We start from the raw sequence: 134,411 nt of genomic DNA on the forward strand, positions 1-134,411 counted from the left end.
AGGATGTTTTTGCCTCATTAAAATGCTTTGTGCCTTTGGCTCTATTCTGTTCTTTCAGTGCTGGTGTGTTTTCATAGATCTTCATTTTGAAATTGTGGGAAGAGTCAGGAAAAAGGCTTTGGAAAGGCAACCTGTCCTCCTCCCATCCAGCCATTCCTGGGTGATTTCAGAATCCTGGCCAGACCTTTTGCTCTCCAGCAGCTTCCACCACACGAAGTCCTGTCTACATGTAATTCAATTAAAACTTCTTTCAAAAAATAAAAAAAAAATCAAAAATTTTTTTAAATGCTTCTGTAAAACCTACAGCATTCCCACCTTCATTTCTGTGCTAGGAAATATTTTAAAAGCCCAGATACACTAAGAAGGGATCCTGGAAGTGAGAAGGGATCCTGGAAGAAAGGCCTTGCACAGGCCAGGTCTTGTCCTAATTTGGATGATGACTGCAGGATCCTCACACATTTTCACCAGCTGATTAAAAATTTGTCTCCATTGTGGCAAAAATCCTTGGGCATTTTCTTGCTTTGCAATCACTGTGCTCAGCTGTTTAGCTTGAATGAGTAAAATAAGCTGCATTTCCTTGGGTTTTCCCTATGAACTGGAAGTGGCCTTGAACCATTTGGCCTTGAACCACTTCCATAGGTCTTATTTCAGCATTTTCTTGAGCTGCAGGTGACAGGGCTGGACACCGGTGGGTCATGGCAAAGAATTCCCATCCCGTGTCCTACTGGAGGCATCTCCTTGTGGGTCAGGGTGAGGGTTAGGTCAGCTAGAAAGGAACTTTCTGCTGCTTAATATCTCTCGAACAGCAGGGAAAGCAAGAGGTAGGTCTTGGAAAACCATCCAGAGGCATTTTTATGGGGTGAAACCTGTATGGACATGAATTTCACTTGCAAAATTGCTTTTAGATTGACATACAAATGTCACCACCTGTGCAGTGAGGTAATCCCTCCAGGATGGGGCAACAGATCCCCTATCCTTCATTTCTAAGCTTTGTCCTGAACATGCAGTGGGGTTGTTATTAAAGACTCACTATTGTGAGCAGAATGGAACCAGCCAGGGAGAAATGTTCCTGAATGAAGGATGGGGAAAAGCCCTTGGCTGGAAAACACCACTGCCATGCTCCGCCATGGGCAATGGGTGACTAAACACAATATAGAGATGGATTCATAGACCTATTTAAAATGAACAAGTCCAAGAGTTCCCCCGGCACTGCCAAGGCTTCCACTGACCCATGCCCCCAAATGCCACATCCACCGTGTGTCGCTGTCGAGGCAGGACACATGAATGAAGAGACTCTGACTCAGAAAGCTGTAAAACTCCCATTTATTCAAAATACACCGCTCTTTTATACAGAGCTTCGTGAGGACCAAATCCATTGGTTATGAACTGAAAGCAAGCCACAGCATTGGTGCAAAGTGTTTGACGCACAGTGATAGAACTTAACTATAAACAATGTGAAAAACAAGAGAGATAAAGAATTCTTTACATTCTTATCCAGCTCCTTCCCAGGCATCTGCCTGGCTAGAAACTCTCCGTTTCTTTCTTTGACTGAATCTGAGTCCCACAACCTGGCTTTTAGGTCCCTCCAGGAGTGGGGACTCCACCATCTGGGCAGCTGTGCCAGGGCTGAACAGCCCTTTCCATTTCCATGATGAAATTTCCCTTCATATCCAACTTAACTTCCCCTGGCACAACTCGAGGCTGTTTCCTCCTTGTCCTGTCCCTGTTCCCGGGGAGCACAGCCCGATCCCCGCCGGCTGTCCCCTCCTGTCAGGAGTTGTGCAGAGCCACAGGGTTCCTCCTGAGCCTCCTTTTCTCCAGGCTGAGCCCCTTCCCAGCTCCCTCAGCCTCTCCTGGGGCTCCATTCCCTTCCCAGCCCCATTCCCTTCCCTGGACACGCTCCAGCCCCCGGGATCTGCGGGCCCGGGCGGGGGTGCAGGGGCGGCGCGGACCGCCAGGTGTCGCTGTCGGCGCGGGAGAGAAAGGGAAGGGAAGGGAAGGGAAGGGAAGGGAAGGGAAGGGAAGGGAAGGGAAGGGAAGGGAAGGGAAGGGAAGGGAAGGGAAGGGAAGGGAAGGGAAGGGAAGGGAAGGGAAGGGAAGGGAAGGGAAGGGAAGGGAAGGGAAGGGAAGGGAAGGGAAGGGAAGGGAAGGGAAGGGAAGGGAAGGGAAGGGAAGGGAAGGGAAGGGAAGGGAAGGGAAGGGAAGGGAAGGGAAGGGAAGGGAAGGGAAGGGAAGGGAAGGGAAGGGAAGGGAAGGGAAGGGAAGGGAAGGGAAGGGAAGGGAAGGGAAGGGAAGGGAAGGGAAGGGAAGGGAAGGGAAGGGAAGGGAAGGGAAGGGAAGGGAAGGGAAGGGAAGGGAAGGGAAGGGAAGGGAAGGGAAGGGAAGGGAAGGGAAGGGAAGGGAAGGGAAGGGAAGGGAAGGGAAGGGAAGGGAAGGGAAGGGATCACCTCACTGCACTGTCTAGAGCTAAACGAGATCTGGGAGAGCTGTAGAAAGACATGGGACAAGGGCCTGGAGTAGCAAGACGAGAGGGAATGGTTTCCCACTGCCAGATGGTATAGTTAGATAGGATATTGGAAAGAAATTCTTCCCTGGGAGTGTGAAGAGCCCATGGCACAGGTTTCCCAGAGAAGCTGTGGCTGTTCCATCCTTGGAAGTGTTCCAGGCCAGGTTGGACAGGGCTTGGAGCAACCTGGGATAGTGGAAGATGTCCCTGCCCATCACAGGGGGTGAAAATAGATGATCTTTAAGGTCCCTTCCCACCCAAACCTGATTCTCTAATTTCATCCCTTGGGAAATTGTTCCTGTTCACATCCAGCTCCAGACCAGCTCTTGCATGTGGACAGACAGCGCTGGCACTCCTGGCACGGAGCAGAGACCATGGCACCATCATTCCATAGCGTGTAATTAACAGTGGGAATCCCACGAGAGAATAAACAGTGCTGCAGATCCAGATTCCTCCAGGAGATATGGGAGCCAAAGGTGCCAGATCATTGCAGGGTTTTAAATCCAGCTGGATTCTGGCATGCCTGTGGCTCCCCTGTGAACTCCCGTTGGTACCACAGGGATACATGAGCCAGGCTTGCATCACCCTGGCCAGAGCAGGAACTCCAGGCTCCCGATGCTGTACACTGCCTCTGCATGAGAAAGGGATGCTTTTCCAGAGTGCCACAGACACGAAGCACAGGGAGCAATCCATGTGCCAAAACCTGCTCGTAAAAACCTACCTACAGAGTGACTTTAAATATCCAGGGCACGGAGAGCAACCAATCCCCCCAGGATCAGAGGAGCCAGGGTACCTCACTGCCTGCAGGTGTGCATCTCACCCTTGCTCAGGCTCAGCTCCATTCTCATGCTGGGCCAGCCCTTGCCTGTCCTTGCTCAGCCTCTCCAAGGCTCTGATCCTATAACTTAGGAGTTGATATCCCACGCTGCTGTTTGCCAGCTCCACACTGGGTCCTGCTCTCAGGATCCAGCCCTGCTGCCATCCTGCCAGCAGCTCATCTGGAGCAGGCTGCCTTCTGCAGCCAGCAGGGATGTTTTGCTTCCAGCCCCTCTCCTGGAGCCCGGGACCAGCTTTTAACAACGTTCCTGAGCAGCGCGTGGTGCTGCAGAGCCCCAGCTGGTGCCAGGAGTCATGGTTTAAATAACACACAGTAAATATTGGAACAGCCTGAGCTGCGGAGAACTCCTCAGACACCAGTTTCTAAGGATGATCTAATACATTTCTTGGACTCGCTCATCCTTCTCATTACTCTTCGGCATTTTTCCCCCTCCTATTTTTCTTCCCTCCCATTGAAATGTTTTGGTTTTCTTCTTTTATTTTTTTCACTGCTTGAGTCTCTAAAATATGCAGCCATGGCAACAGGCTGGAGGAGCCAATTCCCCTGGTCCGCCTGCATGTCCTTGGGGTCTGGTGGGGAGCGAGGGGGTGAATTCCAGTGAATTCCAGCCATTCCCTCTCGCCGGGAGCAGTGTTTAGTAAACACAGGGCAGCAACATGTGCTGACCCCTGCCCGGCTCTGCCAGCTCGGGAAAGGCTTTTCTGCAGGCTGAGCGTGCCTCCCCTGATCTCCCCGGAGCAGTGGCACCCTCTCCCCAGCACCCTCGGGGCTGGCATTCTTTGGGAGCAGCATGGGGAGGAATGCAAGCCCCTGGCGTCCGGACAGGAGCTGACATTCCCGGCCCTGGCCTGAAGAATGTGGACACAGTGTCCGCTCCAAGCTCCAGCACTGCAGTTCGTTCACCCTGGAGGAGGGGGACACTGGGATCTGGGCAGGACTCGGCCCTCGGTGACCCAGCTGCCATAACCTGGGGCTGATGGTCTCCTCTGTCACTTCCAAGGATCTCTCCACGTCATGCCATGGCATCTGGGGATTTGTTCGTCCTTGTTTTGGTGGCTCTGTGGCCTCTGCCCCTCAAGCTGCAGCTGTGTCAGCTTTTTCTTGGAAAAGCTGGGGGAACATGAGGATGCTGCTGGCTAAGGATTTGGGTTCAAGGCAGCAGGCAGCTCTGACTTTGGAGAAGCCAAACCCATCCTCGGTGAGCTGCTGGCAGAGAAGGAGACCAGCAATTAGGGACCAGCACCCCAGCTTTGATGGGTGTTAAAGACCTGGAAAAGGCAGTGCAGGCTGAATGTATTAAGCAAAGCCAACTTGTTTTAGTGCCTGTAATGTAGCAGGGACCAGAACTGAGCGTGAATTTAAGCCCCAGGCCCATAGCTGGTTTTCAGCTCATCTTTCCAAGGCAAACACGCTGCTCTAATTCCCCCTGCCCCTCTGACACACCCGGCCAGGGCTATTTATACACTTTACAATGTTACACACTGCTAGGATTACTGCATGGCATCCAGTCTGTTTGGAGCAGGGTCCCACGAACCAGAATAGTTTTACATTAGTACAGTTCTCCCCAGTTCCTAGGTCTGACACTAAATACAGCGGGGTTACTCACCATTTACTCCGGCTGGATTGTGTGGGGCTTTGTGGATTAAAATAGCAAAACTTCAGCACTAACAGCGATACAACATGGTTCAGGCTGAAAGATCCCCACTGATTCACCACCCTGTTACATCAGCATTTCAACACCAGGAAATGCTGCTCATTCCAGAGATTTTGGAGGACTGTGAAGCCCCAAGATTGCAGAGAGGCTGAGAAAGTTGGGGAGTTTTGAAAGAATTCATGGCATTTTTGCACAAAACCTGAATCCAAGAAGAGAGTTTCCCCTAGCTCATGGGTAACTGCTCGAGAACAGATAAAATAAAGGAAGGTATCACAAAATCTGCCTTGGCTCTGCTCCTGGGGAGGGGGTGAGTGCAGCAGCATTCCCAGCCTGCTGTGCCAGGAGCCTGGTGGTGCAGGACCACAGGCTGACCCGGCAGCATTCCCAGCACAGGCTCCCATACCTCCCTACCTGCCCGCCTCTGGAAGGGCTCCAGGTGTTGCACAAAAGCAGCAGCAGTTTGTTGCAGAGCTTGCAGGAAGAGGCAGCTCCTGCCTCGGCACGTTGGAGCCAGCCAGCACTTTCTAGTCATGCTCTGAAAGCAGGGAGCACACGGGGTTACGTGGCAAATTCAGTCTGCAGGAGGGAATCATTGCATACCTGAGTGATTTGGGTTAAAAAGGGACCTTAAAGCACATCTCATGCCACCCCCTGCGATGGGCAGGAGCACCTTCCACTGGCCCAGGTTGCTCCAAGCCCCATCCAACCTGGCCTTGGACACTTCCAGGGTTGGGGCTTCTCTGGGCAGCCTGTGCCAGGCCTAACCACCCTCACAGGGAAGAATTTTTTCCCAATATCCCACCTAGCACTGCCCTCTGTCAGCAGGAAGCCATTCCTCCTTGTCCTGTCCCTCCATGCCTTTGTTCAAATTCCCTTTTCAGCCCTCTCGGAGCCTCTTTAGGTGCTGGAAGGCTGCAGCTGGGTAACCCCAAAGCTCTCTCTTCTCCAGAATGTTTTAGGGTGGCAGAGCTCACCCTGGAATTCTCCTGCTTTGTCGTGCCAGGATTTTGTTCCCTGGCCTGTGAGTGAGACGTGGCATGCAGAGCCGTGCCTCGGTGCAGCACATGACTCTGTGTGTGTGTAGGCAGCCAGAAGGATCCACAGCACAACAGGAGCCTGAATGCTCAGGATTCCATCACTAAGTGTTTGTGCCATGGTCACCCCAAGGATCCCTAGTTCTAGCCCCGAGAATCCCCGGTGCTGATGCCAGGAGAGGTTTTGGAGGTGGAAATGTTCCAGCTTTGGGGCTGTTTTCAGTGTTCTCCCACCTGGCAGGGCACCAGCCTTCAGGAAGCACTGGGAGTGGGGATGGACCATGGACTGGGGATGGTCTTTGGACCACGGGAGTGGGGCTGGTGTTTGGTGGAGCATGAAGAGCGTGTGCTTTGGAAGGGCTGGGGCTGGCTCTCCTGCCTGGAAGCAGGCGGAGGCCGAGGGGGCGGTGGGGTGGGATGACTGCCTTGCTTCACCACAGAATGACACTTTCTCCAAGCCCTCTCCAAGGCTCCCAGGCCAGCCCATGGTGCAGCAGTCTCAAGGGAGATGTCCATTCCCATTCCCTCCTGTTCCCCTGACCACAAAGCCATGAGCTGGCTCCCTGAGCTCTGCTGCAGCCATGGCACATATCCCTCTTTTCCATGGGTTTTCTCCTCCCTTACAGCTGTTTTGGACCCTGCAAAGTGGAGTGGATTTTCCTGCATTGTGTGCCCAGCTTCCCTCACACTCTCCTGGATGCAGCTCTGTGGCAGGGCAGGGAGCCACTGCCAGCAAATGCCTGGCATAGAAGAGGAGGACAGCAGGGATTGCACCCTGCAAGCAGCCGTAAACAAGAGAGCAGAGTGCAAAAAACTCTTGGAATTTGCAATCCACTCTTCCTGATTTGCCAGTGAGCCCCGTGCTGGGTGCTGGGCAATGCTGAGCATTCCTCCCCACTGATCCATGGGCATTCCCAAACCATGATGGCTCCAGGCACTGCTCAGCCTTGGAGCCAGCTGAACATGGGCAAGGAAAGCAAGGCTGCTGATTAAACAGACACAAAACTGAGGGACGGGGGGAGAAAAAAGGATGGAAGAGGAAGGAGCAAGGACCAAAAGATTTGGGCTTTTGGGCAGGATGAGCTGTGTTTGGGCCACAGGGACGGAGCCTCCTGGGTGCTGGAGACACATTTGACTCTGCAGGGACACAACCCAAAATAGCTGCCATGGGGTAACGTCTCCATGGGGGCTCTATTCCAGGATGGAGCCACTCCTGGTCTGGGCATGGGGCAGCAGCTCAGGAATAGCCTCAGCTGGCCAGGGCAGCCCTGGTGTGCTTAGAGACAACCACGAGCATCTTCCTTGCTTGTATGTATCCAGCATTCCTCAGGGAGGGCCAGAGCCAGGGACCAGCCTGCCAGTTTTCCATCTGATTTCATTTTCTTAGAATTTCCTCTGATGGTTCCATTTTATTTTTTTTTTTTTCCTCTAATTCCACTTTTTTTTTTTTTTTTTTTTTTTTTTTTTGAGGCAGCTGGAAAAAATAATGTTTTGGTTGCCTTGGAAACATGCTCCTAAACTTTTGGTAGATCCAAGACATGCCTGGAGTTCCAGGATGGCCAGTCAGGGTGGTGGGGGCTTGCCCTCCCTTCCCAAAAGTGGCAGGAGCTGCTCTCCAGTGGCTCTGGACACACGTGGCCCTGACCTACCCTCTGTCCCGACCCCTGTTTACTCGTCAAATACAACATTGCTTACAAATTCCTGGGACATGCCATGGGATCTCTAGGCTGGGTAGTGTTACTTCATGCTGGACCCTATACAAGAGGGGAAAAAAAAAAAAAAAAAACAGGATCACACTTTAAGGCTGTAAAAATGCGGGTGGGAATATTTTCCAGCCTGTGTCATTTTCCATCAAGGCCAAAATTCCCATTCTGCCTTTCTCTGTTTGTGTTTTTCTCCCTGAAACTTGGATATTTTTTTTATTCTCCAGCTTTCTCGAATGAAAAATTAGGAAATTCAAGAAAAGTGGTTCTCCCCCTCACCATGTTTCAAGGAAACTTTGTACATATACAATTTCAAGTGTCAGGAGTTAAAACTTTCCTTTGGCCTGAAGCCAAATGTTTTCCCAAAAATTCAGTATTTCTGTGATTTTCTGGGAAAGTGGGATATGGGCCCCTTCTCTTTCCTTAGCCAACACACATTCTTAAATGCTTGTTTATTCAGAAGAGTTTCAGCTCCAAAGGGGGGAGGAGAGGAAAGGAAAATCACAATGAAATGTTTCCCTGCAGTGGGCAGAGAAACCAAACATCCAATTTTTCCTGGAAGGAAGAAGACAAGTTTTTTTAATTAAAAAGAAAAAAAAAAAAAAAAAAAAAAAAAAAACCAACCAAAACACCCCAAGGCACTTCTGTATGAGAAAACACTTGAAACTGAAGTTTCACTTGAAATGGCCTGAGCAGCATTAGTGTGCAATGACTCTGTACTGGGAGAGAGAGACCTGCAAAGTGAAGCTGGGTGGGTTTTAAAGGCTTTCCCTGCCTGGAGTGATGGCTCCAGCCACCTCCATCTCCTGCAGCTGGATGTCGTTTCCCCCTCCAGCTGAGGAAGTGCCCTTTCCAAACCCCTTTGCTTCCAAATGAGCTTCTAATGACCACAGTTTTTCTCCATCCAGTTAATTAATCCCTGGTTCCCTCCAGATATTATTCCAGAGCATGTTGCACCCTGTGGTGGGACATGGCCCATCACCCCAGGGACTTGCCCTTCACTCCATGCTGAATCCAGCCCTGTGTGCCAGGACATGCCAAAAACCTCTCAAATTTTCCTGCTGCTGCCAAACTTAGCAAGCAACCAAAAAAACCCCACCATTAGAGCTAGCAGGATGATCCTTTCCTTTCCTTTCCTTTCCTTTCCTTTCCTTTCCTTTCCTTTCCTTTCCTTTCCTTTCCTTTCCTTTCCTTTCCTTTCCTTTCCTTTCCTTTCCTTTCCTTTCCTTTCCTTTCCTTTCCTTTCCCTTTCCCTTTCCCTTTCCCTTTCCCTTTCCCTTTCCCTTTCCCTTTCCCTTTCCCTTTCCCTTTCCCTTTCCCTTTCCCTTTCCCTTTCCCATCCCATTCTCTGTCTGGCCCCTGGCACCCTCTGCCAAAGGCGCTGGTCCAGGGAAGCTTTCAAAGGGAGGATGAGGAGGCAGAAAAGGGAAGGAAGGATTGTCAGACCCATCAGGAGGCCTGTGGAGGGAACCAGGGAATGCTGCCTGCAGGGGCTGCATGGTCAGGCTGCTCTCGTGTCCCTCTCAGCTCCCAGCTGCCCACACCATTCCTGAACCCACCTTCCAGCTCCTGGGCATGAGAAGCGAGGAAGCAGCATCCCATGTCCCTGCCCCAGATGTCCATGTGAGCTGCACCCACTGGAGCCCTCCCAATGCCTTCAGCATCCCTGGCCACCTCCATTATCCCCAGCACCTCAATGATCCCCAGAATCGCAAGGATCCCCAGAATCTTTGAGCATCCCAAACCTCCTCCAGCATCCCCAGCACCTCCAGCATCCCCAGCACTTCCAGAATCCCCAGTGCCTTCAGCATCCGCATCCTTCTCTGGCATCCCCAGCTCCTCAAGCATCCCCAGCCTCCTCTGGCATCTCTAACTCCTCCTTGAGCATCCCTAGATCATCCTCGTGTAGGGGAAGAGATGAGCAGGATGCCCAGCAGGCCGGATCCTGGCCAGCGCTGCGCCACCAGCAGGCTCAGCCCCGAATTCCGTGGTCGTGGGCCACGGGGAGCAGCGGGAGCGGCAGCCGGAGCCGGCCGGGGAGCGGGTGAGGAGCAGAGACAGCCAGGGAGCTCATCCGCCTGGTTTTTCAAGGTCACAGAGGTGGTGGGAAGGAAAGAAAAGAGAGCGAGGAGGAAAAAAAAAAAAAAAAAAAAAAAAAAAAGTTGACTCAGAAACCGCAGGGAATTTTTTGCCTTTTTAGAATGCTGGGAAGAGAAAAAATAGCCGCAGTTATTCAAAGCATCCAGGATAATAACAGCCTGTTTACTGTTTGCATGCAAAGATGGCAGGCAGGCAGCACAGCGCAGGGAAGAGGAATGAGGAATTCGCCGCGCTCGCACCGCGGGTCCGACCGCTTCTGCTGAGCCCAGCAAAGCCCCGGTGGTGATCCTGGCTGTGAGAGCAGGAGCTGGGCAGCCCCAGCGTGACACCTGCACTGTCCCCACCCCCTAAGGGTCGTGGAGGAAGGGTTTCAGGTGGCCCTGGGTCTGGGGACGATGGGCAGGGAGCATGGAGATCCCAAGCTGGAACATGCTCCGAGGCTGAGCGGATGGAGCATCCCGGAGGGTGCCATGGCCAACCCCTAAATAACAACCCCCATCCCGCGATCCCATCCCTGCCACAGCCGCATCCCCAGCCACCCCCTCGCAGGGTCGTGGGAAGCCAGGGGGACACGGACTGAGGACGAAGGGATACAGAGATCGAAGACAGAGGGGTGCAGGGTCAGGGGAATGCAAAAATCAACACACGTTGATGTTTTGAAGGGAGGCGACACCTTGGGGTGGCCCCATTCTGCAGTGGAATGCAAATCCCGATGAAAGGAATTCGGGAAGGGAGCGTTGACCCCCTGGCAGAAGAAAGCCCGGGGGGCACCCACCAACAAGCTCTGGACACAGAGAGGAGCCTGGAAGGCTGGGGGACCTCCGGGAAAGGGGTGGGATGAGAGCGGGAGGGAGGGGGAAGGGAAGGGTTCAGCAGGACCAGCGGGGAGAGCTTCATTCCTGCCGGTCCGACGAGCAAGCCGGGACTTGAGGCGAGAGAAAGCACCCAGTTTGCCTGACTGGTTTGCTGGGAAGCGGCTGCAGGACCGGCCCACAGCCTTGCCAGACTTCCCCCACGAGGATCAGGATTATTTGGAAGGTGGGGGGGTGAAATTCCCTTTCTCCCAAATTCCAGGGAGGATTTTTTTTTTTTAAACAGTTTTCCATACAAAGGAGAGTGTGATGAGCTTGTCTCTCCCCATTCAGCTCTATCATTCAGCAAGTGGAAAATGAGTGGGGATGCACGAGGAAATGAGGAGGAGGAGCAGGGCCCACAATGGACACGCCAAAATTCAAGGATGCTCCAAGGACCAAGTTCCAATGTTCTCCAAAGAGAAATGAGGAAAAGCAGGAACCACAGCTGCAGAGAGGCTGCTGTGGTGTGGCACCAAGGGAATGAGGGTGTTCCTGGCTGGAATGGGGCTTGGTGGACAGCCAGGGAGCCCCAAGGAGATCCTTGGCCTTGTCCCAGCCCACTGTGACCACAGAGGGACCAGAACTCCCCAGACAGCCCTGGAGCAGCCGAGCCATCTCCCTGCCACCCACAAGAGCTGCTGCCCTGGGATAGGTCATCCCACCCAAAACCACCAAAGTGACACTGGTGGCACTTGGAGCACAGCCTGCTGGCCCTTTCCCATCTCTCCATGGAGGAGGGTGTGCAGCCCACAGGAGGAGTCTCGTCCAGGTGCCAGCCCAGCCCACAGCTCTGCAGGCTCCTCCAGCATCCCCTGCCAAGGCCTGGGAGCCCTGTGTCCTAGAAAGGATACAGGGATGCAGGGACACAGGTATGTAGAGGTGAAGGACACGGAGCAGAAGGACACAGGGCTGGAGGGACACAAGGATGCAGAGATCACAGGGATGGGAGCAGGAGGTTTGGCTACCACCTGGTATTTCAACTGTGCCATGGTGACAGGGACATGGGATAAAGGACAGACATGGTATAAAGGACAGTGGGTGTTGGAAAGGATGGATAAATATAATTGCCTGGCAGAAGATTCACAATAGTACAGCCAGGATGAAAACCATCCTCCCTACTGGCTGGACAATACCCTTACCTACAGATAAGTCCAAAAGTCAAATGGACTGTTCTATCTCAACCCCCAAAACGTATGGTTCACCCCACACCTGTAACCCTCCCCTGAAACATCAAGTGCCTGTAACCCCATTGGCCTGAGCCTTGTTCCAGCCCACCTTGAAGCCCCCTGATAAAGGGTCTCTGAGGAGCCAGACGCCCTCTTGGAACTTCCCCCCTTCTTAGAACTTCCACCCTCTTGGAACTTCCCTTCTCTTGGAACTTTCCCCCTCTTGGAACTTTCCTCCTCTTAGACCTTCCCCTCTCTTAGACCTTCTCCCCTCTTAGAACTTCCACCCTCTCCTAGAGCATCCTCTCTACCCCTTGTCTCTCCCGTCTCCCATCCCCTCAGTCTTTGCCACGTGCTGTGTCTGGCAGCTCCAAGCAGGACCTTTCTCCATCCCTAATAAACCTGATATCCCAAGAGCAGCCTGCAGAGATCTCTCATCTCCGTTCATCAAAGCTGTCCTGGAGCCCAGCGTTCCCTACAAGTGGGTCCAGGCAATGCCGATGGTGAAATCCAGGGAGCCGGTGTGGGAAGGGCAGACGGAAACGCCTGTGGGGACAGAGCAGGTGACACCCACCCCCACAGCAGCTTCCATGGCCAAGGTGTGCAGCTCCTTTGGGATGTTGCTCTGGCTGAACAGCATCCCTACCAAAGCACACAGCTCCTGAAAAGTGTGGCAGGAGCAGCTGGGACCTCCTGCTCTACCTGCTGGATTTAGGAATCCTTTCCCTACAGCCCAATCCCTGTATCCACAGGTGGGCTTTGTACTTTTTTCTGACTGCCAGAGACTGAGAGCCCTGGGGATGAGGATCAATGGGCAAAGCTCTCAACAGGAAGCCCATTCCCTAAATCCCTGGTCCCAGAAAACTCCCTGCAAACAGCCAGACCTGCAACCAGGCCACTCTGCATCCGGATTTGGGTAAATAAAGCATGGGGTGTGAGAGCTGCGGTATGCCAGGAATGCTGCCGGCCTTCCCGAGCTCTGGAGCGGCCGGCCGGAGCTGGGGGAGGCAGGGCAGGTACAGCCCTGGCTAGAGGCCACCAGAATCCCCCAGACATATTCCCAATCTCAGCAGTTCCCTGTGAGCTTCCCATCCTGTTCTTCCCATTCCTGGCCCCATTTCAGGGTCCTTTTCAGCCTTCTTCATGGGCAGAGATGATTTTCCTGCTTGCAACACCCAGGAGAAGCCATTGGTGCATAGGAGGATCCCAGCTCCAAGATTCTCATTGCTCCAAGTCTCCCTAACCTGCTCCTCGGGGATGGAGACCCGTCCCACAGCCATAGAAATACCCAAATTTTCATTTTTTAGCCATACTTCTTCCAGATTCCTGAGTGGGAAGCTTGGGGCTCAGCTGGGATTCAGCATCAGTGTCCCACCATAACCAGTGATCCTCAATGGAACCTGTCCAGGAATTGCTATCCTTGAAAGTTTTGAAAACCATGTAGATGTGGTACTTGGGGACATGGTTTAGTGGTGGCCTTGGCAGTGCTGGGTTAACAGCTGGGCTTGATGATCTTGAACTGCTTTTCCAACCTAAACAGTTCCATGATTCCACGGTTCCATGGAAGAGCTGGCAGCAAAACTGATTTCTGACGCTGTTGTTCCGCATAATCCAAGTTTAAACACCATTGCAGAGTACAAGAGCTGCTGGTCCCCTGGGACAGCAGGATAACCGAGATGAGCTCCCAGTTAATGCCAAGGGGTGGCAAAAAGGGAAAGCCTTGGCCTGGCTGGAGATGGCAGAGTCCCCAGGGATGTTCTCTTGGAAGCATTAACACTACAGTTATTAGAATATAAAAATCCAGCCCCTGGAAAATTTCTGGTCTTCTGGAAGACCAAGGAGCCAGGCAGAGCGGGAAGGGCTTGGAAATGGCTGACAAAGCCAAGGAGAGCTTGGGAACCAGGGCCATCCATGCAGGAAGACATCAGGGAGTCCCTGTGGCAATGGCTTAGGAGGTTTTGTGAGGAAGAGGAGGATCCCGTCAGGATGCAGTTATGGGATGCAGAGATCAAGGACAGCGGGTGCAAGGATTGAGGAGGACACAGGGATGCAGGGATGCCAGAGCAGGAAGGAAACTACAACACTTTTAGGTAACTCCATCCTTTGCCCCCACGAAGGTGAGGGGAATGGGATCCCAATGGGATTTTGGAGAATGCAGAAATGCTCCTGAGCATTTTTTCCCCTCTCCCGTGCAGCTGCACCCCAAATCTCTCTGCCCTGGGGAGCTGGGATGGACATGTGAACCAGGGAGTCAGCACTCCCAGACCCTCTTCCCCTGGTGGCACCTCCATGTCTCTGCATTGCATGGAAAAAAAGAGAATCCATGGATCAGTATTCGGGTTTTTTTATTAAAATATTGTTATACCAAGTGGAATGCTACAGCAATCTCGGTATAGGGTGGCATAACGAAACAGCCAGGTTTATGTTTAAATACTTAAAGATAACTTAAAACGCACAAACGAGAACTTGTCGTCTTTGGCAGGAAAAAAAAGTTCACAGCACGAAAAAAATACTTAAAAAGAAATACCAATATTAATATAAAATATATTAAGTCATGGGGTTTGGGGTTTTTTTCCTCTTTCATAATTTTTTGTTTCTTTTCCATTTTGTAAACAATGCACAAGAACCGAACGCATTTTTTACGTGTCTGGGGAAAGAAAAATAAAAAATGCAGTTGGCCAGCAAATGCACATGTTGAAAGGGGAAAGAAATAAAGAAAAATATATATATTTACATGAAGGGCAAGGATGGGAAGCTCCAAGGAGCGGGATGTCAGCGCTGGCTACGGGCAGAAGCCAGCTGCCAGTAGCCAGGGGATGCAGCCAGGAGAAGAGCGGCACATCCTGCTGCCTCCATCAGCATCCTCGGAGCCCTTCACCTCTGCTTTTCCTCCACCCTCCATCCCCTCCACTGTCATTTTTGTTTCACTGTCACCCCATCACGAAGCCCTCGCCCGCCCATGATGAAAACCCAGAGGCAGGATGCAGGTGATGGAAGTTTGGTGCTCCCAGTGCTTGGCTTGGCCACGTGGATCAAGGTGGTCGATGGGACCCACAGAGGATCCCTCCCAGCTCTGCCCTCGTGCAGAGACTTCAGCTTGTGGGCACAGTTCAGGCGACCAGAGAGGGATTTTGGAGTCGGAAGCCAAGCACCTGGGTCTGTGCAGATGGCCAAGACCCAGAAGTGGGAGCTGTGATGGGGATGAAGTTGGGATAGAGCCAGGATGGGGATGAAGCCACCGTGGGGTCCCCGGGCTCCGGCGCGCCCTGCGCAGCCAGGGACCCATGTGGGCACCGAGGGGGACAGTGACCCTCCCACACCCCGGAGTCACGGCCGAGACCGGCCGAGGGGACTCTGCTGAGCTCCCGGCTCGGCCCCTCCTTCCCAGATGCTTCTCCATCCCGACACGCTGGCAGGAGGGGTGGAGAGGCCACCGTGCAGCCCTGGGTGGCCTTAAATCAGGATCTCCACCATGTCAGACAGGTCCAGGGCTCTGGCAGTGGCTGAGCTCTCTGCAGAGAAAGAAGGGATTTACAGGGATTCGCAGGGATTCGAACCCGCCCAACTCAATTGGGGCCTTAAAAAATTGCTGATGCTTGTGCAAATCCCGTCCCAGGGATGCTAAGCCCACATGCTGGGGCATCCCAACTCCCTGTCCCGTGCCATCCAGGGGGACTCACCCAGCACTCCAGTGCCCTCGCCCTGCTCGCTGCTCCCGGCCGCTCCGTCTGTCTGCGTGCTGCCGTCCTTGCTGCCGTGTTTGGAGTGGGATGGCAAAGGAAAGGCAGTGGACACTGCTGTCCCTTCAGTGGTGGCTTTGCCTGCTGGAGGAGACTCTGTTAGGGATTCAAGGTAATAAGGGATTCAATTTTTTAAGGGCAGATTGGATGGGGCTTGAAGCAATCTGGACTAGTGGAAGGTGTCCCTGCCCATAGGAGAGGGTGGAACAAAATGAGCTTAAAGGTCCCTTCCAACCCAAACCATTCTGAGATCCTGTTATTGCTGGCTGGTCCTGGAGGAATCACCCATCCCCAAACTCTCTAGCTCCAAAACCACAAGGGAAAATTGCAAGCAGGTCCCCACTGCCAAGTGAAGGCAGGGAGTGAGCAGGTGTCCCTGTTTACCTGTGCTGCCACGGGAGCTGCCCTCGGATGACCGGTCACTCTGGCCAGCCCCTGGCCAGCTTGGGGCGGCGGAGGCAGCGAAGATGGAGGGCACGGATTTGGCCGGCCGCAGGGAGCCCTGAAGGGCTTTGCTGGGGTCTCTCCTTGAGCGCTGCTGCAGGACCTTGATGACAGCATCCTTCTCCAGGATTTGGGCATGAAGGGCTTTTAATCTGGAAAGGAGGAAAGGCAGAAGCTGGAAGAGGAGCTGGATGGGAAGAGGAGGATCCAGGCACTGCCCAACCAATAAGTTTGATGGGACCAAATGCTTCTGGCAAGGTGGGACTACCTGTTCTCCATCTCCTGGTGCTTGTGGCTGGCCAGGAGGAGGTCCTCGTTGAAGCTGCTGTTGGGGGAGTGCCGTGGGGAGTGGCTGATGAGCGTGGTGTCGCGCTGGGCGGCCGCCGTGGCCGCGGCGTCCATGGCGAACTGGCGCATGGTGCACTCCTCCAGGTACTTCTGCTCCCACTTGGTCATGTCGGCCTCCAGCGCCAGGATCTTCTCCTCCCTCTCCCTCAGCTGCTCCGACAGCGTGTGGGCGCTCAGCTCCGGCGTCCCCCCGCTCGCGCTGCCCGCCTGCCTCTGCAGCAGCCAAAACAAAGCCCCCGTGAGGATGAGGAGGAGCTGGGAGGCCGCAGCACCCGCCGCGCCTCGCTGGAGCCGCCGCGGCTCGCCAGCACCCACCTGCTGAGCCCGCAGCATCTTCAGCTCCTGCTCCAGGCGGGTGCGGAGCCGCAGCTCCAGCTGCTCCCGCTTCTCACAGGCGGCCTGGAGCTGCCCCAGGGCTGCCTGCAGCCTCTCCACCTTCTCCACGTAGGCTCGTTTCTTCCGGAGCTCGGCCTCTGCCTTGGCCGCCCGCGCCTGGGCGCTGCCCAGCGCCTGCTCCAGCAGCTCTGCCCGCCGCCGCTGGTCCTCGTTGGCGCTGCGCAGCAGGGACACCTCCCGCTCCAGCTTCTCCTTCTCCTGCTGGTGCTCGTAGCCTGCAAGGGAACCCCACAAATCTCAGGCATTCGGCTTCCCCGAGGCTGGTCTGTGAAGCCCAGTGGGGGTTCTTTGCTTCCTGACATCATGCCGCCCCTTCCTGCAGATCTCCTATCAAATGGGGGTCAGGGGCATTCCAGCCACTTGGGCAGATGGCCAAAAGCTTCCAAGTGCCACATTCCAGCCTAAATTTTAGCTCAGGAAGGGTGAAACCTGCCTGGTGTGAATCCAGCCACCTTAGGGAGGGGGGATGCAATTCTTCCTACTAACACCAGCATCTCTCTGCTAAAATTTAAGTACATTTTTCCCCAAAAAAAGTCCAGGCTGGCATGGCTGCGAAGTGCAGGAGGGAGGACAGAGAGAACGGCTGGGCTGGCGTGGGGCGGGAGTGCGGGCTCGGTGCTGGAAGAGCCGGAGCTGCGGCAGGAATGTGGGGAATGCGGGTCACGCCGCCGGCCGGCCGCCGGGATTAATGGCTCGAGTCCAGCGCCAAGAACTGCTCCATCCTCCCTGGGGAAGGGCGAGAGCTGCCGCCCGACACCCGCCTCCTCCTCCAGCAGGGCCCTGCTCGCAGATGCCACCGGGAGCCGGGCAAGGATGGGTTTGCCCCGGGACTTACTCTGTGCCAGGAGTTTGGCCACGCTGCCCTGGTTGCTCTCCTGGTTTTCCTGGTTCTTGCTGGCCAGCTGCTTGTTTGCCGATTCCAACCGCTCTGGTGCAAAACAATCAAGCCCAATTAAGATTTAAATACAAGATTTTGGCTGGAGGAAGGGGGAAAAGCCTGGTTTCCCATGGAAACAGCTGAGGGACACAGAGCACCCATGGGGATGTGGACACAAAGGGTCCCCTCACCTTTCAGGTCTCGGTTGAAATCCTGCAGCCGTCGCATCTCACAATCCCTCTTGTTCCTCATGGCTTTCTCCAAGGCTTCCCGCTTGGAAGACGCCTTGACAAGATTTTCATAATCCTCTGAGATGCGCTGGATCTCGCTCTCCAGCTGGGGTGGAGGAAGGGACAAGCCAGGGTTAGATATTCATGGAATGAGGAAAGGGAGATGCCAGCCAAAGCCCAGCCAGGGTGCTCAGCCCAAACTGAGCTGCTCAGTGCACCCCGAGTAGGCCCCCAGCACATGTTTTGGGGGGGAAAACTGATTTTTTCGGGCTTTTCTCTTATGGAAGAGTCTCTCCACGGATTTTGGCTCTGCCATAGCCCAGCCACGGGGAACAGCCGCCCCTTGTACGCGGCCACACAAAGGGCTTTCTGTGGCGGCCGGGATGGGGGGACAGGCGGAGGGAGAGGGTCACTGGAGAATGGGCTCCTTCTCCCCAATCCCGGCTGCCGTGCTGCAGCTGCTCCGAGGGGAACAAGCCGCCAGAGGGAGGAGGAGAAAGGATTAAATCACTAAAGGGGGTGAATTTTCACGGCAGCTGGTCGAGCATCGCCCCGGGCAGGAGGGACACGGGAAGCTGCCACCACTCCCTCACCTTCTGGATGCGGCTCGCCTTCTCGGCACAGCTCTCCAGCTCCCGCCGCAGCTTCTCGCTCTCCCGCTGGAGCCTCTCGTTCTCCCGCAGGACGGCGTCTGCCCGGGCCAGGCGGCTGCCGGCCGACACCGCCTGGGCGCTGACCAGGGCCTCCACGCCGGCCGGACCCAGCGCGCCCGGACACAGCGGCAGGAACGCGGCCGGCACCGAGGTGGGCAGCACCCTGCAGAGAGCGAGGAGGGCGAGTCAAGGTTTGGCAGGGTGGGAGGGCTGGCTGCAGCTCCAGCATGCCATCGAGCACGTGCCAGTGCCTCCAAGTCATCTCGAAGGAGGTGGAAGTGCCTATCCTGCTTTTTTAGAACTGGGAAGCGCTCGCTCTCTAATCACAAATCCCATCGTGCAGGGATGCATTGACCTGACCCCTCCAGGACCTGGGCAGTGGGTCTGGATGGGCTCCCAACCCCCCAGGTCCCTCTCCTCCTGGCAATGCTGCAGGCAGCCTGGCATAGGATGCACCTTGGAAGCCAGCCTTTTCCTTATTTTCTATGCAAAGCAAAGATTCCTGACATAGGTCCTCACTGCCAAACCATGGATGCATCCTTTTTATATTTGGAGGAGCCAGGCCAGCCTGGCTGCCCCTTGTGCCACTGCTGCAGCATCCCACCTCAACATCCTGCCTGGAATACCCTGAGCAGGGTGGCTGTGCACGGCCCGGCCCCGCTGTGCTCCCCTGCGGGCTGCCCGCCAAGGGCCCGCATTCCTGCGGGATGATATAGGAGCAAGGAAGAATAAATACATCTTCCTCGCAGCTCCCCTTCCCCTCTTTGTTCCCTGGAAGGAGAAGGTTTTCCTGCTGGAGATGCTATCACTCTCTGCCTGGATAGATCAGCAGGGCTGGGAGCAGTGTGTCCTCACATTGAGCCACCAGTTCCCTTCTTCCCATCATTTTCCACAATGGAAGAGGCTGTTTCCAGTCCTTCTCAAATTCTAGGTAATGTCTGGACCACAAGATGTCCATCTCACAGTCACCCTGGAGCGTTGCCAGAGGTATTGAGCTGCCAAAGGAACCACAGACCACCTGGCACCAGCCCAGGCTCTGCTCAGCAGCAATTCCAAGTTACATGGACATTCCCAGCTCAGGACCATGACATGACATGTGGAGCAGGGACCATATTTGTTTTCCACCCTGCCCCATACCTATTCCACATTTATCTGTTTCCTGGGCTGCTTCCAGCTCCTAGATTATCCCTTAAGTTACCCCCAGCTCCTTCCTGGTGCATGGGGATGAGGCAGGGTCTGCTGTGGGAATGGGATTTTCGTCACTGGTTGGAAAAGCCCAGCCGTGCTGGGGGAGCTGGGGACAGGAGCAGAGTAGGGTGCTCCCGGCAGACCCCCCATGGCCTGTGCCAGTGAGGACAAAAGCAGCTGCTCTGGGCCCCCACTGCCCTTCGCATCCTGCAAGTTCCAAACATCCATCCTGGACATTCCTGGGAGGCATCCAAAAGCAGAGCCCAGGGGCCAGAGTTTACCTGATCTCAGGATGCTGAAATCCAGGACCTTCCCGGGAGCAGGGTCGGGGCTCAGCCAGGTAAGCGTCCTGGGAAGGGATGACGTAGGGATACTCCGGGGGCGGTCCCCGCGGCTCCGTGCCCTCGGGGTGCTGCCCGCGCAGGGGGACGAGCTGCCGGGAGAGCTGCGGGAAGCTGTGGGAAGCGCTGATGGGGCTCTGCGCCTTGGCCCCGTTCCTCTCCAGCGACATCCGCATGAGCCGCTCGCTCAGGGACCGCACGTGGCCGTGCTTCAGCTCCTTGAGCGCCTCGTCGGGGCGCCGGGCGCCGCTGTCGGCCCCGCGCGGACCGGGCTCGAACCGGAGCCCCGCGCCCGCCGCTCCCCGCTGCGAGGCCAGCAGCTGGGAATGCGCCTTGGCCTCCTCGTAGCTGGGGAGCTCCTCGCCCTTGGGCGGGCAGAGCCGATAGACGCTGTTCTCCAAGTAGACGTGGTCGGAGTGATGCTCCTGGCCCTGCGGCTCCTGCCGCGTGGATTGCTGCACCATCTGGCTCTCCTCCGGGCTGAGGCTCTCCAGCGAGGAGCGGGGGCTCCCGGCGCCGCCGCCGCGCAGAGCCTGCTGCTGGATGGCCAGCAGAGTGCGGTTCTCCGTGAGATTCCCATAGCGCAGCTGCTCCTGGATCAGGCGGTGCAGCACCGTCCCGTTCGAGTCCTCCGCCGTCCTCATGTCCGTCCGTGCCGCCGGCAGAGCCACCTTTCCACCCGGGAGGGGCGTCCCGCGGGACCTCAACAGCAACTGGGCACGCCGAGACACCTGCAAGAGGGAGAAGCGGGGTTGTTGCGAAGCAGTCGGGGCAGGAGAGTCCGGATCCTGATGGACACGGGATTGTTTGCCAGGAATGCGGCCCGGACGTGCCGGAGGGGTGGGAGCCCGTGGCGGCAGCGGGAGAGCGGAGCAGCCCCCGCACTGGGGTGGCCGAGCACCGGCACTGTCAGCGAGCCCGGGGCCGGGGCTGCCTCCAGAGCCGGTGCCCCATGGAGCCGGGACTGGCACTGGCCCGGGAGTGGGGGATAAAGCCCCACGGGACCGGGCACAGAGCCACCGGGAGATGGGTGGGACCACCCCATCCCCAGACCCGGACATGGAGGTCCTGGACTTGCAGAGGTGTCCCAGTCTCGGTGAGGGTCCTGGGACTTTTCTGTGGGGCAAGGGGGGGTGCTCTAAGTGCCGTGGGGATGTTCCTGTCCCGTTTGGGAGAGTTCCAGGAGTGTTCCCAGTCCCTGGGGGTGGATCCGGTATGGGAGAGGGTCTTCCCCGGGAGGGTCCAGGTGCCGGGGGGGGTGAGTCCCGATCCCAGGGAGAAGGGTCCCGGCTCCCGTGAAGGGATCCCAGTCCCGACTGGGGGCTTCCTTGGGCCAGGGGGGGTCGATCCCGGTCGAAGAATCCCAGCCCCAGAGGGGTGTCCCAGTCTCGGCCGGGAGGATCTCGGTCCAAGGGGGTCTCGGTCCCGGGATTGTTGGTCCGGGTGGGTCCCGCTGCCGAGAGAGGTCCCGATCCCTGCTGGGGGATTCCCGGTGCCGGGGGAGCGTCCTTTCCCCGAGGGGCCTCTCCGTATCCGGGCACCCCAGTGCCGGTCGGGGGTCCCGATCCCAGTCGGGGGCGTCCCAATGCTAAGGGGTTCCCTGTGCCGGGGGGGGTTGGGCGGCAGTACCGGGGGATTCCCGGTGCTGGCGGGTCCCGATGCCGCTCGGGGGGTCCCGGTGCCGGTCAGGGGGGTCCCGGTGCTGGGGAGTTCCCGGCGCCGGGGGGTCCCGGCGGCAGAACTCACCGGGGCATGGCGGAGCGGAGCGGTGCTGCGGCGGCTCTGAGCGTCCCGGAGCCGCGGGGGCCGGGCCGGGCTTTGCTATGCCCGGAATGTGGGGCCGGTCCCGCCCCGCTCCGCCCCGGGGCCGCCGCCGGCGCAGGAGCGCGGCCGGGAGCGGGAGCGGCAGCTGCGGGCGGGGGGGCGGCTCTGCCCGCCAGCTGTCCCGGGCCGTAAATCTGCCCCAGCCTTTGTCTGCGGGGCCGGGGCAACCCCGAGCCTGCTGGCCCCATCTGCTCTGCCCCCTCGGGCCCCCCCTTCTCGCACCCCTCTCTTTACATTCTCCCTTTTCGCATCCCCCTCGCCTCGCATTCTGTGTCCTCTCATCTCCCCTCCTCTTATCCCCCCTCCTCTCATCCCCCTTCCTCGTGTCCCTCTCCTTACATCCTCCTTCTCACATCCCCCCCTTCACATCCCCCCCCCCCACACCCCTGTCCTCTCATTCTCCACCTCACATTCCTCCTCGTGTCTTCCTCCTCACATCCCCCTCCCTCACATCCCCCTCCTTATGTCCCCCTCTTCGTATTTCACATCCCACTTCTTGCATCCCCCATCTCTCATCCCCCCTCCTCACCTTCCCCCTCCTTGCATCTCCTCTTCACATCTCCCTCCTTGCATTCCTCCCTCCTGTGTCCTCCATCCTCACACCCCCCCGGCTGGGGTTGCCAGCTCGCTGTGGATGCAGCAATTCCTGCCAGCTCGTGTCTGGGTGCCCCTGCTGCTCTCCCAGCCTCAGTTTCCCCTGTTGGGCTCTGCCACCCACCTCCCTGGGGGGACACAGGGATGGAGGAGACCATCAGGGGCCGAATTCCCCCTTCAACCCACCCCGGTTTATCTCTGGGGGGACACTGAGCACCCCCAGCCCCAGAGCAGTGAAACACCAGCCCCGTCTCAGCCCCGGGCGCCCCAGGCTGTCAGTGCAGAGTCCAGAGGCCCCGAGACAGCAGATGGCCGGAGGGGAGGCAGCGGGGAGAGGCAGGTGCAGGGGAAAATTGCTTATTAGCTCCGGGACATTAAGCTCCCATTCTTTTGAGGGAACTCGGCATCTTCTGACTGGCACAGAGCCGGGAGGATGATGTGGGGAGAGGGATGTGGGGATCTCCAGCCTCATCTCCTTGTTTTCCTGCTCCATCACACGCTGGTATCACCCCTGGGGCACCCAGGGTGCAATAGCAGGCACAGGCTGCAGGCACAACTCACTACCTCTGGGTTATCTCCCAAAAAATGGGGAAATAAATAAATCTCCCATGTGCAGCAGGTACCAGACTCAAAGGCAGGGGAGCATGGAAAGAAAATGCAGAGAGATGGAGTCGGTACTTGGAGGAAGAGGAGCACCTGGAAGTTCAAGAAACAGGTTTTCCAGCCCAGTTTTCCTAGTGACAAGTCAAATCCTCATGGATGAAGGCTGAAATGTGGGAATTGGCACCCTGAAGACCCAGTGAGGGTCTAGTTTCATGTGGGGAGGAGATGAGAGCACAGCACTTGTCCCTGTGTCCCCAGGAACATGCAGAGTCTGGAAACACGGGCCCAGGCCCAGCACCATGGGGATGGATGATGGATGGATGGATGGATGGATGAATGGATGGATGGATGGATGGATGATGCACCACTCCAATATACCAAGCCCAGCAGTGGCATTTCCGAAAGGACCTAGCTGTGGTTCTGCCCTGCTCTTTCCCAGGTGGATGGGGCTCCTACCTGAGCTCCAAGGGAGCAGCCCAGCTGCCCCAGCAGCCAGGATTCTTCTCCTGGCTCGTCCCCCAGCTTTATCTATGTTTGTGTCATCCTTCCCTTCCTATCTTAACACCGCTCTATTCCTGGCAGCAGGAAACCCCTCCTGGGCTGATAAGACCCCTTTGGAAAGTGATCTGAAGAGTTCCCTCTCCTTCTTTCTAATACTGGAGGTACGAAAAGCCTCAACCTTTTTGTTTTCCCCAGGAGAAGGTGAAACAACAGCAGCTGGACCTGTGGGCAGTGGTGGGGGCACCTTTGGCTGCCTGCACGGACCCTCTTCCCAGGTGGAGCATCCTGGAGGCTGGGGTGGGGACTCGGTGTCTGGCTGGAGCCAGGGAGGTGCAGGTGCCGTGTCCCAGGCTCCGGTGCCGTGTCCCAGGCTCCGGTGCCGTGTCCCAGGCTCCGGTGCCGTGTCCCAGGCTCCGCGGGGTGACACACGGCTCCGCAATGCCAGACCCTCCCACTGACCTCAGCCCAGCCTTATCGCCGAGGCGTTGGAGCGAGGAGAGGGAGCCAAGAAAATACTCGTGGGATGAGATCACCTCGGCTGTCTTCAGGCTCCCAAAATGCCTCAGCCCTCAGCCGTGCTGAGCCTGGAAAACTGGGGCATTGTGGGCAGAGGTGGGTGCCTGGGATGGAGAGGAGGTTTGCAGCCTCAGCACATCTCCTGGGGAGATGGTGACAGTGGTGACAGCATCCCGTGACCAGTGAGCCCCACTGGCAGTGTCCCGTGACCATGCTGAACCCCTCAAACCTCTCCATGGCAATCTTCCTGATAAAGCTTCCTCCTGGTACCTGCTTCTGTCCCGAACTCTGGATTCAAAGTGCAACCAGGAGCTGGAGGTCAAGGAATTGCACAAATGCTGTTTCCCAGTGCCAGGATTGCCCAGGCTGCCTCCAAAGGGAACTGCATCCCCAGGGACAGGTAGCCAAGGCAGCACCCCAGCCCTTGCTCTGCTCCCACCATCCCACCCAGAGGGATCCTATCCTCCTGGAGATACCCCCACAAGCTGCCAGGCCTGAGGCCAGCTCATCTTCCCTGTCCTCTCTCTGAAATCTGCATCATTTTGGGTTGTCCCAGGTCTGATCCCCCTGGAAATGTGTGACCTGGAGTGCTGCTGTGCAACAGAGCAAATTCCCTTCCCAAAACTCCAAGAGGGAACACCTCAATGTGACTGGGCAGGGCATGGGTGGGATTGGGATGCTCCTGGTTGTGCCAAATCCCCTAATCCTGTTGCTGCTTTGTGACTGATATGGCTCTTCCTCAGTGGAGGAAGGAATGGAAATATCTCTCTCCACCCAGGGGAAAACCTTGGTAGGCTTGGTGGGGACACAGCTGGAGCAATGAGGGGACCAGGACTGATCCCATCTGAAAGAAGCTTTTGGGGACATCCCCAAGAGATGAATGCAGCACTGTTCCCACCTGTCCCATCTCTCTGGGGACAGCCAGCTCCTCCACACCTCAGGTGTCTCTCCCAGAGTCAGATCCCTGAGATTCCCCTTTTTTCCAGGGGCATGCTGGATCTGCCCCAAGTAAGGATCACAGAAATTTGGAGTGCTCCTGCTCCCTCTCCTCCACATTCTCCTGGGTTCTTTCCTCTTCTGCAGCTGATCTATAGATCCCATACAGATAACCCAGGGCACATCCCCACTCCAGAGACTCCTGCCACAGTTCTTCATCAATCATACACTCTGGGAAGTGGTGCCACAGGCATCTTCACAGAGCCCCTTCTTAGGAATTTTGAGAGGGGAAAAATGTGGCTGAAAACAGGGCCAGGACCCTCCTCGTTCTCATCTTCCCTGCATTTTAATGCCCCTGAGTCATTTCCATTCCTGGATGTGAAATTGTTCTTTTCTGCTTTCCTTTATTTCCCTGTTTCCTGCGAGGGGTTTGTTCCTGACCTGCTAGCACCAGTGGGACCCAGTCCAGGGAACGCTGAGGAGATGCCAGCAGGGACAAAGGTGAAGCCCAGCAAGATCCCAGGAGCCACCAGCCCCAGGGGACACAGCTCTGAATTTCCATAGCAAAGCCCCTCACTGTTGTTTTGCTGCCTTTGGGGAATTTTCTCTTTTTCCTGAGAAATTCAAAGTGCTGGGTGTGATTTCCTGCCCACCTGGCAGGGAACCCCCCGTGGCTGTAGGAGAGGGGAGGCTCCACCTCCTGCCCCAGAGCTCGGTGGGGATGTGGGGGGACACAGCGACCCTGGGCAGTGTCACAGGCAGGTGACCACCAGCAGCACCTCCTCGCTGACCACATTTGCCCACTTGACTCTGGAGCACATCCAGGTGGGTGGATGGGTCTGTGCCCCCTCCCCAGGGCCATGTGGGGGATCTGCACCCCAAATTGGAGCCACTGCTTGCAAAAGGATGGGGCAGAACCCAGAGGGGCGGAGGGACACCACACACCCCAGTCCCCATTGCTCTGCAGGGATGAAAATAAGCACACACATCTGGATCCGTGAGGAACTTCACATCTTCCTGGAAAACCTGACAGAGATGCAGCCAGGGCACAATCAGCTCAGCCTCGTGTTCCCAGACACAGAATAAGTGAGAAATATCCATGCTGGAAGAGCATGGCCGAGGAGAGGCTGAGGAGGCAGAAACACTGGTTCACTGCAGGGCCCAGTGATGACACTTTATTACAGGCAGGTTGTCCCCAGTGCAGGGATGGGCTGGGTGAAACAAGAAAAGGGAAAGACAGCATTGAGCAGGGGTTGTTCTTCATCCCAGGGTGCCAAAGGCAGCAGGAATTGTCACTGTCGTGCTGCTTCACCCACCTGCTGCCTGATCCCTTGGGCTCCTACCAGTGCTGGGGCCTCCCAGGCACTCTGGAATTAGAGGTGGCCTGGAGGCTACACAAGGTGGGACAGTGGGACAGAGCAGCTCTGTGTCACCTCTGGGGTCGTTGCCAGCTGCATCCAAACACCAGAGCCATGCTGGGAGCTGTGTGGTGGTGAGAACACAAGGGAACATCGTGCCAGACGTGGAAGTGACCTTGATGGCACTGAACATCCCCTGGCACCATGGCAGTGACGATGTCACCGGGATAGTCACAGAGAATGGGGCTGGATGGCTGCAGCACTCATTGCTTGGGGACACAAAATGCCTGGAAAACACCCCTGACCCTCTTGCCAGGGTTTTTGAGCTGCTGTTGGTGATGGCTGGGAGAGAGGCTGGAGTGGCCTCGGGACAGGTGTGGAGAGGGGACAGCAAAGAGCATCCTCTGGCAGGTGCATGGAGGGAGCACAGATGGTGTAATGGGGGGAGGTGGAGCAGCAGCTCCAAACCCAGCACTGCCTGGGAAAGATGGAGCAGATGTGGAGAGACAGGCACCCATCAGCAGCACCTCTGATATCAGCAGAATAAACAGGCAGGGAGCAGTTTGTCCAGGAGCAGGGAGAGGCTGCAGGGCTCTGCCCACACTGGCACCACCATGCCTGGCTGAAATGCTCTTTCACAGGATCACAGGATGGCTTGGGTTGGAAGGGACCTTGAAGAACATCTTCCTGTGGTCCAGGGAGCAGCCAGCATGTGTGTCCTGAGTGCTCCTGTGTGTCCTGAGTGCTCCTTCCCACCTGTTCCTTCTCCCAGAGCTCAGCTGGGACAGACACACAGACCCTTCTTGGCTGCCTGCTCACAGTGTTCTGTTCCTGGAGCTCCTCATCCTGGCCCTGGCCCTGTCCTAGCTCACAGCACAGATCCTGCCTCTAGCAGTGGTCAAAATCCAACGGAAAAACCAGGAAGACCAGAACTTGAAAATCACAGAGTGGTTTGGGTTGGAAGGGACCTCTAAGGGTCACCCAGCCCAATTCCCTGCCATGGGCAGGGACACCTCCCACTATGCCAGGTTGCTCCAAGCCCTGTCCAGCCTGGGTGCTCCAAGCCCTGTCCAGCCTGGTCTGGAGCACTCCCAGGGATGGGGCATCCACAGCTTCTCTGGACAACTCATGCCAGTGTTTTAACACCCTCATTGTAAAAAACTTCCTGCTAAATCTCACCATTTCCTCTAAAATGCCGAGTACTGACCTCTCCCATGGCAAGTTTCCACCAGGCTCTGAAGGTCTTGAAGGTCTCCTTGCTTACAGCACTAGTTTGGGGCTGGCCCTAGGGCTGGCAGCCTGCAACAAGCTGGGCTTGTTTTCCCAAGCTGGGACCCTTCTGCGATCACTGGGACATGGGCACAAGCCCATGTGTGGCCTGCAGAACACAACTGCAGTTCAGGATCCCACAGCCAGCTCCAGGCAAGCTCAGGGTCAGAACAGCAGTTAGCTGGGACAAATTGGAGCCCTTTGGCCAAGATGCTGTAGGTGTTTTTGCTGTTCCAGGGCTTAGACCTTACTTAGAACCTCTGTGCCACATCCAGGCAGAGCCTGTGACACCTGGAATGCTCCAATGGGAACAAGGAGAAAGCCAGGATCACCAACAAGGTTGTTCTTCTCTGCAGCCTCCCCTATGCTGTGTCCATCTCCTGGAGAAACCTCTATCCATGCACGGGGTGAACCTTCCCCTTCCCAGCCCAGACAAGCTGGGAAGGTTTGGTTGGGACAAATCTCCTCCTTGCCAGGCCAACCAAGGTGGGAAGGTTTGGTTGGGACAAATCTCCTTGCCAGCCCAACCAAGGTGGGAAGGTTTGTTTGGAATAAATCTCATTGCCAGCCCAGACAAGCTGGGAAGGTTTGGTTGGAATAAATCTCATTGCCAGCCTAACCAAGTTGGGAAAGTTTGGTTGGAATAAATATCCTCCTTGCCAGGCCGACCAAGGTGGGAAAGTTTGGTTGGGACAAATCTCCTTGCCAGGCCAACCAAGGTGGGAAGGTTTGGTTGGGACAAATCTCCTTGCCAGCCCAGCCAAGGTGGGTGGGAGGGTTTGGTTGGCCACGGAGCGAATCCCTCCAAGCGGAGCCGCGTGTTTTATCCTGATGATACAATAGAAAATGCCTCTGAAGTCCTGGCCCTCTGGAGCATTTCCTTAGCTCTCTGGAATTTCCGTTTAGTCCTTCCTCTCCCAGGCTCTTACCGAAAACCGATGTCACCGCACGGCTCTGGAGAGCAGCCAGCTCCCGGGGTCCCTTCCCAGGTCTCCCACCACCGTGCCGGGGATTTGCAAGGAGCAAGCTCCTGGAGGGTGTCAGCTCTGTCGTGCCCCTTGATTAATCACCAAAGGCCACTCTGCCAATCAAGGAAAGATTTACAAGGCAGGCAGGAAGCTCTTGTTTTTACAGGAGTGCCTCAAACACACGCACACAGTAGGAAAAGCAAACATTCCAGGCATACCAAGGGATCCACGGGATAAAAATTCCCCAAACAGCCCAGATTAAGATACTTGGCTGCACATGGAAACACTAAAACCTGGGCTCAAGGATTTAATTGTCTTATTTAGCAGTGAGATGTGGAACAACCTGAGTGGCCTGGGAACAGCCACCCCGGGGGGCAGGGAGAGGGTCAGTGGCGCTGCCCTCCCTACAATAAAGGTCAGGGCTGGCCCCCACCCCTCTCCCAGCTCCATATGGTCACCAGAGCCTTGTGGCAGAGTTTAATGTGAGTTTTCCTTTGGAAAGGCTCAGCCTCGCTCCTGGGTGAGTCAGACAGGGTCGCTCTGAATTAATGGAATTCTGAATCCCAGCCCAGGGGAGCAGAGGGAGCCTCTGCTCCAGCTCCAGCCCCGGGCTCAGAGAGGTGCTCACTGTGCTGTGTCCATGCCTGCCAGCTCCCATCCTGCCTTGAAGGCTCTGGAGAGAGTGGGAACACTCCCATCTTCTCCAGTCCCATGTCCCAGCCCAGGAGAAACCACAACTGCGCTGTCTGACAGTGACATTTTTGCTTATGGATTTTAGAGGGACCATGAGAAAGGCAGGAGGGAACTGCTATCCCTGGAAGTGTCCAAGGCCAGGCTGGATGGGGCTCTGGACAGCCTCTTCTGGGGGATGGTGTCCTATTCCTGCAGGGTGAGAAAGCAAGAGGGCTGAGAAGTTGTTGTGAGCTGGAAATATCCTCCCTCTGAAAGGGTTTGGGGCTGTGAAAAGGCTCCTGTCTCATCTTTCTGCAAACCACACCACAGAGAGTGGAACTGGACCTCACTTGTTACTGATGGTTTGTCCACTTCTGCTCCCAATCCAGCTGCCAGTGGCTCGTCCCAGCAGGATGGTCTGGCTTGCACTCATGGATGGTTTCTGGAAGAGCAGAGGGACTGACAGGGGAATAAATCACCTGGTGAAAGTGAGAGTTAAAGGGAAGCCTGTGCTTGAGCTCACAGGATCATGGAATGGTTGGGGTTAGAAGGGACCTTAAAGCCCATCCAGCTTCACCCCCTGCCATGGGCAGGGACACCTTCCACTATCCCAGGTTGCTCCAAGCCCCATCCAACCTGGCCTGGAACACTTCCAGGGATGAGGCAGCCACAAGTTCCCCAGGCAAGCTGTTAATTATCCCAAAGTGCAGCCCGTGCACAGGCACGAGTGGAGCTGCCTGCCCCAAAATCTCACCCCAGCCCCACTCCTGCAGCCCAAGCTTTCCCAGAGTTCCCCATGGCCATGGGGATGCTCCATGGATACAGATGTGGGCTCGTGGCTCGCATGACTGAGGGTTTGCACAGCACAGCACATCATATCATTCCTGCAAGCAGCTCCTTGTGCTCCTCCTCTCTTTCCCCTGCTCATCAGCAGCAGCAGCAGTCCAGGACCTTCCAACAGCCAGCTCATGGCTGGGACATGGATGCAGCCCTCAGGATTTGGTTTTGTCCCAGTAAACAGTGGCTTTAATGTGGATAGTTTCAGCATTCTCTGAACACTGCCAGGGCTGTTTTGAGTGTGCAGCCCTTTCCCAGAAGCCAGCACCTTCCCTTCCCAGGGCTTTTCCAAGTGCTCTTTTCCAAGTGCTCCCAGCTTGGCAACTCCCATCTGAAGTCACTGGAGAAGCCATCCCGAGGGAGATGAGCACCCCACACCACCCAGGGACCAAGGACCCAGCAGCTGCTGGTGAAACACGATAAAAGATTGTGGGTCAGGAAGGAAGCGTTGTCAAGGATAATCCCTTGCTTGCACTGTAGAGGGTCAGGATATACTCCCTGGAGTGTGGGGTGCAGGAGATGTGGTATCAGGAGAGACATTGCTGTCACCCATTGCTGGGCAGGCTGGAGGACTCTGTCTTCACACCAGGAGAATTCCCAAGGGCTCACAAGTTCAGAGTGGAGATGCATTCAGGCTCATCCAGGAGACCTCTGGCACCAGGCTGCTCAACCTGGGCATCTTCTGCCTCCTGGCTGGGAGGGCCTGGGAGTGGCAGGTGGGGAAATACTAAGGCAGGTGGAACTTCCCATCCTGTCCTCACAATGGGGTTGGGAGACCTACCCAGGCTGCTTCAGCTGCCCTCTGTCCTGCCTTGCCTTTCTTTACTTTACCTTCTCATTCTTTCCCTTGTTTTCCACTCTCTTACCTTGCCATGCCTCCCCAGCCCTCCCTTTTCCCTTGTTTTCCCTCACCATGCCTTCATTTCTCATCCCTTGTTTTGCCTTCACACTACTTCCTTTTCCTCCTCTTCTTAACCTTCCCATCCCTTCCCTTCTTTTCCTTACTTCCAATCCCTTCCCCTTCCCTCCCCTCCATCCAGGTTAACCACCTGCCCTGCAGGCACAGCTGTTCCACTCCTGCACTCATGTAAAAGAAAGGGATTTAAACGGCTTTATATCACTAAAATCATCTGTGTGCCTAGAACCACCCATCATTTCCCAAATTAACTCCTCAGTGGAATTACTTTGTTATCCCAATAATTTGAAACACGGGGTACTGGAGCCCCACTGCTGTCACATGGAACCTGCACTGAAGGTAGAGATGCTTTGAGCAATGCATAAATAATGAGCCATCATTAATAATTATTTATGGAAATTCTCTGCTCTCCCCCTGTTGTGGGAGAAGGGACAGATGTGATCCAGGTCTGTTTAGCCGGGAACAGCCAGGAACTGGATTTTGGTTTGCGTGCATCAAATATCATCACTTTGAGTCACGACACGTCAGTGCTCTGAGCAAGATGCTCAGGGGCAGAATAAGGATGAAGTCATGGAGGGAACCAGCAGCTGCAAAAATACAGGGATTGGGAAATGCAGCCGACGTCAAACTGCTCTGGGAAGGCATGGCAGGAGTTACAACACAGACACACGTTGTGTTTCTTGGGGGGAAAAAAAGAAGGGGAAACTTTTGCTGCATGGAAAGCAATACAAGAAGAAAGTTTGCTCAGTCTGGTGGCATTATTTTAATTAAAGTTTAATTTATTCACGTATTTTGTTATTGATGTTTCAGAGATCGTGATAGTCTGCATATCAACACTGTGGAAGAGAGAACCAGCTCACGTAATCCCACGTTAGTTATCCTGTGTTTGGGATAAACTCTTCCAGCTGCACAGCTTACAGGGACTTGGATGTGCAGCGATCGCTCCCACCCCACGGACACGGCCCCCAGCTCACGAAAATCCAACCACAGGCGTTAAAAATCATCTGGCAGCCCGAAAATCCTTCTCCTTCTGTCCCGGCAGGATGAGCAAGGGATTGACGGGCGGCTCTGCAGGTCCTGCGTGGGGCTGCCGTGCCCTCTGCTGGGCTCTGCATCCAGGCTCAGCTTCCTTCCTTGAGGCCTGAAGCCTGGAAATTAAACTGCTAAAATAACCAGGAAGGTCGTTTTAATTAAAGCAGACCCCACGCTCCTTAGATTCCCTGCGGGATCTCCGGCTGGCGAAGCTGCCCAAAGCGCTTTAATCTGCCCTTTTTCCTTCCCGCTTTCCTTCAAACATCCTTTGCACTCCTGAGCAAAACGCTGGAGCCAGCTTGGAGCGAGCAGCTGGGAAGCAACAGGAAAAGCATTAAAAACCCCTTTTGCCACGGAAACTCGGGAATAAAACTCCTAAACACCAGCGCAGTATTAAGGAGCGGGCACGACTGCTCTCCGGGCTCAAGTTGCTACACGCGTTTACTGGCCAGGAGATTCCAATTTGTCAGCAAAGTGTTACATATTCCCAGGAAATTTGTTACTTTAGGGCCCTTGAACTGGGTTGGGCTCGCAAGAAAAGTTTCTTCTGCGGGACGGAGGACACGTTTAGCGGCGGGGTCATTCCCGGGGCTCCGGGAGCGGGCACCGGGCGAGCCCCGCGGCGCCGCCCGCGCCTCGCGCTGGAAGCCCCGGCTCGAGCCCGGCGGCTGCGGCTCGGTCACAGTTCGGTCGCGGTTCGGTCGCGGTTCGGTCGCGGTTCGGTCGCGGTTCAGTCGCGGTTCAGTCGCGGTTCGGTCGCGACAGCAGCAGGCGAGCGCGATGCGGAGAAGCACAAATCGCCGACCAGAGCCCAGCGCCGGGGCTCGGTGAGCGCCGGGGAAGGGATTTCGCAGCGGGGGCACGAGAGGGAGGGCGGGGAGACACAGGGACCAGTCCCTGCTTTTCCTGGGATGCCGGGGGTTCTGCCCCCCGGAGTCCCGGGAAAGCACCAGAGCCCCAGGATATGCCCAGCAAGCTCATGATGCCAGGTGCCCCACCAAAGCCCGGCGACCGAGCCCTGGAGTAGGGAAAGCTGACTCTGTGCGAGTGCAAAACCTCCTGACCCCCCATAGGGACAAAGTTCCTGACTCTTGGAGTCGGGAAAGCCCCCTGACCCCCCAAGGGGACAAAGTTCCTGACTCTTGGAGTCGGGAAAGCCCCCTGACCCCCCAAGGGGACAAAGTTCCTGACTCTTGGAGTCGGAAAAGCCCCCTGACCCCCCAAGGGGACAAAGTTCCCGACTCAACGAGCTCCGAGACGGCAAAACCTCCTGACTCTAGGAGAGGACAAAGCTCCGGACCCAGCCGTGCCAGCGCTGTCGGGGCCGGCTGGGGGAGAGAAAAGGGGACAGGAGCAGGAGAGGCAGAAATAGCCCAAATTTTAGCCTGGAAGTGTTGCAGAACGCACGCGCGCATCGCTCCAGCCCGGCGAGCGCGCGCTCCGGGAACGGGCACGGGAGGGGCGGGGCGAGCGGGGCCGGGGCGGGGCGAGCGGGGCCGGGGCGGGGCGAGCGGGGCGGGGCGAGCGGGGCTGGGGCGGGGCGAGCGGGGCTGGGGCGGGTCCAGGGGCGGGGTGTGTTCGGTCGTGGGCGGAGCCGGACGGGGCAGTGGGCGGGTCCATCAGGGCTGCGGGCGGCTCTATTAGAGTTAGCGGGCGGCTCTATCAGGGCTGCGGGCGAGTCCCGCCGAGCCGCGGGCCGGTCCCTCAGGCAGTGGGCGGCTTTATCAGGACTGCGGGCCGGTCCCTCAGGCAGTGGGCGGGTCCCTCGGAGCCGCGGGCGGACCCCTCAGGCAGTGGCCGGCTCTATTAGGGCTGTGGGCGGCTCTATCCGGCCAGCGGGCCGGTCCCTTAGGCAGTGGACGTGTCACTAAGGGCAGCGGGCGGCTCTTTCAGGGCAGCGGGCGGCTCTCTCAGGCAGCGGGCGGGTCCCTCAGGCAGCGGGCGGTCCCCGGGCAGTGGGCGGGTCCCTCAGGCAGCGGGCGGGTCCCTCAGGCAGCGGGCGGATCCCTCAGGCAGCGGGCGGTCCCCGGGCAGCGGGCGGTCCCCGGGCAGCGGGCTCTATCCGGGCAGCGGGCGGGTCCCTCAGGCAGTGGGCGGCTCTATCCGGGCAGCGGGCGGTCCCCGGGCAGCGGGCTCTATCCGGGCAGCGGGCGGGTCCCTCAGGCAGTGGGCGGCTCTATCCGGGCAGCGGGCGGTCCCCGGGCAGCGGGCTCTATCCGGGCAGCGGGCGGGTCCCTCAGGCAGCGGGCGGTCCCCGGGCAGCGGGCGGTCCCCGGGCAGCGGGCTCTATCCGGGCAGCGGGCGGGTCCCTCAGGCAGCGGGCGTGTCCCTCAGGCAGCGGGCGGTCCCCGGGCAGCGGGCGGTCCCCGGGCAGCGGGCTCTATCCGGGCAGCGGGCGGGTCCCTCAGGCAGCGGGCGTGTCCCTCAGGCAGCGGGCGGTCCCCGGGCAGCGGGCGGGTCCCTCAGGCAGCGGGCGGTCCCCGGGCAGCGGGCGGTCCCCGGGCAGCGGGCTCTATCCGGGCAGCGGGCGGGTCCCTCAGGCAGCGGGCGGTCCCCGGGCAGCGGGCTCTATCCGGGCGCCGCCGCTGCGGCGCGGGGCGGGGCGCGCCGCCGGAAGTGCGCGCGGTCCATGTACCAATGGCTGCTCGCGGTCCTCCGCGCTCTCCGCGATGCCGCCCGCCAGGCCCCGGCCCCGGCCCTCGCCCTCAGCCCGGAGCCGCCGCCCCGAAAGAAACCGCCCCCCAGGTCAGCCCTGCCCGCCGCGCCTCCGCCCCGCCCGGCCGCCGTGCGGGTGTGGAAAATGCCCGGCGAGCGCCAGGTGCTGCCCGCAGCTGTGGCGGTGACTGCGGGTCCCGGATAGCGCCGGCCCATGCGCGGCCCCCAGGTGTTGCCTCCAGCCCCTGTTCATCTGCTCGGGGCGGGAGGGCTGGAGCAGGTGCTGGGGCAGCAGCAGGGCACACGCACCCCTGGGGACAGCTGGCTGGAAGGATGCCACGCACCGCGGATAGGAGCAGGATGCCGCCCCGGGCGCTAGCCGTGCTGCTGGCGGTGGCCGGAGCCGCTCGGGATGTACGGTGTGCAGGCTCCGGGAGGCCGTGCCCGCTGTCCCATCGCCGAGTGACACGAGGGAATGTGTCTGGAAACAGCCGCGCGTTGCTCCAGTGGCTGTCACTGAGGAGCAGCTCAGAAGGAATTGGCTCTTGTGGGGGGGAGGAATAAAAATAGGAACGTTCTTTGCGCCCTGTTCCTAAAGAACACGTTTTTACCGGACTTAAGTAGCAACTGATAAAAATCCTTGCGTTTAGGCTTGTGGGAAGGGGTGAGGTTGGTAATTGTTTCAAGGATTTGTTCCCGAGCTGACTCAGCAGGAAGCTGCTGGAGTGGATGTAAGCAGCACTGGCATTCCCACCTCGCATTTCCTGTTCTACCTAAACTTTCCTTTGCAGCTCAGCGTAGTGACATGGACTTGGGTGGCTTAGTGACCTCTGGAGTGCTTCTTTCCTGGAGGAAAGAGGACAGCATTACCTATTAAGGCACTTTTTGGTGATAGGAACAAATGCAGAACACGAGGAAGAAAGAGAAGAGGCCTGATCTGCTTTAGTGGGATGATCAGCCCTCTGGGAGATGATCCTGGGGAAGCAGGAAAGCCCCCTTTGGAAGTTTGGGCCTGCTGGGAGCTGAATTGTGCTTGCAAACATGGTTTTGTCTGTTCTTCCCTCAGTGTTCTGTCACCTGTGGAAGATCCTGATGAGATCCCGGCAAAGAGGCTGAAAACAGGTATTGCCCCTCAGAGAGGTTTGATATGCCTCATTTTCCTTGGGTTTGGGGTACCTTGGGGAACTCTGGGATTGCTGCTGAAGCTGAGGATTTTTTAGCCAGTCTTGTGGCTGGAGGGGGTCTCATGGGGCCTGGGTCTGTTGATGATGTGTGCCAGTGTTCATGGATGTGGCACTTGGGCACATGGGTCAGTGGTGGCCTTGGCAGTGCTGTGGGAACAGTTGGACTTGATGACCTTATAGGGTTTATCCAACCTTAATGGTTGTCTGATTTTCAAACCAAGTGGAGGATGGGAGATCCTGGTCAGATGAAGGCAGGAACAGAAGCAGGGAACAACTTTTTCCATCCTGGGAGGGCCATGTCTTTGCACCAAGGATAAATCCTGGCTGGGGCAGGGCATGGCATGTCCCAGCTCTCTCTGGCACTGAGCCCTGCAGGGCAGCACAAAGAGCATTTTCAGTGAAGGCTGTTGCAGTTCCATGGGGGATGTGGAGATTCCTAATTCCTTCTTGGGAGCAAGATCCTCAGGGATGGGGTGGGGGGGTGCTGCTGGGCTGTTGCTGTGTTGTTGAAATGAGTTACCTGCTCCATGTGGGCTCAAGGAGCTGGGCTTGGGTGTAAGCAGAAATCCCAACCTCTGCTTCCATTCCCATTCTTCATGAGCTGGTGGTGTGGTTTTTCCAGAATGTGTCTCTGGGGCTAACAAGGAGCCTGAAGAGGTTTCTGTGGCTGACAAGTTGCTACCTAAGGCAACAAGTAGAAGCCAGGAGACTGAAGAGAGAGATGACTTCTCTGAGGCTGAAGAGAAGGTGAGCAAGGATTTTGATGGGAACTCGGGGATCAGCTCCCACAATCCCTGCAGGTGTTAGAGCCTGTGTAACAAAAGTGGTGCCATCAGTGCCCCTGCCTTCTGCTGCAACCCAAGCAAAACCATGGGCTCTGAGTCAGAACACAGCTGACTGGATTTCAGGAAAGGGAGGTGCTTGCTTGGATTCACATTCAGGTTATGCTCACTCTGGTATTTGCTTTTATTTCAGGTTGTGTACATTTCTTCTGACTCTTCATTTGCAGCATCTGGAGGGGATGAGGACACGAAAGAACCTGGTAGGGCTGACAGCAAGTCCTTCACTCATTCCTTTCTCCTGCTGCTCTGAGTCTGGGCAGCTCTGCCCAGGCTGGGGACTGCTTGCTGAAGGCGAGATATCTGGGTAGCACCCAGGAATAGTGGAGAGTGAGCTCTGTTTCTTCCCTGCATCCTGGTATTGCTTCTGGACTGGAGGCAGGGCCAGGAACAGGCTCCCCAGGGAATGGGCACAGCCCCAAGGCTGCCAGAGTTCCAGGAGCATTTGGACAATGCTCTCAGGCATGCACAGGCTGGGATTGTTGGGGTGTCTGTGCAGGGCCAGGGGTTGGACTGGGTGATTCTGTGGATCTCTTCCAACTGGGATATTCAGTTGGTTTATCCCAGGATGCTCATGTGGTTGTGGATCCTAGATATTAACTGCCTTGGGTGCAGTTCTAGTGTGTCCCACTGCTGGCTTGCCAGAAAGAAATGGGTGTAAATGTTGATTTTAGGTAGTAGAGCCTCAGAACTCTTTTGTATTATACTTAGGCTGGCAACATTCTGTAGTTGCCAATATGAAAATACCCTGAAGCAACATAACACAAATAATATTAGAACATGATGGATAAAATGGGAGTAATTTATCTTTGGTGAAGCTCTTTAAACTTGTATAACTCCTGTTTTCCTGACCACTTGCTGATGGCTTGTGCTCTTCTCCCACAGACAAAATGCCTTGTGACACCAACCCGTGCTTGACTGAGGAAATACCATCCCCTCTTTGCAAGAGAGCTCCATATCTGAGGTAAAAATCCTTCTGGTTTTTTCACTTCTGCTTTGAAGGGTTTTTTTTGCCTTTCACTTTCATCCTTGAATTTCCTGTGTTGCCCAGCGTTTTTGTTTATGTCCACAGAGCAACATTCTTCCATGTCCTGGGATTCCTCCTGGCTGCCTTACTGAGGGAGGTCTTCAGCTGTGTTCTTGCCTTTTTAAACCAGTTTTAAACTTTCTCTTTAAATCCAGATAGTTGGTAGACTCAGGAGATCAGAGAAGGATGACCAAGTTCAACACTCTTACCTCCTGTGGTAGGAGGAAGTGTTGAATTGGGAAGAGGCCAAACCCAGGAATGCAAACAGAAAAACCCACAACTACAAGGAAAAAGAAATCCCCCCAAAACCCCAGAGAATTTTCATTTCCCCATTGGGAAACACTTTTATGTTTTTCCTGTGAGGGTGTTCAGCTACTGCCACAGGTCACCTAGAGAGGTTGTGGAGTCTGTCCATGGAGATGTTGGAAAACTCTCCTGGACACAGTCCTAGGCAGCTTACTGTGCCTCCTTGAATCAGGAGGTGCTAATTGAAACCTAATTAATAAATCAGGAGCTTTGAATGTTCTCTTAATACCATTTCTTCTGCCTTTGGTGTTTTCAGCCTGGGCAAGAATAACCACATCCAAGCTGCTCCGGAGAGCCCTGTTACACCCAGGCCCCCCATTAAGGAGCTGGGTCCCAACTCTCCAGGAGTCAGTGGCACCAGGAGGCCTTTGTGTGCTGCTGAAGAGGTAAAGTGGGGAGAAGGGAATTCTTTTGGGATGAAACAGCTGTGGAGTTCCTGTGCAGTTAGGCTGAGACAAAAGGAAGGGCTGGGAATGCCTGCTAAAGTCTCTTCTTTCCTTCTCTTCTGCAAGGATGTTCAGCAAGCAGAAAATAAGAAATACAAAGATCTCTTGCGTCTGTTCAAGGAAAAATATTCTGGAAGATTTACTTCTCCACGATCAGCAAGACTGAAAAAGTAATTATGAGCAAAATAACCCTTAACTTTGTGGTGGTGAGTTTGTTGTATGTGGAAGGGGAGGAGAATTGATCTTTTTCCTGCTCTCAGAGTTCTGGACAGAATCAAATATAATGATTGAGTCTCTTTTGGAATCGTGGAGACAGAAAATTTGACTCTTGTATGTTCATGGTGCCTGAGCTGAAGGTGGCCAAACTTCTGGATGTAAACTCCTCAAAATGCCCTTTGCATCTTGTCATGGAACCAGTGACAGCATGGTTCTGTTAAGGATTAAACAGACTAATTTTACTTTATATATTTCTGTTGCTTTCATTTAGCCAGTTGTGTACAAATAGCCATGTCCTCTACAGTGAATTGAGGTGCACTGGTAACAAATCACCTGTAAAAACTGTCTTTTTCTTCTGCTACACCACAGAGTTCAAACCAAGGATCCAGGGATGACTGGGAGTCCCCTGAAAGAACAAAAACCCAGAGGTGCCTCTCCACCTGTGCCAGAAAGGACCAGTGAGTATCCCCAGCATCCAGGGCTGCTTCACTCTGTTGGTAGAAGTCCAGCCCAAACAGGGCATTTTCCTCGTTATTGGCTAAACTGGGTTTGTGAAGTTTTTTACTGAAGGGGAAGAACTGGTTTAAAATGGTATTTAGAGCTGTGGCAGTGAAGTTTGTAGCTGGATGTGACCCCCCCTGCACAGGAGGAGGTTGTAGTTCCTGTTTTACCTGGGTTTTTTTTTTTTACCAGGGGAGGGGGATATTTGACTCTGCATCCTCAGAGCTGCACTTTAATCCCTTTTTAATACTAGACAGGACTATTTCCATAAAAGCAGAGCTTCCAGAGCAAGTAAGCTAATTACATGTAAGTTTAATATTGTCCCAGGATTTTTCCCTGCCTGTTCATTACTTAAATACTTTTTCATCACTATTTCTTTTATATCTTAGACTTTGTGACATGATCATATGGGGATTTAAATGATTTCTGAGCAGGTGCCAGAGTTTGAACTTCCAAGTTGAAAATGCCGATGAAATGTCTGTGATGCCACCCAGAAACTGAGAACTCTGTGCAGCTGTTGGGATGGGAAGTCACCTCCTTGTTCTCATATTGCTGCTTTTCCCTGCAGGTGTCAAGCATGGGGATGTTTTCAGCCCCCAGCTGCCTCAGAGAGGTGTCATGATCAGGTGAGAGTCTCTTCTAACCATGCCTCTTGTTTCTTTTGGCTCTGTCAGCCTCCAGAAGACCAGTCCTGTTCAGTGTCTCAGCGCTGGGGGAGAGGAACAGCTGGTTTGAGGAATTGCTCACAGCCAGTTGTCCCTCAAATCCAGCTCTCCTGTCACAGCTGGGCAGCTGTGGGGTGTGCTGGGTGTTTTTTGGGAGAAGGAAGTAGGGGTGACAGCCCAAGTTGTCTCTGGGTTTGCAGAATCTGTTTTTGCTCCTAAGTGTCTTTTTGCCACACCATTAATCAGCTGACTTTGCATTTCCTGTGGCTGCTGAGCCAAAGGAGTAGGGAGCTTGTAAACCTGGGGGGACTGAGGCAGTTTTTGAAGCCTGCAGGATGCTTTGGGTTGGAATAGGAGACCAAAAGGGAGTGTTGCTGTCCCTCATCAGGGACCAGGGGACTCTGTGGTGGCAGGATGGGAGTGCAGGAGGCTCCTTGTGAAGGGAAAGGGGCTTTTGTCTGCAGCTCCAGGGAGGGATTTTGGTGTGGCAGCTTGGTGCCCTCCTCTTCCTCCTTTCAGACAAGAGAGGAGAGAGTGCAGATAGAGCAGAGAGAAGTTTGGTTGTGGCAGGTCTGATTTGGGATGATTTTTTCCCTGCTCTCTTTCTCCCTTAGACATGAGCACTGTGCATTTGTCCTGAGTTAAATTGTCACTGTCCGCTGAGCTCAAGGGAAGAGAAAAAATAACTAGTGGTGTGGCATTTGTCACCAGGAGATTGCAAAGCACTTGGTAGAGAAAGTGCTGGTTGCTTCCCTGCTTTCCAAAGATTAAAACTGAGAAACAAAAAGAGTTTGGCACCTGATGGTGGAAGAAAGTTGGTGAAGCTTCCAGCTCTTCATCTATCCTGGTCTGGCTGCTACAAAAGGAGTGGGGAAGGAAACTGAGATGTTGTCATGTGTCAGAATCAGCCTTGAAAATGCATTTCTTGTCAGAAGGTGAATGTTGGAGAATTTCATGGGGCAGTGTGGATATCCAGGTCATTTTTCTTTCTCTTCTGACAGCTACTACACACCACCAGAAGAGTCTCGTGGACAGAGAAAAGGAGAGAAACGAGCTGCTTCAGTGGTAAGCTTCAGTTAGTCACTACTTCACTTTGTTTTCTGGAAAATATAACTCACCTCTGCTCAGGACTGAGATCCAAAATAAAATTTGAAGTGGGGAAATCAGAAATCCTTATCTTAATCTCAGCTTGATACCTGCATGTGGAGGCTTTGCTGGGGTGCTGGATGTTAATCCAAGCCCAGGGAAAGCCCTGCCTTTCTGGGCACAGTTGAATGCAGTCACCAGTCAGATGTGACTTTGGGGATTGCTGCTGGGATGTGTTTACACAACCCCTTGCAGTTTCTTGCAGAATTCTCTGCCCTGTCCCCCAGCAAACCCCTTGTGCTTCTCTGACTTCCTGTCCTTGTGCCTGGCAGGGCCAGCATGAAGCCGAAGTCCCCCAGAAAAAGTTGTTCCAGTTCCATGTGACACCTGTCCTGTCCAAAGACCTCTTTTTTGTGGACAGTGAGCCACTGACATGCCCAGAAAAGCCAGGAGATGATCTGGCTCCACTGACAGAGGTACCTGTGCTCGGCAGCAAGCCAGTGCTGTGGCTGGTTCAGCAGAGGCCTGTAAGGCTCTTTGCTCTGGCACTGGAGCTGCACTTGGAGGCCTTCTGGGGGGCTGGTGTGCTCCATGTGCTGTTCCACGAGCCCTTCCCCACTGAATCCTTTGTTCCAGGCCATGGAGAGTGAGATCTCTGCTGCCTTTGACAGTGGTGAGCCCGAGGATATCCTGAGCAGGGCCTTCAAGCTCTCTGTCACCCGTGAGGACATCTGCACCCTGCAGCCCCTGGGCTGGCTCAACGACAGGGTATGGGATCCTGCTCTTCCTGGGAAATCCCCCCCTCCCTGGGCATAGCAGTCTTCCAGGAGCTCCACTGCAGAGCCCAGAAATAGCTCTACACTCCTTATTTTGGGTACTGTGTGGGCTGGTGTTTCTGGAAGCTTTCACTTGGATGATGCAGCTCCCAGGAGTCAGTCTGGGTTATCAGAGTGGGTGTGGGGGCTTTAACCAGCAGCACAAGTCCCCCAGTGTGAAATTCTGGGAGCAAAAGCTACCAAGTGAAGTTTTCTCAGCTTGAGGGTGGCCAGCAAGGACATGTTGCTGTCTTTTTAATTGAGTGTCTTATTTCACATCTCACTTTGCCTCTCTCTGTTCCAGATAATGAATTTCTACATGGGTCTTCTGGTGGAAAGAAGCAAGAAGGAAGGATATCCAACAGTCTATGCTTTTAACACCTTCTTCTATTCCAAGCTATGCTCTACAAGCCACAAGGGAGTAAAGAAATGGACCAAAGGTGTGGATATCTTTGAGCATGATGTCATCTTGGTGCCTATTCACCTCAGAATTCACTGGACACTGCTGGTGAGTCAAATTTGCTTTCTATTTAGGGGATGGGGAGAAGAAAACTAGCAAGCAAAGTCCTTTAGTGTTTGGGGTGTGCTTTGTCTAAGTCACCTTCTAACCCCAGGTCGTAGACATCCGAGAGAAAACCATCAAATACTTTGACTCCTTGGGACAGAAAGGAGACCACATTTGTAAAACTGTCTTGTGAGTAGCTGCTTTTTTATCCATTTTGGTTGTTTCTGATGCCCTTTCCCCTCCCCATGTGAAGTGTTTCTGCCCTATCCCGTGGTGCTGCTCACTTTGTACCTCTTCTGTTCTGCTCAGTGTTTTAAATCCCCCAGAGTGTCAGAGGTGCACGTTTTCACGTGTGCTGCACATCCTGACTTGTCTTTGTCAGTAAAAACCCTCCATCCAGCAGCTTTGTAGGGTGATAGCAGGAGAGCAGCCCCGCAGAGACAAATCCCAGAATCACTGAGGTTGGAAAAGCCCTCCAGGATCATTGAGTCCATCCCATGACTGATCCTCACCTTGTCACCAGCCCAGAGCCCTGTGCAGAGCCTTCCTGCCCTCCACAGGCCCACCCAGCGTGGTGTCACCTACAAAGGCACTGGGGGTGCCCAATCCCCTCGTCCAGGTCATAGATAAAGATATTACACAGGGCTGTGCCCTGGGGAGCCCTGCTCACAGCCTCTCACTGTGCCTCTAAGATTGGGATTTTCCCTCCACATTCCTCAAATCCTCTGCTGTGAGGATCCCCTGGCATTTCACTGTGATTTATCTTCCTATCACCTTTCAACAGCTTTTTTTGTTGTTGTTGCTCTAAATCAGGGAGATGGAAAGTGATTTTGATGTTGTTTTCAACAGAAAATACCTAGAAGAGGAAAGCAGGGAAAAAAGAAACATTGAATTGACTGCTTCTGAGTGGACCCTTCACAGCATGGGCACAGAGGTATGGGAGCAATGCCTGGATTTAGAATGGGAGCTAGAGCTCCTTGTCACAGAGGATTTAACACTTCCCAGGCAAGCAGAGGGAGATGATGTGCAGTTAACTGGGACTATTCCTTAGGTTTGGGAGCAGCAAATGGATTATGGAAATAGGTTTTCAGGATTAGGTGTGGGTAAAATGTGTGCTATGACCAGATTGCTGCTCTTTCAAGACAAACATTCTCCCTGTTTTTGTATTCCTCAGGAAATCCCTCAACAAAATAATGGAAATGACTGTGGAGTTTTTGTTTGCAAATTTGCAGATTTCATCTCCAGAGACAAGCCCATCATCTTCACCCCGGTGAGAGGGGTGTAAACAGCTCCAGCCTTTCCCATGCCCATGCGAGAGCCAGGGAAGCTGCACAGCAGCTGGGGCAGGGCCTGGGGGTTTGTTCCTCATGTCTGGTGACTGCTTCCTGGGCAAGATCACGGATTCATGGAATGCCAGGGTGGTTTGGGTTGGAATGGACTTTAAAGACCATCTCATTCCAATGCCAGGATGCTGCAGCCAGTGGTTTGGGATACCTGGCCTTTGTATCTCTTTGTGAAATAGGTTTCCCCCTTTGGACCTACCTGCTCAGACCCTGGTTATTTTCCAATGTGGTGGTCTTTAATAAATGTCCCTGTAAAGAAATGTGGGTGTTTGTTGGGTGGTCGTGTCACCCTGGTGTGAAACCCAGCAGATGATCTGGCTCTGCTGAAGGTGCTCAAAAGCAGCTTCCCACTCAAGAATTCCCTGGGTGTTAATGGAGATTTCCTGCCTCTTTCTCCCCTGGCTTCCTGTGTGATGGATTTTTCCTGTTTCTTTTCAGGAACACATGCCTTATTTCCGCAGGAGGATGGTGTGGGAAATAATCCATCAGCAGCTGCTGGGAGACATGCACTGTTAAGAAAACACTGTTCTGTAAAAGATTAGTATTTATTTCTTATTAGTTAGGTAAGATAAATATTAACTTATGTAAGAGCCTTATTGTATGGGAACGTTACTTGTTAACAGAGTAATTTATTTTTTAATTGAAAATTGATTTGTTGTCTTTGTGGTTTTTAACTTGCCCCCCCCCATCTGAAGAAGAACATGGGCTGTCTCCTCTCCTGGTGGCTCTGGGGCCATCCCTGTGCTGCTCCTGACCCAAAAGATCCCTGCAGAGGGGCTTTGTCTGTCTTTGCTTTCACTGATCGGTTCAATCTGCCAAAACCTCGGGGCAGATTCTCCAAAGGAGGAACAATTCCAGCGACACTCGTGTTTTATCCTTACAAATAATTGATCAGGGTTAATTAAACTTTGCTGAGGATGCAGAACAACTGAGCACGAGGATGCAGCAGCTGGGAGTGTTTGAGGTGTCCTTTCCCCTTCCCTTTGGTCCCTCCTGTTTGGGGCTGTAGTTTGGACTGTCCCAGGTGCCACCAGAGCAGCATTCCCAATGCTGGATAGGTGGGAGGGCTCATGGAGCGGGGGTCCCTCATTGCAGCACCTGTCAGCATCCCAGGCAGCCCCACCCTGCCCCCAGGGCCATCCCAGCCCCATTTGGTGCCTTTCCCCACTGGGTGTTCCATCCAGGGATGTGCAGGGAGGGAGAGGTGGCTTTGTGGTGACAACACTTCCCAGGTCCCAGGGTAAAACCACACCTGGCAATGCCTACAACCCCACATCCAGCCCTTCCCTCCCTGGCAGCACAGAATTGGGCACCAGGGAGGAACTCCCAGCCGTGACCACCAAAAGGGACCCCAAAGAAAGCAACAGAAAGCAGGTCAGGCTCTGGTTAGCTGGATATATTTCTCTTTTTTGTTGGTGTCTCGGGTTGGTTTTCACAGAACACTTTGCAGTAGAGGAAAACGCGGATTCGCAGCCCAGGGGAGCGGCGCTGGCACCAGCACCTCTGCTCCCATCCCTGCTCTTGCCTGTCGGCTTTCACTGCTTCCATCCATCACCTGGATTTGCTTAAACCCTTTTTCAAATTGTGTTTGGCTATTTTTATTTTTCCTTTTTTTTTTTTTTTTTTTTTTTTTTTGTTCTTTTTAACCATTTCTCAAGCTTTCTCTGAAGGAACAGCCACTGGCTCTCTCGGCTTGCAGGAGACTACGGAAGAGCTCTGGGACACGGGGGTTGGTTTCCTTCTTCCACCTTGCAGCTGACTTGGTCGAGATCATTTTTCCAACTCGTTTTTTTTTTATTACAAAAATAAAAAAATGCTCCAACTATCAGTTTTACAAGGCATACAAAAATCTCTAAAAGGGCAACACAAGCGCAAGGTGCTGAGGTACGAAAACCTGAGGTAGTTTTTCTCTGTGTGTGTGTGTGTGTGTCGGGAGGGTTATTTGGGTTGTTTTTCATTTGAAGCCAATTTTGCTGGTTGGGTTTTCCAGCCCTGGGCTGACAACCTCTTGTAAATCCATTTTTTTCACCCATTTCCCCCTCCTCTCCCTGCAACAGGGATCTTTCCCCAAGGATCCCAGTCCAAAGCGGGCAGGGCTGGTGCTGCCCGTTATTTTCCACGGATGTCAGTGCTGGGCAGTGATGGAGAGAGGACAGACAGACAGAAAGGGGGGACAGAACAGATGCAAACCCTGCTTTTGGAGTCCAAAGCAAAGAGGAAAAGGTGTGTGAAGGAGAGGAACAATTCCTACACGAGGAATATTCTTGGCTCCTACAGGCCCTGCTCTTCTCAAAGCCCTTCAGAAACTGCTTTTTAACACTTAATTAGTATTTTTTTTCCCTGCTGGCGATCCTACAGCTCTGCTCTACGGTGCATTAGAGAACCAATGAACCAGCTCCTGCCATTAAACCTCTAGAAAAGCCTGCTTTTGCTAAAAACAAACAGCCCCCTCCCCCAAAAAAATTTAAAAAGTGAGTTAAAAAATAAAACCTTACAAAAACTTAAAAATCGCCGTTAGTTTCGTTATTGATATATTAATTCTAAATTAACGAGCGCCGCGGCCCCCCCGAGGCCGGGCGAGCTCCTCCGGGGTGGAGTGGGCAGGTTTGGGGGAGAATTCCAAAATAAAAACCACCTCTCTCTGCCTGCGTTAGTCCAGCTGCCGGGGGAGGCGATGGATAAGGCGGAAGCTGCGGGGTGGAAGAGCCCCCCGTGCCCCGGCTCTGCGCCGCCGGGGGGCTCGGGGCTCTTTGGCGGTGCCCTGCCCTGCCGGGCCGGCGGCGCTGGCGGGGTTACATTCCTCGGGCGGTGCTGCGGGAGCCTCACTTGCTGTGCTGCGAGGCCGCGGCTCCCTGAGCGTGTTTGTGCTCCTGCTGCTTCACCTGCTGCACGATTTCCCTGATCTTGCGCTGCGCGGTCTGGGGGAGGGCAAGAAACGGGGGCTGAGCACCACAGCTCTGCAGCTTTTAACACCAGGCCAAGCATGGAAGTGAGCCTTTAGCATGTGAGGGTGTGCTAAAGCAAGGGTTTGGCTTGTTCTTCCATCGCTCAAGATTTTGGGGTATCACCATGCCCTCGCACTCATGAACCCAGCCTGGTTAGATGCACCCAAGTGGGATGCAGGAGCTATTCCCATCCCATGTCCGAGGCACAGATTTTTGGCTGAATAGAGCCAATCTTTAATTTCAATGCAGACATAAACTCCTTCAGTGCACCTTAGGTGCACAGAAACCACTCAGAGCAGCTCAGGGGATGCTGTGCTTGGCAGCTTTCCTCAAACTGGGGATGCTGGGAGAGCCATGGCCAAACCTTACCTGACTGGCAAAGAAATGCCCAATGATTTTGACAACGACCTCCTCATTCTCATCCGGGGTTTGGTCTCGCGGCACAATGACTTCTGCGCTCGTTAAGTTCTGCAGTTCATTCACCTGGAGCGAATGACAGAGATCCAGGATTTGCTGGGGAAGAGCCCAAATCCTTCTCTGCTGGTGCCACCCCAGCTCTGAGGCAGGGCAGGCTGCTGTGGCTCACACCCTGTCCCCTCGGGATGGCTGCCATCCAAGAGCCACCCCCAGGACACGGGGCTGGGACTGAGACATCGCTGATACCACAGCACCCAGAGGTGATGGGATGGACAGGGCATGGAGAGGGATGGAGAGGGGATATCAGCTCTCTGTTCCCTGGCAGGTTGGACCACACACACCCCACCTACCATCTTGCCACCTTTGCCGATGACGCGGCCGGCGGCGAAGGAAGGCACCTTGATGTGTGCTTCGAGCTTCACTTCTTCTTTCGGGTTGAAGAAGTTTTCTTCTTTCAGCTTCCCAAATATTCGCCCCTGGGCCTGGAGAGGGCACAAAAGGGACAATAGAGATGGTGGTGGGCAAGCTGGAGGTGGCCTGCTGTGCCCTTCATTCCCACAGGCAATGATGTGCCAATGTCTGGCAGCACCAACCGTGGTCCCAAGCTCAGAAGCCCCCCTGGCATGGTGGGAACCGAAAGGATGCTCTGACCCTGTCCCTGCCCATGCCCCCAAGCCAGCCCCCACCCTGTGGCCACCCCACCTTGAACTGAGCCTCAGGTGGCCCCGTGATGATCACCATGCGCTCGCTGGCATCCGGACCTTCTGCCGGGGCGATCTGCAGGGGACAGGGAAGGAGTGTGAGTGTGACCCCTCCTCGGGCAAAACCTCCCCTGTGTGGGATGTGCCCCCATGCAGGGACACTCCCACGCAGAGACACCTCCCTGCTCGAGCAGTGGTGACAATCAGGACGCTGCAGGACTGGGTTTCTACTCATATGGGGAGCAAAACCATTCACCAAGGGCTCCCTTCTCCGTCCTCAGCAGTGGGAAAGGGAAACTGAGGCACAAAGCCCTGACCCAGCCCCTCATTCCCACTCACCTTGATGGAGGCGCCAGCAAACCGTGCCAGCTGCTTGATGTGCTGCCCCTTCTTCCCAATGATGGCCCCCACTGCCTGCGTTGGGATGAACAAGTTCACAACCTCCTGCTCCGGCAGCTGGAAAGGGCAGGGAAGAGCCAGAGGGTCAGGGAACAGCTGCACCAGCTTCTCCCTGCCAGCATTCCAGGCCTGAAGAGGTGGTGGGCTGGGTTGGGCTGAGCTGGGTTCTGTTGGGTTGGGCTGTGGTCCTGGCACACATTCCCTGCTCTTTGCCTGCCCTCCCAAGGTGCCCAAGGGAAGACCCCATGGCAGGAGGTGCCAGGGCACTTTTGGGGAAGGGGAACTTACGGGGTGCTGATGGGGGAAGGCGCCAGCTGGGGGGGCTCCATACAGACTCGACAGATAGGCTGAGGAGCCCTGCGGCGGGAGACAAAATGAGGGTCAGTGACATCAGTGATGTCCTCAAGGTGCCAGCCCCTTCCCAAGCACCCCCACCCCGACACTGGGAGTGTGTCACCACCACGAGTGACACGAGGGACACAGTGACCACCCCTCATCCCCTGAAACCCCCCCAAGGATGAGCTGCAGCCCAGATCCTGTGCCCATGGCACAGCACAAGGCTGGGATGGGGATGGGAGCTCCCAGTTAACCCCACTCCTTCTCCACTGCTTCTTTTTTGGCTTTGTCCTATTAATATATGTATCAGAAAAAAAGAACCCCTTCTGGCCTCACCAGGGAGCTTGAAAAGGGCCAGACAAAGCTTTGGGGTGAAGGATCCCACAACAAACACTGCCCCTCAGGAGACCCTTCCTGACCTCTCCATCACACCTATAAGTAATTCCCACAGCTGTCTCCCAAAGGTTGTGGATACAGGCACAGCACCCTCCCTGCACAGGCCGAGAGTGACCAACCAACCCTCTTGGAGCCCTCCAGAGCCACCACACGCCCCCCACATCCTCCCAGGCACTCACCGTCCTCCTCCTCCCACTCTGCTGCTGGCATTCCAGGGAAAGAAAAAGCACAGGTAAATTAACCCACAGCTCAGAATAAATTATTTAGGGACTAATGGATGCAGCCCACAGCACCTGAGTGACCTGGGATGGACCTTCTCCACCAGCACCTTGGCCATCCTGCTCTCCTGGCATTGCACCATCCCTGCCCTCTGTCACCTCAGGGGTTGTGAACATCCTTGCCCAGGTTTCAGCACCCCAAGAACAAGGAGAACCCTCCCCTGTGAGGTGGGGTGGAGACTGGTTCCCCACAAGCACAGCCCCTGGGCTGCCAGGGCAGGGTCCCTGCTGATGGCAGTGGATGCACAGGGTGAGCTGCTTGCTCCCTGCACACCCTGTGGCCACACCAGGGGCTCTGCTGGCCACCAAGACTAGACCCCCATGGCACAACCCAGTCTATACCATCACAATCCAGTGGTGGGCTTGGGGTCAGGACTGAAGATCACCTACATGGTTTTCCCCTGCTCTCTTCAGAGAGCAGCACCCTTGGGACACAGCCAGTCCTTAAACACTGGTGAAACCCAGCTCAGCACAACACAGGGACGCAGCTGATCCCCCCAGGGGGTTGCCACCTTCATTCCCTGTCCTCTCCACTCTCCTGCTGCGATGAGGTGGCTCCTACAGCTACGGAGTCCACCCCATCCCAACAGCTCCAGGCACCAGGAACATCTCACACTTACTGCAAAGGGGTGGTAGGGGGTGGCAGCTGCAGCCCCTCGGGCCCCTGGGGTGGACGGCAGCATGGACAGCCCTGTGGAGAAGATGCCCAAAGCGCTGAGGTTCAGTCCTGGGATCAGGTTGGCCTGTTGCTGGGAAAGGAACGACACGGAGAAAGGTGTGAGAGGTGGAGGAGCTCAGCACAGTGATGGGCGAGGCCCCACCCTTGTAACACACTGATCTCCGAGTTCCTGCCGCGGGAGGGCTGAGCTTACGTTGACGGCCACCACGTCGTTCTCGTAGGCCTCGCGCAGCTTCTTCATGATCTCCACCTCGGCGTTGGAGCAGGCCTCCGTGCTGCCCTTCACCGTGATGGTGCGCTCCAGGTTGTAGATGGTCAAATCCTGCAAACTGCCCCGTGGGAAAACCCACAGACATGCTCACATTCCTTCCTCAAGTCAAGAAAAACCCCAGGAGAACTCAAGTCACAGCTGAGGGGTCCCACGAGACACAGTGGAAAGCCACGCGCCCTCTCCCTGCCCGACACCCGGGATGAGGAACATCCACCTGGATAGGGAATGCACACGGGAGAACAGCTGCTCTGTTTTTAAACTCTGCTGCTTGTACCACGTTGGACAGAATGGGGTGTTCACCAGGACTTCACTGAATCATTAAATCATGGAATCATGGAATGGCTTGGGTTGGAAGGGATGTGAAAGCTCATCCAGTTCCATGGGCAGGGACACCTCCCACTATCCCAGGTGGCTCTAAGCCCCATCCAACCTGGCCTGCAAGATCTCCACGGATGGGGCAGCCACAGCTTCTCTGGGCAACCTACCGCCCTCCCAGGGAAGAATTCCTTCCCAATATCCCATCTAACCCTGCTGTCTCACTGTGGGAGCCCATTCCCCCGGTCCTGTCACAGGAACTTACGGGGAGATGGTGATCTTTGTGCCTGTGTCCTGCTCAATCTTCTTGAGGTTGCGGCCCTCCTTGCCAATCAACCTCCCCACCAGGCTGTTGTGTGCCAGGATTTTCAAGGGAACCTCTTCTGCTCTAAAATGGATTTCAAAAAAATCAAAACTAAAGGTCCAGCCAGTCGGGCAACACAGAAATTTCCAGCCACGGGTACTAAGGATGTGTTGGAAAGGAGAAGGACCACCAGCACCGTTTCCCACCACGTTTTTGGCCAAGCCAGGAGCACTCACGATTTTGTTTCATCAGCCTCCTTCTGCATGATATCCAGGATCATGCGGCACGCTTCCGAGCACCCCTCCGGCGTGGCGTGGATGGTGATGGGCTTCTCGGCAGCGCCAGCGTTCTCCTTCCGATGGATGTCAACCCTGCGGTGAAACAACCAGCAGAGAGCAGCCCCTCAGATGAGTCTGGGGTCACACTGAGGTTTTTGAGAGCTCAGGAGCTGAGAAAAACTCATTTCAACACTCGCTCAAGCTTTGGGGTGAACCTGGGTCTCAGCTGCATCTACCATCACCTGGCTCACGCAAGCCCAGGCAGCGCTTGGTTTCGGGTGGTTTGGATCGGATTTGGACCACGTTCACCTGTAGGACCCGAGGTCCTGGAAGCTGAGGGCCGTCACAACATCAACCAATGCATAGAGGGGGCAGAACAAAACCTCAACTGGACAAAGCCCTGAGCAACCTGGTCTATCATCTCTGACGCCAGTCCCGCCTGGAGCAGGACTCATCAGAGGCCCTGCCGACCTCCGCCTCTCTCTGCGCAACACCCGAGGCTGTCCAGCGACCACGTCCTTCGGGACAGAGGGCACTTACCCGTGGGCAGCGTCTGTCACGACACGGAGGCACCCGGCAACAACAGCGCTGGTACTCACGCCCTTCCAGGGGAGACCAGAAGGCTCCCGTGCGCAGCGGCAGGGACCGTGCTCTACTCCTCCGGTCCTCCCTCAGCTCATGGCGGGAGGAGGCACGGCCTCCAGCTCGCTCCTCACGCTCAACCGTACCTGGCAAAGCCCTGAGAGAGAGGGAGAGAGGAAAGCAGGGTAGGAGACTCCCGCACCTCAACCACGCGCCTTGGGCAACAGGGGGAAGAACTTTTCTGTCTTCTCCGTGCGATCCACGCGCTCTTCCCACCGGAGGGTGATGCCGTGCGGCCATCCTGCCATCGGCCACCACCTTGGTGTCCCTGTCACTGCTGCAGCCAGGGCCAGATCTTCCGAGCAGGTGTGGCAGTGGCAGCTCAGCTGCCCCGGAGTGCTGCCAGCGCTCAGCTCTGACACGGCGGGTCCCCTCCGGCCACGTCTCCGAGGTCCTGTCCCGACGGGATCATCCAGGGTGCTGCTGCACGTGCCAGGCCAAGGGCTGCGGGGCAGAGTCACCACACAGTGCCACACTGGGACGCTGCGGGGTCCAGGTGGGTCTGCACAGGTCAACTCCTGAAGACCCAGCACGTTGGAACACAGACGGTGGAAGGGGAGCAGCTGGGCGAGCCTTCCCCGAGAGAAGGGCAGGACCAACCCCGCCCGCTCCAAAGGGATCCCAGAGAGGTTCCATCCAAGCACTGAACAGGGAGGGAAGAGTGTGATTCCCTTTGTAGGCTCCATCTCTCCAGATCTCCCGTGGCTTCAGTTGGTGCTTCCAGCCATGGAGCTCCCTCAGGTTGGCCTGGAGGATCTGTTCCCAGCAGGTACACGGACACTTGCTGCCACACCTTCACCAGGGACAGGGTGAACACGTCATGACGGCCACATGAGGCGATGACAGACCACGCTGATGCTCCCAAGGTAGGGGGAATTGATGAGGAATCCAAACAAACCCCACAGATGGGAGCCACGCAGCTCCTTAGACCCGTGAGCAGCTGAGGCTGGTGGAGAGGAGAACACGGCTGAACCTTCGCACCAGAGAGGGACCAACTGCCCCAGAAGTGCTGAACGGAGGCACCGAGGTGATGAGGACCTTGGACAAGCCTTAGAAAGGGGCAGAAGCCAGGTTCCTGGCCAACCAACCCATCCCACGTTGGATGTGTGGATGCGTGGGCACAAGCTCACTTGCCAGAGAGAAGGGATGCCAGGAAGAGGCCGCTGCATTCAGGCACGTCCCACCCCAGAGAGCTGGAGAAGGGAGAGCTCTGGAGCTCCCAGCACATCCCAGCTCTGCTGAACTGCTCCAGTCCAACAGGAGATGGAGAAGAGGACTTTCAGTGCCTTCACCCCATCACCAGGTGCTGCAGGGAGGACCAGGGCTGGGGGGACAGAGTTTGCCCACGGCGCAGCAGGAAAGCCTCCAAGAGACCTTATGGGGGGCTGGGAATGCTTCAGGGAGTGGCTGCCACGGGGGACAGCTCTCTCCAGGTGGTCAATACAGTGTAGGGTTATCCTGGTCCCATGGCTGCTGGGTAGCCACGATCCTCTCCTGGAGTTCCAAGGGCTGTGGAAGGTCACCTCATGGGTGGGCTCTTGGTCTGGGCTTCTTCATGGAAAAAGATGGCTCAGCCTGGGGACAGTTTTGCCTCCTGGGGCTCAGAAACATCTTTGGGATCTCTGTGTGTACAACCAGGAGTGAAATCCAATGTGACCAGAGGAATCCAGAAGCCAACATCGCTCTGGGGAGGAGCAGGGGCCAGGCACTAGGATGCCACCCTCAGATCATCACCGGCAGATGAGGGTGGCCTGGGCAGGGACAGAGTGTGAGACGACACCCAAAGCGAAGGACAGGGGCTCCTGTGACTGCCTGGGATGGATTCTTGAGGTGCCTTTGCCCAAGCCTGAGCAGAGGTAGTGCCTCACTGTAGGCAGGGCAGGAGAGGGCAGAGCACTGAGCAGGACCTTCCTCCACGGCACCGGGTCTTCAGGAGCCACCCCACAAGGAGGGACAATTCAGTGGCAGAAACTGCTCCAAGCAACAGCATTTGGTTTCATGGTTGGGGAGAAACTGGCACCTTCCCACCTTCCTTACTAGGCTCAGGGCTTGGAAAGGGCAAATTCACTTCTTGGGTGGTGAGGACACAGCTACAACTGCTGCTCATCCCACCAGGACTCACCTGGAGAAGGGCTTGCAGCCAACCAGCATCTGCTCACGGCTACCAGGTGGCCACGCCCTGGGGCGAGCCAGGCTCCAAGAGCTCCTCTCCCTACTCCTCTGCCCCCTTTCCATACAAACCTCTTCCTGCCAAGCCAGCGCCAGGGTTTGGCTCGTCTTTCTACCTCCAGCCACACTACTACCAGAGATTTGCCTCTAAAAACTCCTCTGAGAACTAGGATGCTCTGGGACAGAAGTCCTAGGTCCCATGGGATCACCAGGTTCAGGATGATGAGCACAGGAGAAGACAGCTTTGGGTTAAACACAAACACACCTGGGCAGGAACAAACCATGCAGGAAAACCATGCAGAATATGAGCGGTGAGATCAGGAGAGTAGCAACAAGAGAAACATGGAAAACTTTGGCAAGACAACCCCACTTTTTGGTTTTTGTTTTCCTTTTTTAGTTCAAAAATAAACACATTAATAGCTAAAAAAGGCTTCAAACAGTTACAAAAGCCCATCCTTCTCGTGGCAGTGCTCCCACAGCGTTCCTTTCCCCTCAACAGCTCTAGCCCATATGGATGTTGCAGGATGAGCAAATCCCAAGAACAAAGAGCACTGCACTGAGGATTCACCTTTAGGATTTCATCCCCAAACTTGCCATTTCTCCCCTAAAGCCTCATCCCCAGCTGTTCTCATGAGGCTTTAGGAACTCATTCCAGGCCTTTTCCAGCACACGTCCCCCTCCTGCCACACCCGGACCACCCTGGCCAGCAGGAATGGTTTAGCACCTGAGCTCTCCCACCACCCCCTGAAGGCTGCACCCCAAGAAATCAGCAAGTGGCTGGCACTCCAAAGCCCCCAGCGCAGGGAGAACCCGAGCTGGGACCTAGAGCACCCTAGGGAAGGAAACAAAACCGTTGGAAGTACTTACTTGGACTGGGTTTGCTTAGTAAGGTTCTTTATGGTCAAGCCCTCCTTTCCTATGATCGCACCAACAAACTGCGTGGGCACCAGCATCCTCAGTGGGAAATCGAGCTGTTTGGGCTGCCAGGAGCCCCCCGGGGAGGAGCCCCGCTCCCTGGAAGAGTGGCCCCCGCGGCGGGATCGCTGGGGGGGCGGAGGGGAGCTCACCTCTTCATCCGGGATGTAGGAAATCTTGAAGGAATAGCTCTCAAACTGGTGGTCGCTCAGCTTCTCTATTGCTCTGCGAGGCAGGGAGATGCAAGGGGTGGTGAGGGGCTCCCCGGGGATACCTCCAGCACTCCCACCACACAGGAAAGATATGGTTCCCAACTTGCATCTTCCCAGCTTGCATCTTCCTCCCTCCCCGGTCTGGAGAAGCTGGCCATGGGAAGTCAGAGCCCCACAGTCTTCCCACGAGGAGCAAGCTCCATAACCTGGTGGGATGTCAGCCCCTTCCACGTGGGTCAGTCCAAAGCTGGCACAGGACGTTTCCCCCCAGCCCAGGGACCTGCCCCTTCACCTGGGCAACCACGCAGCACGGGAACAGTCTCAAAGGGCTCTTTGGACATGGCAAAGGTGACAGAGCGGCTCCAAGCCACCACTGCTGCTCCAGGGAGAAGGATGCAGCCTGTGGTGTCCCCTCTTTTGGGAACCCCGAATCCCTTCCTGGCTGGATGAGGCTGGGAGGCAGCACCTGGACTCTCCACCCCCCAAGCCCCTCTCAGCAGTGATGTTTGGCCATGCTGGTGTCTGCCGTGACCCTGCTTGGCTTCAGCTTTCCCTGCTCCTACCACATCCCACTGCTGCTGCTGACAGATCACAAGCAGATCCTTGCCAGGCTTTAATTCCACATCCTCTGAGGAATTCTGCAGCTTCACCATCCCTTTTCTACGTCCCAAAGAGCCTCTTATCCCAAAGCATTAAGCACTGCTGTGCTGGGGAAACTCCTTGTCTTCCTTTATTGCCACATCTCCCAAGACCATGGTGGGATTTTTGGGACCAGGATTTGGATCATTGTGGGCCCCTTCCAGCTCAGTGGATTCCATGATTCTAAGACACTCTTGTCATGTTTATCTGTGGCCCACAGCACATCCAGCTGAGGCTGGAGGTACAAGAAGGATTCTCCTCTGCCCTCCTGGACCAGCGGATCAGTGTCCCCATCTCTGTCTTCACTTATCCACGATGGGTCACCTCAGATGGGAAGCTGGTAGAATGTCCATCAACAAATGGACTCACAAAAGCTCTTTGTGGCCTGGGATCTGTTCTTGGTCATATAAAAAACACCCTGGCCACTAATAATAATAAGCTCACTACTTACTGGCTGGTCTCCAGCACAGGGTTGAGGTCTCTACAAGACTGGAATAAAACGTTTTGTTTGGAACCATGCTTCCACTTCTGAAATAACCCCTAATTTGTACTGACCCATCTCCCATGCCAGGGGAGAAGGCAGAGGACAGCCCAGTGCTGGGCCAGCTTAGACAAGCCTGGAAGATACCTGGGATTCCTTGGGAAAGCTGGTGTGGTGTGAAATCATGGGCAGACCAAGACAAACCCCACTCACACTTTTGCCTCCTCCTTGGTGGCGTAGGTCACGTTGACAACGGCAGTTTCTGTGTCTGTGTTCACTGCGGGGAGCAAGAGAGGCAGGGTTGGAGCGGGGCTGGGAGAGGTGTCACTGCTGCTCTCAGCACGTTCCAGAGGGGGGGATACAGCTGGGATGGGGGCAGGGAGGTGCCTGTGCCATGGCACAGCTGGGCACCCTCTGTTTTTCCCCCTGGCACCCTGTGTTTTCCCCCCAGCACAAGGACTGGGCTGGATCCAAGGCTGGATCCAAGCAGAATGCAAGGCTGGACATCCCCAACCCACCAGTGCATCCCAAGCTAGACACAGCTTGTTTTCGCTTGTAGGGATGATAGTTTTTCCAATTTTTCAGGGACCAGGAGCATTCCTGGGAATGGTGGATGAATGGCTCACATCATCCCACCACTGGATGGGTGGCTCCACCTCCACCAGCAGGGTTTGTGTCCAAAACCCATTCCAGACCAGTGTTGCTGGTCTGGTTATCCAAATAGGCAACATCCCAGTGGGCTTCCTGCAGCCTGGGTGGAGCTGGGAGCAGCACTGGGAATTTTACAGGGATAAGGACCACGCTGCACCATCTTACCTTGCTCTACATTCTCCACCGTGCCGTACTGAGCTAAGAGGCCATCCAGCACCTGGGGACAGAGCAGCAAACCAGGCAGGTGAGGCCCCAGGCAGGCAGGGCAGGAGCCCACTCCACCCACAAACACCCTCCAGCACCACCCACCTGCTCCAATGCCTCCACCCACCTGCATCCCATCATCCCAAAGCCGACCCAGCACTCAAAAGTGGCCCACAACCCTGCCACCCAAAAGCAGGCAGGAGCTGGAGCCCGGTTCATGCTCCCTCCTGTGGTTACTGGGAAGTTAAAGGGCAAGCCATGTGCTCCAGCAGCACAGCTCGTGGTTCCTCAGGCAGTTTGGGGCACAGCTCAATCTGCTGGAGGAGATGAGTGGGATGTTTTTGGGATCAGCCACTCCTTACCTCCCACTGTAGGTGGGGAGGGATGTTTCGGATCTGGATCTTCCTGCTCCTGCAAAGACAAAGCCCTGGGTGAGGGTCTGCAGGCACCTCACAGCAGAGGGAAAAGCCTCTCTGGGAATCAGAGAGCAGCTGCTGACAGCTTCCCAAAGCATCCCACTTCCCCACACTGAGCCAGGGCAGCTCATCCCCAGGGAAAGCCATTTCTCCTGGCTGTGCCCTGGTCACCACTGGGGCTGAAGCTCTCTCTGGAATGCTCCCTCCTCATGCTGGCTGTCAGGTTTCCAAGGAAACCTCCTGGAAGGAGCCTCTGCAGAGCCATGACCACTCAGGGATGTGTGGACAGCCCTGCCCATGCTGCTCTGGGCTGGGAACAGGACCCCCAGCCCCACCAGGGCCAGCCTTCCAGAAGTACATCCAGCTAAGGTCCACCACTTCCTAGCACCATGGGGCTGCTTTCCTTAGGGAAATCCAAAGAAATATCCTTGTAAGCCCGAGCTTGGAGATGGCCAACACACCCAGCCTTGTCTAGTGGCACTTCCAAGCTCACATGACAACACGGCTCACTCCCAGCCTGGCTGTGGTTCCATTCAAACCTGGGCATGGTTTCATTCCCAACCTCGCTATGGCTGCATTCCCAAATTGTGGTTGCATTCCCAAGCTGGCCGTGGCTTCATTCCCAACCTGGCTGGGGCTGCACAGGAAGCCCTGCCAAGGCTTCCCAAGGGTAGCAGCCCCCAGACACCTCCCCAGCCTGGCTGTGAGATGTGCTGGGCACTGAGAAGTTCTGACACAGCCCAATCCATGGAGGATCCAGCCAAGCCACGAGCCACCCCCCTGTTGCCATAAGGTAGGGAAATCACAAAGAAAGGCTTTATAAAATCAAGGCTACTCTCCTCGTCAGGCTAGCGCTTTGCAAGTTCCCATGTGAAAACAATCCTAGTGAGAGCAATTCATTAGCACAACAATCTATTCCCAGGTGAAAAACCAACACCTGTATAAACTGTATTTACACTGTTAGACAGGAAAATGAAAACCTTCTCTCACAAACAACTTTTCCTACATGGGGAGTTTGAGTGTCCAATCAATACAGGGTAACAACTTGTTACTAACCAATAAAGAAATTGGCAAGAAAACTACTGACCAATTGGAGTCCCACATGAGGTCTGTAAAACTGTATAAAAAGGAGTTATGTGAATAAAGAATGGCATTTCCATGAAGAAAATGGAATCCCACATGATTTATTCCAATACCACCCAGATCAGCATTCCCAGTCCTGCGGGGAGTCACTCAGCTCTGACCACAGAGCAGGGATGGCTTTCCTGACCAAGCCACCCCCATGCCCACAGAGCCAGGTTTTGGGAGCTGAGCAGTTGCTGGAAGCTGGTTTTGTGAAGTTTTCCCTTTCCCTGGGATGAGTTCAAGGAGGATGCTTGGAAGGGCAGGTCCCACCAGCCTGAGAGGCAGCCCCAGCTGATGGCCACCACCACCCAGGGGCTTTGGGCCAAACCCTGCAGGACAAGGAGGCAGGAGGAGGTGGAAGAAGACATCAACAACCTGATCCCACCAGGAATCTTCAACCATTTGGAAACAAGACCTTCCAACTCTGGTCCCTGCTCTCACAACTCATTGCACAGACAAACCCTGAGCCCCTGACAACAATTTTGCCAGACAGAGTTCCTTGGGCAGTTTGGGGCCAGACACCAGGGCCAGCGAGGAAAAGGCAGGGAAAAGGATGTTTTTTGAGATGTGGGCTGTCAGGGCAAGACAAACCCCACAGCTCATCCCATGAGAAGGATCATGGACAAGCAGGTGAAACCACCAGGGAGCCTGGTATCTCCTGGGGGTGCTCAGCCACGATCAGTGGGACAGCAAACCTGTGCTGGCATCCAGCTGAGCAGGAGCGCTCAGGAAAAGGCTCCTGTCCCCAGCTGCCACCCTGCAAATCCCAGAATCCCTGTGAGGGGAGGAGCAGGATTTGTCCCATCCCACCCCCAGCCATGCCCACCCAGGCCAGGAAGGAGGACTTGGCCCAAGGGAGACCCTGGCAGTGATGACCCTGCTCTGTTCACCTAACAGAGCCTGAACCCTTCTCCTGCCCTCGTCACCCATCCATGGCCAACGCTGCTCCCAGTCTAAAGATCCTGCAGGGACCACTGCAGAAAATGGGATATTGGTAAAACCCACCAGCATTTATCTCCCAGAGGGTCTATTTTAAGATGCCCAGGTCCTGCCTGGATACTCAGCTGCCTGGAGACTGCTCCTGCCTGCTCCAAGGGACACATCCCACTGCTGAGATGATGGGTGCCACGCCGCGAGGCCAGAGCACCTGAACAAATCCCAGTGATCCCAAACTGGAGAGAGCTGGACACACTGCCCAGCCACCCCCACCACCTCCCAGACCCAAACCCACGGGGGGCACCTTCACCCCAAGGTGCCACTGCCCAGCTCCAAGCCAAAGCATCACCACAGCCACCCTCCTCTCCCAGTGTGGGATGCCTGGGATGCCCCAGGCTGGATCACGGAAGAGCTGCTCTCCATTTGGGGTTCCCTTGGCTCAGCCCACCTGTCACCAAAGCCCAGGAGCCCAGGGGACACAGGACACTTGGAAGGAGCACATCCAAGAGAAACCAGCACAGCAGATGGACACGGTCCCTTTGCCACTCCTGGAAAAGCCCTGCCTTGAACTGGATTGCTCCAGCACCAAAATTTCCCTACTCCTCTGCCAAGGCAGACGCCAGGGGAGATGCCAGAGCAGCCCTGGTTTCCTCAGGTGCTGCCTCACCCTCCTGGCCCACCTCCCAAAGCACCCAAACAGAAAGATCACAGCAGGTGCCACATAACCCCACGTCCCAACGGGACATGAGCTTATTCCCACTTCCACCATCTATCCAAAGCAGGGCAGAGCATCTGGAGACACCCACAGGGCACTCAGGCTTCAGGGCAGGGCTCCCAGCAGCTCAGCATCACCACCCAGCATTTAAGATAAGGTTATTATTCCTACTGGGTGTGCTTATGGCTCTTGTAATCCCACACCTGGTTGAAGCAGTGCTGGAGCAACACGGCCATCCCTGATGGAGTCATGGATGCACATCTGGAGCCATGACAGATGGATGAGTTATTCCCAGGGCTGGGGCATGGGCCATTCTTCTCCAACACCACCCCCAGAAGAACTTTTGTGGCAGAAACCCCTTTTATTTTTATTTTTGCTTTTATTTTAGTTCCATTTCCCCCTTCTCTCCCCAACCCCAGGGACTGACTCCAGGGCACGCACAGAATGCCAGCACAGGAGCTCATGACTGCCATGTTTCACCCACCCCATTTTGCAGGACACTGGTGGGAATTTAAGGAATGAAATAAATCCTAATAACCAGATGGGGAGAAAAATCTCAACTGTCTGATGCAACTGGCCCTGCTGTAGTGAGTGCCCTGGGATAACCTGGAGAGCTGCAGCCCCCAGGCTCTTCCCTGCCTCCACACACCCACCTCGCTGCCTCAGCAGCTCCAAGGGCTGATGAAACCAGGTTCACCTGCTTTTTTCCCTTCTAAATTGATCCCAATCCAGTCCTGCTCAGCAGCAGCTCGAGGAGGAAGCAGCTCCTCCACCCCAGAGCAGGGTTTGGGTACCACGGGCTGCCGGCAGCACGGGGAGGATCAAGCAGTGAATGAGGAGGTGAGGTGGGCTCAGGAAATAATCCAGGATGGAGCTGTGTGTCCTCTTCTCCACCCACTGGAGCAGAATCATGGGGCTGGCACCACAATCCTGCAGGGAATGGGGATGGAAAACCCCCAGCCACCCAGCCATGCCCTGCCAGCATCACCACTGCCACGCTCTTGCTACCTGCACCTGCTGAAACCATGCAGTAAAATAGGAAAGCCTGAAAACTTGGGGGTTATTCCCCAGGATCAGCAGAACTGAGGGGGTTTTGGCACAATCCCCCCTTTTCCAGCATAGCTCCCAGGGAAAATAGTGAGTAACAACCCCACTGAAATCCTGGGACACGGAAATACAAGAATAAAAATGTCATGAAGGTGTGAAATGGGAATGAGCCAGCAGCTCCCTGCCCAACATCCACAATCCCTTCCTGGATTTTCCCTGCTGGCCCCATGGATCACCCACCCATCCTTAGTGAAGGTGAAGCTCCAGAGGGACTGTGTCTCCCGCAAGAATTTGGGAACTAGAAACAAGCTGGCTTCAATATAAGCTCTATAATATAATAATAAAACCTCAACAAAAGAATTCAATAATAAAATAATATAGCAATATAATGCTATAGAATAATATCATACAATAATATAGAAAAATAAGATATATTGGTATATAATTAATACAGTGGAATATAAGGGATGGCTTCAACACTCTCTGCCCTAAAAAACACAGATTTTTTCCTACTTGTGCTTTGTAATATCTTCCTGTAATAAAGCTTAAAGGGATTTTATCACCTTCCACCTCGGATCAGTGCTGAGGGCAGAGAAAACACGCTCTGCAACCTCCTGTTTTCCATAAAAATCAATTTCCAAGAGAACTGGGGAAAAAAAGCAAAGAGAAAACATGCTGAAAACCCAGTGGGGGCTCTGCTTGGTTTATGAAATGTTTGTCCCAGGCAAGAAAACATCGACAAAAAACCGATTCCCATCATCAGGCAGGGACCAAACTCTGTCCCAGCTGAATTTTCCAGACCCAGCAGCTCAGAGCCTGAGGCAGCCTGACGGGGCAGGGAAGGAAGTGGCTGCTGGATTTGTGATTGCTCGTTATTATTGATCTTTTCTGGGGCTGTTGGGGCTGTCCTGGAGGAGTTTTGCTGTCACCCAAGCCCACCCAGCAGCCCCCCTCCAGTGCCAGGAGCGTGGAGAGGCTGTGGCTGCTCAGGTCCCCTCCCAGCCCGGGGGTTTTGCTCCTAAGGAATTAAAAATCCCTGGTTGGAAAAAGGGGGAAACAAAAGAGGAGGGGAGAAAGGTACAAAAATAGAGGGAAAAAAAAAAAAAAGGAGAGGGGATAAAAAGGATAAATGGGAAGGTTGGGGGGATGGAAAGAAGGGGGAAAGAAAGAAGGGGAAAAGAAGGAAAAGGGGTAAAAGACAAGGGGAAAAGGAAAAGGAAGGAGGGAAGGAAGGTGGGGGAAAATAAGAGAGGGGGAAAGGAGAAGGGGGGGGGAAAGGGGAAGGAAAGGGGAAAAGAAGAGGGGGGAAAGAAAAGGATGAGAAAAGGAGGTAAAGGAAAGGGGAAGATAAGAGGGAGAAAGAAGGAGGGAAGAAAAAAGGGGAAGAAAGAAAGAAAAGAAAGAAGAAGGAAAGGGAAAAGGGAAAAGGGAAAAGGGAAAAGGGAAAAGGGAAAAGGGAAAAGGGAAAAGGGAAAAGGGAAAAGGGGAGAGGAGAGGAGAGGAGAGGAGAGGAGAGGAGAGGAGAGGAGAGGAGAGGAGAGGAGAGGAGAGGAGAGGAGAGGAGAGGAGAGGAGAGGAGAGGAGAGGAGAGGAGAGGAGAGGAGAGGAGAGGAGAGGAGAGGAGAGGAGAGGAGAGGAGAGGAGAGGAGAGGAGAGGAGAGGAGAGGAGAGGAGAGGAGAGGAGAGGAGAGGAGAGGAGAGGAAAAGAAAAGAAAAGAAAAGAAAAGAAAAGAAAAGAAAAGAAAAGAAAAGAAAAGAAAAGAAAAGAAAAGAAAAGAAAAGAGAAAAGAAAAAGAAAAAGAAAAAGAAAAAGAAAAAGAAAAGAGGTGGGGGGGGAAAAAGGGAGAATGAAGGGAAAAAGAAGAGGGAAAAGAAGAGGGGGAAAAGGGGAAAAAGAAAGACAGAGAAAAAAAGAAAAGAAAGGGGAAAAGAAGAGGGAGAAAATAAAGGAGGAGAAAAGAAGAGGGGGAATAGGGGAAAGAAGAAGAGAGGAAGAAATTGAAAGAAAATTATAGGGGAAAAGAAGGAGGAAAGAAAGAGGTGGGAAAAGAGCAGCAGAAGAATGGGAGGGAAAAGAAATCAGGGAAAGAAAATGGGGGAAAAAAACAGGGGAAAGAAGGAATAAAATATTAACGGAAGGAAAGACCCACATGGAAAGGAGTCTAAAGAACACCAAAACACAAACACCACCAACCCCCAGTTCACCCACACCTGCAAATAAAATAAAATAAAATAAAATAAAATAAAATAAAATAAGCACTGGCATCACCCCTGTCCAGAGCCAGCGCTGGAGTCTGGGAAAGAATCAGTTCCAAGGGGATTCTCCTGGCCAGCTCCATTGGGAACAGCATCCCAGACCTATGGGAAACTGGGCACACATCCAGTGGGCAGCAGGAGGGGGGTTTCCCATCCTGGATGTGACCAACATTGCCCTGGCAACTCCATAAGTATGTCTGTATATATATATATATATATATATATATAAAGTCCCTCTTTGTACATAAATACGTCCTCTAAAATTTTATATATTATATAGGAATATTTTGTGTATTTTATGTAATTTAATATCTTTATATGAATGTTTCATGTAAACATACATAAATATAGAATCATAGAATAGTTTGGGTTTGAACTTTAGTGCTCATGCAGTCCATATATCTCATAGAAAAATATGTATTAGAAGTATATTTTTAGACTTATAAAATATATATATGTACCTTTTAAATAGTGTTTTTATACATGTAGTATCTTTTATTTATGTCTACATAAAAGACGCTAAATACTCTAAACACACCACTACACATTATTAATTTGTATCAATATGTAGCATATTAAAAGTTTTTAAATATCTATTTAAGGATACAGGATTAGGACTGAGAGCAGCCCCACTTCTAGCACCCCAAATTCAATTTTCTGCTCCCCGTGAGCATTTCCAGACACACGTGGGGAGGTTCCAGGGGCTTTTTCTGCCAAAGCAACGGGAATTCCTCTCTGCTAATTAAGGAGTTCACTAACGACAAGCAATTATTGATAAGGAAAGCAAAGATGGGGTGTCCAGAGGAAAAACAAAGGGCCTGGATATTTATCCCGAGCTTTAACATCACCAAAATTTCTGGGTTGAAAAACACAGGGAAATAAGTAAACAACCAATAAAGCAAAACCACACAGAGACGAGAACCGAATTGATACTCAAAAGATAATTATTTCAAGGTCATTCTTTCCGAAACAGGAGAAAGTGCCACAAAATCAGCCCCAGCAAAGGCACTCGGGCAGGCTCCAGCCACCTTTATCTGGGACAAAACCACCCGAGTTTTAGACAGAATAAGGGATTTGCAGATAATCATTTAATATTACAGTGATTTCCAGGCTCCCATCACTGCTCTTCACATCTCCCTCGTGCTTTCCTTTCTCGTTTCTGACACTTATGGCACAAGCACAAATTAAAAGGCACCTTCACAACCAAAACCCCCCGAATTTGTCTGGTTTGGGGACAATAAAGAGGAGCTCTGCTACTTTTTAAACTCCTCATATTAATACAATTCTTGTCTAAAAGTCAGCACTGGGTTAGCTGAGTTTTACCTCCCATTTTCACATTTTTATTTTTCTAAAATGCTCGTTCTTTATATAACTTTGTATGTTCTTTCTTTTTTTACCTTTCTTTTCCATTAACATGATTTTTTAAGATTTTAGGAATACACAACCAATCTTTAAGGAGGAAGATGCTGTTGCTTCCCCCACGGCCACGCTCGAAAAGTAAAATACTCTTGGAGTGGGATTGCTTCAAGCAAATAAAAGTACTCCCTGCTCCTGCTGAGTTTAAAATCAATTTTAAAAGAATTTAAAAATTGAAAATGTTGGTTAAAATATAAAGTGATTTTTTTTCTTTAATTCCCCAAAGCACAATCTAACATATACAAGGGTAAAAAAAAAATAAAATAAAAAAATTGTGAGGCTGTGGGATACTTCCTAGAGCATTGGGGTGGCAGCAGAAGGGCTGATTTGAAACCCGTGGGAGGTGAATCGATGGGCTGGGCAGGATTCAGGCTCCTTCACTGTCACATTTAATTCCTGCCTTCGGAGAAACAGCAACAACCCCTCTGCCAGCACCTCCCCTCGAGGAATTCCCTTCCCTACTTCCCATGGCCAGATGTCCCGGGGGTTTTCCAGCCAGCTCCTTATCCACATGCATTTATACGGATATAAATCTGTTGATGGCGTAGATGTGTATTGGATTTGCATGTGAAAATTCAGCGTTCCAGGTGAAGTCGGGCACGGGGGGAACGCCGGGCACCGGCACCTCCTCACATCCCCGTGACGCAGGAATGCCGAGGGATGAGAGCCAGCCCAGCTCGGCTTCTCCAAACCAATCACCCCAAATTCCTTTCAGCAACTGGGGGATTTTTACCATTTCGCTCCCTGAAATCTCAGCATCTCTCCGACACTCAACCCCCACCATAAAAATTGGATTTTCTACATATTTAAAGACGGAGTGGGGGGAATAAACACAACCACGTGAGGCTCCGTCCCCTGCCAAAAATCACATTACAAAAATAAAATCTATAATCTACCGAGTCAAGGCATAGTCCCTCGAACTGGAGATATTAATATAAATTAGCAGGGTATATTTTTTTGAGCTGGGCATAAAAAGACACCAGTTTAAATTAGATCTCAATAATCGGAAGAAACTTGGGAGTAGAAAACTTGGAGCCAGCTGAACACAGAGCGATGTAAAATAAATCAGTATTTATTTCTGGGCCGGTTAAATGGCTTTTTTTTTTTTTTTTTTTTTTTTTTCTAATTTTAAAACTCGGGAGGAAAAACAGGCGCACCCCAGCCCCGACGGAGAATTTAAAGATGAATTCCTTGTTTACATCCCCTGCTACATGGTAAAAGGTCGAGCCCTGGTTCGGTACTATCGCCTCAAACTCTCAATTTCTGCCTCCATCCCTCACCCAAAGTGACCGCCAGCGCAGCCTGGGGCTGCTGCAGAGGCTGGGCTCAGAACCAGCGCACCTGGGGATGCCCGGGGGCTTTTTGGATGGGTTTTTGAAGGCAGGGAGCCTGCGATCCCCGCCGAAGCCGAAATCCCACTCCGGCACACGTGATGCCGGGCACAAGCCTTTCCCCCCCCCGTAAGCCTCAATTACACAACAGCATTTCCAACCCCCCCCGGCATTTCCAAATTCGTGCCCCGGCGGCAGCCCCGGCCCAAAGCCGTGCCCACCGCCCAGCCCAGGCCGAGCCTCCGCGCCAAGCGGCGCCGAATTACCCGCCCCGAGCAGCCCATGGGGGGTTTTTTTTTTGTTCCCTTTTATCCCGACACATGACGGGGGGATAAAGCTCGGGATGAGGCTACGCCACACGGTGCCGGGGTTTGTTTTCCCTGCGGAACGCGTGTGCCCGTCAGCCCGGCCTCGGGCACCTGATGGAAATGAGAGGGCGCGCTCGCCGCCACGCATTAAATAGAAAACGCTTCGGGGTTTGGGGTTCTCCGGCTGGATAAAGGGGGGGGGTGAGGTGTTTGCAGAGGGAAAATTGATTAATTACCCACTAAAAATAATCAGCCTAATGGTGCGGGTGGTTGCGCTGCTGGGAAAACCTCCGTCCGCGCCGCGGAAAGTGGGAGGAAAGGGGATTTCTCGTGTTTTCCTGCTAAATAAGCGGCTGTTTTCCCTGGGAGCGGTGGGCAGCGTGGGGTGAGGGGGCACCACGGGGGTGCCCACCCGTGGGAACGCGGCCGTGGGCCGGTAGCTCCTTCCTCCTCCCCGCGCTGCGCTCCGGAGCGAAAGTAAAACCGACGGGGCTCCCCCGCCCCCCCCGCGCCCCGCATCCCGGAGCGCCCGGCGCGCCCCCCGTCCCGCTGGGATGGACACGGGCACCGGGGGCAGCCCGGGGGGACAGCGCGGGGTTACCTGAGCTTTTTGGGCACGGAATAATCCACTTCCATCACTTTGCCGTGCAGCTCCACTTTCCCTGCGGAGACAGCGGGGCGCTCAGCATCCCCCCCGGGATGGGGCAGAGCAGCATCCCCCCGCCAAATCCCGTCTCACCCCATCCCACCCCATCGGATCCCACCGCATCCCAAGCCCCCGGCCCTCCCGGGCTGTCCCCGCGCTCCCCGCACCCCCCGGCCCCCCGGTCCCCCCCGCTCGGCGCCCCCGGGGAGTTGGGGCTGGGCACCTCGTAATCGGGTCCCCGGGGGGCCGCGGGGGGCGGCGGGGCGGCGGGGCGGGGGGCGCCGCGCCCCGGGGGCTCCCAATAAAATCGGAGAAAAAAATCAGCGAAAAATAGAGGCGAGGTCGGGAAGAGCCGGGGCGGGAGGAGGGAGGGAAGGAGGGAAAGGAGGGAGGGAAGGGGGGACCGGGAGATGCCCGGGAAGGGGGCGGCGGGGGGGGTGATGAGGGGGTCGCGGGGGGGATGCGGGGGGCGCGGGGGGGGTCGCTCACCCGAGAGGGTCTCGATGGCCCGGATGGCCCAGTTTTGGTCCGGGTAGTCCACGAAGGCGTAGCCGGACTTGAGGAGGACCTGGCCGGGCAGGGGCAGCTGCCGCTCCCCGAAGAGCTGCCGGAGGTCCTGGGCGGTGGCGGCGGGGCTGAGGTTGCCGATGTACAGCTGGTTCATCCTCCGGCGCCTCATCGGGAGCCCCCCGGGCTCCTCCCCGGGAGCCCCCCGGCTCCTCCCCTCCCGGGAGCGGGACGGACGCGGGCTCGGGAGGGTCCCGCTCTGCGCCACCGGCCCCGGCCCGGCGGAGCCTCCGAGAGCGGCGGGCGGAGCCCGGCCCGGCCCGGCCCCGGGGCCGCCCCGCGGGGGGGCAGGTGGAGCCGCCAGACCCCCGCGGGGACGGGATGGGCTGGGGGGCCCGGCGCTGAGCCCCGCCCTGCCGTACGGGAACCCACCGCAGCCCAGCAGCCAGACCCTTCCGACCCGAACCCCCGCCACCCCGCACCTCCAGCCGCTCTGCCCTGGAACCCGTGAACGCCATTCCCCTAAACCCCGCACCCTGTCACCGCCCCCGAGCCCTCTGCCGTACCCCAGTCCCTCCCTCTGGCCTGAACACACCACCCCACTCCCTTTCCACCCCTTTGCCCTGGAAACCACAGCCCAGCACCCCCAACCCTTCAGGAGTTCCTTCAGGGAGAAGAAAACCGTTTTGCTCAGGAACCAAAGATAAGAAACACATATTTATATATTTATCTACATAATTACTTAATACAATTAAAACAAACACACAAACACGATCAATAATATTGCTAATAATTTTTTTACAATGCTTCTTTTTTGAAAACAAGAGTGTGTGAACCCTTCCCAAGCCAGATCCAACCATCCATCACTGTGTGTGATCCCATTGTCGGAAAAGCTCCAGGAGATGCCGAGCCGGTGCCAGCCACTCCAGCCATGAGCTGTGCACGTTCTCTGCCCACTCTTAGATGGCTCCTGCAGCCTCTGGGGCTCTGCTCAAGGGTGTCCTCAGATCACCAGGAGCTAGTGTCACCATCTGCCTGCAGGTTAACTGACATTTTTCTCTCTCCTTTTGAGAATAAAAGCATAATCCTTGTGGAAGCGCATCGAGGACATGATTGGAGACAGAAATAAGGTAAAATAATCCTGGCTGGGTGGGTGACAAGTGGCCTTGTGCTCTTGGAACGGAGCACTGTGTCCAGGGCCAGGTGTCCCTTCCTGTGCTGGGGGGTGAAGGGCAGGAATCTGAATTCCCCAGATTTTAAGGCAATTAAGGACACCTAAACCACCACTCCTCCTGCTGCTCCATCCCACTGCCAGTCTTCCCTGGCATACAGAGATGGATGGAGTAGGAATAGCGGTGACGGGTGCTCAATGCCATGCCTACAGCAAAAATAGATGTGGTTGGGCTGAGATGATGCAAAGCCAGAAGAATCCTTCTCCTCCGATTTCTCCAGCTTTGCTTTCAGTGCAGCTCCTGCCTGGCTGTCATTTGTCACCGGTGCTTGCGGCTCCTCCATCCCCAGCACATTTTTTGGGGTGATTTTAGGCTGAAATTGGTGGATAAAGTCCTTTTCAAAGATCTTGTTCAGGTCATTCCTGCCTCCTCAGGGATGAGCTATCAACAGGAATGGGGCAGGAGGCTGCTGGTTCATTGTGAGAGGTCACTGCTACCGGGAAGCAGTGGGAGAAACACAAGGTTTTGGGATTAATTATTGTCCATGGGATGCAATACTCATTTACTATTCCTCAAATCAGCCTTCTGCTGGAAATGGATGTAACAGAGGAGTCTGCTGCAGTTACCTGCACGAGCTCATCCCTCCTGCCCCTGATTTTTGGCTTTGCATAAAGAGCTCAACAAACTTCTGCAGATGCTTTCCCAACCCTGTGGAGCTGATGTTTCCCAGTTTTGGTGATCTGTCTTGGTCCAGATGTGATGTTCAAAGGAAGTTTGTGTTTTAGGGAGGAAGATTTCAGAGCTCTGGTACGAAACAGCTAGAGAGGCAGCAACCAGATGGAAAAAAGGTCCTAAAAGTGGTGCAAGATCCAGCAGGAAAGGGAAAGCATCTTCCAAGGGCAGCCTTGTAGGCAAGATTATTCCTTCCTAGAAAGTGATGCTGGCATGGAATGAGTCTGGAATGCAGCAGCAAGACTGATAAAATGAGCAAAACGCCACGAGAGGTTGAAGGAGGGTTTGTTTAGTCTGGAAAAGGACAGGATAACCTGCTGTGTGTGAAGGGCTGCCTTGAAAAAGCAGTACAAACTAGGAAAAAAATGGAGTGTTTGGTCAATTGGACCGAGGAAGAGGAGGAGATGTTGTTCCTCAGCTGGAGGTTTTGGGAGGAGGTTGGGCAAACATCTGGGACTACCAAATCCATGCTGGGGCTTCCTGAGTCTCCTGCCAGCTCAGGAGAAAGTCTGGCCTACAACTCCATTTTATCCCAAACCTTTGGTAACCCTGTCTCAGAGCAGGCAGGTGGGGACCCACGAGGTTTCATCACCCTGTTCTGGCAGACTGGCCTCACTGGAGCACCCACGATGGGATCTCTCCTTGGATCCCACATCCTCAGAGGGTGCTGGGAACAGGACAGAGAAAGGACAGCAGGGGGAGGGAGGATCCTGCCCTGAGCCAGCAGGGATGTGGTGCCTCCAGGTTACCCAGGAGGCTGCAGTAACCCAAGTGGGAAAAGCCCAGTGACCTGGCCCAGGAGGAACCCACGTCACCTCTCTGACGTGCAAGTTTTCCCTGAAGCCTTAAGGGTATTTTTCACTATTCATCACAGAGAATCTCAGGAGAACTTCATCCCACCCCTGCACTGCTGGGACTGGGAACAAGGTGGGAATGCAGCTGCTCATTGCTCCATGGGGGACACCCCTGGCTGCAGAGACTGCACAGGTCAGGCAGTGACAAAACAAAGCCCCGAGTAAACCCTGTCCTAAAAATGAACGCATTTCCTTAACAAAAGGACTTGGTTTGCTGTCCTCTGTTCTCCCAAGCACGTGGCAGAGATGACTCTGTGCACAGTGGGATTGGAACACACTGCCAGAGCAGCTCCCACCTGTCCCTCACCACTCTGAGCAAGCCACCAGGCAGCTCCAGGCTGGGCCGATCCCAAATTTCCCTCATATGGTGGTGACGAACTGTCTGAAATGTGGTTTTTGGCTTTTAGAAACCTCCCAGCTGGAGAATGGTGCAGCTGCTATGGAGGTGAGGGAAGAGCACGAAGGACTGCCACAGAAGCAACCCACCTTGGGAGATAGGAGGAGAAGGAAGAGCAGAGAAAATAATTCACAATATGGTTGGAAAATGCATCCATGGCTTTCAACCATTTTGCTCATCTTTGCTGGGACATAAGTTAAAATCTACTCACTACTCAGTGGATTTCAGAAGTTTCCAAGTCTGCAACAGTCAGGAATGCTGAGGTGGAGGCACTGGCATGGCTGGATAATTAAATTAGCGTCTGTGTTAATTACAGCTGCACTGGGGCTGAGCATGAGTGAGACATTAATGATGGGAATGATGGACAGGCACCAGTAGTTCCTTCCCAATGAGCTCCAAGTTTTGGTGACCCTGCCGAGGTGATGTCAAAGGTATGGATCTGTGGGAACACGGTGTGGAGCACAGGCCAGCTGCCAGAGATGGGCACTAAGGAAGGCCCTGTGTAGCTACACACCTCCTATCCAAGCAGGAAAATGAAAGGATCAGCTTCTCCCAGCTTCAGAGCTGCTCCACTGGGATGGGTGCACCTGCCTTGTGTGTGATCAATCTGCTGGAGCTGGGATGTGAACTCCAGAAGAAATTGCTTGAACCCCCATGAAGGAGTTGCAAGGAAAAATGGGATTTTTAGGAGCTCATGGAATTCCATGAGGAGCAGAGAGCTACTGCACTTGTGCAAGGGGTACCTGAATACTGAACTCATGACTGCCCTGTTACTGCACAAGTCCCTCAAGCTCCACAATCCCTCCAGGGCCCCTCCTCGTGCCCAGGGAAAGCCAGGAGATGCCACTGGAACAGCAGCATCCCCTGTATAGGGAGAGGCTCAAACTGACCCAGAGGAAATTCCACCTGCACGTGTGGGGAGAGGACAGCGGCACAAACAGCTCCTGGTTTCCTTTTTCCCCTCCATGTGCTTCCAAGGTTTTTATTTGTCCTCTGCTGACAGGAAAGCAGGTCTGGAAAGGGCACAGCCTGCCACATCCAGCCAGCAGATTCCTCGCTGTGCTGGTGGGATCCATGCTGAGGGTCAGGGTAGGCTCCCCCCTCCCATGGATAATTCCTGCCTCACTGCTGGCAGAGCTCCAGGCCAGCCAGCTGCGGGTTCCACCACACCACATCCCACAGCCGCCCGTCAGCCCCGCCACAGGGCAGCACTACACCCTGGGAGCATCGGAGTCTGGACTGAGAGCCCTTGGAATGATTCAGCAGCAGAAGGCTCTCCTTCCCAGGGCAGCTACAGCAGCTGCTTCCCCAAACCCAGGAACAGTTCAACATGGATTATGGGGTGCACCTGAGCAAGTGCTGCTCACAGACAACACCCATTTCCATTGGCAGCCTTGGTCCTCACAATGACATTGAGGAGCTGGGGAAGGGAATGGAGCCCCAGGAGAGGCTGAGGGAGCTGGAAAGGGGCTCAGCCTGGAGAAAAGGAGGCTCAGGGGGAACCTTGTGGCTCTGCACAACTCCCTGACAGGAGGGGACAGCTGGGAGGGATCGGGCTCTGCTCCCAGGGAACAGGGAGAGGACAAGGGGAAACAGCCTAAAAATGTGCCAGGGGAGGTTCAAGTTGGACATCAGGAGGGATTTCTTCATGGAAATGGTGGTCAGGCACTGGAAGGAGCTGCTGAGGGAGGTGGTGGAGTCCCCATCCCTGCAGGGATTTAAAACCCTGTGGATGTGGCTCTTGGGGACATGGCTAAATGGTGGCACTGGCAGTGCTGGGGAATGGCTGGAGTCCATCTTAGAGGGCTTTCCAAACGGAATGATTCCACAATGCACTACAGCCTTGCAATGCTCACAGCAAGCATGGACTGACCCGGCACAGGGATTTGGGACACCCAGCACAGGAGCCATGTGACACATCGCAACAAATGTGTCACCAGGAACAGCCAACTCAGCCCTGAATGGGCTATTACTGCTCACACAATTTCAAGTAATTACTGCCATGGTCCTGTTGTCCACCCTGGAGAGTAAACCCAGGGAAGTTTTAACAAATACCTGGATAATTTATAAATCCCAAGACACCTGGTGTGCTGCTGCTGGCCACCTCCTGTGCAGGCAGTTGAAGCAGGTGGGGCCTGCTCCCTCAGTCTCTTCCTTTGCATCATGGCACACCATTCCTTAAACTTTGTTCCCTACATCCACAGAAATCATCGGTTTTGAGTCTAGAAATTTCTGTTATTTCCACAAAACCCCACTTTCTCACCACAAATCAATGTGAAAAGCTCCTCCAACACAAGATTAAAAAGTAACTGGCTCACAGATCCAAATTCACTATGTGATATGACAGATACACATGAAGTGCTGGCCCAAAAACTTTTACATACAAGAGGCAACAGCTGAACACTCAAATGAAGGATTCAGTGCTGATTTCACAAGTGAGAAATGGACTTGAGAAGCACCTCAGGTGCAATTTACTTGTGGGACACCAAAATATTGCTTTTTCCTGAACGGAGGGTATGGCACTTGCCCTGGGATTACCTCAGTGCTTTTGTTTTCTTGGCAAAAAGAAGTAGGAAAAGAAAAAACAAACGTCTTTTTATTTTATTTTCTCACTTTTGGAAAGCATTTTACACAGGTTTGGATCTTGGGAATAACTTGGAATCAGTAGAAAAAACTAACTGAATCGTTTTTGTCTTTACAATAGAAACCTTTCAGGAGTCAAAATGGAGACTAAAAAAATACATGCAAAACATACTCCTTTCAAAACACAACTGAAAACAAAGCACCAAACTACACAAATATGCAGAATGAAACAGCATCGAACACCACAGAAGTTGTCTTCATAAAAGGTGTAAAAGTCACCTAATCCACTAGGCACTGTCACTTGGTTAAACAGAAGAGACAATAAAAAAATATTGTCCACAAACTTGCAATTTCAACTCAAAGGCCGTAGCTAGAAATTCCTCTATGTGTCATGCTTTAATAGCGACCTGAAAGACAAAAACCTGACAGTCAGATTACATGGATTGAAAAAATTCTGGCTAAATCCACTGCCTCTCCTCAAACCTGCATCAGATCCGAGCCCCATGTCCTAGAGGTAACCAAACTCCCAAACTCCTGTTTTAATAGAGTTCTGGAGGAAGAAATAGGATCTCAGACTCAAAACAAGGGCTGTTACCTCACTTGGTTTTTCCTAACTATTGGCTCTGTCCTCAAGGTTTCTCAGTGAAGCATTACAGGAACTGTGGCTCAATAAAATATCCACACCAAAGTCAATCTTAGTGGACACAGAAGCTCAAAAGAAGTTCAAGGAATTGGAAATTTACTTTTGAGACGTGAAATGTGACTGGGCTAGGCCAGCCCAGGGAAGGTGAGGTTGGACAGGGCTTGGAGCAACCTAGTCTATGGAAGGTGTCCCTGCCCATGGCAGGGGGTGGAATGGGATGAGCTTTAAGGTCCCTCCCAACCCAAAACACTCCATGAGTCCACGACTACTTACGAGGTGAGTAGGACCGGGATCTGGACCGGGATCTGTAGCCCCCTCGGCTGTAGTAGGGGGATGGTGACCTCCTCCTGTGACAGGGGTGACACAAACAATCCCTTTGTTAAAACCTGCACAGGTGAGTGGCAGCAGCTTTATGTGGGTAGCTCTAACCCCATCCTGGTCTCAGGAATTCACTTGGGAAAGGTCACAAGCATGGGAGACCTGATCAACATTTCTACTGGGTAACAAAGCAAAGATCTGAATTTTCTTTTTTGTTACCAGTATTATTTTTGCCTAACATAACACATACAAGCTCTTGCACTCACAATCTGCTTTCATGTGAATTTAGTCTGAAGCCAGGAGCATCCCACACAAGCAGGGTAAGCCAAATCCACCTTCACTTTTAATCTGAATTACTTGTTCAAGGTGAAGCTGTCCTTGATTTACAGTCAGTGCTACAAGCCAGGCACCCCCAAACCTCTCCAATCCAATCCAGGCACTCCCAAGTTTTGTGTTTGCTTGCCTAGTTCCACTAATCCAGCACACACCTGTAAAACTGATCTCTGTCCTGAACAGCTCTCCAGCCTCCTCCACCGCCACCTCCTCCTCCTCTGTGAAAACAAAAGCAGAATGACTTTTAGGAATTGAAAAAATAAGAAGTTCACTGTACAAACCCCCCCATCGAGTACGAAAATGACGTGAAGAAAAGACAACATTAGTTCCTACACTGGGTGAAGCTGAATTACTTCATTTAACATTGATTTTTAAACACCTACTTGAGGAAAACCTTTTTACTTATTATTTTCAAGTAGCAAGATCAACTCACTATCCCGAGGAAACACATTGATTCTAAGGTGGAGGCAGGGAAAACCCTCCTATCCTGACATTTTAACACTTTAGAGTCACATTTAAACAAGAACTGTGATGTAACTTCTTATGGAGAACAAAAACAGCACCTTACAGCATTAATATTGAGTGGCTGGGCTTTGGCCTCCTCAGATTCAGATCAGCAAAGCTTTACCAGGAGACTAAATCGAGTTTCAAGTCTTCCCCAGTTGTTTTTGGGGGACTGTTTTTTTTAAAGGTTAATCCATTATTTACAGACACCTTTTCGGGCAAAATTAAGCCTCCCACTGCAGCAAGGAGGAACTGAAGTTTTAACAGGACAATTCCCATCTGATATTGCATTTTCCTTAGGGCATTATTTTCACAGAGGGCAGGGAATGTAATGGAATTTTTAGGGTGGGGTATGCAATGCTCCATTGCATCTTGAACAATTCCAACTTTTCCTTCCTCAGGGAAGCCCTTGCAACATAGCTACACTTTTCTCTCTTCCTCAACCAACCCATGTCTGTAGGAGGGGAAAGTAGCAGACCATGACATTTTTCAAGTAGCCACACACAAGTCATTTGTGGCCCCATATTCATTCACAGAATCCCAGAATGGTTTGGGTTGGAAGGGACCTTAAACACCATCCAGGGGCACACCCCTGGCACAGGCAGGGACACCTCCTCCTAGAGCAGGTCACTCTCACTGGCTCTCTCCAATCACAACTTCTGGTAACATCCACAAACCCTACCAGAATGAAAAGGCAGCACTTAAGCACTTAAGGCTTGTGCCCATACCCTAACTTCAACAGAATTCTGCAATTGCAGGAATGTTTGGTAATGCAGACAGAGACAATTAACTCATATCTTTGTGTTCAACTTAACAGTGTCCCAGAAATTTTAAGGATTTTGCAGGGGTCAAGGGTTTTGCTGGAAAATGCAGTAAACCAATTTCTCTACCACCAAAACCAACTGCACCCCAACCACGATTACACACACATCCAACCTGACAAGCAGTGTTAAAAAAGCCTTTAAATGCAGATGTCCAATACACAACAAGTCATGCTCCAATCCCCAATTCCTTATTTTTGGCAACATTTGAGGTGTCATAATTATGAGCAGGAGATACTGGGAACCACTGAAACTTCCCACTTTTCATCTACTACACTGTGCTCAAAATGCAAGCTGACACTATAATACCAACTCAAATCTTAATCTGCACCATTTCAGTGCTAACAGAGGAACCAACTAAAGATTCTAAAATGAAAATGCAAAAGAACACACCTTGTTTTTCAAAACTCAGTGTGGATTCAGAAAACATTCTGGACTAAGCCAGGCCACAGGTTCAACACCATCAATTATTTCTCAATCCAACCAATTTGATTTGTACACTGAGCATTTTCGTGGAGATTTCACAGAAGATTCCAGAATGACAGTGAGGGCAAAAATATTCTGGAATAGTTACGCAGGATGAACTGCCTAAAGCTTGCACAGGTAGATGAGAAAGCAGAGTTGAGAAAGCAGCAAAATATTCCAAATATGCTCACCTGTATGACCTGCTGTAATAGTCGCGGTCATCGTAGCCTCTGTCATAGCCTCTGTCATAGTAATCTCGTCGCCGTGAGCTGCCACTGCAAGGAGTGAAGGAAACTGCATTTACTAAGATACAAAACCCTAACTTTGTCTGCAGTCTGGTAAATTGACACTATTTAAACTAGGTTCTATTATTATGTCACATCCTTACAGCTGGAAGACTGAGAGCACTCCTGTTTTCCCACCAGTGCACGTGGGAACAGAACTACTTGAACAATTGCTTTTTCAATGCTTGAACTTTCAGTTGTTTTCCTCAACCCTTATAAACCTCAACCTTTTGGTATCACAAGCACATGAAGAACTGCATTCTGAGACAAGTCTTCATCCCCTTTTAACTCTGAAAAAGCTTCTGTTCAGTCAACTTTCTGATAAAAAAAAAAATCAGAAACCTGTAGTCTCAACACAAAATCACCATAACCATCAGTAAGCTGAAAGTCTTGGGAATGAACAAGGGAATGACTTGGGAAAACAACTGACACTGCTGGCAACTTGAAGTCAAAAGTGCAGTGTGTGAACACAGCAAACTGCTAATCCCTAATGTTAACTGAGCCACCCAGCTCCTTGACCATTATTTGTTCATTCACTCTTTAAAACCTAAACTTGCAAATGACATGAATATTTGAAGGTACACAGGAAAACTACACAAAATAGTTTAGAAATTGTCAAAATGTCTTCCTGTTGACACAAGCATTATTACTGATGCTCATGTCTAGTGTTTTCAGTACAGCACAGCAGCTGTGAACAAGGAAACACAACTTGTGCATTAATGCATAAGCCCAAGGAATCAGGAAAACCACTCAGAATCGGGTGTCTCAGAGGAGAAACAGGAGTTTTTACAAAACAATGAATCCTATCCTCTACTGGTTGGGGGAAAAACCCAACCAAAACCATGGACAAAACTTACTAAGTGGGTCTTCCCATATAGATTCCAGGGGTAGGTGTGTGAGGTCTTTTGGTTATGGAGAAGTCTACCCGGATCCTTCTTCCATCCAGCTCCATTCCATTGGCACGTTCCTTTGCCTAAGGAATGACAGAAGAGCATTAGCTGTAGGTACATGGACTTTAGCAACAACACTAATTTTTAACCACTGCTTTAAGTGTTAAAATATCCTAAAAACCAGCCCAGTTTCGAGGCAGGTCTGAGTATCACATCTTACAGTGAATGTAACCTGTAAGATACTCTAGGCCAGCTGGACTTATGTGCCAGTAACCACTGAAAATGTGACTTCTGTGGCATTAAAATCCTGAATGGAAACATCACTGAGCAATTGTTTCAGTGCCTCTAACATGACTAAGAGCAATCTCTGAACATGCTGATGTAGAGAGATGTAAATACTCCACCATACAACAGAAAACATTTACAGGTTAAAAGAACATCACTAAGGTATTTAAATACATCCTTCAAACTACCATAACCTTGAATATAGTATCAGAGTTACAAATAACAAGTAAATCAAAACCAATTGTGCTTTGGTTCTTTTTCTGTCTGCCAAATAGCAAGACCTACATATCAAGCTCCAACCCAAAATGGAACACTTCATGCCAGATGTGGAAAGGACTGGAGATTTTCTGGAGTGGAGTTTATGCAGAACATATGCCTTGTTCCAGTCCATAAGGGGCAGCTTTACAAGGACTAGTATGAGTGTAGGATTCTCTGCTTGGGTGACTACAGCATTCTGCAGCACTAGTAAGCCCAAATTCCGTGATTACGAGATTCCAAGTATTTTTCAGGCTGTGAGTCTCTCCTGGCTATACCCTGTGACAGAACACACACTCCAGGAGCTCAGAGCCCAGCAAACATGGCCCACACTGTGTACCCCAACCTACTTCCTTGGCATCCTCGACGTTCTCGAAGTAGACGAAGGCGAACCCTCGGGAGCGCCGTGACTGCTGGTCGTACACGATGGAAACGTCAGCAATGGGCCCATACTTGGAGAAAACCTCTCGCAGATCTCGTTCTGTAGTGTACAGACTCAGCCCAAACACTCCGAGACAACAGTTTGGATCAGGATTTGCCTAAAGGAAAGGACACAGATATTAAAATCAACTTGGGTTTATTTGCAGTGCAATGTATTTCTCAAGTTGTGACCGTCAGAGCTTCAAGAACAACAAAAGTGTGGCTGAGATTTGGGTCACCTGCTAAGAGACAGTAATACATTAAACCTAGAGGAGCAGGAGCCTTTCACAAAACCCCTTCATGTTTCTCAGGGCACAGAGACTGATTCCAGGATGCATCCAGGACCGTGACTCATCCCTCACACACATACCCTGTTCCCAATGTGACGTCTCCGAGTAGACATGGGGGAATGGCTGTGACTGTGCCGGCGCCGGTAGTCCCGACTGTACGACCTGCTTCTGGATCTTCTGTGGGAGCGGGAACGGGAGCGTGACCTGGTGTAGTGTCTGCGGGAACTCCTCCTCGATCTAGACCTGAGGGAAAGAAGAGAAAGGTACAGTGCTGGGCTTGTTGGGGCCATCAGACAGTCACAAAAAGCTCACACAAATAACTGTTTTCCAAAATCCTGAAGTACCACACGCCTCAGCTATAATTATTTACTCACTACTCTCAAGGACTGTAAGCTAAATCTGTATTATCAGATTGCTGCAGATAGTCTCAGGGCATTCCTGCTGCAGCCCAGGAACTTGCACTTGATCAGTCAGCTCTTCCTTCCACAAAGCTACCTGGGCGTGACAAACTAGTGCTTAGAATATTCAGTGTTTAGGTAAAAACAAGTGGGGTGGCTTTCTTTTCACATGTATCAGACAAAGGAACAGTAAACATGCTTTAACACAAAGCCTACACCGTACTAAGGGGGGCACTCTTTTCAGTGCTGCCTTGGGTGACACTGAAAAGCAAATGCCCCTGCAACAGAGCTGAACACAATCTGAAGAAATCAATCCTGAGCTGGCTCGTTTACCTGCTGGTATTTCAGCAGTTATTTAGCACTCTTTGTCCATGAATATTTACATGTTCATGCTCTTAAGTGCTCACTAATTCTTTCTCCCCAAAAATATTTTCTTACATCACGAGCTCTGTGGACATGAGGGTCTGAAACTCTTCAATTCCTTCTCCCAAAGCCTCAGCCTTCCCAACACAGCCAATCCTAGAGGAGAAGCTGGGCACTCACACGGGGCTACTACACCGGGTCTTGGTCTGCTGATGGCTGCACTGATTAACTCCACACCACTCCAAAGAAAAACCCCTCAAGGCTACGAAGTGCAATAAACAGTGTAACACTCAAGGGATCGAGTCACAAATTGCTGATTTTCAGGGTCTTGTGTCTTTAATGTCCCCTTCCTCTTAATTCCACAGCAGCACCACCCCATTGGAGTGAGGGAAGCTCTGAACTCTAGCTGCTTTTCCTCCTGAGCATTTAACAGCTTCTTCCAGGCTTTCTCACCAAGTGTCACCAGGCAGCCAAACTGTTCAATCTACCTCCTCAAAAAACACCTCCAACCTCCTCAGGAGTGAGCCAGAGAAGCTCAACTTAAAATGCATATTCATGTCCAAAAGAAATTAATTCACCGTGTCCCATTACAGCACTTCTCACTATGTATTTATACAGAAAACATTATTTTTGGCAACAAAAGAAAAAAAAAAAAAAAAAAGAAAAAAAAAAAAAAAAAAGAGAGAACTTCCCTGAAGTTGGGAAAACAGTAAAAAAAGACAGAAATATTAAAAAAAAAAAAAAAAAGGCAGCTCCACACATGCACACAGTCACATTTCAGCCACTGATACAGGAAAAAAAAAATAATGAAGGCAAAGACAGAAGTGATATTTCAGGTACCAGAATGGTATCAGCTAAAAGATAGGAGCTACAAACATCAAAAGTAGATTTTTAAAATCAAGTATATCCACACCCCAACTGATAAAAACACCAGGACACAGGTTGGTTCCCAAATCAAAGTTTAATTTATAAAGCTGGTAACTCAAAAATACATTTGCAACAGAAACTACTACAAAATATAGAAGTTATCACGTGGTTATTTCTCTAGGAAAAGCCAGAGTTCAAAGATCTGCCCATGACCACATCCCAACGTGTGACACCAGTGAACAGAGATTAAAGTATATTGTTTCTAAATATGTGCCTCGACACAATTCTGTCCAAATCTACTAATCAACACTAACTCTGGCACGTAATTCCATTATTTCCAGCCATAGACATCTTCAAGACAGCTGTTAAATGCTCAGGAAGCCATGGAAGTTATAAACTTCTACTTTTGGGTCATCAGAAAGTAGAAAGCCAGTTGCCAGGGTATTATTTAAACACTGTTTATTGCAAAAGTAAGATGTGCCACGTCTCTCACAAATTCTACATCGTACAGTTGCTTCTTCAGAACTGTGTACCATTTTTGACTGTATTTTTACTCAGTATTGTGGTTATTCTGCAAGTGGGAAATGCTTAAAGGAATATGGAATCCCTACAGTCATATGGATTAAAGGGCACAAGAATATGCTGGGAAGGTGTTCTGACTTTGTTGGTTTAATATTAAAAGACTCCCCAGAGATGTTTAGCAGCTTCCCTCCCCCAAGGTTTTCAAATCCCAACTGGATAAAGCCCTGACAGCAGGGTCAGAACCCAGAGCAGGACCTGGGACAGGGCCCTTTCTGAGCTGCCCCATCATCTCTCACTGCTGGCACTCCCACAGGTCACTCCAATTCCACATCTGCTAATGGTAATACTCCAACAAGTACTCACTGATTTTATTCAACACATTTCTTCTTACACTACAGGGACTGCCAGGTGCATGATATGATACTTGTGACTGTGCCTGAATTAAACAAAAAACCCTCGTTCTTCTGCTGTCACAGGTTCCCAATTACATTCCTTCTCACAAAAGCCTTTGTTTGATCTTGCAAGATTTAACACACTATTTGATTATGTTTTCAACCCTGGGTGATTGCTGACAGCACAGTGTCTTCCTCCAGCCTGCCCCGAGGCCTTGGCAATTCATTGCTTGTTTGCATAAAAAGTGTGTTGTGAACAGCTCACTTGAAAACCACACTGCTGAAACCTCACTTTTTTTAGGGTGAATGCCTACAAATGAGTAAAGAAATTATCAACGCATTAATTTCTGTAGCCAGCAGTCAACTATCTACTCTTTTAAGAGGAATTCTGACCCTGCGAACAGCTTGTTTGGCAGGTGAGTATCAGGAGAGGTAATATAGTGCAACAAGCACGTGGATGTTTGTGCTACCATGTAACAAATACAGTAAGCAAGCTCTCCACAACTTTTCTGGAGAGCTTACAGAGCTGTCTAATATTCAAAACTTCCTACCCTGTCAATTTTCAAGTTAAATCAATGTATTTAAAATGCCAGACTGTGAAACTCACATTTATCTGTACTGCTTCTTTTCACTACCTCCAGGAACATCACTGCTTCCAGTGAAGAAACATAATATCCGAAAGTAGCTTAAAATGGGAAATCTGCTGATGCACAGAACTCTGTTAATGCACAAAAAACCTAAACCCTGGAGTTCCTATACTCCACACTCAGACACAAGTCAGTATTCCACGAGATAAAGGGCAGGCACTTCCAAAGTGAATCAGCAAGGATACAATGCTACATAACTGATTTAACTGTTGGAAGAAGCAGCAAAAATATCTGAAGTTATATTATTTGGCTTTCCCAATCCTGAAACCACACACGCCCCTTTGTATTTCATATCCACAGAAGATCCATTAACTCTGGAAACAGAACTGGCTAAGCTGGGCCATCTCTGACAATCATCTGACTTGTGAGGAGGAGGAGGAAGAGGTAAAAGAAGCAAACTCACCTGGATTCAGACCTGGATCTAGATTTTGACCTGGAGCGCCTGGAATCCTCCTTAGAGCGAGATCTTGCAGGGGTGTGCCTCCCCGACTTGCCAGACCCATGAGCACTTCCGCTTCTGGAAGCAGAACGGGATTCCTGCACGCAGATATTGAAAGCCTAATTTGTACACAATTCCTTGTTCACCTAGGGGCTGTAAACAAGCTCCAGTGAAATAAATGGTAAATATTCATAGCTATGTGTCCGGGCAGTTGGCATTAGCACTGCCTAGATTTTTAAGGAGTTTTTTTTCCCTGGTAGACACTTCTTTACCCTGCATGTACTTTTGCTATTAAACAGATAATGCATGCATGTTTAGCAAAATATACAGGGACACATAAACAGACTAGTAATTACTTAGCGTAGTGCTTTCAGATTCCAGATTACTTCTTATCTTAACTTCATTTTTATTCCTTTTCTTCATTCTTCCGTTTCAAATTCTGACTTCTTTCATCTTCCCCACTTCACACAAATTGCTCAATATTCTACAAGTGGGACTTCTGGTCTGATAATTAGCATGCATTCACTTTCTTTTTTTTCAAATTTCAGCTTCACTTATTCCTGAGCTTCAAATAATTCTCATTTATAAAACTTGTCAAATGGCGACTTCCGCATTTTCCTTCTTCAACATTAACCTTAATAGAAAAAGAACAGGATGAAGAATATTTAAGAACTCCAGGATAAAATCTAGTGCCAAAACTGAAACTAGAAAAAAAAAAGTGTTGTGGACTTTTACTATAAATGCAGTTCAAGAATTTAAACTACCAAAGCCCTACGATTTTATCAACAGGTTCAGTCAACTCAGTTTAACTTAGCTCTAAGTAGCTGAATTTGCTATTTATGCCTGTATTTAACAGCAAGTGCAACTGGATCAACTGAGTACCTATTAAGGAATTGTAGCATTAGCAAGCTCGAAATAATTTGCACTATCAGCCACACACTGAGACAAAATCACCGAGGAGTGACTCCAGTGAGGTCCTGCTGCGGCCACTGATGATGTGCTTTGGAATGCAGAAAGCACAGCACAGTTGGTCCTTCCATGAACTCCAATTATCTCAACTTTGGGCCCCTCCTGCAGTTTGGCAGCCCTGGTGTGAAGGTTCAGGAGCACACACCCCCAGCTGCCTGCACAAGTGGGATTACATGTGCAGGCTTTGTATTTCCACAGAAATCTGCATTCCCCACTGACCAGAACTGCACCTGAGCCCCACACTCCAAACTGCTCTGGACTAACACCCCACCTGCTCTGTTACTGGCTATTTCCTCTGGCAGTGACATGACCTAATTAGCAGTTTCAACTTATGTATTTTTAATTTTTAATTCAGTATAATGCTTGGCTTGAGTCATATGCCTTAAACACTTGAACACACTAGTAGTAGAAAGTATTCTTCATTTCAAAATATTAGAGAAAATTTAAAATTCAGCAGAATTATACTTCTTTCTGAAAACACATACTTACTTCTAAGATCCTAAATTTAGTGTAAATTCTGATGAAGAAAGGTCACCAATGACACTAGGTACCAGATTTTTTTTCCAAAATCCCCTATTTTATCTTTCTAACATCTCTTAAACCTGAACACTAACTTAATGGGAATCCTGTACTAAGCATTCAGAAATTCATTTGCTAACCCAAAATCGACATGCTTCAACCACTTCTATGAAACTTCAAAGAAAAGTTACCTGTTTACAACTCCCTACCATACAGGAGAAAAGAAACATGATGTAGAGGACAAAGCATGTTTGCAATTAAGCCCAAGAGCAACAGAAATAGCACAAAGTTGGTCAAGGCCCTTCTCTTCATACAAGTGTATAAAGTTTTGCTCTAAACTACACCTTCCCCATGTACCAACACTGCAAAGGGCAGGGGGAATATTTAGGAGCAATTAAAGTTACAATTAACTAATTTAACCTAAATTCATTACTACCTTCCAAAGAAAACACTCCACAGAGTTCTGAGTTAATATATTAATTTTGCCATAAGAAGTCTTAGCTCTTTAACAAAGCAAGATTGAAGAAGGACTAAAACCCAAACTAAGGCTGCTTTTCACCTGAGGAAAAAATACTTCAATTCACAAAAGATAATCTGGGCTAAACAGAAGGAGCTGTGTCCAAGCACAGGTGGAGACCAGAAAGAAAAGGAGAAATGCAGGATCAGAGGGAAGCAATTGGGAGGATTTTGCCCACGAACACACACCAAACCCTTTTTCAAAACTCTTAAAAGTCAAAAAGCTTTGAAGAAATGAGTAGAGAACAGGAAAGTCTTCATATATTTGGTACATTTTTCAGGCAATCTTGGCTTATTATGTTAAGGTTGATATGGAATCTGGACACTGAGGAGCTGAGCAGAAACTTGTGAAGAAAATGTCTTAAAGTCAACTATCTACCAAAATCAAAACAATTTAACAGCTGGCCTATTTTCATTCAAGTCCTTTGCATTTCACATTTCCCAATCTTTAAAAACACACTATTTTCCCAGATCATCCTTCAATCCACCACATTTTACAGGATTATTGCACTTCTTTATTCCAGCCTTAAAGGAATTCAATGCACCCCACCTGCTCTGCATATCACCAGGACTGGTAATAACCCCCAAAATTACCATGCTGCCCCTTTTCCACCCAAGGCCCAGGAAATCCTCCTTATCCAAAATCCCAAGTGCCAGGGGCCTGCAGCACTGCAAATTTATTTTACACCCTTGAGGGTTCACATCAGTCACTCCCACAGCTTGTTTCTCCCATCTTTTTTTGTTGTTCTTTGTATTGTATTTTCCTACTCTTTGCTCCTTCACTCTGTGAATTTTAAGTTACTGAAAAATGCTCAAGTGTGCTCCTGGCATGACATGGGGAAGAGGAAGAAACAACCTTTTTTACCCTGCCTATATTCCAGCACTGCTGGTCACCAGATCTAGACTGGTATTCACTAAACAATAACCATTCCCCCCCCCCCCCTTTAAGTTTGTCAAGTCTGAATTTAACCTCCCTCCCCACATCCCTTGGTCTTTATCAACAGTTCTTCCCCTTCCAGGCACTTCTGGAATTCACATGGAAGCCCTGAAGTCCAGGCTTGTGGATTCCAAATGGTTCATTCCAGACCTTGAGCACATTCAAACCAAGTGCTGGGATGATTCAAACAGCTCTAAGCACATTCAGAAAGAGCCTTACAGCCATGCACTCTGAGCAGGGAATGTCCCAAAGCAGGATTGTTTGGGGGGCAGTCAGCAGGAAAGGCTTCCATGGACAGAAGCATCTGCAAAGCATGGCCACAGTTCTTTGCACTTCTGAGATCCAGGTTTTCCTCACAGGGATGGAAGTTAAAGATTGCAATCAGTAATGTAAGATACAGAGAAATAAAAGTATTAAGGTTTTATAATCGTGTATTCCTATGAACCTATGTATTTTCACTTATTTTCCCTAAGCAAAGCTGCAGCCTCACATGACATTATCAGATCTGCAGCCTCTTTATTCAAGGTGTCTGTGCTGACTGCACATTCCTCAACCTCTCCCTTATGGAAGTTGCCTCCCTTCCCCTGAGGGACCCGAGATCATTGCTGGGGGAGCTGGGGATTCACTGGAGGGAAAGCAGAACCATCCCTTTCTGCAGGTTCCCAAACTCCACAGAAAGAACACAGCGTGTTCTGAAAAATCAGGCCACAACTTCCTCCCACCACCTCTGCCACTGGCTCGGTGGGCTCCTCCAGTGCCCAAGCTTCAAAGAAATTAATCCACCAGCAAAAGCCAAATTATCTTCTGACAGGTTTGGGCACTGAAAGAGCTCCCCAAGAGGTTCCATCAAGTGCCAGGTGGTGAAGGAAGAACACAGGGCATAGTCCATCCCTGTGGTGGCACTGAGTGATCAGCTCATCTCTAACCTCAAGCTGCTTCCTCAGACCTCCTTCTCAACAATTTTAGAAATAAAAATCACTCGTTCTTGAAAATACATGTATTAAATACTTGTAAGTAATCTGCAAACTGAGCTTTCATACATTAAAAAAACCCAAACAAACAAAACCCCCCACCCTGACTTGCACATTGAACAGCTTCTGACCCCATACCAAGCCATCACTATCACAATTAACTAATTCACAGCGTAGGATTCATTAATTTGGCCTTGAACTCATCTTTTTCCAACCCCTTCATGCCTGAATCCCATGTACTTCTGTGAGAACCATTTCAGTAGAAACAAAATTAAGCCGTAAAACTATGGCACTGCAGCATAACAACAGCATCTCAAGGATAATCCAGTATTTAAGTATTGAAGTATTTCATAATTTACAGTTTCTTCAGCCAAAAAGTTTCTAGAGTTCATCCCCCTATGGAGCATAAACTGTAACAGCGAATTCAAGTGGGGATTTTTTTCTTATTTTTCCTTCCCCTTTTATAAAACACCATAATCCAAAGTAAATTCGTGCTGCTGCTTAAACAAGTCCCAATCCTGGCAAAAGCATCCAGAATTTCTTCATCCCAAAAGCTGCCATGAGGGCTCAATCAAGTCAGGCTGCAAACCAATGCAGCTGGAAATGGAGTAAAACAAGATCCAGCTGACTGAATTCCCAGACCTGACTGGCTTGAAACACCGCCACGGGAGAGAGCAGGAGCACAATTCCTGCTGGCAGCCTGCACTTGGGACAGTTTAAGACAGTTGCAATCATATTCCAGATTATTTATTCAAACACTAACTCAACTCTGCAGAGACTCCAGCTTGGAAAAGCACAAAAGCCATTGACTCAGTAAAACCTAAGCTTTAAGTAAGCAAAAAGCCCCATAAATAACATTAGCAAGAGCAGAAGGAAAACCAATCCCTGCTCCAGTCTAGAATAATAGGTGTGCAGCTCTATGGTTTCACCTTTACAAACACATCCATTTCAAACAACTTACCTATTTAAAGGTCACAAAAGTTCAGACATAACTCATTCTAGGCACTGGCAAAACTGTCTATAAATGCTTTAATACATTTTTTATATTAAAAATACAACACAGCAGTAGACAACAATTTCTGCCCCAGTACTCTGCACGATTGTTTCACACAAAAAGACTTTACTATAGAAACTTTATTATTTCCACTCTTTCTGACTGAAAAGATAATGCAGGTTATCCTGGCAAAATTTATTAAGACTACATTGGCTTCCAGTCCGACCTGCACAATAATTAAAGCATCTTTAAAAAAACTAACACACAGATAATTCACCCTGAGCAAAAGTTACCCCCTCACTAAAAAAACTTCAGAGTGAATGAAGATACCAATGAAAACACAGGCGCTGGCACAAGCCCATTCCTTAATCCCTGTCTTTCACCATTCATTCCCATTTTTAGCCCCCTGGAAACCGTTTCTTTGCAATCTTACATACCTTGAAGTAGAAGCACTCACATATTACAGCTCCTTGTAGTGCATTATTAAGATAAAATCATATTCTAAGAAAGATACTGCTCAGAATGGCTACGTTTTCTAATATTTCTTGCCACCTCCAGTTTAAGACTTAGGAACTTATCACCTCCCTCCGATGCTGCAGCAAGATATCTGAATTATGCTAAAAAAAATCCCCAAAGCACAGTACTGACCCTAAATAAAAACATCAAAGACAAAGAAGGCTGATCCAGTAAATAAAAAGCAATTACAAATGTGCATCAGAAATGCGAAGCTTAGCAAGTCGTCTATTTCTACGTTAATAAAAAGCTCATCCGGACTGCGACATCTTCCCGAAACTAGGAGCCTTGGCAGGTATCTGCTGCAGGTTTCACAGAGCCAAGGGGTTGCCTCCGATGATCAAGTTTAAATTAGAGGAGAGCCCGAGACACCGGGACGCCAGGCCCGAGGAGCAGAGTTATTGTTACATGGGGGTGGGAGCGAAGAGAGGTCTGAATTAGAGAGCGACCCAAGAGCGGATTGCGAGGCGGCTCTGGAGGGAGGATGAGAACAGGATTCCCCTTCCGCAGGGGTGGGACGGAGGGCGCGGGGCCCCTGAGGGCTCGGGGCCGCCATTTTGTCCCTCCCGGGCGCGCGGTCCCAGCCCAAGATGGCGCCGGGCGCCTCACGCGGGGAGCGGCCCCTCCGCCATCGACCTCACCGCTCCCGCAGAGCCTCCGCCGCCCGCGAAAGGGGACAGGGGGGCACACGAGGGAACCGGCGCCACCCGAAGGCGACGGAGGGGTGTGTGGGGAGGGAGGGGAGCGGGGGGCCCGGCCGCGCAGCGCGCTCGGGCTCCGTGTATTACCCGTTCGCCGTAGTTTTGCTCCCCGCTGTCGCTCATCGTCCCGTCCCGCTGCTCCCACCACCGCCGCCGCCCGAACCGGACACGACCGTCCCCGGCCACAGCGCCGTCCGCGCGGGAAGTGACGAGAGCGCGGGGCCGCGCGCGCGCGCCCGGCGGGCCCCGCCCCCGGGGGGGACGGCCCTGGGCCGGAGGCCGCGCCCCAAAGCCCCGCCCCGCGCGGCACCGCCCCCGACGAGGAAGCCACGCCTCCAAACCTAGGCCACGCCCATGGGTTTGCGCGCCTTTTTAAAGGCCACGCCCCTTCTCGAAAACCACGCCCCCAAGCTCCGCGGCCCTCGCCGCCCCGCGCGCGATGACCACGCCCTCTGACGTCACACTGAGGATCCGCCCACTAAGCTCCGCCCCCTGCCCTCAGGTGAGGCCCCGCCCCAAGTGAGGCGGTGGAAACAGTTTAAAAATGTGATGGCGAGGGAGTTTTTTTTGCGAGTTAAATCCTTAGTTCAGAGCACGGGGGCGGGGAAGAGCGGGATATTTCTCAGGCACCCACTCGAGGGCAGCAGAGTGTCGCTGAAATGGCGGGCTTGCCTCCATCCGTGGCATAGTTTCTCCACAAAACACGTGCAGCGAGGAGTGTCACAAACACCTCCGTTGTATTTGTTTCATGTCACAAGCAGCACCGGCAGCCCCAAAGGGCCAGGACTGCGCAGGGATTAGCAAAGGACACCCACACAGAGAGGACCAACCTGACTTAAAACACGACAGGATCTTAAAGCTCATCCATTTCTACTCCATGCCATGGGTAGGGACACCTTCCACTATCCCAGGTTCTCCAAGCCCTGTTCAGCCTGGTCTTGGACACTTCCAGGGATGCAGCAGCCACAGCTTCAGTGGGCACCCTGTGCCAAGGCTCACCACCCTCACAGGGAATAATTTTCCCCTAATATCTAATCTAAACCAACGCTCTTTCAAGTTGAAAGTGCACCTGATATCCCCCACAAGCTGCTGCCGCAGGACATAATCCTGCTCCAGAAATGCTTCCATAACCACCTGACATCCCAGGAATCACTATTTTTCTTCACTGAAATGCATTTCCTGTGCAGTGAGGGCTGGGTAATGCCCTGCCTGCCCCACTGTGGTGTAAACAAGCAGCGAGGCGGAGACCTGAACAGGTCAGTACCTCTTCTAAGTGGGATTTTTGGCAGCTGGGGGTTATTCTTGGCGCCATTCCCCACACAGGTTGAAGAAGTGGCAGCAGCTGGGAATGCCAGGGGAGCAGGCTGGAGGCAAAGTGCAAAGGGAAGAGAGCAAATTGCTGATGGCTTCGCTCTGCAATCCCAGGTGATGACTACAGAGACACCCAGGGGCAATCCCAGCTCCTTTGCCATCACCTCTGACACTCATGAGAAGAGACAAGCCAAAAGGTTGCCTGGCTGTCTTCCCTCTCCCTGCCAGCCCTAGAACACAAACGTGAATTTATCAGCTAAAGAGGAAGGTGAAGAGTATTTTCACAGCTTTTGCTGATTTAAAATCACCACAGGGTTTTCTATGTGAGTAGTTTAATCTCAATGCTTTGCTTGTGTTACAGCCCAGTAACTGACACACTGATCCTGCGTGGGTAGGGAGCCACAGGGATCATGCAGTCCAAACCCTGGCCTTGACAGACACCCCAATAATCTCACCCTGTGCCTGAGGGCGTTATCCAAATGCTCCTGGAGCTCTGGCAGCCTTGGTTCCCTGGGAGGTTGGTCAGTGCCCCAGCACCCTCTGGAGGAAGAACCTTTTCCTGATATCCAGTCTAACCCTCACCTGCCACAGCTCCAGCCATTCCCTGGGTCTTGTCTGTGGTCACAGAGAGCAGAGATTGGAGCTGCCCCTTGGGAGAAAACTGCAGCCCCTGATGAGCTCTGCCCTCATCCTCCCCTTCCCCAGGCTGAACAGACCAAGTGACCTCAGCTCCTCCTGCCTTTCTTGCAGGAAGTTTCATGGACATTTGCTTTCCTCTCCTTGATCTATATTTGCAAATCTAGGCAGTACTCGACCCTCAGACACTGTAAAACCCAAAACTGCCTACAATCCTCACTGCAGGGCAAGGCATTGCCCACCTCTCCTCAAGATCTTCCCTTTCACCAGTGGGACAAGAAGACACCAGCAGGGATAAATCATCTGGAATTTCTTAGGAGTGAGGGCCTCTTCCCTGTCCCATGGTGGAACACACCCCAATGCTTCCAAAAATACTCTGAGCAGAAGAGGGCATGGAGGAAAAGAAACAGCTGATGTGAGCATGCTTTGATCCTTTGCTTCACATTTAAATGTGGGTAACCAGGAGATAGGGAAGCCTCCCTAGGTTTGGGGAACACCTGAGCCTGCTGTGCCTGGCCTCTGCAGCAGTGACACAGAGATGTGTGAGATGATCCCAAGGAGATTTCTCCCTGCTCCCAGCAGCACCCAGAGAGGCAGCCTTTTGTGCAGGGAGTGCAGCTGGATTGAAGAGGCATTTTTCTGTTTGCTTAGGCCACTTCCAGTTTGTATTGCACTGTCACTCTGGATTTGGGGGCCTCCAGGCCATGGTCTCCACAGACATATTCCTACCACAGTTTGTGAAACACCTTTTGCAGTTAAATTAACAGTCTCACCTGTGCCTTGGACACTGTTTCCTGCACATTCTCCATGAGAAACTGGCTGCTCGTGGCTTCCATGGGCACACTATTTGCTGGGCAAAAACCTGGATAAAGGCTGGACACAGGGAATGGTGGGAATGGAAGTTACAACCAGCTTGGGTTGTAACCCCAGGGCTCTGTGTTGGACCCAGCACCGTTAAATATCTTTACCATGACCTGGTGAGGGGATTGGCCACCCTCAGCATGTTCATAGGTGACATCAAGTTGGGTGGGAGTGTGGAAGGCAGGAAGGCTCTCCAGAGGGATCTGACAGGCTGGATCCATGGGCTGAGGACAATGGGGTGAGGGTCAACAAGGCCAAGTTCCAGTTCTTGCCCTTGGGTCACACCAACCCCATGTAGCTCCAGGCTCCCAGAGTGGCTGGGAAGCTGGGGAAGCCCTGGAGGTGCTGGTGACAGTGGCCAGACATGAGCCCAGGTGTGCCCAGGTGGGCAAGAGGCCAATGGCCCCTGGGCTGTGCCAGCCATGGTGCGTCCAGCGGGCCCAGGGCAGTGACTGTCCCCTGTGCTGGGACCTGTGAGACACCTCCAGCCCTGGGACAGTTCTGGGCCCAGCAATTCACAAAGAACATCGAGGGGCTGGAGTGTGTCCAGGGAAGAGAACGGAGCTGGGGAAGGGAATGGAGCCCCAGGAGCAGCTGAGGGAGCTGGAAAGGGGCTCAGCCTGGAGAAAAGGCTGAGGGGGGGACCCTGTGGCTCTGCACAACTCCCTGACAGGAGGGGAGCTGGGGGTTCGGGCTCTGCTCCCAGGGAACAGGGACAGGATGAGAAGAAACAGCCTCATGGTTACAGCTAAAATGCTAAAATAAGGAGCAAGTTCCACTGCACCCAATGTTCTGTAGAGACAGTTGTTATCAGCTCCTTTTGCCAATAACATGCATCCTGTGAATACATTTACATGGGAATTGGGATCCTGCTGATTTGCAAATCAAAGTAAAATATGATGTTTCTTTGTGCAGAGTGTGTGATGCTGTGAGGTGCACAGGAAGGAGCCTGAAGGAATCAGTATGGTATGTCCCTCCCTTATAAAGAGACCAAGGGCAGAACATTAGAGTCAAGGTGGGCCAGGAGGCTCCCTCTTGCCTTCCTCCTTTCTGAGGATTTAGTGAAGGGAGTCCAAACAGAGTGGGAACTGTAGGGAGTTTAAAAAGGATCTGGAGAAGGGCACAAAGAGGCACAGGGAGCTGAACCAGCACTTTTCTCCACCCAGATCTACCAAGGACAATGCTGCTTTGCAGCCAAGTTGTTTCACCTCTTAATCCTGTTCCTTCCTCACTCCCCCCTTAGGAGGGCAGTGTCATGCAAGGACAAAGATTAAGTGACTTGTAAGAACGTTTAAGTGAAGATTAAAGATTAGGAACAAAGAGTGAGTGAAAAGTCATGAGTAGGAAACTTTTGTGGCTCAGAGGTGCTGTAACAGCTCCCAGAACAGCAATTTCCCTCTATCCAGTTATGTATAATCCCCAAAATTGATCCCAAGTGGAGAAGACTGTTGAGGCTTCTGGGCTGCTCTGACTACAGCCAAATCAACTCCTGGTGAAAACCTTCCAGCTGTTCCTCAGCTGAGAAAATGTTGAAGTACATCCATAGGTCATGGGTCCCGCTAATCCATGCTGGGATTGAATTTTGATGTTAATTTTTTCAGGTTTTTTGTCCACTGCTAACCAACCAAAGGGGAAAAAAAAACCCACCAAAAAACAACATAAAAACAAAGGTGGGAATTATTTAAATTCCTGATTCCAAGTCCATCTTGGAAGTGTCACAAATCCACCTGCACGGTTTCTTTTCAGGATCGATGGAATGAGTCACCTGCTATATTTGCCATGTAAAAGGCAAACAGGGATGCTCAGCTGGGTTGTGGCATTTTCCTACTGAATTGCAGGCTGAAAAAGCCACACTTGTGGAAGTTATAGAAAGGAGTTTGTTTGTTCCAGCAGCACACGTGTGCAGCTGCAGAGCCAGCCTGGCAGCTCCCGCTCCCCTCCACTTCTCTTCCCCCACACCACCCACACAACACATGGACACGCTTCCAGAGCAACAGGAGCCACAGGAGGGAGTGAGCCAGCTCAGGAATCAGTAGTGAACGCTGTGGGCTCTGCTGCCGAGGGGGCCAGGCTCTCCAACAGCTTTTCCTGGAGCAGCTTTTCCATGTGAGCAGCCCTTCCTGGCTCTGCGCTGCCCGGAGCCCTGCCACGCCCAGCACCTGTGCAGAGGCTCACAGAAACCATCCTGCTAGGAGAAACCTTTAACCCCAAGTGCCAGCTCACCTTCCTGCCAAAAGAGCAGAGGGAAGTGAGCAGAACAGATCAGAATCAAGCCCAGCCATCAATCTTACACTGCTGAGGCCACAACTTGTTCCCTGGGAATAGTCTGACCCTCACCCTCAGCTGTCCCCTCCTGTCATAGAGTTGTGCAGAGCCAGAAGGGCCCCCCCCCCAGCCTCTTTTTCTCCAGGCTGAGCCCCTTTCCCAGCTCCCTCTGATAGTAAAAGGGTTTTAAAATCATGGGGATTTAGGGTTAAAAGGAAATTCAAGCTTAGTAGGCCCTGAAAAAAAAATACCCTAGGTACATGAAGGCCTTGCACCTTGCTAGAACTGCACCTGTGTAGCTTGTACATGATAAATTATATGATTGCTAGATGTGATGATTGTTTAGCAATTAAATATAATTACTGTTTAATCGTAAGAATAATCATGAGAAACTGTGGTCAGGGGCCTAAGAAAGATCACGAGAAACTCATGTCAATGTATATACAATAGAACAGTATAAGTTTAATAATTAATATGTGAGTTATATAACGATAGAATATAAAACAAGTTCAGCTCGAAAGCCATGTCGGAGTCAGATTTGGGTTTGTACCCCTGACTCCCAGAACTGCATATAATTATATCCTGTGATTATGTGTGTTCCTGAACACTAACACCTTGGCCCCATTCCCTTCTCTGGACTCACACCAGCCCCTCAATACTCATTTTATGCAGTTGGCTGTGATCTCCCTTTACTGTGGATGTCTGCCTTGGGAATTCATATTTGTTTGGTGAGACAGATCTTGTCTGTTGGGAAATTCCTCATCCTGGTCAGGCCACTGGAGCTGTGCAGTGTCCCCAGGTGGCTTCAGGTGTGGCTGTGGTGTCTGTACAGCTGCTTTCTGGTGAAATAGGGCTAATGCTGGGGTCATCATGAGACAACAGAGGGAGCTGAAGCTTTCCAGGAAATTTTTTTCCTCAGAACTTCTGCAGAAGCTCCTCTGTTAATTTGGCCCTGGAATGCTCATCTGCCTTCCTGCTCTGGAAGTATCCTGTAGACACAGGTGTTCCTCTCGGGTGGCTCTTCAGAGGGACTAAAGAGGGGACGTTGCCCAAACTGAAAGCTGACAGAGCCTACGTGACATGCCTCTCTCCATCCATCATGATAACATGATTATTTTGTTGGTTCTTGCCAAACTTTGGCATTTCCTGACAACATCTAAACAGTGATAACACTTGCTGTTCTGGACCCAGGGCAGTGAGAGCTGCAGACAGGGAATGTTCTGTGGCTGGAAGAGCTGCTGGAGAACTGCCATGAGCATCCTCAGAACCACAACATGGCCAAGCCTGCTGTGACCCCATGCTGCAGCAGTTACACAAAGAATCTGTTGCTCAGAAATGAGGCATTCTCAAATGCATGAGGCTTTTCCAAGGAAAAGGAAAGGGCAGGGAGCAGAGCCCATCTCAGGAGAGCCGAGCACCTGTCCAGGATATCAGGAAATAAAACTCTCCCAAAGCTGTGTTGCTCCTTCTAAACCTGTTTAACAGCTTTTTCTCAACAAGGATGGTGCTTCATAGGGATCAGCTTCAGAAGCACATAAAGCTGCTGTCAGCAGTGGGGTTGCACCAGGAGAGGTGGCTCTGGTTGCCCTACCAGCTGCCAGAAATCAAGAGGTGTCTCTATACAGGCACTGCCATCTATCTCCATCCCCACAAAGCGTTAGTGAGATCTGACATGGCCAATGGAAGATGAAACCACTCCATCCAGGACCTGAAGGAATGTCAGCAAGCTATGCTGGGGGGAGATTTAGGTTGGATAACAGAATAAGGATAATAGGAAAAGGTTCTTCCCTCCTTAGAAGTGGTGGAGCACTGCCCAGGCTCCCTGGGGAGCGGGCACAGCCCCAAGGCTGCCAGAGCTCCAACAGCACTTGGATAATGCTCTCAGGCACAGGGTGGGATTGTTGGGGTGTCTGCAAGGAGTGTGCCAGGAGTTGGACTCAATGATCCTTGTGGGTTCCTTCCAGCTTGAGGTGTTGTGTGATTCTATGATTTCCTGATACCTGGGTGGGCAGACACCCATCAGTGACAACCCTGGAGAGCAGTGTGGATGTGTGGCTGCACCTGGCAGCAAGGGCAGTCATCGCCATCACTGGCAGCTCCCAGGTCCTTCAAATCCCCTGTGTGTGACTCCCACTCCAGCAGCAATCCCCCACCACAGCCAGATGGTTCAGTTCAGCAGCCAAGACACTCACAGGGTTACACCTTTTCCTTCTGAAGCTTTTGTGGGAATCACACGCTGTGAGACCCTGCATAAAGGAATCACAGATCACAGCAAATGTCCTGGTTGGAAATGAGAGGGAAAAACACATACAAGGATTACATGCAAGAAATTACTTTCCAGCACCCTCCACAAAGCCATTAAACAGGTTCTAATAGGCTCATGTTATAAAACACTGCTATGAAGCTGGAAAGGAAATGTGAGGCTGCTGCGTAGTACAGACCTGATTGAAGGTACTTCAGATATGAGCCCAAGGGTGCAAAGAGCTTTTTGCTCTCTGGCTCCCACAGACTCAAAAAGTGACCACAACCCACCACCAGGAATTAGGGGATGAGGTGGGGCCTCATCAGAGCCATGGGAATACCTGACCCCTGCTTTGGAACATTGAAAGGTCTGTTAGTGACACTGCAGGGCTGTGAGCAGGATGTGGACATGCCATGGATTGTAGGTGATCCTGTGCAGCCTGGAGAGGCCACGTGGTCCCAGGCCTCAGGGGTTCTCCTGTTCTCTCCATGCACTTCACAAGCCTAAATGCATTATTTAACTGCTCTAATTTTAAAACACTGGGGCAGAGGTTTGCCTGAGATGATTATTGCTACTGCTTGCAGAATTAAACTGTGGATTAAAATAGATTTTATTTAATTAACCTGAATGAAATAAATGCTTGTGTCTGATTCAGTCTCAGGAGAGGTGTCAGATCCGACAGTGCAAGTAAAACTGACTGACCTGTGCTTTTTCCAGCAGGATGAGCACAAAAATCTCTCTGTGGCATCTAGAGAAGACTCCTTAATCTCCTTAGCCAGTCTTGGGGACAGGCTTGGCTGCCAACAGTGCAGCAATGCAGGGCTGGGTCGTTGGAATCATGCTTAGGTGTTCCAGTGGAAGTGAAAGCAGCCTGGGATTCGGTGAACAAAAGTACCACAAAGTCCTGGATATCGCTCTTCCTCAGGTCCTGCTGCTGCTCTCACCCACACACATCTCAAATACCCAGCTCCTGAGTTTCCTCATGTCAGCTGGCCTGTGGACAGCTACATGCAGAAAACCCAAGGATTCCAAGAATTGGTCCATCTGCCTCCCAGTGCTCGTGTATCCAGCTCCAAAATCCTCATGCACACCTGGCTGTCTGTGGGAGTGATGGCAGCTAAGTGCTGAGAGACAGAGGGAAGTGCAGTGGGATGATCTGCCTAACCCATTTATCCCACATTTTCCCTGAAAAGTGCATGCTCACGGATCCCAAACAACGTATCCCTCAGCCCTTCCCTCATCTGGAATGAGAGAGGGGAGGGAGTTCAGTGCCACCCATGTCCTCTCCCAGCACAAAGCCATCACCACAACCAGGGTTCGCTTCCAGTGTGTTCCATGGAATCATTAAGGCTGGAAAAGCTCTCTAACTTCAAGTCCAACCATTAATCCTGTACCACCATGTACTGCACCGGCTCATATCAGGAACAGGGTGTCCAGAAGGTCCAGGGCAGTGACTGTCCCTCTGTGCTGGGACCTGTGAGACACTTCCAGCCCTGGGGACAGTTTTGGGCCCTCACAGCAAGAAAGACACTGCAGGGCTGGAGCGTGTCCAGGAAAGGGAATGGAGCTGGGGAAGGGGCTGGAGCACCAGGAGAGGCTGAGGGAGCTGGAAAGGGGCTCAGCTGGAGAAAAGGAGGCTCAGGGGAACCTTCTGGCTCTGCACAACTCCTGACAGGAGGGAACAGCTGGGGCAGAGGGGGTGGTGTTGGGTTCTGCTCCCAGGGAACAGGGACAGGATGAGAAAGAACAGCCTCAAGTTGTGCCAGGGGAAGGTCAGATTGGACATCAGAATGAATTCCTCCACTGTAAGGATGGTCAGGCCCTGGAAGGGGCTGCCCAGGGAGGTTTGGAGTCTCCATCCCTGCAGGTGTCCAAGGAATGCCTGGACATAGCACTCACTGCCCTGGGCTGGGTGACAAGGTAGGGCATCATAGCATATGTTGCAGTCAAGAGAGCCACAATACACAGAGTAACACCACAGAATTTCAGAAAGCTTTAAGCATTCACCCAAGCAGAGTAACACCTTACCTCTTCAGAAAGCTTCAAGCATCTGCACCTCTTCATTGTTCTTTAGCCCAACCTTTTATCCCCTCACGTTGATGCAGTGCCCCTGTGAGCTTTCTGTTCCCTTTGGTGGTTGCTCAGTGCACTGGGCACTCCATGGCTCATTGTGTCAGTGCTGCTCACCTGCTGCTCACAGCTGTGCCACTGGGGATGAGGCTCAGCCCATCCCAATCACCACACACTGTGTGCCTACAGCAGTGGGGATTGGTCACAGGCTGGACTTGATGATCTTGCAGGTGTTCTCCTACCTCCATGATTCTGTAATTTTGTAAGCTATGTCCCTAAGTGTCCCACTGACACACCTGAATGCTTCCTTTTGCAGCAGCACCCAAACACCCATACAACAAACACGGAACACCCAGTGCCCATCCTGCAGTTGTTTCTGTTGCCAAATGAGGTGGAAACACACAGAAAAACACTGGGAAACTCTGCATTAATCCACTTTTTGGACTAACCACACTGCTTCTCCAGACCTTTTTATTCCAGCTCTCCCATTCAACCACCTGCTTCAGTTACACCCCTGAAGATACAAACTGGAGGTCTTTCTGCACCACATCATACGGTGGTGTAGAAACCCAGCACTCCAGGAGAGGACTCCTAAAGGACTTTGGCTCTGTAAAAACAAGTCCTGAACCACTTGAGTCCCAAGGCTGATTCAAAGGTGAGTGTTAGTTTTCTTATTGCCACATGGGGTAAGAGGAGTTAATAAACTGTAGTGCTGTATTAGTCATTCTTGATATAGTCATTAACTATTATTTGTACAAAACATGTTTTTCAAGGGCTGAACTATCACCTGTTGGAATGTTTAGGAACTGATTGAGGAGAGAGGGGGCCAAGGATGAAGATGGGGAGAAGGAAGGGATGGGTGAGATGGCATAAATTATATATTTATCATAGAAAATGTAGATATATTTTATTCATACACACTGCATGCATATATAGATAGAGGAGTATATGGGGATATATGTGTAAAGTCAGATATAAAATTATACACTCATGTGTTCCTCCAAGGGGGAATGGGTTCAAATTGAAGGAGTAGGTTTAGATTAGATATTAGGAAAGAAAAAAATATCTTCCCTGTGATGGTGGTGAGGCCCTTGCACAGGTTGCCTAGAGAAGCAACCTCTGCCCAACCCTGGATGTCTTCAATGTCGGTCTGGACGGAGCTTGGAGCAACCTGGGATAGTGGAAGGGGTTTGGCATGAGATGGGCATTTCCCATGCAGCCACTAGCGATCCTTCCACATAAATACCCACCCACAAAGGCGCAGCTCTGTGTACAAAACATCCTCTAATAAGCCACAACGAAACGACTCACAGGATCTAGCCGTGCACACCGATCACCACCTCAACGCGCGCCCGTTGCGGCGGCGGCGCTCGGGCGGGCGGGCGGGGTGGGGAGGTGGCGAACGCAGCCGGGGAGCTGCGGGTCCGGCTGCGGGTCCAGCTCCGGACTGCGGAGGCGCCGCGGAGCCGCCCCGGGCGGGCGGGGCCCGGCCCGGCGCTCCCGCCCCGCGGCCCGGCATGAGGCTGAGCCGGGCGGCCGTGCTGGCGCAGGCCAAGGCGGCCGCGCTGGACGGGGTCCGCCGCCTCAACTGCTGGTGGGCGCGGGGACGGGCCGGGGCCGGGGGCTGAGGGAGGAGGACAGGCTCGGAGGAGGCGGAGGTGGAGCGGGCGCAGGCAGGCCTGCGGCCGGGGCACAGGCTGGGATGAGGGGCGGGGATGGGCAGAGATGGATGAGGGGTGGTAGGCAAGGATGAGGAGGGGACACGGACAGAGATGGGGAGGGGGGACAGGGATGTAGGGAGGGCAGGAAGGGAGGGAGCTGGGTGCCAGGCAGGGATGGGGGGAATGGGTGCTGCTGGGTGAAGAGAACAGGCAGGGCTGGGGAAGAGGAGGCACAAGGCCCATGACTGACTGTGCTGGGGCAGCTCGGTGGGGCCAGGCTGGGGCTGGGGCTGTGAACCAGCTGTGGGGCGTGCAGGGGGAGGCTGAGCCCTGCTGTGCTCTCCCTGACCCCCCTCTCCTCTCGCAGGGGCAGCCACCTGACGGATGTAAGTACTGGAGGAGCCAGAGGAGCCTGGGCCCACAGCTGGAGCGGGGACACCGTGGAGGCCATGGGGTTGGCTGGGCATTGGGGAGAGCCTGGCTTCACAGCCTGGTGCCTGTGCGCTGCAGGGCTTTTCAGGGTTAATTAGCATCTCACACAGTAAAAAAAATGTGATTGCTGCTGTTTCCACATTGGAAAATTTCTCTCTGAGGCCCAGCATGGAGCCTCGGAGAGCAGGACCCTGAGTCCTAGCTCTGTGGTGATTTTGGGTGAGGTTCTGTGCTCGGGGAGGGCTGGCAGGGGTGGGAGGGAGCCTTTCTTGTATGTGGAGGCTGCAGCGTTGCTGGAGCAGAAGAACAATGTGACACTGGCTGGTGTCTGCACTTCCACTCCTGAGCAGAGGCTGGAGGAGCTGTTGACACTGCACTTGCTGTGTCAGAAAAATCTCTGGTGCTGTTTAAGCTCGGGTCAGATAGAAACAAACCCAAATTCCCGATGGTGCTTTTTGTGATTTCAATTTGGTTTATTTATATTTTCCCCCATGAGTGCCAGCATGTTGTTTCTGTCTCTTCCTGCCCAGATATCCATATGCCGGGATTTGCCCAACATCGAGGTGATCACGTTCAGGTGAATTCCAGTTTGCCGGTTTTGGAGAGGGAAAGGAAATCACATTTTCCTGGGGATGGTTTTTTCCCATGTTGCTGGAGTTGTGTGTGTGAGCTACCTAGCTCTTTGTACCCCATTTCTCAAGCAGCAGAGATACAGAAATGATTATTCCTCAGCAGCTCCTCTGCACTACTCTCTGTGCTCTTGAGAAAATATTCTCTGTTTTGACAAGTGATAAAACCCCTTAGGATTGTTGCTCCAGAAAATATTCCATAGTTTTGATGGGGATCTTCTTGGCCTCTCTATGTGGCCTGTTTCCAAAATGCTTGTTGAAATATTTTGTGGATCTCTCAGAGCTTTCCCTTTCCCATAATACACTCAATTTTCACCTGTCCTGGGGATCCCATGGAGCCAATGCTTTGTAAATTCGAGCCTTTTAACTTGGGAATTTTACTTAGGTTCCCCTTGGGTTGGTCTAAGGAGCTGCTACAGAAAAGGGGGTAGGTTGGGGGAAGAAGAGGCTCTTTGTCAGCCTCAGCAGGGTGGAGCAACAGCTCTTTCAATTCTTTGCTCTGCTGACAAAGATGAAATGCCAGAAGCCATGGGCTGAACGCCCCTTGCTGTGCCGTGCTGGGGTGAGGCTGTTGCGGGAAGGGGCGCTGGGAAGTGCTGTGCTCCCCCCTGGATGGGCAGCGAGGGCAGGATGGGCTCTGACCGTGTCTCCGCAGCGTGAACGGCATCTCGGACCTGGAGCCGCTGCACCAGTGCCAGAACCTGAGCGAGCTCTACCTGAGGAGGAACAACATCAGGAGCCTGGATGAGCTGTTCTACCTGAAGACGCTGCCGCGGCTGCGGGTGCTGTGGCTGGCAGAGAACCCCTGCTGCGGGCCCGACCCGCACCGCTACCGCATGACCGTGCTGCGCAACCTGCCCAGCCTGCAGAAGCTCGACAACCAGGGTGGGCTTTGGTCACCTGAAACAGCCCCGGGCCAGGGCCACTGGGAAATGGGGATGTGTTGGCTCCTCTCGAAGGTGTCCTTTGAGTTTTCCTAGAGTCAGGAGGTGTTAGGGGTTGAGTTAGATCCAGTGCTTCTAAGCTCTTTTCTCTCTTTGCCTTCCCTTTCTGTTTCTCTTCCCCTTTCCCTCCTCTTATTCCTTCCCCTTTTTCCTTCTCCATCCCCATTCCTATCCCTTTCCCTATCCCTTCCCCACGGTAGCAGGACTGAGTGCCTCATTATAGCTCAGACAGTACCACTAATTAGTGGTTTTTAGAGCTCTCTCTTTGCTGTGGCCAGACAAAGTTTCTATAACTGGATCTGCTGCTGCAGAAAAGCTTCCCTGGTTTTTTGGTTTGTTTTTTTTTTTTGTTCCATCCAGTAGCAGAAATTTGGTTGCTTTTGGAGCCTTCTCCAGAGACAAGAAATAGTAAAGCATTTTTGCATCCCTCTGGGATATCCTTCTCACTTTGGGAGGCTGGTGATTGTTTCCAGCATTTTCCTGCACAGGTTTCACTGCAGGAGAAGGGTGAAAGCAAACTGCCAGGCAATTTTTGGACCAAACCTCTTGGGAACAGCTCTGCTGCAGCAGAAGCTGCCCCTCCTAGAGATGCCATCCCCTTGGGCTGCTGCAGATCATAGCAACAGGCATTTGTTGTGGCTTTTGCAGCTGTGACTGAGGAGGAGCTGTCACAGGCGCTGGTGGATGGCGTGGAGATCACGGCCCCGCCAGCCCGGAGCGGCGTGGAGAACGGCTGGTCCGAGTCCACCGCATCCAGCGCCGCCGGATCCACCACGGAGCCCGAGAGCGAGCTCAGCTGCAGCCTGGAGGAGACAACGTGAGGGCTGGGCAGCTGCCAGCATTTCTGGGATGCATTCGTGTGTAGCAGGGAAGGAGGCTGACATTCCAGGGCCAGGCCCACAGCTGGTGCAGTTCCAAATGTTCTGGCTGCTGCAGTGGAGCTGTGGCACTGCTAGGGCTGGTTCTGTGTCTGCCAAACAGGCTCTGCTGTGGGGGGTTACTTGAGCTCATCAGCTGCATGTGCAGGGAGGGATGGATCCTCTCTGATCTGGAAGCTCCAGTCCATTCTCTGGGGTCCTCCAGCTTGGATGTTCCTTGCATGGTTGCCTGTGATGAGGAAGAATTGGCCTGGTAGAGGAAGGTTCTCCTACCTGGTCATAATAACATTTGCTTTTCCTCCTTTATTTTAGCAAAACTCAGGAGGAGCTTGATATGAAGCCTGCTCCCAGGGATAAATATTCCTCCTTTTCCCCTCAAGAGACAGATTGCAGCTGCAAGAAGAGAGTGAGTATCTTTTAGAGACCAAATTACTTTTTCTTGTATGTGGGGCTGAGCTCCAGCACTGAAGGACATGAAGAGCCTTGGATGTCCCCAGAAGTGGGGAACAGAGCTGATGCCATGGCTGGAAGAAATGTCCAGGAGCAGCTGAGGGCTCTGGATTTGTTTGATTTGGAGAGGAGGCTGAGAGGTGACTTCCTGCCCCTCTGCAGCTTCCTGAGGAGGGGATGTGGGGAGGGGGTGCTGAGCTTTTCTACCTGGGATCCAGTGATAAGAGATATAGAAATGGTTCAAAGCTGTGCCAGGGGACATTCAGACTGGACACTAGGAAGTGTTTCTTTAGCAAAAGGAGGGTCAAACCTTGGGAAGTGGCTGCTGAACAGGAACCTTACGCAGTTCCTCAGCCCCCTCCATCATGTAGCCTTGGATGAACTGTATTTTGGTGGTTCAGCTGGGAATTGCAGAGTGATGGACTCAGTACCGTTGCATCGATCAGCATGGCAAGATCTAACCCACAGTGCTTCACTCTGCCATAGCTGCCTAGAGCAGCACCACAGGCCTTTAAAAAGGGGGAAGTGGCCCCCCATTGCAGCTGGAGAGGTTCAGGTTGGACACTGGACAAAAGATTCTCCTTAGAAGGACAGTTATTTAGACTGTGGAATCTCTCCCTGGAGTTCTTCAGGACATGATTTGACACAGCCACAACCTGGTGTTGGCAATGGTCCTGTGCTCGTGGCAGGGCTGGGGACCTTCAGGGGTCCTTTGCAGAGAGCACCAGCTCTCCTCATTCCTCAGAGCAGGGGGCTCCTGTCCTTTCTCATCCTGCACATGCTGGAGAGCAGGGCAGCCACTCTGGATGTGCCTTTCCTTAGGGAAGCCAGGCTGGAGCGTGGCTGGCAGCCAGAGGCTGTGTGCAGGCGCACAGGGCTGGGCGGATGGGTTTGTCCTGCATTCCAGCCTCATCACGTGCCACACGCAGCCTCTGCCTGTGTTTGCCCCAGGGCTTGGTTGTTGGTCCTGGTGCCTGCAGGTGGCTGTTCCAAACTGCTGCCGGTGGTGGTGATGGAGGAGGAGTTCCTAGAAAGAGCAGGGAAAATTGAGTTTCCTTGTCCTGGCTGGCTGGTACAAAGCAGTGTGTGTGCCTTATCCCGACAGAACAATGTCCTGAATGCCATCCTGCTTCTCATGAAAGAACTGGACGCAGAGGGGTTGGAGATCATCCAGCAGACGGTGGTGAGGAGGCTCCAGGCCTTCCAGAAGAAGGAGCTGCAGGAGGAGTGACAACGCCCATCCCCATTCCAGCCTCCCCGGAGCCCCAGCCCTGCGGTGCTGTCCTGCCCACATCCCTGGCTGCAGCCAGAGCCGCGGTGCTCCTCTGCTTCCGTGTGAGGGCCTGGGGTGGGATCTTCTTCTCTGGAGATTTCCTGCTTGTGCAGCAGGCTCTGACACTATCCTGTGTGGCTGGGGCTCTTGGATAGGAGCTGCAGGCAAATCAGAGCAGAAGGGAACGGGGCTGTGGCCAGAGGTGCTGTGTGATCCGAGGGGGAGCAAAGCCTGCTGATGGCTGGGAGGGTCTCCACCCCTCAGCACAGCACCTCTGAGGGCAGTTTGTACCACAGAGATCTGGTTTGGTGGAGTCTGACAGGGAGACATTGCCTCAGATGGTCACCAAGACCTGTCTGGTGCAGGTGGTGAAGGTCAATGTCCAGTTATTAATTTATTTTCCAGCTCCTGGCTGACTTACTCAGGTCCCCACTGGTGCATGCAGTGCTTGCTGGTCAGGCAGCCCAAAGGAAAGCTCAGAGCAGCCTAGGTGAACCAGGAATGACTCCCACATCCTGAATGCTCAGCTGTCCTCTCACCCCAGCATTGCCTGCAGGCATTAGAGCAGCTTAAAGAAACATCCCAGTTAAAAGACCCTGAGCATTCTGCCTGATTTGCACAGGCATGGGGTGGGGGGTGGTTGTTGCTCTTTAACTGATAAAACTGCATTTACCACGTTTTATAGAGCTGCCGAGTACAAACTAAACTGTTGTGACATACCAAATAAACCCAATTACCCTTCAAGGCCGTGTAAGTTGTGGCTGGAGTTCAGCAAAGGCCTGGCTGGGGGCACTGCTCCATTACCTCTGGTTCAGGGAGTGCATTGTGATCCCTGTGGAGCAGGAGGAGGGCTGGGAGCCCTGCGCCTTCCCGCTTCACTGCGCCTCTGAAACGCTGAGCCTGCTCCCAGCCCTGCTCTGCAGGGACACTGCGCTGTCCTGCAGCCCTCTCACAACCACAGCAAAGGCAGGGAGCAGAGGAGGTGCTGAGGAAAGCTCCGTGCAGAGCCACCTGGGCGGGACACGAGCCCTCCGTGTCTCCCGGTGCTGCACCGGTGATGTGGCCTTTCCATGGCCCCCTGTCCCTGGCTGTGCTACCAGGAAGGAGTGCTCCTCAGGGATGGTGACAGCCCTGTGTCCACAAGCCTGTTTGCTTGACCTTGGTGGGAACAGACACAGTTTGACCCTTGTCACTCAGGGGGAGATTTGCTGATGCCTTTAACTCATCGAAAGATCTTTGTTCTTGCCTTTTGCATTAAACCCAGCTGCAGTTGTGTGATTTATGATGTCCCAGACTTTCTTTGACAGCCAGGGCCTGGGAGACTCACCCTGCTGAGTGCAAGTCTTCTCCCAGGCCCCTGGCCTGTCCATGTCAAGGAACAAGGGAGTTGTTGGGGTGAGCTGGACCCCCAGCTTTTCTGGGATGCGAGTGATCAAAGGAAGTGTCCATCAGGACTTGGTCATGGGGCTGGTGGAGCAATCACTGTGCCCTTAAGGCCACACTGACACAGCAGTTGGGCTGTTTGCAGCCTACGTGCTGTGCTCATCATCCTTGGCTGCTGCTGATGTTGCCCTCGGGTCTCCCAACTGCTCCTTGCAGCATCCCAGCAAACCCCAGTGGGGGCTCAGCCCCTCCAGCGCCCTGGCAGCCTGCCTTCCTCTGCAGGATGCTTCTGGAGGCTTGCTCTGCCCTCTCTTCAGGGTGGGCTGGATGTGCTGGGAAGTCTGGGAGCACACTTGGCACCCCTCCTGCTCATCCTCGGAATGCAGTGGCTGTGCCTGTCTTCTCCCATGAATTTGGCCCTCCAGGTATTTTTTTTTTTTTGTGGAAATGAGGTGTGGGTGCTGCAGTAACTCCTGTCCCTCAACGTGTGGCTGGTCTAAGCCTGTCCCCATTCACACCCTGGACCTGTTTGCTGCAGGGCAGTGCTGCCGACAGATTTTCCACATGACCTGCGGTCACCCTGCCCTGCCTCAGCCGGGAGTATCGAGCGGTGAATGCAGATGATTCCAGCTCTGCAGAATGCCAGCAGCTGTGCTGAGCCACGTCCCTTCAAACCATCCTCAGAGACTCTGAGCGGCTGGTGCTGAGGCAGGGCTGAGGGCCATGGCTGAGGGACGGAGGGAAGGAGAGGGCTGAGCTTCCCCACAGTGGAGTGGCACAAGGGAGAGTGGAAGAGCCCCTTTCCCACCCAGGAAATGGAGCTCCAGGAGAAGCCAGGTCTCTGCCTGGGGTCCCCAGAGGAGATATTCATTCAAGAGCAGCAATGCTGCCTCCATCAGCAAGCTCTGCTACTTACAGGTCAGGGAGGAGAAGAAAGTTACCATCTTACTCCACAGCCTAAAATGTGTTCAGTTAGGTGAAAAGCTCTAAAATCATGGAATGGTTTTGGGTGGGAAAGGACCTGGAATCCCATCTCATTCCACTCCCGCTATCCCAGGTTTCTCCAAGCCCCATCCAACATGGCCTCAGACATTTCCAGGGATGGGGCAGCCACAGCTTCTCTGAGCAGCCTGTGCCAGGGCCTCACCTCCCTCACAGGGAAGCATTTCTCCCCTATATCCCATCTAACCCTGCAGCAGTGGGAAGCCATTCCCGCTTGGCGTGTCACTCCAGGCCCTTGTCCAAAGTCCTTCTCCAGCTTCCTTGTTGGCTCCTTCAGGTACTGACGGTGAGGTCACCCCAAAGCTTCTCTTCTCCAGGTGAACCATCCCAGCTCTCCCAGCCTTTCCCCCAGCAGAGCTGCTCCATCCCTCTGCTCACCCTGGTGCCTCCTCTGGGCTCTCTCCAGCAGCTCCAGCTCCTCCCTGTGCTGGGCCCAGGGCTGGGGCAGCTCTGCAGGTGGGCTCTCACCTGAGCAGGGCAGAGGGGCAGAATCCCAATCCCTTTTCTGCTGCCCACGCTGGGATCAGCCCAGCACAGGGGCATTTCTGGGATGGGGCATGGCCAGCCCTCACCACCTGCACCCCCAAGTCCTTCTCCCAGGGCTGCTCCACCTGCTCATCCTCAGCCTGGATTGATCTCGGGGGTTGCCCTGACCCAGGGGCAGCACCAGCACTTGCTGGTGTTAAACCTCATGAGATTCCCATGGGCCACCTCTGGAGCTTGTCCAGGCCCTCTGGGTGGCCCCATCCTTCAGGAGTGTCACTGCACCCTCAGCCTGGTGTCACCTGCAGACCTGCTGAGGGTGCCCCAAACCCTCTGTGCCAGCGATGCAGATCTGAAATATCCCCGGTCCCACACAGACCCTGGGACACCACTGGTCACTGATGGCCACTTTGAGCCACTGAGCCTCTGGATGTGAGCCTCCAGCCAATTCCTTATCCATTTGACAGTCCATCCATGGAATCCAGCTCTTCAATGCAGAGAGAAGGATGTTGGGTGGGATTGTGTCCAGGCTGTATAGAAATTGGGATAAATATCATCCATAACCTTTCCCTTGCCCACTGAGGGAGTCGCCCCATCAGAGAAAGGCAGGGGGCAAGTCAGGGGGAGCTTTCACTTGGGGACAGCTCCGTGGGGAGGACAGAGTAACAGCATGCTTGACCCCACAACTGTGATGCATGCTGATGCTGTCCCGCAGGCTGGAGCGTCAGCCAGCAGCCCCAGGAGGGAAGTGGCCTGGGAAAGGGGCTCCCTGTGACCGTCTGGCGCAGCCCGAGCGCGCGGAGCTCGGCCAGGCCGGCACACTTGGCCAGCGCCATGAGAAACTGCCTCACAAACAAGCACAGCACCCCCCTAACGCACTTGAGTGGTTCCCTTGGAGGTGGGAAACCAGTCATTTTTTGCTGGAATCATGAAGTGATTGCGAAAGGATGCTGACCTTGCACCCACCACGACTTAGACAGGGAGGAGAAGCTGCCTGTGGTTCCACTGTCCCAGGCTTTGAGGATGCACAAAACCAGGGAACGTCTTCCTGGCATCAACCCGGCTTGGGAAAACCATCAGGCTTTGCTTTTCCCCCCACACCGCCCCCATCCTGCCACCCTTCCCCCCTGCAATGACCACTCCAGCAGGCAGGTTTGGCTCCAGCAGGTTTTATCTCTAGAGGAGAGGAGCAGCGCCGTGGGCGCTGCAGGACCCGGGGGTCACAGAGCAGCGGTGAGGTGACGGACACGGTGCCCACAGCCACGTGGTGATGGTCGCAGCCAAGCGTCATGCAAGGGGACAGGGGCTCGCCAGGACCCCCGTGCTCAGCCCTCGAGACCCCCACGGGGGATGGAGCTCCACGGGGGCACCCAGGAGCCCCTGGGACCAGCTCTGATCCACTCTGGGATGGCTCCGCATCCTCCTCACTCCCCTCCCGCACGTGGGGCAGGCGACTACAAGCAGCAGCAGCTGGCTCAGGCGGTCAAGCTGCTAAGTAAGGACTCAAAATACCCCATCATTAAATAATAATAAACTATTAAGGGAAGATTAAGGGTCTGGGCTGTGCAGCTGGGCTCAAGCAACTCTTCTGCATCTGCACAGGGACCAGAACCCGCAGCAGTGATTCGGGGCAGGATTGTGCCATTCTGGGACACAGCACCAGGCTCTGCCTGCTGTAAGGGGTCGATGGCAAAGCTACAGGGCTACTGAGAACAGAGGGGACACAGTGCTCCCCCAGCAGCATGTGGGCACAGAGAGGACACAGCAGAGGCTATGGGTCAGGCTGGTGGGACTAGAAGCCCTTCTCGATGCTGAGGGTGCGACGGGTGACGTGCTCCATCTGCCCCGAGATGTACTCGGTGAGGCTGATCTGGTAGTTGGCGAGCATCTTCAGCATCAGCCGTAGGTTCAGCCACCACTGCTCCTGGGGCAGCCTGTGCCTGTGCAGGGGACACAGCTCTGGAGCAGACACCCCGGGAAGGTTCCCCCAGGAGCCAGTGAACCACTGGGGCATGGGGACTTACTCAAAATCCGTGACTTTCTTGAGCTCCGTCACAGGGCTGAAGGCCACCACCTTCTTGCGCAGCCCGATCACACAGGCAGTGTCTCCAGAGTTGGCAAACACACGCCCTGGGAGGGGGACACTGCTGACCTTGGCCACCTCACTGGGGGCCATGCCTGGAAGCCTGGAGCAGCAGCCACCAGCCTTCCCTACCCCCCGTGAGAACCCCAGCCCTCAGCTCACCCTTGCTGTAGACTTGCTGCAGCTTCTCTGACATCCACAGCACCGCCTTCACTCCCAGCTTGGTCCCATAGTTCCGGTCAAAGGGGGTTGGGGCTCCCCCCTGGGGACAAAGAAGTGGGGATGTCAGGCCTTGCCCAGCTCTCAGGGCCAGCAAGGCTCTTGCTACCCTGTCCCCTGTACCTCTGTACCTGCTGGAGGTGGCCCAGGACATTGATCCTACAGTCAAAGATGCCTTTGCCCTCGGAGGAGTAAAGGTTGTAGAGGAACTCGGTGGTGTAGTGCTCGTGGCACTTCTCATTGCTGGGGAACAGAGGGAAGGGCTTGGGGGCTGCTCCTTCTGCTGGCATGCCCAGGGGTTCCCCTTTGTTTCCCGTAACACCTTTTGTGTGCTATATTGTTTTCCCTGAGGCCCAGGGCCCCAGTCTGTGTCCCCGGGAAGATGCTGGGGTGGGGATGGCAATGGAGGCAGCCAGTGTCCCCAGGGCCACGTGTGTGCCCACTGTGCCGAACCTCACTGTGCCCGGAACCCCTCCCTGGCCATGGGAAGGGCTCAGCTCCAGCCTTGCTCCCTGCCACGGCGCTGGGGTTTGCAGAGACTGTCCCCAGTGCCCCCAACTCACCGCAGCACCAGTCCTCTCTGGATATCTGTCTTCATTTTGTCAGTCAAGTGCTCCACGTTGGCCTGCAAGATGAACACCGAGATGCCAGCAGCCATCCCACAGCCGTCCTGTCCTGCCATCAATCCAGCGTGGCCATGTCCTCCAGCTCCTGCCCTGCTCTGGAGCCCTCCCTTCCCCAATTTCCCTTCCCATTTTAGCCAGAGAGCCGCTCCTGCCTGCTCACCTTTAGGTCGTGGATGGTGAAGGGGTCCTCATAGACGTAGGCAGCGTCGGCGCCCACGGCGATGCCGGTGACCGTGGACAGGTACCCGCAGTAGCCCCCCATGGTCTCCACAATGAACACGCGGCGCTTGGTGCCCGAGGCCGACTGCTTGATGCGGTCACAGCTCTGTGCCCGAACACGGGGAGGTCACACCAGGGAAAGCAACCTTTGCTTCCCCAGCACGGGACACCAGCCACTCCAGGCCATGATGGAAGGTGGTGGAGCACGGTGAGCTGCCCCGCTCCGTGTCCCTCACCTCCATGGCGGCGTTGACGGCCGTGTCGGAGCCCAGGCTGAAGTCGGTGCCGGGCACGTTGTTGCTGATGGTGGCGGGGATGACGCACATGACGATGCAGAGCTCCTCGTACTGCCCGCGTGCCTCCACCAGCTGCAGCACCCCCTCGTACGCCTGCAAGCAGCCGAGGGACTGGGAAATGCTGGCCCTGCAGCCACGTCTGCATCCCAGAAAGATTCCTCTGGGCTGCCCACAGCCACCCAGGCCCCCGCTGAACCAAGGATCCGCCGCACCTCAAAGCCCCCAATGACCAGGAGCCCCTGGATGTTGAATTTGCGCACGTTCTCCACGATCTTCTCCATGCAGGTCTTGGGCAGCGTCCTGTGGTGGGGAAGGGGGTGCAGATGGTGGGGTGAGGATGGTGGGGACACCCTTTCCCTACGCCACTGTCCCCAGGGCTGCACTCACCGCTTGGTGCCCAGCATGGAGCCGCCACGGCCCAGCCATCCTGCCACGTCATGCCAGCCCACCTCGCGGACCTGCGGGCACCAGCGACAGCTTAGGGGTGGGAAGAGCCCCCCTCCCCCAAGCCCAGCCCCACCCTCCAGGACATCCCAGCTCACTGTCCCCCTTACCTGCCCCTTGGCCAGGCCCTCGAAGCCGTCGCTCACCACGTAGATGGTGTGTCCCTGGCAGATGCTGATGCGCACGGCCGAGCGCACGGCAGCGTTCATGCCGGCGGCCGGCGCTCCCACGTTCAGAATGGCCAAGCTGAAGGGGCTCTATGGGGACAGGGATGGGAACAGCACATCCCCCCATGTCCCCAGGGCAGGGATGGTGTACCCTGCTGCTCCCCATCAGCCCTCACCTTCTCCTGAGCTGGCTTCTGGTGCGCCAGCAGCTTGTAGATGTTCCAGTTGTTCTCAAAGCTCCTGCAAGGACACGGTGATGTGTTCCCAAGGCACATCTGGGAGAAGGGGCATTCTCCCCAGTGCCACTGGGTTGTGACTGGGGACACCCTTCTGGCTGCAGGAGCCAACAGCTTCCCTACAAGGAGAAGCCCCTATCCAAGAGGGATGTCTCCTGCAGTCCTGGTTCCTGCTCCTCACCTTCCACGGAGCTGGATGGCCTCCTCAAACCTCTTCTCGTCCATGGCCTTCTGCACATCCTTTGTCTTGAGCGAGGAGAAAGATGCAGCACCATAACACCCACGTTCACAGGGAAGGGAGTGAGACCCCCACCCAACTTCCCCGGTACTCACCACCTGGACACACTCCATGAGTGGCAGCCGCACCGACTGGTTCCCAGAGTGGCTGACCACGCAGGCCGGGGTGTCTGGCGTGGCCTCCAGCAGCGCCATCACCGCCTCCATCCCCATCTTGCTGCTCTGCAAAGGGACAGGGGCACCTGTGACATTGGGCCACCAGTGCCAGCTGGGTGGGATGCTCAGGAATCCTCCCACAGGCTTGGAAACCATGTGGCTGCTGATTCACTGCTGGAAAGCTGATGGTTTTATTTAAAAATTCATGGAATTTGGAGTAAATGAGGAGAAACGGGTGCACAACTCTGCCCAGCACAGCAGGGCTGAGCCTCACCCCTTTCCATCGGGCAGAGAGATGGCAGGAGCAAGGTTCCCCCTCTCTGTGTCCTCCCCTGGACCTACCAGCACGCGGTCAAAGGCGGACGGGGTCCCTCCACGCTGCACGTGGCCGAGGACGGTGACCCGCGTGTCGAAGCCCAGGCGTTGCACCACCAGCTGTGGGGAAGAGGGGACATCACATTGGGGACCCGCCGGTGGCCGTGGGTGCCAGGGTGGTGCCGGGGCAGTGCCTTACGTCCTTCACGTAGTTGGAGGAGATGGGTTTGCCGCTGCGGTCGATGGCGCCCTCGGCGATGATGATGATGTTGAGCCGCGAGCCCCGGCTGCGTGTCTGCCACGAGGGGAGGACAAACGGCCACCACGGCTCAGCCAAAACTCACCGTGGGCCGTGTGTGAGTGCTCTCCCCATCCCGCCAGCTGTGCTGCCCCGGGGGCAGCTCAGGTCACGGCAGCTGAGCCCCCGGGCCAGCGCTGCCCCTGGCACGCGGGGCTGGATTTGTGCTCGGCTCAGTGCCCCGGCTCACAGGGACAATGGCAGCAGCTCCCGAAGCTTCGCAGGGGCCGGGCACGGCTGCAGGGCTCAGCCCCGGCCCCTGCGGGGACTCCCCGGGGGGAACCAGGCATGGGATGGCAGGAACCCCCCTCACCTCCCCGAGCCTCTCGCACATGAGGTCCTCCCAGCCATCCTCCGGAGGGGACTCAGGGATGAAGAGCCAGTCAGCACCCGAGGCCAAGCCGGACACCAGCGCCAGGTACCTGGGGGGACATGGCGGTGGCAGCTGTGACCCCAACACGTGGCATACCGTCCCACCGATGGCTTCCCCAGCCACGGGGGCTTACCCGCAGTGGCGACCCATCACCTCCAGCACGAACGTCCGCTGGTGGCTGCAAGGACACGGGTGGGAAGAGAAGGTGGTCGGTGGGTGCGATGGCTGGGACGCTGCAGCTCCCAGCTGCCCGTCCCCCTCACCTCTGCGCCGTGGTGGTGATGGCGTCGACGACCTCCATGATGCGGTGCAGCGCCGAGTCGGTGCCGATGGTCATGTCGGTGCCGCAGAAGTCGTTGTCGATGGAGCCCACCAGCCCCACGATGTTCAGGTGGCAGTTCTTCCTCGCCACCTCCTCGCTGATCTGCCCTGGGGGGGTCACGGCCACCACAGCGGTTATTTCAGGGCACTCATGTCCCCACCATCATGGGGCTGGAGCCCAGGCCTCCTTGGGGTCACAGCACTGGGGTGACCCTCCAGACCTTGCCACCCTCAAATGCCTTCATCAACCCACCCAGGGGCTGGAAGGGGTTCACCCACCATCTCGGAGCAGCTCCTCCAGCAGCCCAGCCCACTCGGAGCGGAAGATGTTGGCGCCGGTGAGGCTGCCGTCGCCGCCGATGACGCACAGGTTGGTGATGCCGTGCTCCACCAGGTTGCGGGCGGCCCGGAGCCGGCCTGCCCGCGTGGTGAAGGCCTTGCAGCGGGCGCTGCCGATCACCGTCCCGCCCTGGGGACAGAACGGGACACGTGGCTTGTCACACACGTTTTGGGGGGCTGGGATCTGGGGTCCCGTGGCCCCATGGTGACCCTCACCAGCTGGATGATGTTGGAGACGCTGAGCCAGTTGGCTTGTTTGATGTTGTCACCCCCCTCCACCAGCCCCTCGTAGCCCTGTGGAGAAGCAGAGGATGGAAGTCAAAGGTGCCCTGGCACACGGGGGTGCATCCCCCCCAGCCATGATGGGGAGCAGAGGGGAACCCCAACCTCATAGATGAGGAAGACCTTGGCTCCCACGTATATCCCCATGCGGGTGACAGCGCGGACAGCGGCGTTCATGCCTGGAAAAGTGATATATGAGCTGGAGTATCCCCATGGGAGATGGGATCCTACAGGTGACCCTGAGTTGTCCCTTCGAGCAGGGGGAACCCCCTGGGACCCTGCAGCCCACAGGGAATGGCATCCGATAGGTGACCCTGAGGCGTCCTCTTGAGTGGGCGGGGAGCCACGTGGGCTGAGACCGGGGAAACTCAGCGCACGGCTGGGGCCGTGCACGGGAAACCGCGGGAGCGAGCCGCTCATCGCGGGGGGGCCGGGGATGCGGACCGGGACGGACACAGCCCCTCCGTGGGGCTGCCCCGCGGGGCCCGAGGCTGCCGGGGCGGGGAGGCGGCGCTGGCGGGGCGCACACGGGAGGGGCTCCCCATCGCCCGCCCGGGGCGAGCGCGGGCCGCGGACTCCGGCCCCGGCATCGCGGTGGCGGGCACGGACACGCGGGGACGCGGCGGGCCCGGCCCGAGCCCCCCTCCGCCCCGCCGGGCGCACCTTGCGCGTCGCCGCCGCTGGTGAGGACGGCGATGGCCATCCCGGCCCCCGCCATCCGCAGCCGCTCCAGCTCCGCCGCCGCCATCGCTGCGCTCCCGGCACCGGCAACGCCGCCGAGGACACGCCCCGGGACACGCACGGACCGGGGACACGCCCCGGGACACGCACGGACCGGGGACACGCCCCGGGACACGCCCCGGGACACGCACGGACCGGGGACACGCCCCGGGACACGCCCCGGGACACGCCCCGGGACACGCCCCGGGACACGCCCCGGGACACGCCCCGACCGGGGACACGCCCCGGGACACGCCCCGGGACACGCCCCGGGACACGCGCGGACCGGGGACACGCCCCGCCCGCCGCCGCGGAGCGACAAGCGGCGGGACACGTCGCGCCATATCGCGACATGGGGCGCCGTATCGTGCCGGACAGTGGGCACGTGTCCCGCCGCCCCGGTCCGCGCCATCCTGCGGGAGGTCCGCCCCTGAGAACTGAAGGAATTGGCTGATGGAAAGGTCCTGGATGTCCGGTCAGGCCCCAGGTGACCGGAAAAAACGGACTCCTTGTCCCCATCTTCAAAAAGGGTGGCAAGGAGGAGCCTGGGACGAGGACCTGGCGGCCCGCCCCGTTCCTCTGTGTCCGAAGGATCGTGGACAGGATCTGGAAGCTCTGCTGAGGCAGGGGGAGGGAGGACAGGAGGTGACTCGGGACAGCCAGCACGTCTGCAGCAAGGGCAAGTCCTGCCAGACCAACCCAGTGGCCTTCTCTGATGGGGCGACTCCCTCAGTGGGCAAGGGAAAGGTTATGGATGATATTTATCCTATAATTTCTATACAGCCTGGACACAATCCCTTCTCTCTGCATTGAAGAGCTGGATTCCATGGATGGACTGTCAAATGGATAAGGAATTGGCTGGAGGCTCACATCCAGAGGCTCAGTGGCTCAGAGTGGCCATCAGCGACCAGTGGTGTCCCAGGGTCTGTGTGGGACCGGGGATATTTCAGATCTGCATCGCTGGCACAGAGGGTTTGGGGCACCCTCAGCAGGTCTGCAGGTGACACCAGGCTGAGGGTGCAGTGACACTCCTGAAGGATGGGGCCACCCAGAGGGCCTGGACAAGCTCCAGAGGTGGCCCATGGGAATCTCATGAGGTTTAACACCAGCAAGTGCTGGTGCTGCCCCTGGGTCAGGGCAACCCCCGAGATCAATCCAGGCTGAGGATGAGCAGGTGGAGCAGCCCAGGGAGAAGGACTTGGGGGTGCAGGTGGTGAGGGCTGGCCATGCCCCATCCCAGAAATGCCCCTGTGCTGGGCTGATCCCAGCGTGGGCAGCAGAAAAGGGATTGGGATTCTGCCCCTCTGCCCTGCTCAGGTGAGAGCCCACCTGCAGAGCTGCCCCAGCCCTGGGCCCAGCACAGGGAGGAGCTGGAGCTGCTGGAGAGAGCCCAGAGGAGGCACCAGGGTGAGCAGAGGGATGGAGCAGCTCTGCTGGGGGAAAGGCTGGGAGAGCTGGGATGGTTCACCTGGAGAAGAGAAGCTCTGGGGTGACCTCATTTTGGTCTTCCAGCACCTGAAAGAGACAACAAGAAACACGGAGAGAGAATATTCCCAATGGCCCTGTTAGAGGGGAATGGCTTCAAACTGCCAGAGGGCAGGATTAGATGGGATACTGGGAAGAAATTCTTCCCTTGAGGGAGATGAGGTCCTGGCACAGGCTGCTCAGAGAAGTTGTGGCTGCCTCTAGATCCTTGGAAGTGTCCAAGGCCAGATTGGACGGGGCTTGGAGAATCCTGGGTATCCCTGCCTGTGGGGGTGGGTGGAATGAGTTGGGATTTCAGGTCCCTTCCCACCCAGCATTCCATGCCATAGCAGGCTGTGTGATGCCATTACATGCCACCCCAGGCTGTGCCATGCTCTGTCAATGAGATGAGCTGGAGCTTTTAGTAGAAATTTTACATTTTACATTTTTAAATTTATAATTATTTTAGGTGTAATCAAAAAAAAACAAACCTGTGGAGGTTTGGCCCTGCTATGGATTCCTCATCCCCACTGCCCAGCTCAGCTACCCTGAGTGTCACCCCTTTCCAGGGAGGGGTGTCCTGTTGCTGGATGTCCTCTCCACAGGGGATGGGTTCCTACAGCTGTGATGCTGAGGTGTCCCTTCGAGCGAGGGGAACCCCGTGGGACCCTGCACCCCACAGGGAATGAGATCCAGGTGGGAATGGGAATGGGTGCAGTGCGGTGCTGGGCGGCTGCTCCCTCCAATACTCCCCATTCCCTGGCAGTGATCCCCATCACCGTGTCCCCCGGGTCTCCCACATCCCCCAGGGGAGTGGGACAGGGCTCTGCCCAGCCAAGGGATGGGGAAACTGAGTCCGCTGCTGGCAGCTCGCCCAATTCCATCTGTGCCAGGGGGGGAGCTTGGAGCCCCATCCTGCATCCTCAGGCGCCGTGGGGCCCGGCATATCCGGCAGGGAAGGGGTGCGGATGGCTGGGGTTAAGGAAATGGGAGAGACCTGGCCGGACTCCCGCTCTCCTCCCCACACAGCCCCACCTCCCCGGCCCGCTTAATATCCCGCGGGCGAGCCGCGGGCCGGCAGCGCTGAGCTGCGAGCCGGGCCGGCAGCGCGTCCCCGGGCTGAGCTGCGAGCCGGACCAGCCCCGGGTCCCCGGGCTGAGCTGCGAGCCGGACCAGCCCCGGGCCAGCCCCGCGTCCCCGTCCCCACGATGCTGCGGCTGCTGCTGCTCGGCGGGGCCCTGGGCTGCGCAGCGGAGCCGGCGGGTAAGGCAGGGACACGGCGGCGCTTGGGGACACCGGGGTTGGCGAGGGGCACACGGCGCTCACGGAGGGTCGCAGCGGCGGCTGATGTCCCGCGTCTCCCGCAGCTCCGCTCGCCTTCACCATGCTCCAGCTGACCCGCGTCTACATGGGCAATTCCATCTTCCGGGGGAACGCCAGCCTGAATGGGCAGCTCAGCCATCTCCTGGAAGGGAATAATGTCACCCAGGTGCTCCCGCTGGAGCCTCCGGACGCCTGGGCCCGGCGGCAGGACGAGGTGATCGCCTACCTGAGGTACTTCAGGCTGCTGGTGACGATGTTCAACAAGGAGAGACCCATCAATTGTGAGTGGTACCCGGGGGCCGGGTGGGTGCCCCGGGGAATGGGAGCCTCTTCCGTGCTGCCAGGGCACGGGGGTCGCTCTGCAGGGACAGATGGGTGACGGGATGGGGACACGGCCATGTGCAAAACCTCTCTGTGGGGAACGGGAGCCTTTCTGTGGAGCCGGGAATTTCTTACCAGGAGCACACCCTGGGGTGATGCTCAGCCTGTTGCTGCTCCTCAGGAAAAGGGCTGGGGGCTGCAGCCTGTGGGGTGGTGAGGTGTAGGAAGCCTGTCTGCTCCCTCCCTGTGCTCTGCCTGCATCCCACCTGCATCCCTGTCACCCTGCCTGCATCCCGCAGCTTGCGGGAGCTGTGGGACGCTGCTGCCGATGGTTTCGTGCTCCTGCTCGCTCCGTCCCACAAGCCCCGTCAGCTCTGCTGCTCCTGCCCCGGTGTGCTTTCCTTTCCTTTCCTTGGTTACCCTCAAACCGGTTTTGCCCAGCCCCACATTCCTGTACCCTTGGGGAGCCCGGTGTCACCGCGGAGTCTCTGGCATGACCCGCCCCCCACTCCCGGTGTCCCTGTCCCGGTGTCTCGCTCCCTCCACGAGAGCCACGAGCAGCTCTGTGCCCAGAGCCTCCCTCTGTAAAACCGGAGCTGTGCTTTCTGAAGATAAGGGAGGGAAAATAATCCCAGTCGCTGGAAAAGTCACTGCTGTGCTCACACCGAGGGGAAACAAAGCTGTGGGTGGGCTGGGTGGTGCTGAGGCTGTGCAAACTCAGTGCCCAGTTTGCTGCTGGTGAGGGCCACGGGGTGCTCAGGGTGGGAGCGCGGTGACCCTGTCCCCTCCCTCTGTCCCTGCAGTCACCCATCACCTGTGCTGCCACCTCGGCTGCCGCCTCTACCCCAACGGGACAGCCCAGAGCTTCTACGAGGTGACCCTCAACAGGACGGCGTTCCTCAGCTTCCACGTCCCCAGCGCCACCTGGGAGCGGCGCTGGCCCGGCGAGCTCCCGGTGGCTTCCTTTGCCCAGGAGCAGCTGATGAAATACTCCATAACCACCCAGGACCTGCAGTATTTCCTCAACACCACCTGTGTCAGCCTCCTGCAGGCCCAGAGTGCCAGGACAGGTCCGTGCTGGGGCCGGGGCTGGGGACAGGGACGCGGTGGCGTGGCCCAGTTGTCACCTCCATCCCTCTCGCCTCTTGCAGGAAAAGTCAGCGGCCGATCGCGCGCTCCGCTGGTACTGGGGCTGGTCCTGGGAAGCCTCGGGCTGCTGGGCATGGCCCTGGGCATCTTCCTGTGCACGGGAGGGAGCTGCTAGCGTGGGCAGCTGTCCCATGTCACCCCATGGACACAGGGGATGGACCTGTCATCTCCCCGTGCATCCATCACCACCCCGTGGAGGCAGCGGACGGACCCATCATTTCCCTGTGGAGTCAGGGATGGATCCATCATCTTCCCAAGGGTCCAGCAACTCTCCATGGATCCGTCATCACCCTGGGGAGGCAGAGGCTGGATCCATCATCCCTGCATAGAGACAGAGACTGGATCCATCATCCCTCTGTGGAGGCCAGGACCAAGCCCATCCCTGACAAGGGATGCACGTCCCCAGTGCCACAGGCTTTGCTCCCCAAGGACACCGGTGGCTTCCCTGACCCCTGGAGCAGCCCCCAGCCCTGTGGACAGTCCTCACGCCGGGCAATGCACTGAGACTCTGCACAGAAACACTGGGCATGGATGGAAAAATGTGGGGGGAGAGGTGTGGGGGGAAAGCAGCAGGAGAAACAGCCATGGAGTGGTTAAAAGGATGGTGTTAAACCCTCCTTCATCCCTGTTCCAGTGGGGATGGAGGGAGGATGTCACACCTTATGTAATAAAACCATCCATCAGCTCCCACCACACCTTTGGCTACTCTTGTTCCCCTTGGCAGCACTGATGTGGAGCTGTGGATCCATCCTGGACCACGGCTGCTGGTGCTGACTGGGCTTGGTGTTGCCAGGCCCTGTGCCAGACCTTGGGTTGTGTGCTAAGTTTTCCAGGTCTCTGGAAAGACACTGGTGGTGTTTGCAGGAGGGTGTTGCACCTCCTGAGCTCATTTCAACCTTCTCCCAGCTTTGGTTTGACTCAGTTAAGCAATTTACTCAATGTTTTTCATTTCCTCACTCGGTGTGAGATGCTGAGGTCAAGCACACACAGCTGTGAGGGGACAGTTTTCCTTTTCCGCTATCCAAATCCAAGCTAAAACCTCCACTCTGACTGTTTAAACTTTGATTGCGTCGATAAGAAACTCTTGGCCACGTTTCCCTTTCACCCAAAAGTGGATTTTGAGCTCTCCTGTGCATCTCCACTGCTCTGGCAGCAGGAAGGGAGCCAGGAGCTGGCTGGGGACAGGAGAGAGGCTTTCCTGGATTAGCTTCCAGCTCTTTCTTTTCTAAACACCTTGTGAGCAAGACAGGGTGTGATGAGGGAAGATGGGAAAAGAGGGAGAGAAGGGATGCGAAGATGACCTTAGGGGTTGTCCTCATGGAGAGATGGAGGTCTCCAAAGCCCACATCTCATCACCCTGGCCCCCAGCCAGCCCCGGAGCAGCCCCTGCCTCCCCCAGGCTCCTTGGTCAGGGGCGCTCCCCACCCTTGGCGGGCTCCGAGAGGCCGGAGAATCCAAAACAACTGGGCTGAGGCACGGGAACGTCATGGCTCGGGCCCTGGAGCAGCGCCCTTGGCAGGAGCTGCGCTGTGGGCCCAGCGCTCCGCGTCCCTGCCGCCGGCAGCCAGGGACACCAGGGCAGTGCCCAAGGTCACACGTGCTGCATTTGCTGCCCACAAAGGGCTTCAGTCCCTTCCAGCTGGGAGAAACCCCTGCATTCCCAGCTCTGCTTTGAGTTTCAGACTCAGGGCATCTCTGCCACCTGCAGACGTTGCACTCTGGTCCCCAAGACTTGGAGTGATTCCTGAGCTCAGTCAATCCCCTCTGCCTGGGCTGCAGCTCCTTGCTCTGGCTGGGATGGCTGAGCGTGGATGCTGTGGGATGCCCATGGAGCAGGGATGGCACCCAGGATAGACAGTGGCAAACACTGGGGGGGAGGCCTGGAACAGCAGAGCTTGCTTTGCTTTTTTGCTCCAGAAATGTGTCATCTTTTGGACAGATGAGCAAGTCTGAGCTTATCCACTCCACGCAGCTCTGGAAAAGCCTCTTTCCTGCCCCCGAGCTCCCAGTGTGTGTCTGGAGAGCGCTCCAGAACGGAGCTGACTCTGCTGCTGCTCCTGGAGTTTCCACAAGGGCAGTGGGGATCCCCCAAAAGTGCAGAACCCCGAGGAACAGCCTCATCTCCATTGGTGTCCATGGGCAATGCACCCAAACCTGGCACCTCCATCCCAAGGCACCTCCCTGGTGGTGACCAGCATCAGGATCCGACCTGGACACGGTGGCCAGCAGCAGAGGGGTTATGGTGGCAGCATCCACCTCCAACACATCGTACCCCCAAAATTTCTCTTCCTTTCCCCAGGTATCACAATATGTTGTCCTAACATTTGTCTTCCTCACCCCAAAACCCTCAAGTGCCTCATGGTGGGGCCACTGAGGCCTGGCTGGGTGTGGCAGCCAGGGACAGTAGCCCAGCTTCCTCAGAACTGGGAGCTGGGCTCCTGTTCCACCAGCACTCCAACACAGCTTCCTGGCAGCTGGCAGCCACATGCATGGCTCATCCTCTCCCAAATTTGGTTGCTCTTCCGTCCCGATCACAGCTCGGGACAGGCGCCAGTGCGTATTCCATCAGCGAGGGGTGGTTTTAATTTTCTCCTTGGAGGACTTTTGGGTTCTGCAGGAGGGTGAATGAACCCACACAGAAGCCTCTGGCAGCTTTAGCCAGCTCCCAGAGTGACCCGTCCCTGTTATCTGCGGGGATTGCCGGGCAAGGCTTTGTTTTCCATGCATGGTTTCCATCGGCCTGCTCCGCTGCCGCTGTCCTGGATAAGGGCTCAGATAAAACGCCCAAGCCTTGATCCTTGTTCCAGTGAGGCAATGCCCATGTGCCAGGAACCAGCTCTTTCCTTCTCTCCATCCCATGGGGAGCTTGGATGGGATGGGCAGGTCAGCCCGTTTCCTTTTGGACATCAGCTTCCCCTGCAAGGCCGGTATCTCCATCCGTGTCCTTTGGGAGCTGCCGTGCCTCAGGACAAAGGGCTGGAAGGCTCCAGGAGCTGCCCAAAACCAGTGATGGGCTCTGGGGTGGGAGAGGGAAAAACAGGTGGGGCTGATGGGATCCATGTGGAAGGAAGTGGGATTATCCCTGTAAACACCTCTTACGCACTCGGAGCCTGCACTGGTGTCATTGTGGCTTTTCAGGACTAAACAAACCCCATCCTTCCAAATTCTCAGATGTCACAGTGTCAACAGCCACAGATGTTTTAATTCCTAACTTTGGGACACCCTTGTTAACCCCAGGGGCTGCACTGGGAGTGGGGGGATCTGCTTCCTGGCAGCCTCCTGCTCCCACACGGAAAGGAGCAGCTCCTTGGAAAAGCGTCTCAGCACAGGGAAGGGCCGAGCTGGCCGCTCCCTCCTCGCAGGGCGGTCGGTGCCCAGCGCTGCCCTCTTCCCTTCCCGCTCACCTCCCAGGTCAGCCCGAGGAAGCCGGAGGAGGGAGCTGGCTGCTGGCCAGGAGCAGGGATACGTGGAAGGCGGGATGAAGGCAGCGGGTACCACCCATCCCACACCTCTGCCCTGCCCCGCAGGGCTGCCCTGTCCCTGGGGACCCTCCGGAGCAAGCCAGGCTGCTCCACCAGCTCCTGCAATGCAGCGAGCAGGGATGGGGACCAGGCTGGGAATCACAGTCAGGATTCCAGTGAAAAATCATTGCTTCACCTTCCCTTCCCAGCTGGAGGTTCCTACTCCAAACCCAGCAGACTTGTCCTGGCACCAGTCCCTTCCCCCTTCTTCCTTCAGTGCCCAGCCCTGGAGCAGAAAGGTTCAGAGAGAGATAGACATGAAAAAACAAGATTTTTCTTTGGAAAAACTCAAGCTTGCTTGCACTGCACCTTCAGAGACGTTTCCCCGGAAAAAATGGCTGTTTGGGAACACGTTCACCCACTTCCCAAAGTTGAGAGCAGCCTTTGGTGTGACTGAAGGCATTGGGAGCAAAACCCTCCTCCCAAGACCTCCACACTAAAGGCTGAAACTCCTTGGAGCAGCCCCAAAATGTCACCATCCAGCCTGGCATGGGGAATGTGGCTCCAGGTGCAGCCAGCCCAGGCTGTGGAGGGACAGAAGACACAGACAAGGCTGCAGGGCATGGTGGATCTGAGCCCTGTATTCCCTCCCCCCATCAACCTGCTGTGGAATCCTCATCCATCTGCTCCTTCCCCTCCCCTGGGATGGGAGGGATCCAGCCAAAGGGTGGGAACACAGCTGATGGAGGTGATGACATCTAAACGCCAGCCTGTGGTGAGGCCCTGAAAGAACACACACACAGCCCCAGGAGGTGCTGAAAACCATTCCCTGCAGGAATAAACCAGGAGCTCATTTCAGCCAGGCCTTCCCAAAGCAGCATGGACTTCTGGGAGTGCATTCCAAGGACAAATGTTTTCCTAGAAGAACTGAACAACATGCCTTCATCTGAACCCTCACAATCCTCACCATTCCAAGGATTTGGGTTAAAAGAGGCCCAGGAAGTTTATTTCTTCCAGTTTGGGAACGGCATTGCTTAGAAAGGACTGGAAATTCAAGCTGTGCATTACAGAATTCCCAGCCTGGAAGTTCAGTCAGGATCCTTGTTTGGTGCCAGACCAAGATGTGAACACCTAAACCTCGTGGGAAGCATTTCAATGGATAAAGGAGTTAATGTGTGCCATGACTCACTCCCACCAGCTCCATGTCACAGGAGAAGGGGACAGAGAATGCCATGGACACCCAGCACCCTCTGCACCCCCAGTCCTTGGAAGACAAATATTCCATGATCCTAAAACAAGAACACTGTGAGTGGGCCAGAACCAAAACCACTGGGAACATTTGAGCAAGCACTGCTGTTGCTACTGGGCAGAAGCATGGAAGCCCTGGAAGCTTTGTCTGGAGGTGGGAAAGGAGTTGGAAGCTGAACACACCCCACAGCAGGGGAGAAAGGGTGAGAGGAAGCAAGTTTCTGGTTGGAACTTGGGGCTTTTTTTTTCCCCGTCTTCCTCCCTGCTGGTGTGCAAGCCAGGGCTCTGCAGCCATTGTGCTCTCCAGAGTCTGGTCTCACAATGCAACAAAAACAAACCACAGGAAGGAAAGGAATTAGCAGGGAAAGGAAACACAGCAGTGAGAACAAGAACTCCTGCTGACTGCTGCTGGGGGTGCAGGTAGGAGAGGTTACACCTTCTCCTGGGGGAGATCTTGGAGCTTAGGGGTGAAATCCTGGCTTTTTGGACTTATTGCTACAGGTGAGCAGGGTTGCAAGGAGCTGGAGTAACAGGAAACAGCCCCATGCACAGGGATATGGGAAGGAATTTCTTTGAAATCTGAGGTTTCCTAGAAACTTGAGCTAAGGGGGAGCAGAGGCAGCACCTGGAAAAGACTGGGCATCATGGGCAGAGGAAGCAGCCTTAGCTGGGGTTACCACTTTATCCTTATGGATTCTGAGGAGAAGCAGGAGTCTGGCATTGCGGGTTTGTCTCAGCTGCTACCAAGCCCCTGCTGTGCTCTGCCAAGCAAATGTACACAGGATCCAGCAGGAAATCTTCCCGGGGCTGCTGCTTCCCCTGCGTCACTCCCACTGGAGCTGCAGGGGTGGGTGGGACTTGCTGGACCAAGGGCAGCATGGACACAGGAGCTGTGCCCACCTTGAGCTGCTTCCTGCTCCCAAGGAGGGAAAACTATTAAACTGAAAACAAAATCACCTTGAGGCTGCATCTGCTGCTCCCCAGCAAACACTTCTCCCATCCATTTCCCAAATAGGAAATGGGGTAGGGAGAAGCTGGAAGGATCCCACTTTACAGCTTCTATGATCCCTGAAGGAACTGGAAGGAGTGTGGAGCCAGGAGGTGTCGGGCTCTTCCAGGGAACAAGGGACAGGACAAGAGGACACAGCCTCAAGTTGTTCCAGGGGAGGTTTAGGTTGGATATGACAGAAAATTCCTTCCCTAAAAGGGTGGTCAAGCCCTGGCACAGCTGCCCAGGGCAGTGGTGGAGTCCTCATCCCTGGAGGGGTTTAACAGATGTGTGGATGTGGCACTCGGGGACATGGGGCAGTGGTGCCCTTAGCAGTGCTGGGGGAACCTCAGAGGGCTTTTCCAGCCTTACTGATTCCATGACTTCTGTTGCTGCCTGGCACAGGGAAGCCCAGGTCTGTCCCAGAAACACATCACCAGGGAGGTTTTGCCATTCCGACTCCAACAAACACTTTATTCCCATCAGCCTCACCCGTCCTCACGGAGGACAGAGCGCAGGAGGGGAGGGAGCTTTTTCCAGACTGGTTCCACGTGGGGGCAATGAGGGACAGCCAAGGCCATGATGAGCTATTCCCAAATTCCACCATGACCAAGGAGTCTTTGCTAAACTGGTGCAACTTCAAATTTCAAACCAACCGTTGACTTTTGGGACTTGGTAGTTAGGAGAGCCCACAGAGGCCTTGAGAGAGACTTTCCCCAATCAATCGTGGGGCCTAACACAGCCCAGTGCACTTCCAACAGCACCAGTATTCCTGCCCCAAAACCAGACTCTGAACCAATACCACACTCTGGACTCAGAGGGGAAGGGGAGGAAGGGCTGGGATTAAAAATATCACCCCAAAACAACAGAATTTGGAATAAATTTACACGAAGGACGTAAAAAGCAGGAGCAGCTATGAAAATATGTTGAGATGGCCAAGAAAAGTCACATCAAAATATATTTAAAAATCAGAAATTCCAATCTGCGTGGAATTTAAAACTCCTTTCCCCACCTATGTTTTCCTGCTCAAGGAATCTCTGTTGTTCCAGGACGTGGAACATGACAGGCAGCACCAGTTATGTCCTGAAAAGGTATTTCCCCAGACTCTGAGCACTTCCATAATTTACAAACCAAAGATGAGCTAAACCTCAACCATTGCCCCCCTCCCTCTTCCCCCTTCTACAGTGGGCAGGAGAAAACAAATCTGATTTTGCATTTCCAGGGAAGTCCAATTTTTCCACACATCAATATCCCTGCAATCCATTGTAGACCTTCTGCACTGATCCTTGCTTCAAGAGCTGCTTGAGACCTGCAAGGGAAGGGAGAGTGTCACATGCAGAGCACAGCAAAGATGTCAGGATGACTTTTCCAGCACTTCTTCCCCATTCCTGAAATCCTGCACACTAAACATTCCAAGCAACTGGCAGTCCAAAGATCTGTATCAAATTCTTACCAAACAGGCTAAAAGAGTGAGTCAGCCCTTAAATCCATAACAGCTCATCTCCTGGGGTCGGCACAGCACGACAGGGAAGGGCTGGCAGGTCTCCACTGCTGCTTAAAGGGCAAGCCCACATGGAGCAGAGGAAGCACAGTGGCAAGGGTGGATGTGTCACTGTTTTTCCAGAGATTAGAGAGGGAGTCCCCTCTGATTAACTCAGCTTGGTCACTCACTGCCCTGGAGCCCCTCAGGACACAGCTCAGAGCAACCACAAAAATCACTGAGCCCAAAACAGAGGGAAACTCCCAACACTGTGGGTGACCTTCAAATAACTAACAGGAGGACATTGAGGGCTGGAGCAAGTCCAGGGCAGGGAACAGAGTTGGGAAGGGGCTGGAGCACCAGGAGGGAGCTGGGAAAGGGGCTCAGCCTGGAGCAAAGGAGGCTCAGGGGGAACCTTGTGGCTCTGCACAACTCCTGACATGAGGGGACAGCCAGGTGGGGGTCAGACTCTGCTCAGGGAAACAGGATTAGAGGAAATGGCCTCAAACTGCTCCAGGGGAGGTTTAGATTGACTATCAGTAATGAAACCAACCAATTTACTTGTACAGAAGAAAATTCCAACCTTTCAGGCATGCAAATCCTTCAGGAAATCCTGCTGAAAAACAGTTTGTCTCCCTGCAACCCTTGTCCTGCTTATGTATCCTTAAACCTTTTTGGCTACACATTCTACTGTTTTTGAAAAACAGTAATGGCATGCATAAGGATCACAGTAGCTGTGTTAAAATACTGGAAAACTGTCCTGGAAGTAGTAACTGGAAGCAGGATGTCTCTCTGCCAGGCATGTTCCTTGGCTGATGGCCAAAGATTCCTGAACTTTTTTCAGGAACACCAGGACAAAGTGAAGCCCTGTCCAGGAGCTGCTCATTATTAGGAACAGGTCATTCTCCAAGGCTAATTCACTTCCTCTCCTGCATTCAGAGGAGCCTCCAAGTCCCTTTCCAGCTGGTGGGTGAGAGGATGTGGCTCCTGGATGTCTGGTTCTTAGAAAGGAAGGCTGTAGCTGGAGAAAGGTGTGCTCCAGGAACCCTGAAAAAATTGGGATTAGCATCATCCCACATCTCATTTCCAAGCAGCTCCCACACCTCTGGCTGGCCTGAAGAACACCCTCAGTAGTGCACAGGATATTTTTCAACATATACCCAAGGTTTTATCAGGAATTCCAACCAGGGATCCTAACAATTGGTGCTACTGCACTTCAGGCACTTTTTCCTGGAGCGTGAAGTCAATTTTTCCTTTGCAATATTGCTAATACCAACAAGAAGTGACAGGTTACAGCACAGAGGGAGAGGAAGCTCTGATCAACAGTGATCAAGTCCTACTGCAGGAAAGAAGGGATATTATTTCTGTGACTCCAAAGCTGGGGGTGGTGCTCTTGGAGATAGAGTATCTTCTGACAGCCCCAGGAGCTGGATATGTGGTCAGGAGATAAGAACTGAAATACTGCCAACAATAAGGGAAAAAAGGGATGTTTTGAATTCTGAAGCCTACAGTTTTCCATTGAATGTGTACACTGAACTGCTGCCACACAAAGTGATAGACCTATTCCCTCATAAAACTCCTGATATCATGGATGTTTGGAGATACCCAGCACATGGAAAGACATCTGACTGCCTACCCAGTCACCTTCCCCTGGGAAATGTGGAATTGCTTTAGGAGGGAGAGAAACACCCAAAGCCCTGTGCCTGAACACACCCATGCCAGTGCCATCATCCCTCTGTTCCCGGATATCCGTAGAGCTGTGTGAGCAATTCTGTCAGAAACGTGGAAGATTTCTGTCACTGCTCCTTGCCCAGTGTCCTCTAAACTGCCAAGAGCAACAGCTGGAATAACCTCACATCTGTTTCAGAGCTGCTGTTGCCTGATGAAGCTTCTGGAAGGGGTAGCAGAACCTGGATTGAGACTCCACAATGACAAGGCCATCGTGCCCCACACAACATTCTCGGAACAAGAGGAAAAGCACAGGGATAAAACCATGAAGCAGAATCACTCTAAGCCCAGCCCAGAGGTACAGACCTCTCAGCCCAAACAGCTGCAGGAAGAGTCTTGGGACATCTGGAGCTGCAGCCACCAACTGGACTGCACAGGGCAGCTGGCACAGTGTGGCCAAGGCAGTGGAATAAAACACACCCAGAGCCTGGTTTCCCACTACAAACTTGAGGAGTCCAGGAAATCCACTAGAAGAAGTGAAGCCACTTCAAAAGAAGCCCTGGAAGAAGTTCTGGGGATGGGGATTTCCTGAAGACCTGCACTAGTACATGCCAGGAATATATTTGTCCTGTGGCAGAGGATGAGGCCCTTGATTCCTATTCTGGTGTGGCACAGCAGAACCACAGAGGCTGCTGGAGCAAAGAATTCCCTGCTAGGAGTATAGGATTTAAGGATTTACCCTCCTGGCAATTTTAGGATCCCTACATGGTTCATCAGGTTTCATTTGAGCACTGAAGATGAGCAACAGATCTGTCCTGGAGAAGGAGCTGTGGGAAGGAACAACCCTTCTCCTGATGCAGTGTGATATTCATTAACCTCGGCAGCAGAGGGATTCCTACAAGTCTTCCCTCCAAGAAAGTAGCAGCAGGGGCTGGAAAACCCTTTGTGATCCCATTCCAGCCGAGGCAAAGCAGACAGAGGCTGAGCCCAGCAAGGCTGTGGGGTCAGACAGATGGGCAGCACCACAACAAAGCACCTTGCAAACTTGCCAAGAGCTGCATTCCAGCAGCAGCACATCCCAACCTCAGCCACAGCCAAGCTTCCTTGCTTCCAAGGGAAGTGGGAGTTTATCACAGGCCATTAGCCAACTGGGTTATGTTGGACAAGGGCACAGGGGCAGCACAGCCCCTCCTGACTGCTGCAGCCCCCGCTGAGCTGTGCCAGGGTCAGGCTGGGGCCTCTGGACACGCACCTTCCCGCTGCTCCGGCGTCAGCTGCTCCTTGGGGAACTCCACGTCAAAGGTGATTATTAGGGAGCCTTTAATGTTGTTGTTATCAAAGTTTGGAAGACCTTCTCCCTTCTTCCACAGCTTGGCGCCGGGTTTTGTGGTTTTATCCCGTACAATGTGGACCTGGAGAGAAAAGGAATTTTAGAACATTATTAGTGTTACAGGATCCCTGGATCACTGAGGTTGGGAAAGACTTCCAAGATCATCGAGTCCAACACATGATTGACCTTGTCAATCAGAACAGAACACTGAGGGCCACATCCAGATGTTCTTTGGATACCTCCAGGGACAGGGACTCCACCACCTCCCTGGGCAGTCCATGTTCTGTGTGTTCACCCCAATACTCCCAACACCCTTTCCAACCCACTGGAAAGCTCCAACTGGCACTGATCCCTTGCCAAAACCAGTGATATCCCATGGGTCCAGGCTGTTTTACTGGACACATGCCAGAACTAACACCACCCTCTGCTGGGACAGCCTGGAAGTGAGGCACACACTGTGCACCCCTCACAGAGTCCACTGGCCTGGAATGCTCCAACAGAGGGAATACTGTAGATAAGCAGACCCTGAGCAAGCCAACCCTCAGCATGGAGCTGCAGGTGAATTTGGGATGCATGCAACACCCTGGGCCTCACCTTGTGCCCATCCAAGTGGGAAATATCCATCTCAAAGCCTGTCAGTGCCTCGACCAGCGAGATTGTCACATTTGTGTACAAGTCATCTCCCCTCCTTTCAAACACTGGGTGCCTGTGGAAATAAGAGCCATTGAACTTTACTCCTTCTCCAGAGGGGAAACAGGTCCTTGAGCTTCTTTCCTTCTATTTGGGAGGTTGGTGAAATCATAAATAGGAGGGGAAGTGAGGAATGAATCAAATTTAGCTTCATTTTCCTGTGTAAGATATGCACTGATAAGTGTCTTTTCTATTTCTAGGGCACTGAGTGGTAAGGTGTGGCAAGAAGTCCTGACTCACACAGCAATTTTCTTAGTAGTACATTTCCTTACAATAGCAAGATTGTGTGCTAGAAAAAAGGAGATATTTATTCTGAATCACACATGGTGAATTCAAGCAAAAAAAACCCCGATACTTTAATAATTCCACTATTAAAAGCTTCAAGTCCAGCTCCTCCAGCACCACGAGGCTGAGCATCCTGCACAGCCCTGAGTGCCAGGCCTGCACCTGCCCTGCTGAGGGGTAAGCTCCATGTGGCCAAGCAAGAGCCTAACTAGGCCAGACTTACTTAAGAACTTTTATTCGGAAGCGCAAATCTCCTGGCTCCCCATCGACGTGGGGCTCACCTGTGGGGGAGAAAGAAAAGTTTTGTTTAAAGGAAATGTTAGAATGAGTGGAGAGACAAGCAGGATATTACAGACTTGCAGCTCATAAGTCAAAGGAAAAAAAACCTATTTGATCTTTAGATGACCAAAATTCTGCTTAAACAGCTCCTAAAGAGCTTAGGGCTTTATGGGTGTTGACTTAACAAAGTCACACCTCTGCTTTTCTGGGAAACCTGTTTGCATGTTAATGATGTCCTTTAGTACTGAAGGGCAGAGGGGATCCCTTCACAGGCTCACGCTCCTGCACAGGTGTTATGGGAAACACCAGACTTAGAGCTGGTTTTGTGCATGACCCCACTCCCAGCTAAGGGATTTCCAGACTTGGGAACATGCTCCTGGATTTCAGCACATGCAGAGAACACAGCACTTCCAACCACATGGGGGGCTTGGGCACTGCCAGTGCCAGAGAACCATGGAGGAGGAGCAGCTCAGAGCTGAGCACACACTCACCTTCCCCAATGAAGGGATACTCCATGCCATCCCTCACCCCTGGCTCTATCTCCACTTCCAGCGTCCGCTCCTCATTCACCAGCCTGAAAACGGCAAGAGCAACCCAGCACTCAGTTTTCAACTTTATTTATTTATTTCAACTTCATCTCAGCTTTTAATTTGTGTCCCTGGGGTAAGGAGAACACCCCCACAAGCTCACACATTGTCTCCTTGCTCACACATAATCCTAGAGAGTCAGAGCTGCCTTTCTGGTGAGCTGAGATTTGGGGAGTAGAGAAGGTGAAGTTGAAAGCTCCCAAATACACAGTCTGCACCAGGGTGTGTGACTACAGCATGGCATTCCACATCCAGCTGTGTGCTTCCCGTTCAGATTTAGCCGTGGGACTTCCACTGCAGTGTGACTGTGCAAGGACTAAAGGGCTGGAAGAGGAAATTGGGGAGCACTACATCCAACAGATGTAAGAATCAAGGGACTGAAATGAGGACTCGGTGTTAAGCCTTCCCAAAGCCCCCAGTTTTTCCTGGGAACACAGGCGCGTTCCCCCACCTAGCGGTGAGGTTTGGAATACACATCCCCCGGTCGATGTCACCACATAAAATCACGGAATTTATGATTCTGTGGAGCAGGAAAGAGCACCAAACTCACTTGACGTTGGGACATTCATCACAAACAACTTCCTGAGTCATCTGGAAGCGCCCAGGCCCCAGCTGGGTTGTTCTCATCTCCTGCCTGCAGTTGCATTTCCGTTTGCCAGGTGCCTGTCTTGCCACTGGCTTGTTCCTGACAACCTGCAGGGAAGAGGGAGAGGTTGGTGTCAGCGTTCTTGGGTCTCCACGAGTGTCTGGATTTCTCTGAAGAAAGAGTGGTTTGGGTTGGAATGGACCTTAAAGATCACCTAATTCCAGCCCCATGCCACAGGCAGGGGCATGTTGCTGTGTGGTGGTGCCACAATAGCTCCAAATGTGGCCTTGGCAAAACAATGACAAGTTTTCACCTTGTGATCACATGTTAAACACAAAAAAAGCTCTCTCTGACATCACTATTGCCATTCTCTTTCCACACTTTTCCACACAGGAAAGGTAACACTAGGATGGAACACCCCAAACTTTGGTTATGGCACTTCCTTGTCTCACGCAATGGGGAAATTATCTGGAGTTCCCCCAACAGCCACAAGACAAAATCAACCAATGGAAAGCCAACATGCACACAGGAGGGATTGTCAGCACCAGAGATGGAGCTTGCATAAGAGAAGATAATAATTTTCTACATATTCTTCTCAGTTATATAATCTGGAAACTTGCAGTGACATGTTTGGCCTAAGGAGGAGATTGGTTTTGCAAGAATTGCAAAGTGAATTTGAACCTTATCAACAGCTCCTCAAATATTCCTACATTCTACAGAGGGACAATTTACACCTCTTCCAACTGGGTTGCTGCACTAGTCAAGCTGAGCTGGTGACTGACAGCCAACAAATCAGGATTATCACACTTTATGGAGACAATGATGCAAAAGGTGAATAAATGTGTGGTTTCTTCAGTAAACTACAGGAAATAGCACCACAACATCCTCCATTGCCAGATACAGAAAAGGAGCATCTATTTCAGCTCTAATTTTTGGGATAAGATATTCTGAGCTCTGGTCAGGCACCTCAAACCTGGGAACACCTAGAAACACTGAGACAAGTAAACTTACTTCTACAAAGTTTCCTGAATACACCTCTTCCAGTGTGACCTCCAGGTCCACGATGATGTCACTTCCTCGGGGAATATTCCTGTCTTGCTGGCGAGGGTTTCCTCCAAACATGAATCCAAAGTCCCCAAAGAAACTGGAGTTAAGCACACTGGTTATGTCAGGAAGGAATTCTGGGCAAATGCTTCTACTCCACTAAAAAGCAGCTTCCTTGCAGTCCTAAACCCAGGAACCTCTTTTTGATCCTGCAGAACACAACTAAGGTCTTCAAACACAGCAGCCACTTTGGAAGAGTTTTCTGCACTAAAGAAAACAAAATTTGGAGCAGAACACTCAAAATCTGACCTCTCCACACTGCACTGCTGCTCAGCTGCCACCACCAAAAGCTGTAAACTCCAAGCAGCACTGCAAGTCGCTGCTAGCAGGTTGGTTTTCAGGAGTTTGAGGACAAAAGGGATGAGGGAAACTCCCTAGGAATCCTGCATATTGTCCCTCAGAACAGAGCAGAGCAGTAGTGCAAGTCCTCACCCAGAATTACAGGAGTTGAGCAACTTCTGGAATTATTTTAGGAAATTTATCCAAAGAGGCAGAAAATCAGGTTCTGTCCAAGCAATGTGCAAGTTTGGTTTTTAATGCTCCAAATTCTACAGGTGCTGCGCAAGGAACCACAGCATTGCTTTGCAGAAGGAAAAGTGATCCCAAAGTGATGTGTGACAACAGGTTAAAACCCAATCACACACAGATAACCTGAGAAAGTTTCCACATGTTTGAAGAAGGTGCTGCACCTGAAAAATCGCCCACAGTGCCCAGAGGTGCCCACGTGGGAAGTCTCTACTGGTTCCTGCTTGCAACAAGGAGTGGGGCACACCAAAACTGGAAATTGCATGTGGGATACCCACTGGAAATGTCTGTCTTCAAATTCTCAACTTGCACATCAGCGACCCTGGGCCAGGTAAAAAGCCCATCAAAAGGGTGCTTGAGCATCACAGAATCAGAGCAGAGCTGCTGGACAGCCCAAAGGGGTCAAACCTCCTTACTGGGAGAAGATGTCTCCGTGGGAGCTCTGGTGCCCATCCTTCAGGCCCTCCTCTCCATAGGCATCATACTGCTTCCTCTTCTCCTCGTCTGACAGCACCTGGAAAAGGCAGGAATGGAGAAAAGGCTCATCTGGAGCTGAGGGGAGGTGTTGGAAAAGGCTCTGAGGGCCCTCAGCACTTCTCACTGGGGACTCTACAGGAACCCTGCTTGCTGTGTTGTCTGGAGAAGTTAAGTCCTTAACAAGCATGTTTCATTCATTAAAAAAACAGGAGCAGCCTGGAAAACATAAACATTGAGTTTATCTTAAATATTAAAAAAGTATCACAAGGAATAACTCAAATCCTACAAAGCGGGACATGCTGAGACAAATAATCACAAACCACTATCCCTGTGTCTCAGCCATGACTTTTAAGCATCAGTTTTATTTCCTAAGTTTTGATCTTTGCTCTTTCCTGCCTCAGAGATCCAGAAGTCTCTGGTCACATTTAGTCTTCCTCACCCTTCTTCCCCCATTAATCATATTTGGAAAAGCCAGAGTTGGCAGGTTGGCTTTCAGAAGGCTGTACAGGAATGGGAACAGGTGGAGAAGCAACTCAACAGGTGGAGAAGCAGCTAAAAGATGAAAACCAGCTGAATTTGGAGAAGCCGTGGCTACCCCATCCCTGGAAATGTCCAAGGACAGGTAGGATGAGGCTTGGAACACCCTGGGATAATGGGAGGTGTCCCTGCCCATGGCAGGGAGTGGCACTGGAAGGGCTTTAAGGTCCCTCCCAACTCAAACCATCCTGAGATTCTGTGGAATTATAACCACTGATAAATGGGAAAACAGAGAAAAAAAATCAGCAGTGACTTCACTACTTTCACCTAGCAGGTAAGGGCTCAGTTCTCCCTTTGCCACTTGAGATTCCCATGGAAACTCCTCCCAAATCATCCTGAGACTCGTGGCTCTTTGTAGAAGAGTCTCAGCTCCCTCTCCTGGGATCAGTCTCTTCCCTAGTTGAAACAGCTGGATTCAGACCACGCAGCTCCGGGCTGGAATC

The 134,411-nt window shown here is 53.4% G+C and overlaps 8 protein-coding genes and 1 long non-coding RNA gene across 12 annotated transcripts; 3 read left to right on the forward strand and 6 right to left on the reverse strand.

Annotated features, from left to right (window-relative positions):
• Nucleotides 1–15,039: 15,039 nt before the first annotated feature.
• AMOTL2 (angiomotin like 2) lies at nucleotides 15,040–20,798 on the reverse strand. The gene is made up of 9 exons (XM_031505687.2): nucleotides 20,013–20,798; nucleotides 18,484–18,706; nucleotides 17,852–17,996; nucleotides 17,619–17,711; nucleotides 16,703–16,998; nucleotides 16,308–16,600; nucleotides 15,980–16,191; nucleotides 15,536–15,679; nucleotides 15,040–15,367 (listed from the first exon to the last, which is right to left on the reverse strand). Exons 1-9 carry the CDS (start codon nucleotides 20,714–20,716, stop codon nucleotides 15,309–15,311), a joined length of 2,169 nt encoding a protein of 722 aa, XP_031361547.2. The 5' UTR covers nucleotides 20,717–20,798; the 3' UTR covers nucleotides 15,040–15,308.
• Nucleotides 20,799–34,698: 13,900 nt separating this feature from the next.
• SENP2 (SUMO specific peptidase 2) lies at nucleotides 34,699–44,333 on the forward strand. Of its 2 annotated transcripts, none has more exons than XM_021541431.3 (17): nucleotides 34,699–34,843; nucleotides 35,820–35,875; nucleotides 36,560–36,684; nucleotides 36,913–36,979; nucleotides 37,662–37,740; nucleotides 38,366–38,495; nucleotides 38,622–38,725; nucleotides 39,141–39,229; nucleotides 39,841–39,898; nucleotides 40,939–41,002; nucleotides 41,356–41,499; nucleotides 41,660–41,791; nucleotides 42,143–42,346; nucleotides 42,453–42,532; nucleotides 43,193–43,277; nucleotides 43,518–43,613; nucleotides 44,125–44,333. In XM_021541431.3, the coding sequence occupies exons 1-17, from the start codon at nucleotides 34,728–34,730 to the stop codon at nucleotides 44,200–44,202; spliced, it is 1,707 nt and encodes a 568-aa protein (XP_021397106.1). In that variant the 5' UTR covers nucleotides 34,699–34,727; the 3' UTR covers nucleotides 44,203–44,333. The 2 variants fall into 2 exon arrangements, with proteins under 2 accessions (XP_021397106.1, XP_077641731.1); XM_077785605.1 differs by having other exon boundaries at nucleotides 35,823–35,875.
• Nucleotides 44,334–45,067: 734 nt separating this feature from the next.
• On the reverse strand, nucleotides 45,068–67,793 carry IGF2BP2 (insulin like growth factor 2 mRNA binding protein 2). 2 transcript variants are annotated; one of them, XM_077785607.1, is made up of 17 exons: nucleotides 67,604–67,793; nucleotides 67,070–67,130; nucleotides 57,281–57,329; nucleotides 56,880–56,931; nucleotides 56,277–56,340; nucleotides 54,684–54,956; nucleotides 50,964–51,098; nucleotides 50,689–50,811; nucleotides 50,031–50,166; nucleotides 49,779–49,907; nucleotides 49,060–49,080; nucleotides 48,437–48,505; nucleotides 48,089–48,205; nucleotides 47,751–47,825; nucleotides 47,399–47,530; nucleotides 47,001–47,114; nucleotides 45,068–46,604 (listed from the first exon to the last, which is right to left on the reverse strand). In XM_077785607.1, exons 1-17 carry the CDS (start codon nucleotides 67,791–67,793, stop codon nucleotides 46,509–46,511), a joined length of 1,836 nt encoding a protein of 611 aa, XP_077641733.1. In that variant the 3' UTR covers nucleotides 45,068–46,508. The 2 variants fall into 2 exon arrangements, with proteins under 2 accessions (XP_077641733.1, XP_077641732.1); XM_077785606.1 differs by having other exon boundaries at nucleotides 49,060–49,083.
• Nucleotides 67,794–73,346: 5,553 nt separating this feature from the next.
• On the reverse strand, nucleotides 73,347–88,863 carry TRA2B (transformer 2 beta homolog). Of its 2 annotated transcripts, XM_021541448.3 has the most exons (9): nucleotides 88,703–88,863; nucleotides 82,460–82,593; nucleotides 78,948–79,110; nucleotides 78,508–78,696; nucleotides 77,585–77,700; nucleotides 76,635–76,718; nucleotides 74,809–74,871; nucleotides 74,276–74,349; nucleotides 73,347–73,766 (listed from the first exon to the last, which is right to left on the reverse strand). In XM_021541448.3, the coding sequence occupies exons 1-9, from the start codon at nucleotides 88,736–88,738 to the stop codon at nucleotides 73,756–73,758; spliced, it is 870 nt and encodes a 289-aa protein (XP_021397123.1). In that variant the 5' UTR covers nucleotides 88,739–88,863; the 3' UTR covers nucleotides 73,347–73,755. The 2 variants fall into 2 exon arrangements, with proteins under 2 accessions (XP_021397123.1, XP_021397124.1); XM_021541449.3 differs by lacking the exon at nucleotides 73,347–73,766 and having other exon boundaries at nucleotides 74,268–74,349; nucleotides 88,703–88,852.
• LOC144246799 (uncharacterized) lies at nucleotides 82,909–88,644 on the reverse strand. The gene is made up of 2 exons (XR_013340507.1): nucleotides 87,839–88,644; nucleotides 82,909–83,129 (listed from the first exon to the last, which is right to left on the reverse strand). It is a non-coding gene; the product is annotated as an uncharacterized LOC144246799 (long non-coding RNA).
• Nucleotides 88,864–99,507: 10,644 nt separating the features above from the next.
• CFAP410 (cilia and flagella associated protein 410) lies at nucleotides 99,508–105,545 on the forward strand. The gene is made up of 7 exons (XM_021541434.2): nucleotides 99,508–99,594; nucleotides 100,029–100,047; nucleotides 100,624–100,670; nucleotides 101,378–101,607; nucleotides 102,315–102,483; nucleotides 102,857–102,950; nucleotides 104,100–105,545. The coding sequence occupies exons 1-7, from the start codon at nucleotides 99,518–99,520 to the stop codon at nucleotides 104,223–104,225; spliced, it is 762 nt and encodes a 253-aa protein (XP_021397109.1). The 5' UTR covers nucleotides 99,508–99,517; the 3' UTR covers nucleotides 104,226–105,545.
• A 2,743-nt stretch (nucleotides 105,546–108,288) lies between these two features.
• On the reverse strand, nucleotides 108,289–114,563 carry PFKL (phosphofructokinase, liver type). Its single transcript, XM_021541435.2, has 22 exons — nucleotides 114,410–114,563; nucleotides 113,852–113,925; nucleotides 113,681–113,758; nucleotides 113,405–113,594; nucleotides 113,068–113,233; nucleotides 112,938–112,982; nucleotides 112,745–112,853; nucleotides 112,333–112,428; nucleotides 112,161–112,253; nucleotides 111,759–111,884; nucleotides 111,607–111,671; nucleotides 111,366–111,429; nucleotides 111,133–111,279; nucleotides 110,966–111,036; nucleotides 110,791–110,878; nucleotides 110,519–110,671; nucleotides 110,224–110,388; nucleotides 110,001–110,062; nucleotides 109,569–109,680; nucleotides 109,381–109,480; nucleotides 109,160–109,265; nucleotides 108,289–109,075 (listed from the first exon to the last, which is right to left on the reverse strand). The coding sequence occupies exons 1-22, from the start codon at nucleotides 114,492–114,494 to the stop codon at nucleotides 108,928–108,930; spliced, it is 2,343 nt and encodes a 780-aa protein (XP_021397110.1). The 5' UTR covers nucleotides 114,495–114,563; the 3' UTR covers nucleotides 108,289–108,927.
• A 2,575-nt stretch (nucleotides 114,564–117,138) lies between these two features.
• Nucleotides 117,139–119,416, forward strand: PROCR (protein C receptor). The gene is made up of 4 exons (XM_021541437.2): nucleotides 117,139–117,193; nucleotides 117,298–117,534; nucleotides 118,378–118,644; nucleotides 118,726–119,416. Exons 1-4 carry the CDS (start codon nucleotides 117,139–117,141, stop codon nucleotides 118,836–118,838), a joined length of 672 nt encoding a protein of 223 aa, XP_021397112.2. The 3' UTR covers nucleotides 118,839–119,416.
• A 5,457-nt stretch (nucleotides 119,417–124,873) lies between these two features.
• On the reverse strand, nucleotides 124,874–133,771 carry DNAJB11 (DnaJ heat shock protein family (Hsp40) member B11). The gene is made up of 8 exons (XM_077785608.1): nucleotides 133,371–133,771; nucleotides 132,337–132,469; nucleotides 131,290–131,432; nucleotides 130,644–130,726; nucleotides 130,097–130,154; nucleotides 129,493–129,604; nucleotides 128,821–128,980; nucleotides 124,874–125,729 (listed from the first exon to the last, which is right to left on the reverse strand). The coding sequence occupies exons 1-8, from the start codon at nucleotides 133,616–133,618 to the stop codon at nucleotides 125,665–125,667; spliced, it is 1,002 nt and encodes a 333-aa protein (XP_077641734.1). The 5' UTR covers nucleotides 133,619–133,771; the 3' UTR covers nucleotides 124,874–125,664.
• Nucleotides 133,772–134,411: the final 640 nt, after the last annotated feature.

The sequence above is a fragment of the Lonchura striata genome, chromosome 10 (assembly GCF_046129695.1).
Source record: "Lonchura striata isolate bLonStr1 chromosome 10, bLonStr1.mat, whole genome shotgun sequence".
NCBI lineage: Eukaryota > Metazoa > Chordata > Aves > Passeriformes > Estrildidae > Lonchura > Lonchura striata.

Bases quoted from the DNA above. Each gene is read 5' to 3' on its own strand.
- AMOTL2 (XM_031505687.2), bottom strand. From the start codon at position 20,716: ATGAGGACGGCGGAGGACTCGAACGGGACGGTGCTGCACCGCCTGATC. The intron at 18,707-20,012 runs GTAAACTCTGGC...CGCTCTCTGCAG, and splicing joins TTTCAGCATCCTGAGATCAG to GGTGCTGCCCACCTCGGTGC. The intron at 16,601-16,702 runs GTGGGTGCTGGC...TGGCTGCTGCAG, and splicing joins AGATGCTGCGGGCTCAGCAG to AGGCAGGCGGGCAGCGCGAG.
- SENP2 (XM_021541431.3), top strand. From the start codon at position 34,728: ATGTACCAATGGCTGCTCGCGGTCCTCCGCGCTCTCCGCGATGCCGCC. The intron at 36,980-37,661 runs GTAGGGCTGACA...CTTCTCCCACAG, and splicing joins TGAGGACACGAAAGAACCTG to ACAAAATGCCTTGTGACACC. The intron at 41,500-41,659 runs GTACCTGTGCTC...CCTTTGTTCCAG, and splicing joins ATCTGGCTCCACTGACAGAG to GCCATGGAGAGTGAGATCTC.
- IGF2BP2 (XM_077785606.1), bottom strand. From the start codon at position 67,793: ATGAGGCGCCGGAGGATGAACCAGCTGTACATCGGCAACCTCAGCCCC. The intron at 50,812-50,963 runs GTGAGTGCTCCT...AATCCATTTTAG, and splicing joins GAGGCTGATGAAACAAAATC to AGCAGAAGAGGTTCCCTTGA. The intron at 49,908-50,030 runs GTAAGCTCAGCC...TTCCTTTCCCAG, and splicing joins ACGACGTGGTGGCCGTCAAC to CAACAGGCCAACCTGATCCC.
- TRA2B (XM_021541448.3), bottom strand. From the start codon at position 88,738: ATGAGCGACAGCGGGGAGCAAAACTACGGCGAACGG. The intron at 82,594-88,702 runs GTAATACACGGA...ATCTGCGTGCAG, and splicing joins AGCAAAACTACGGCGAACGG to GAATCCCGTTCTGCTTCCAG. The intron at 77,701-78,507 runs GTAGGTTGGGGT...GTCATTCCTTAG, and splicing joins ACGTCGAGGATGCCAAGGAA to GCAAAGGAACGTGCCAATGG.
- CFAP410 (XM_021541434.2), top strand. From the start codon at position 99,518: ATGAGGCTGAGCCGGGCGGCCGTGCTGGCGCAGGCCAAGGCGGCCGCG. The intron at 100,671-101,377 runs GTGAATTCCAGT...GTGTCTCCGCAG, and splicing joins ATCGAGGTGATCACGTTCAG to CGTGAACGGCATCTCGGACC. The intron at 102,484-102,856 runs GTGAGGGCTGGG...CCTTTATTTTAG, and splicing joins TGCAGCCTGGAGGAGACAAC to CAAAACTCAGGAGGAGCTTG.
- PFKL (XM_021541435.2), bottom strand. From the start codon at position 114,494: ATGGCGGCGGCGGAGCTGGAGCGGCTGCGGATGGCGGGGGCCGGGATG. The intron at 111,885-112,160 runs GTAGGTCCAGGG...GTCCCTTTGCAG, and splicing joins CCGCCTTTGACCGCGTGCTG to AGCAGCAAGATGGGGATGGA. The intron at 110,879-110,965 runs GTGAGTGCAGCC...TCCCCACCACAG, and splicing joins TCCATGCTGGGCACCAAGCG to GACGCTGCCCAAGACCTGCA.
- PROCR (XM_021541437.2), top strand. From the start codon at position 117,139: ATGCTGCGGCTGCTGCTGCTCGGCGGGGCCCTGGGCTGCGCAGCGGAG. The intron at 117,535-118,377 runs GTGAGTGGTACC...CTGTCCCTGCAG, and splicing joins CAAGGAGAGACCCATCAATT to TCACCCATCACCTGTGCTGC. The intron at 118,645-118,725 runs GTCCGTGCTGGG...CGCCTCTTGCAG, and splicing joins GGCCCAGAGTGCCAGGACAG to GAAAAGTCAGCGGCCGATCG.
- DNAJB11 (XM_077785608.1), bottom strand. From the start codon at position 133,618: ATGCTTGTTAAGGACTTAACTTCTCCAGACAACACAGCAAGCAGGGTT. The intron at 130,727-131,289 runs GTGAGTTTGGTG...TGCCGTTTTCAG, and splicing joins GATGAATGTCCCAACGTCAA to GCTGGTGAATGAGGAGCGGA. The intron at 129,605-130,096 runs GTAAGTCTGGCC...TTATTTCCACAG, and splicing joins TTCCGAATAAAAGTTCTTAA to GCACCCAGTGTTTGAAAGGA.